Here is a 144,179-nt window from a genome sequence, read left to right as displayed (position 1 = left end):
TGGAAAATCAGAATCTAAGCGTTTACACTTGTTTCATTCAATAAAATCTACGGCCCATACACTTACTTTTGTTCCCTGGCATTCATATAACAAATCCACCTAGGTGAATCTGAATGGTGCGACCCCCTGTTCCCGTGACATTGAACAATATGGCAGGTCAGTGCTTCGGACAAGTCTATTCACCGACAGAGAAAATAGCTCGATACACTTATGAGAGTTAACATGGCGTAACCAATATACGTAGAGGTAAGTGCTTGAAAGTTGCCATAGAATTTTAGAATCATTGTCATTTCAGATGCCAGAACGATGATACTGTGTAATTTTAATTTTGTCTCCAAAATGGAAGATTAATAATAGTCCCCTCAAAGATTTTATCCACTTCAATATAGATTCGTCTGATGGGTTTTAACGTTGCTTTCAGACAGAAATTCCGAATGTCGCAAACAACAGCAAAGCACAGGCGCCAATTCGTTCAATCGCTTTTTAGTACTCGGTGTTTGAGGCTCTCGTGGCGTGTTTATAAAGTAAGTAAGAACTTCCGTTCGTTGTGTTTACCACCCTGTGTCATTACAACCATTTGCAGTAATAGAGCGCGAAGCCACTGCAGTGAACTGCAATAAAACTGCTTACACTAATTAGTTTCAGCTGTAGCCGTGGCCACTTTGGTGTTGAACAAGGCTACTTGATAAAGACCAAAAAGTCTGCTTGTACAAAGGCAAAACTTGCTCTGTCTGAGGCTCGAGTTGTAAATGAGAGTTTACGATTGGCACCCTGTGTTGAAGATTAAGATACAATGTAACATTACCATGCACTGGTCCATGTACAAATCTTTTTTATTTCAACTTCCCCAGACAAACTGTCTGCATGGGACATACAATGTTGTCGACTTTGCCAGCTGGCTACAGCTGAAACTAATTAGTGTGAGCAGTTTTATTGCAGTTCACTGCAGTGGCTTCGCGCTCTAATTCTGAAAAGGGTAGTAATATACTAAACAACCATCACCTTGTCAGAGAGTTGTAGCGCTCATCTATTACCCCGACAGCCATGTGTTACCAGAAACGCACCGCTATTCCCCAAAGACATTAGGCCGAGGGGTATAGAGATGTGTTTTTGGTAACGCAAGGCAACGAGGGGTAGTTAACGGGTGCTATACCCCGAATAAAGACCGGGCTGTAGGCGTTTTATAGCACACCACATGATTATGTTGCATATTATTGTTTGAAATGTCCTTTGAGGTATAGGCACTGAAGCAATATACAACAAGAAGTTTACCATGAGATCCTCCACAGCCAGTGGGGACGTTAGTGTTAGTTACTTCACAAAAAGCAGAAACAAGTCCTTTAGCAGACGGTATAAAGTCCTTACTCGCACTAGAACCTTTGTTGTCAATAAGCTTTCCAAGTTCCCACGCTGTTAAAATAAAAAATCTCGCTCTTTTACTCAGAGACTCGTTGCTCCGTCACCCGGGCGATAATCACGCTCTAAATGGACATTGTTTATGTAAATTTGTTTTCTAAGTTTTCATATGAGAAACGAGTACTTCTTGGTGAGGCTGGTAATGACAATCTCAATCTCATTTACTTACATTTGTCGAGGTAATACCTACTTGAATACTGTAGCATTAAACCCACGCTCATTTCCCATTACAGGTTTCATAAACATTCAAAATGCGAAGACTGGTTTTGGCCCTATTGTTGGTCCTTGTCGTTACATCTATTTACTTTGGCGAGACGGGAGGTTTTGATTTTAGTCGTCGTCGTCGTCGTTATCTGTCGTCAAGAGGTAAAGCTATACTAAATTTTGGTTTATGTTGTTTTCGAAAGTACAATTTTAATGTTCAGGGTTATCGCATTAATATTTCGACACATTCAATAATGTTCTTTTCTAGCCATGTTAATGACCCGATTATGGTTACACTTCCTTCCACTAAATGAGCAAAATGATCATATATGCTATTTCTGTATTGCCACGATCCTATTGTTTAGGGAGTACTGATGTGAACGCGTGACAAACGTGTTAAAATATGAATCATATTTCCACTACTAACCGGAACTACTTACAGGTATGCGTAAGCGTTTTTATGTCAACATAAACAGGACGAACGAGCAAACAGAACTAATGACACTCCGAAATGTAATTTATATATTATTGTCAAAATGTTGTTTCAGCCTTAAGTGCATTCAACGTTTTACCAAAAATAAACAAACGAACTCATTGAACTCTTTAGCTATACCAAAGTAGAATATACTACGGGTTCTGACTATGAACTCCAACCAGTGTCATCCATAGCTTTGTTGACACTATCCCCTCACAGTGCCCTCACTTCAGTATCAAAACTTTTAGAAGTGACCGCACCGGACCCACTGTTGTAATCAACGTTGACAGTTGGTAATAGTTAAAACTGATCTAACCATGAAGAAAGATTCTTACGCTGACAGACCTTTAAGCTTTTCGTAATGAACAATCTTAGGTTTAGCTCGTGGGCTTTTCCGTGTACGGTTATTAAACTACATCAGTCAATTTACCGATTATCAGGCAAGAACTGTCGTTAGACAAGTGAAACTTTGCGAATACCCCTTTCGCCTTCTTTTCTTCCTTAACCGTACGAAGCTTCCCACATCAAGCACGTCCTTCGCCGTAACGTTAGATCATGTCACCCTTTCTGTCTCAGAGCGTAGTCTGTAGGTGTGACCTGGCATGTTTATTCACCTCATGCAATATCTCTGTCAAATCCGAACCATAATCATCTCAGGTGGTACGAAAGGTAGCCTCTGACTAGAAATGATTTCAACTGTTATCCGACTAAGGCCATTGGCAAGTGTTCATGCAAGTTTGCCAGATTATTTGCAAGCCACGTCAATACTTTTAGTAATTCTTGGCATATGTATCCTATTACAGCACAGAAGATGAAGATCTCAATTGATGGTGTTGCTGCTGATCCTCTGGTGCCAGCTGAAGACAATATCCTGCATAATCCTTGAGAAGGAAAGACCCAGACATTACCAGACTCAAGATTTCTGAAAGGGCTGTGAAGATCACTGAAAATATGCTTCATTATACATTACTGACAAAAATATATACTTTCGTGCAGCAGAAGTACTAACATTGTCAACCTTTTGGGATAAGCCTTTGGAAAGTCTTTTAAGCTTAAATGCAATGTTCATGTTACATTTTATCGCCGAACGGCTCTATAAAATAACATGTAAAAATACATTTCCAGCGAGCAGTAGTTTAAGCAACTTTCTCAGACTTCAAATACTGACTTAAGATTCACATAAGAAGAATATTGCTAAAGCTTTCGACAGATATCCAGTACTTTTGGTTGAAGATTTGACGGATGTTACAGGTTGATGTCTGGTATATTTTTCAAGTCATATTGATAACTAACAAATCTGGAAAAGGGCATTAATTTCTGTGAGTGATTAAAACAACACTGCAAAGTATGCCACTATTGTGATGAACTCTGTTTTTTCCAGTTCACACCTTAAGCTTTTTCCTACTCGAATGAGCTCCATTAACTTCAATTATCGAGCAAACGAAATATGATGGCATAAAACTTGAAGCCACGGTTGCCTTACAGTGCTAGTCACTTTAAGTTTACTGGTGTGTCAGTATACAATACATCAAACAAATATATACTGATCAGCGAGAAGTGATTGCAACGATATTTAAGGGGAACGCGCCTCGGGGACAGAAATTCGGGCTTTCAAATTTTATCGATTCCCTTCTGATCTACCAATTGTGGGGTCTCACTTTAAAGCTCTTGATGAAAGAAAAATTTTTATCGTTTTAGTTTTCAGAAAATCGACAATTTTTTTACTAATAGAGGTAACACAGGGATGGCGGCCATTTTGAATTTCAAATACCGGGAAATCTTCGATAAACTGTCTCTCTAGTACAAAAATTGCTTGGTGACCCCTGACTTATATTCTTGCCTTTTGTAAGAGAATGGTCGAAAGTTTCGTTGAGAAAAGTTTGAGCAAAAGTTTAAGTTTTCAATTTCGCGGTGCATATCACCTTAAAGCAGGAACATTGCTAGGCAATCGAGGCGAAGCTTTACCTCTGTGCTCTCCATTTGCAGGGTAAATGCCAACAAATTGTATCTGTGCATTTTTGTTGACCCACGAGACACTCCCATCTTGTAGGTACCTTCACCCAGCATTCAATGAGAGATGACCATGCTAAGGGGTCAGGTTTTACAAAGATGGTTGAGATGGATGGAGTGGAGTGCCCAGAATTCCATCATCTCTTTATAGGGTTCGAAGTCAAAACCTACGGTACCTACTTAACTGTTGTTGAGATCGGCGAACAATTGTCTTCACCCCCAGTCACCTCAAAATTGTGGATCAACAAGTTATATCTAATGGATGCATATTTTGACCACGGACCCTTATAGTTTCACACAGCTCAATGAATCACACGCACATTTTGACACAGTTGTTGTAACTGAAGCTTCACATGAGTCCGCCCAAGCAAAATGCTAGCATTGAAATTATTATACTTCGTCCTGAGGTGCATCCTACTTGTTAGGTAATACGTGGTCTCGCGAGACTAAAATTTATACGATAAATTGTAATTCAAACAATGAAGGTCAGTATGCAGCATACATGTTGTGTAGTTTGGCAGTTTATATCTTTGGGCAAGAGTTTTTTTACAACAGAATCATTTTCAATCAAAAAAATGGAGAAGGTTGTGCATCTTTCTTTTTCCTCAAGTTCCTGTGTGGTTTTGGTAGGTAGCGCATTGTTGAAAAGAGCAATATCCTGCACTCTTGCTATTGAAAAAAGTCTGTTGCGTGTCCCCGTCCTTGGCATTCCCGTTGGCAGGATTTTACATTAGGGCTGTTGTATGATCATGTGGTATTGCTTCAAAATAAAGTGAAGGCTGTATAGTATGAATGAAAATGAGAAATGTGCTGTATTAAAATAGCTACACAATCAAGATAAGAAATGAGATTATTTTTATGCTGAGTTATTCAATATGAAGAAAAGTATACAGTTGGCCGCCATCTTGAAATTACGCCAATGGTTATGACATACAAATGATTAAAATGGTTATTATCATTTGCAAAATCTTGGCGAAAAAAATAAAAGTAAAGTATGGGTATACAACTGGTTATCATCTAGAAATTGTTAAATTAGCTTATCATACAAATAATAATAGTAAGATATATTTTTATATTGTTTTAAGCAAAATCATAGTAAAAACCTTTGAAACGAAATAACAAACACACAGACTATTTGAATCTTCTAGCTGTGACAAAATGTAACATGTAGCCGACAATTTTGATTATGCTAATTAAATTAGCACAAATTGCCCCAATGCTTACAGAGTGCCAGTAACAATATTTGTGTTTTGGCGGGCTTGAAAAACAATATATTTTCCGTCACGGAAAAATATTATTGGAAATGTTGACAAAAGCTAAGGGTACAGATGTGTAGATGATCTCCTACAAAGGTTTTAGTTTTATTGAAAGATTTTAAGAATTAAGTAAGTGAATTCTCTTCTGCCACCAATGCAAATTTTAGCCTTTCTCCTTAACGTAAGTGGAACAACAATACATAATCTTTCTTGATACAAGATAAACACATGATTTAAATTTGATCGATATTTATACATAAGAAAAACACTGCGACCGCTGTGTCAACACTGCAGAATGAAATTGAATTTTCGAAACAATTGAACTTTATTAACTCCACACGCTTCAAAGTAGGTCTGCACAAGCAGCATACCGCCAGAGTACCCCAGTAAATTGGATAGTGTTCAAGGTAAATGGATGTCTTATGTAGGGGCTTATGTAAAATGGCAACTGGCAGTCGCGATACAGAGAACCACTTACAGGGAATGGAAGCCATATTTCATTGCTGAGCTGTTATTCCAACCGGGCCAAGGGTGGATTACAAGTCTCAAGTGGATGACCTTTCCAAAAAGCGCAGATGCAGCCACATTGTGTTTATTCATCCTCTGGAACGAGTAACCAAGGTCGTGTAATTAAATAGATCACTTTCTGAGTCTAGGAAATTTATCCTTCTTTGACAAACAAACGCAATTTTGGCAGGGCTGAGACGTTTGCAAAGTGAAGAGAAAACAGTATGGCCGAAAAGACTAATTTGAATATACAGCATCAGAGCTGACACGGGTTTCATTGATTATTGACAAATTTCCGTTACAGCTATTTGAGGAAGTGTTAATAATCCTTCACAATTTGCATTAATGGTTTATACTTTTTGTTTCGTGTAGATAATATACTGGCATTATGAAAATTATATCTGCATTAATGACCTTGAAATTTTTATTTATTTATCCATGCTATTGTCACAGTAGATAATGGGGATTTTCTAAGCCTTGGACAGGTCCACCCACAGACAGTAACTGAATTCACTTATCGACATCGGCATAGCCTCATCCATTTAAGTAAAAGTGCTCGATTGAAATAAAGCACTTAAGTAAGGAATAGATATAAATGTCTGTTAGACAGCTAAAATTATGTGCTTTATGTTGATCTCTGGTACAAGAGAATGATTTTTGCTCGTAACGAGCTCTGCCAATAGAAAAATTATATGCGCCATTTGTTTGAAAACGCTGTTGTGAGGAACAGTCCAGGTGTGCAGACGAATATAATAAATTGAAAGTGTGTTATACGATCCAAACACACGAAATCTACATGTGAGGCTCGAGCTCTCGTGGCGCTTCACCGAGCAACTTGATCATGAATTAAAACGTTCATTCCTTCTCTGTTGCGATTTAATGTGAATCCAAATGAGATCGTCGTGCGGCCAGTATGACTAAGTACCCCTTTCAAAATTGCATTATTTAAGAATTAAAATATTGTTTTAGGGACCACCTGTGTCACTTCACGCAACCGACGTTACACACTTGAGGATGGTAAAGGTTAGAATGAGAGATCTGCTCTCACACAAGTTACGTTCTGTCATTAGAGTTTTTGCTGCACGGGCTTGATAGATGACTTTGACTCGACCTTCTGTTCCTGTCATTGCACACGATTTTGCAGGTCAAGGCCCCAGGTAAGTTTACTTGCAAACAAGAGGCATACTTTCATCGTTGTTGACATAACCTTATTAATATAAATCAGGGTATATGCTTCCAATGAAGTAAAAAAAAGAACATAAGTAATATCATTAAGCGGCTGCCATAAATGAAATTGTCTTATTTTATCTTCGTTTCCATACGGGATAATTATCGGCGTCCCTAAAACGATGTAATAGCTTCAATAGCTTGAAGCGTTTTTGTCAGGAACAGCCCTTGTGTAGCAAACAAAACTAATGAACTAAAGCCTCTTGTACAATTACTGTATGTAGCTTTTGAAACTTCCACGGCGTTTTTTTACCAAGACGGTCAGGACTGTCATTAGTCACTTTTTACCTAAAATATGATCTTGTAATAATGTGCAAAGCGTTTTTATTTGATATTGAGAGGAGCATAGAAGATTGAAAGATTATGTAACAGTCAGGGCGAAATTGAAAGGAACAAGGAGGGAGGAATAAAATGTAGGTCGATAGGATTTTTAACTAAAAAAAAGCAATGAACGCAACTTCACAGATCGGACCTACCGTTGTTAGTGCTACGATTTGTTTGCATGATTTGACCATTTGAGCTATTTGTGTGGAATACACGGCGATTGGATCTTTAGTGCTTTGATTTTGGTCACTTCACCTTAGCATGGATGGATTCATGCATGCGTGCATGCATTCAGGGTATGTGTGGACGTACGTAAACACAACACTACTATAAGAACACCAGGTTCTGTGTAACTGCAAATATAATGTATGCTTTCAGTCTTTTCCATAGATGGAAAAATCCAGGTAGAACATGCAGTTATCGAGTATGGAAACTTAAAGACTGCATAAGAAAACCCAGGAATTATACTTTGAAATACGTCAAGCTGACCTTGCTCTCAAACTCCTTCAGGTAATGCTTCATGATGGATGTTGGGACAGATCTAGCCACTTGGATGTCCGTTTTCTTTCTTCTCACTGTTAACGTCTTCTATATATTTCTGTTGTCGCGCCCTCAACGGTAAATCTGAAAAGGCAAGCCGCAGACACGTAATTTGAACTTAACATTACACAGATTAACTGAGTTTTATATTGTAAAAAATATCCATAGTTTCCTCATAGGCTACAATGTATAGTGGATCAACATTTTCGGCGAAATTCCAAAATCAAATTCCATGCACGCACATGGACTATCCTAGTCAATGAAACACATTAATATCAATAATCAAGTGTACATAAATACACAGATTTACCGAGTTTTATATTGTAAAAATATCCATAGTTTCCTCATAGGCTACAATGTATAGTGGATCAACATTTTCGGCGAAATTCCAAAATCAAATTTCTTGTACACATATGCACATGTAACCACCCTAAACTAATCAAGTACAATTATGTCAATTATTCAGGGTCCATATATGCAAAAATATTGCAAGTTGGAAAAAATTATTCCCAGTTTTGTCATAGACCCCCATGTATAGTGGCTCAGCATTTTCGGTGAAATTCCAAAATTAAATTTCTTGTACACATGTACACATGTAAACACCCTAAACTAATCAAGTACATTTATATCAGTTATCAAACGTCTATAGATAGATGGACAGATATTGCTAGTTTTACATCGGAAAAAAACGCATTAATAGTTTTCTCATAGACTATCATGTATAGTGTGAATCAACATAATTCATGAATCCAAGAATCAATTTTTATACGCACCCGCCACTTCAAGCAAAGTACATTTACATGAATTTTGTAAAACAGACACAGAAGGACAGACAACAAAGCAGGCAGCCATGGAACACACACCTTCAGAATTTCTGTAGCAAGCCACCAAGTTGACGCGAATACGCCTGCATGCCACCGCCTTCACATCACATCTGCGTAAGCTACTGGCCGGGGTGAGCGACATTGACCTCGTTCACGTGCACATACAGTCAAAAATATATATGAATTTAAATTTCACACTCATATAGCTTGGTCAATAATGTCCTAGTCAAAGTCATTTTCCGAAAATAGGGCAATGAGAGTCAAAAGGAAAATGCCTCAGCATTTAAATTTAATGAAATCATCTACAGGTAGCCAATGAAGATCTTTGAGTATTGGTATGACATGATCAAACTTACGTGTACGAGAAACTAATCTCGAAAGAAGCATTCTTAATAGACTGCAGTCGAGAAAGTTAGCCCTTAGGAATGCCAAACAAAAGACTATTACAGTATTCTAGTTGGGATGTCACAAAAGCATAGACTAGTTTTTCAGTTGTTCATCTATCAACTTGTAGTATACGATCTTACATATTCTATGCAAAGAAAAGAACAGCTAAAAAGAAACCGTTTCAGCAAAACAGATTAACATGGTAACACATGCAACCATCCCGATTCAAAATAGTCCCAAAATTTCTGACTGAAACTAACGGAATAATGTCACTATGGCCGATTGGTTTTTAGTGCGCATCCGATGTTTGATACAGCCAAAGCAGTGCATTGTGGGATAACTGGAACAGGGTAGTTTCTCCTGCATTTATCAATCAAGTAGAATAACCATGACCATGTTGGTACTTCACTTGAGTGTAATCGATCAGTCCACTGACTTGTGGTAGCCTAAGTACGGACCATGATATCCCTGAGAGGGCGCTTCTGTACAACAGATGACACCGACTGTGGTACCACCCCGATTATCCCTCAACGCATTGCTTTGCCTGTATAAAACATCGAATGCACACTCTGAGCAACAAAAATATAGTGATTTTTGTTGTTGTACTATGGACTGTTATACAAGAATGACGCAAATTTCCATTGCCAAAAAAATGCCTCGTTTATTTTGTAGCCATTGGCAACGAAAATAAAGGTCAGGGTGTGACCTACCAAAGTGTTCTAAGTAACATACCATTCGTAGTACCCGGCTTAAAAGGTAAAATGAGTAAAGTACGCTTTGCGTACCCAAGAGGGTACAGCAGCATTGAACTGGTAAAATGACTATGTGCATGTTAGTATTCGATGATCGGGAAGTGAAAAGTATGATGAACAGTATCCTCATATTTATTTGTTCAGATCAGTTGCATGGCTCAATTTGTGATATGATAAAAGCATTAATCGAATGCTCTGTGGCTGTTCTAAACAAACAGTTCCGATAAGAAAGTTGTGTGGAGTTGAAAAGTGACAGATCCGGGTTTCGACGGAAACATGTATTCAAAATTGCTAACATACAAAAAAAGCAAAAACAAAATAGAATTAACCGTTGAGTGTAACTAACAAGATCATCGAAAAACCAGCTGAATAGCAAATAATGAACCTCGGGTATTTGTACGATTGGTCTTATGTAGGCAAGTGCTTTAAAATTTATCACCTGTTAAGTTGAGACAAGTGAAACAATATATAGCACCTTTGAACTTTAACCTTCACCACACTGTTTAAACAGTTGTGACGATGGCAAATTCCATTATCATATGATCGGTTAACCAACAGTGCATGCGTACCGATAATGCTGAAAAGGACGCTGTTAAGTAGATCCCTCTGTAATTGTTGGCAAATCGACACAAGATATACTGATGTAGATGTACAACCAGACACCTTGATTTACTCATCACATCATTCAAACTGAAGATACTGTCGCCGTACTGTCGACCGTCTCAGGTACATTGCTCCGCTATTTTTAGAAACATTTTCTGCTCTCAATGAGCTTTATGGCAAGTTGATACACAGACATACAGATCAAGTAAACTCGTTCAATTGTACTCAGATCTAAGAAATTTGGCAGTACAGAAGTATAGATCTTGAGGTTTAGTGGCAAAGATTCAGGACTGCTCAAATGAGCTTGAAAACTCAAAAAAAAAAACTAATTATCGTATTTATGTTTTTATCACTTTTTTGTCACAAGTTTGTTTTCATCATAGGCGACAATGTTAGTAATTCATAAACTATGCATGCCAGTATCTACCGTCTTTTAATGGTTTGACAAATAATGTGATTGCTTTGAGTCTTAAAATATTATCCATTCTCTTGTGCAGCAGTATCCATCTTTCTTACTATGCTATCGATCGCGATAAAAGTGACCAGCGTTAACTGTAACATAAAATTTCCAAGTTTTATGAAAGCGTCGACGTTTGCAAAATCAAAGGACATGTATTAGGCCCTTATTTTTCGAAATGATTACTGTTGTTTGATTTTTGATAATAACATTATTTTTTATAAAAGATTTTCACTCGAACCTCGAGATGATACGTTAGTATGTTTCGGAAAAATGTAAATATTTCGCAAAATCCCAAAAGCCACTGTTTCTTTGTCGAACTGTTTACTAATCTCAAAAGAACCTACTTCTTCAATGGCAATCCATCTTTTTTATGACAGTTAGAAGGAAACAAATGTCTGAATTCGGCATAATAAAACATCACGTCATTTTTAAATAAGCCAAGAAATGACAATTCGTAACCCTATCAGCAAAGCAATAATTCGTGTGTACGCTTTGTATGTATAGCGGGCAAACTCAAACTTTGACAGTGGGTGCTATCGATCGTACACCTTTTAAAATATTGCTTGTCATTGTTGTTATAATGACAGTATAGTCACCGCGATAGAGGACGGTGTATATTTATTTGAGATCTTGTATATTCCACAACATACAAAATATATACAAATAGTTGATTGTTTGCCTTTAAATATTTGTTTTGCGATTTACTGAATACAAAAAATAATGCTATATGTATCATTATCAAGTAGTTTTTATTTGGTATTAGTGGACACATTATCAGTAATAATCATGGGGGTGACGTCACACAAGTCACTGGTATTGACAAAGCCATAATGTAAGTTTAATTGTACAATGGTATCATATTTGGAATAAACACGATTGGAACTAATTTGGGATAATTGGATGGTGAGTTAATGTCGATTTAATCTACAAATGTAATCTCATCTGCTTTTCTTATTACATTACACACTTGTATTTATGAGTAATTTACGATATTGCAACATTCAGCTATATGGCACCTAACACTTCTGAGAAATTTGCAAAATATGAAAATCCAATCGTGTTAATAGAGTATATTCATTAGCATTAAATCTTCCACTAAGCATACTCAAGCAAGATGAACATAAATGAATGCATGTTTGTATTTTTATGTTTTTGTATATCTTCCAGTCCTATTTTATCGTAAAATCATACAGTTTTTTTTCTTTCACTCCCTATAACATTAGCTCTGCCGGCGTTATACGGGGTGGGAGGTCGTATAACGCCGGTAACACACAGCTACCCATTACATGTATTCTGAATACTTTAAAACCTATCAAATTCGATGGTTCAGACTTTCGAAAAGGAATGTCACGAAATCCGATGACGAATAGGGACTGTATGGTCCAAAGGCTGGCTTCACAAACTCCTCTGGAGGGGTGTAAGGCGGAAGAATCAAAACATGTTTTCTGATTTTACAAACTTTAATCGCGTTCTAATGTATTCCTTCTGACGTGCTATAAGTTTGAAATCGCTCCCCCTCTATGGGACTGGACAGAAATTAAAGGGGAGGGAGAGGCCAGTGTTCTTTTGGAGTGGGTCACAATTTTTCGCACAAGCATTTGTCAAGGGTCATGAAATTTCATGCATGCCTTTTAGGGAATGTCACCATTTTTGCACAACCATTTCAAGGCAAGATGTGGCCGATATAGTGCTTCGTCCAAAAACATCAAATCATAATACATGGGAGTATATTGGGCAAACTATTATAACAACTAACAACTTTCCCCTAAAACAAGCTATATTTGTACATTAAATTTGATAATTTATGTAAATGTACTTTACTTGAAGTGGGAGGTAATAAGTGCATGATTGATTTTTGGATTCCATCGAAAATGTTGATTCACTATACACGGTAGTCTATGAGAAAACTATGAATAATATTTTTCCAATATTGCCAATTTTTCAGTATGTTATGTTCTGTGTATCGAGTGTAATTTTTTGTGCTATTCCCCACAGCATGCTAAAATAACAAATATTTTGTTTTGTAAAATACTCTGTACGTGTAAAAACCATAATCATTATCATTGATATGAATTCCTGTCGGGCTTGCATTCAATTTTGAACAATAACAATGCTTACTGTACACATATGGCTGTGTTGATGAGCTAAAATGTACTTCGGGGAGCAGAACAAGAGACTGCAGTGCATACACAAGACAACCACAAAAATTAGCCAAACGTTACAGCTATGAATTGACAACCCAACATATATTTTATACCAACCAGAGACAGTTTCATTTTAAGTCCCCCGATCAAGTCCCGAAATCCTCCAAATGCTCCCAACATACCCTTGATATTTTCACACTCCTCCGTCAATTCTCCATCCCCTGCAGGGGTGATCGTGGATGCCGCCTAACTGAGTATTTAATATGTTCACGTACCTCCTTGTAAGAATTAAGCAAAGTTAAATATTGACCTGAAATGCAAACTTAAACTATCAGTCGTTATCGACCCCGATAACGTTGTGTCGTGTCGTTGCCACTGCCAATAATAAGTAATAATTCATGACTAGTCAGACTGTAGCTTTTAGCACACTCTAAAGTAAACTCCACTCCGATTACAAAAATGTTCACATATCAGAGAGAGAGAGAGAGAGAGAGAGAGAGAGAGAGAGAGAGAGAGAGAGAGAGAGAGAGAGAGAGAGAGAGAGAGAGAGAAAACAGACAGGCGTTAACGTTCACGATAAGGTCAATATCTAAAGTAGTGAAAACGTACTGCTAAAAGTATGAATGTACAAAATACTAAGATACAAAGGTGACAAAGATTGGATGATTGTTCATTATGCTTGCAGGATGGCAGAGTCTTGCTTTTAATTCCCCGGTTTTAGTTTAGTGCTCGCATTTTATTGTCATAACATACATTGCGTCCTGCTTTGTCGTCAATCCATCGTGTGAATTTATAGAAGAGCCATATGAATTTGGTGCAAGTAAAGTGTTAGGTGAGATGAAGCGCAGGCATGTCTCTAATCTCCATGTGACTTGACTAGGCTATGGTATCTTGCCAGTCCACCGAAGGGGATCCGATTTTCTTTTACGGAACTTCTCATATTGTAAGTGCTACTTCCTCGAGGCTGCCATTCTTTCTGTCATACGACTCAGGACAGTTTGTTTGGATGCCACGTTTTTACCTGCGGTAACAGATGCTGAAGCTATCCTTTTTTATTCAGACTATCAAGTCGATCTATTAACTATCTGAAATAGAGATCATGGAAAGCCAAGGATGGAGATGTTGTGGGCTGAATCCTGATACCAATAGAAACACGTCAAATAATATCTACCTATGGCCAGAATATTCCTTTGAAATGTGTATATTGATTTAATTATCACAGTGAAACATGATGCCATCTAGTCGCCCAGCCAATTAGTCTCCCGAAATTTGCTCGTGGGTAGTTTGAAAGAGCATATGGGTAATTAATGGCGCTTTGCATTCATCTCGGTTGTACATGGGTTCAAGGAGTTTTGGTTCCCCTTTGGGACTATAATGCTTTAGTGATCGACGCAGACCAACCACATTATAGGCGTTATGCCATTCTCAGTGTAGTATGCAAGGAAGACATTTCCTTCTTGTAAGCAAATGCATGCATTTCTGAACGAAAAGACCTTTGTTCATACGCGTATACGATGAATAATAGCAGTAGTTAAAATATTATGGCAAAGTCTAAAATAAACTGGTAAAATATGCATAGTCTTATCATATCTTTCATTTCCACGTGAATTTCATTCATGCCATCTGCCATAGATTGTTCCTTGGCGATATTCGATTCTCCTCTCCCTCTGGTCTCCTTGGCGTATTTACTCTTCAGAACGATAGTATGACGCGTAATGAAGACCAAAATTAAGTCTTCACATTCGGTTAGAGTTCAAGCACGTTTGGCGAGAAATTACGTCCCCTAAAGTTGCATATTCGTTTTGAATGCATTACTTTCCATTTGACGAGGCGCACATACATTTTTAGTTCAAGGACGTTCAAAATAAGCTCCTACAAGAGGTAGACAAAAACGTATTGAAAAAGTTTTAGAGTAAGAATATCTGTCTTCGAATCGCATTCTACCTTAATCGTGGTACTTGCTCTACGGCGACGAAAATTGCAACTGTTTACGCTCATAGCTTCTGTTTGTACTGCCCGATAAGCAATATCCGTGGATCTCCTAATTGTGCGCATATCCACTTCTCGGCTATATAATGATAGCAGATATTAGTCATCTTTGCTAGCTATGACTTATTAAATTGTTTTAACTTTGGATTTACCTTTAACATTGTTTTATGAATCTTTATCACATGAACTGGCCCGTATCTCCACCTGTGTGACGTACACCAGCACAGATAAGAAATCCATATTACCGCTGTTGTACGTCATCAACCGGAACTTTTTTCTGCAATGGTACCGTTGTACATGCACGTTGCAACACAGACCGTTTTGTCGTGATCGATGCCGTGTTCTCATGACATTTTGACAAAAAGGTGACCCGATAAATCAAGATATGGAAATATAGAAGGCATGTCCAACGACATTTCGAGTCGCTAAAGCTTTAGCTATTCCCAAGAATCGAATGAGGATACCGTCGATCGTTATTGTAGTATATGTACTATGTATTGTATAGAGAGACACGGAGCCGTTGTTCACTAGTCTCAAGCATGAGGAGAGTACTACTTTATTCTGCACATGCGCACTACAATAATACGTCACTACATGAATATATTAGCATATATTACACTGCTTCCCCTTTCAAAAGAAAAGTGTTACATGCCTGTTTTCTACAAATAAACTACATTGCAAAATCTACAGATCTAATTTCACTACTGGTTTTCTAACTCTATTTGATCTTCTAACTGGTTCAGTAATTACACTTGGTTTTACTGATGTCTCCTGACTTGGTGTTACTTTGTCAGATTTACTGGTACCATTAACTATAACTGCAGTATTTTCTTTAGGTTTTACTACATTTGGTATTTCAGTCGGATTTGCTCTAGGCATTTCTTTTACTGACTGTGGACTGAAATCCCTTACGTACACCTTTGATTCACTAGCCATTGGTACACTCATATGTTTGAACTCTGGTTCACTTTCCTCATAGGTTTTCACCATATGATCTGCATGAACCATTTTAGTCGTGGACCCAATTTTGACCATGTAATTTCTAGGTCCTTTGACTTCAATTACAGAGCCTAATAACCACTTATCAAGTTTTGACTCAGCTCTAGGGTTTTTCACTCTTACAATATCACCAATTTCAAAATATCTCTCTTGTTTTCTATGACGATCAAACTGCTCTTTTTGTGCATTTTGTTTCTTTTCTACTCGCTTTGCAAGACTGGGTTTTACCAATTGCAATCTAGTACGAAACTGACGTTTACACATTAACTCAGCTGGACTTACACCTGTAGTACTGTGAGGTGTAGTTCTGTATCTGAACAGAAATCTACCAATTCTACATTTCAGAGATAAAGACGCATCTCCTGCTAAGACTTGTTTAGTGAAGGCTTCTTTTACCAGCCTCACTGCTCTCTCAGCAGCGCCGTTAGATGCAGGGTGATATGGAGCTACTTTAATATGCTGAATGCCATTCTTTTTCATAAACAATCCAAATTCATCAGATGTGAATTGTGGACCGTTGTCCGAAACTAACTGCTCAGGTAGACCATGTTCTGCAAAGATTAATCTCAGCTCATCAATAGTACAATCAGCTGTGATTCTCTTCATAGGTTTTACATCTACCCATTTAGAATGACAATCAACAAGAACTAAGAAATAGTATTTCTTATCTTCACAAAAATCAATGTGAACTCTTTGAAAAGGTTTCATTGGCCATACCCACGGATGTAAAGGTAATTTAGCTGGCATTTGTCTTACTCTTTGACAAACTGAACATGCTTTCACTTTACTCTCAATATCCGCATCAATATTTGGCCACCATACATGACTACGGGCAAGTGCTTTCATGGCACATACTCCAGGATGTTCCCAATGAAGCTCGTCTAACAACCTTTCACGAAACTTCTTTGGAATCACCACTCGAGTACCCCATAAAATACAACCTTGTTCCGTTGACAATTGATCTCTTCTACGATAAAATGGCTTAAGTGCCTCAGACATAATTGTGAAATTACTAGACCAACCATTCAATACAAGATCATACACTTTACAAAGAACTGGATTAACTTTGGTTTTCTTTGCAATATTATTAGCTACAACTGGGAAACTGTCATCTATTACACTAACAGCTAATACACTGTCCTCAGCACCTTGTGTGCTTGGACTTGGTAGTCTTGACAACGCATCACAATTTGCGTGTGCTCGTGTGTTACGATACTCTATATCATAGTCATATGCCTGCAGAGTCAGTGCCCATCGTTGCATTCTTGCAGCTGCTATGTAGGAATACCTGATTTCGGACCTAAGATTGCTACAATGGCTTATGGTCCGTAACCAAAGTGAATTTCCTCCCATACAGGAAATCATGGAATTTCTTAACTCCAAATATCAGTGAAAGTGCTTCCCTCTCAATTTGGGCATAGTTACGTTCACTCGGGCTTAGAGTTCTAGAGGCATACGCTATTGGTCTTTCGTCACCATTTTCAAATACATGTGAGAGAACAGCTCCCACACCATAACTTGAAGCATCACAATCTAACTTTAGCTTCTTATTTGGATCATAGTGTACAAGTAAAGTTTCACTACTTAACTTTGCTTTACATTTCTCATACGCCTTTTGACATTTTTCAGACCACTTCCAGTCAACTCCTTTCTTTAACAATTCATGGAGTGGCTGTAAAGTTGTGGCTAAATTCGGTAAAAACTGATGGTAATACTGTACCATACCTAGAAATGATCGCAACTGTGCGACATTCTTTGGGACTGGAGCCTGCTTAATTGCTTGCAATGACGATTCTACAGGTCTCAATCCTTCACCACTGTATTCTAAACCCAGATATACAGTACTTGCTTTGACAAATTCACATTTCGACAAATTAACATGAAGATTGTTATCACTTAATCTTCTGAGGACTTCCTCTAAAATATCAAGATTCTCATGAACATTATTTCCTCCAATGAGAATATCATCTTGTTTACATACACATTTCTGAATACCCTGTAAGATACAATCCATCTTACTTTGGAAAATCTTTGGTGCTGACTTCACACCATAAGGTAACTTAGTATAGGCATACAGGCCTTTGTGAGTATTGATGGTTAAGTACTTCCGACTTTCATCATCAACTGACAATTGTGCATACGCATGCGTCAAATCTAATCGTGAAAATACCTTTGACCCTGACAATTGAACATACAAATCTTGAGTAGTTGGCAGAGTACATTGCTCATCCTCAACTACCGGATTAATACTGACTTTATAGTCTCCGCATATTCTTACAGATTTATTCGATTTGGGAACGACAACAATAGGACTCGCCCATTCAGAGCGGTCTACTTTGACAATTACACCGTTTTCCTCTAACTTTTGTAACTCTGTTTCCACTGCTTCCCTGAGCGCATATGGAACTCTACGAGGTTTATGAAACACAGGCTTGGCGCCTTCTTTCACACGGATGTGAGCTTTGTGCCCACGCATACCATCGTAGCTATCAGAAAACACATTACTGTACTTACGTAAGACTAAATCAAGTTTGTCTTTCGTATTACCGGTCATACAATCACCGCTTTCTTTGTTAGCTTTTTCAGCTACACATGTAAAAATCTTACCCCAATTTAATTTCAACTTTTGCAACCAGTTTCGCCCAAGTAATGTTGGTTTACCAGGGTGATCTACTATTATCAGTGGCAAGTTGACACGCTGACTTTCATAGCTCACTTCGACCGAAATTTCTCCACTAACGGAAATTGTATCGCCAGTGTAGCTTTTCAATTTAATTCCCGACTGTCTCAAAGGAATTTTCCGGAAATTCTTGTCATACTCTGACTTTGACATGATACTGTAGTCAGCTGCCGTGTCTACTTGCATGGACACTGATTTACCATTAACATCCAGTTTTACATAATAACCAGATTTTTCTCCACTTACATTCATATTAATGGAGGACTCAACATGATACACATTACAATTAGAATCATCACTGTCGCTATCTGCTTCAGTGACAGCCTTTACTGATTTTGACTTACCAGACTTCGGCTTTTTACCACTTTTGTTATCTTTGCCCTTTTGTTTCGACTTACAAAATTTCGCAAAATGACCACGTTTAGAACACTTATGACACTCAACATTTTTGTGTGGGCAATCTTTAGCCAAATGATTATTTCCACACCTATAACACTGTATAGTCTTAGAAGAGTCACGTTTGCTTACTACTTTACTGATCGTCCTTTACTTGAAGTGTCTTTCGCCATTTGATTCGACTGGTGCAGTCCCGCTTCCATCGATACGCGATCTCGCACGCTTCGACGAAACTCAACTCTGAAATGTCTTTCATAGTCATGAAGTGCTGACGAATTTTCGAGTTGTACAGTCCCGTTACAAGTTTGTCCCGCAAAATTCTGCCTTGACAGCACTCCTTGTAGTTACAGTCCCGCAGCTTCTGCTTCAACGCGGTTATGTAGTCTTGCACCGATTCGCCTGGCTTCTGGTCTCGCTTCAGGAAATGGAAAGCTCCAGCAAGTTCCATCCGCGCTGGATCGTAGTACTTTTCCAAGCACGCCACGATCTCTGCTAGCGATTTGTCTGTTGGTTTTGCTGGCAGGAGTATATCCTCCAACTCGGAGAAAGCCGTTTGACCAATGCAATATAAAAGAGCAGCTTTCTTGCTTTCTTCTTCCTCCGTGATGCCGTTGACACGGTAGAACCTCTCCATCCTATTGTAGTAAGACTTGAAAGTACTTTTCGTCTTGTCGAAAGCTTCAGTCGTAGCACGTGTTATTCGGGCGTTGGCCATTATCGCTTGTTTACTTTATCGCTTAAGACAAAGGAATGTACTTGAAAACTTGAACTTTGGGTGACACAGTCTTAAATCTTCAGATTCGCTGAGATTTTCCATGACTGCACTGCGTAGAACAACTGTTCAAAGTTTTTCGAGTTACTTTGAAGTTACTTCTCGCTACTGGATCGCTTCCACTGTTCCGATCCTCTGCCCCAAGTTCCGCTCGACGGCGTGGCACTCTTCCTTGCTAACTGCTTGATAGTCCGAATTGAATCTGCCGCTTTTTTCTCCGTTCTCCGACCTTGATTGATTTTGTTCGAAACAACTCACACGTTGCGCGAACAATGCACTTTGCACTCTAAGGTCACTGATGTTTTATCCTCGTCGCCACTTGTAGTATATGTACTATGTATTGTATAGAGAGACACGGAGGCCGTTGTTCACTAGTCTCAAGCATGAGGAGAGTCTACTTTATTCTGCACATGCGCACTACAATAATACGTCACTACATGAATATATTAGCATATATTACAGTTATAATGAATCAGTAACGTCACGGCTCCAGTAGTAAGGCTCAAAGTGAACGTCGTCGTACCTGGCGATCGCCAAGCGACGTCGTACCTGGCGATCGAGGTTGGCGATAAACCCGAAATATACACCTCAACGAAAGTTCAACTTAATAAATGAGTACCGTATAATCTTCGGGAAAGCGACATAGAAGGCACAAGCATAAAGTCATTTTACGAACAACGATAAATTTCCTTCATCACACAAATTATTCCGTCGTTTCTCGATCGGAATCAAACCTGCAGCGTAAGGCTAATAGTGAAAACATAAGCTGTCGACCTACAGTGCAGCGCCGTAGAATCCGATGTATTTCGAAAGTTGACTCGGACAACACTCACAACAGAACAGAGTTCCCGTCAAGTAACAAAATTGGGATGTACCTACGGGCGATATATGTGTCACAGCAAACATCAAAGGCCTTCGGCTCGAAGTTGTACGGCTCCGCGAAAAACACTCGTATACGAGGACGTCAAACAGAGAAAAATACCAGGGATTATATATAATTATCAATAACATGCATATATAATATCAACTAGATTACAGCTAAAATAGTTGTGGTGTTTGTGTTAATATGTTAAAAGTTGTCTTGTATTTTATCCAAATATCTTTCCGATTTTGATACCGTCCCAAGGCCTGCTTTTGATAGACTTAATTACTTGCGTATCCAATTGTCTCAAAAATGAACTGGACGAGAGGTTTGGTTTTTGTTGACCAAGGACCCGTGAAAGAAGACATTTAAATTTGTTCAAAAGTTTGACATCCTCTGACTAAGATTACTTTATTTATTATGCACCTATCTAATTACAGGGTGACCAATAAGTCCACTTGTGTGCTTTTTGTTGGCCGACGACCAGTAAAAGATTCTGAATTTTGTTCTAAATTTTGAAAGGGCCTGTAACAAATTTTAATGCACTTACCTTTAGAATACCCAACACGACTAGAGATTAACCATTTTGAATTCATTTTTCCGGTGATACAAAAACATTCTGACTTTTCCTTTATTAATCCCACAAAGGGATATTTGATTTCTTATGAACTTTCAATTCTTTAGGCAAACCAGATCTTTTATACTTTCAAGTCTTCAACGGGCTTTTTACATCATCCCCTTAGCTTTTACATATTTCTGTTATGCTATTTAATTTAATCCTTTTTGTTTGGTCGAGCGACTTTGCAGCATGATTATTCACACGAGCTGTATCTGAATTAAGTGCATTGTTAATATGTAATACACCCCTCAATAAAACGCGTTCATCACCTGCTTGTTCTTGTCCTATCTGATAATAATGGAAATCTGCATCTTATGCAATCACCTATAGGTAGCATATAGCTATCGGGATACATAGCTTGGCAATCTGATTACCAAACATCTCAATGTTATTCTTTTCAGATACACAGTGCTTGGAAACTTCTGGATTGATGTACAAGTTTTTAGCTATAATTTTTGGAATGAAACACCTTCGCATATAGAAATTAAACAGAGACTGGTAACGTCATAAACAATATAATGACAGTAGAACAAATGGCGGTACCGCCAGCCCATCTGCCAACTCAGGACATTTTTACCTCAAAATGGCATTTTAATGACCTTGTAAAGTAATAAATAGCATTAACTCTTTGTTTCACCAAACCGTTTTGAAATATTCACAGAGCGTGCAAGCCACAAGGACAGAATAAACAAAACAAATAGATCATTTTGTTGTGAATATTCATATTGTATTCTCTACAAGAAGTGTACGCTCTGTTGAAAATTTTGAGCTATCTTGGAAACAAATCAAACAGAAACCATGGGTGTCGGAATTATTGAATGGAGAATAGCAGTTGGAATGTTCATGCATCCATTACGTTGGAGAGGTGTGGCAATTCAAGAGTTTACGCCATTTTCAGATTGGTCGTCAACCAATGAACTTTCGTATCGGCTTGCCCTCTGCATTTTTATATTTACATACTACCTCATAGGAGCCTCCTCAGATTACTTTTTCGTCTATGGCCTGTCGATTACATCTTGTCGAATAACATCTTTGTATTCTAAATTCGGAAAGTGCGTTTACATACCAGACGAATGCGCCCCCTGTGGAGTGTATGCGACTGAAACGGACTCTGGAGTGAAGCTCTGTGACATTTCTTCTGCAATTGCTGTAAATTGTAACGAAATTGCAGTCGTATTCGTTAGGAATCCATTTGCGAGCAGATTGATATATCTATCGGGTGATGTTGAACTGAATCCCGGACCAGTAGCTCGTCAAACAACACAGACCAGAACAGCAGCATCTGCAGATGAAGCACACGTGCAATACGCTGACACTTTTCCTAGAGAGTCGTTGGGAGGCAACAAAATGTTACTTAGTATAGCAGAGAAAATGGAAACCAAACTAGGTGAGATGGATGATAAAAAACAATATGTCAGGCAAACCGAGGAGGGTAACAAAGAGAAGATACGAAGAACTGACGGATTTGAAGATAACACCGCTATAGTCGAACCAGAGATGACACATGGAACCTCAAGTGAGGAAGAAATTGAACTCCTGTCTAAACGAAAAACCCTTGTTTCGCATGGAGTGAAAACAGATGAACACGAGACTTTGGATGAGACACAGAATAAAAAAGCAATGGAAAATCTACCTAGGCCTTCAATATTCCGTAAAAGCCGTCAGCTGTCACTTTCAGAACCAGAGACTGATATGACTGATATACTATTTGTGCATACTGACTGGGATGAAAATGACTGCGGCTTGACGGGATTTCATACAACACTTGTCCGAGACTACTGTACAAGAAAGACGGAACAAAGGCAAGTTTTTAACGTCTATTCCATGGTGACTGATTATGAAATCAGTGAAGAGAAAAGACAAGATGCTGACAAGTGTGGTGTGACTTTAGTTCTTGCCACAAGAAATGACAGGTTCGAACCAGATGACAAGTTACCAAAACTAAAGTGGTTGATGTATCACGGATTTTACTTTCCCGATCTAGTTAAGTTGGACAACATCGCATATGTCGTTGGCTACGCTCAAAGTACTGGACCAGCTGCTACGGACATCAGAGCTAAAATGTTCCCAAACGCAGATCTGATCCTTATTAACCACGCATGCGAAGATTTAAGTAAAAGGATGCTAGACATGGCAAGGAAAGCTGCCATCATATTTTCCATTGGTCCTAAAATGCATCGACATTTTGAAAATGAATACCGTGCTATATTTAATGAAGGGAATGAATCATGCATCCCTCATAAAGAAATCGTTCCAAAACCTGGAAGTGCATTCTTCGAAAATGACGCAACTTTACCAGAAAACCTCACAACTCAAACCATAGTGACGTATGGTCAAATTGACAGTCCAGCTGCTTCAAGTGAGTGCGAAATCCAGGCAGCTTCCATTGCTATTGCAAAGTCAAGAATACAAAATCCACTGAAGTGGAAAATTCTTGGCGTCACTCCGAATATTGAAGAGTTGATGGAGAGGAGTCTTCCACAACTTCTAAAATTTGGGGGTGTAAAATCAAATCTTCAAGGACGTTACTCAGCAACAAGTCTACTCACAAATCTGCTTCAATCTCATCTCTGCCTTCCTGTGTCCAATTACAAAGACTATGGTTTCTGTGGCTTAGAAGCAATGGCCCTTGGGTTACCAACTTTCCCTGTTGCAGGCTCAGAACTTGGAGAGCTGGTCAGCACATACTTTGAAGACTTTGCAGAGACTTGTATTGTCAGATATTAACATGATAATGAACTAGCAGACAAAATCACCAACTCAGTGTGCAAGCCCGATGTGGCTTTTCGTAGAGCTAAGAAACTTAAGACAGCTATCAAAAATAATGAGGCAATCGAAAAGAGTTATTCTACATTCGCTGTTATGATGACACTCAAGAGAAGATTACCTGTCACAGACCAAGACACTTATCAAGTCATGTCAGACAAATCAAACCAAAACGGTATGTCATTGAAGTCACACTTCTAATATTTTTATGATGACTTACTTATCCCCCAAATCTCCCAAACCTAAATCAAAATACTTATGTGTATGATTTTCCACATTTTCCTTAATTCGCACCACTTTAGCAATGTAAGCAGTGTCAGTGTTGATACGTCTTCATATATATGACCTTGAAGCATTATAAACGTTGTATACGGTCATGTTTATAATGTCAACAATTGGAGCTACCATGCTATTTGTACCCAATTATTTCTCATAAAAAAAGATTACAACCAAACTTATTGTTGACTACAGTAACATATCACATTAATATCAACCGAGAATGCAGGTAATATATTCCAAAATATTGTTAGCTTTTTCTGTATGTAGACTTCTATCGTTTCTCTCCTTTTAATAATATCATTTTCCAGCAGGTTCTTATCCTGATACAAATATTCACGTGATGTTTGCATTGATAAAATGTTGTATCAGAAGCAACTGGAGAATAATGCACATTTTCATAGTCAGGTTGTAAAGATAGTTTGGTTCAGCCGCCAAAAACACTTTAAGCTGAAAACTTTTAAGGTAGCATGCGGTAGCATCGAGAAAGTAAGGAGAACTTTTGATGATGATGAATTTCACGTGAAACAGCTAGTATGAAAGCATACACAAGCGGATTCATTGAAAATCGCTGTAAGAATTCAACGACTTGCAAATCTCTTTCAACTGGAGAAGAGTTGCCACAATAATTACTTCAGTGACGCTTTGGAACCAGTTCTGATAACAGATGAGATCAGCGAGGAAGCTGAAAGATTTAGAATATTAGATATAGAATATTTCAAAAGTTGATTGCTACCTGTGATCAAGCAATTTTCGTGAACTAGAACGGGTCTTCCCAAGATGTGAATTACAGTAATGGTATACATTTCTTGCAATGTTCAAGTATAATGCATGATTATTGTCAGCTTAGCCGAAGGAAATTTTTCTCTTTATGTGCCTTGCAATTAATCAAGACCGCATTGTTATATTTCAGGAGATGGTAGGGAAATTCAATCAGCAGAAGTGTTCAGTGAAAGACCGGACAACGTTGTACCAGAGGAGCAGGTGATCTAGGGATTGCTTTGAAATTAGTGTGATTTTTCCCCTGTAGACAGGTCTTATTATTTAGAATCATACTTTAAAAGGGAGATCTAAGAATAATGTCTGTTGCTAGAGAATTGGAAACATATGGTGAGCTTAGACGTTTTAAGCAAGGCATTAAACTGGTTTAATATTTTCCCATGGTCTGAATAACTTGTAAGTCAGGAAAATATAACTGTCATCATATTTGTGTCTCACATTATCATAATAATAAATGCAGGTGGTTGCAACTCCAGACGCAACGTCCCATGTACAAACTTGACGGCTAATCTTATGGTGTCCTTTCATTAGAGAAAGTAAATAAGCGAGCCAGTAATAAATAAATAAATAAATAAAGATCTTTGACCTGACAGCATTTTTATGACTGACTTACTGACTGACTGACTGATTGACTGACTGACTATACTGACTTTTCTTCTTCCTTCTGGTAACTCTCGTAAATCTTTTACATATCAAAAGTATTTGCATCATTTCAGACCTTGGTAAGGACAAAAATAACGAAAGGTGGATGGAGCCGTATTGTGACTATTTTTATTCTATGTATACGAGTAAAACTCAATTCATGCTTCGGTTTCACTCAAGCTCGTCCCTTGAAAGGAAAGGAAGAGAGAGTAAATGGAAAGTATTTGTTGGTGTCCTAAGAGTAACATTTACTAAATCTAGCAGTGCTTTATCGCCTGCCTTTCCTGTGCAGGCATGATTTCAATGTATACTTGCATTTGCATTTTAGATAACGCGATTGTAGCAGAATTACACCTGTCAGTCTGTTACGCCCGTCGAAATTGAAAGATTTTAACTTTTGTTCAAACCTTCCTTAGCAAAACTTAAAACCACTCACTTTCAAAACCGAAAATTACAACCGGGGATCACCATGCAAAATTTGGCATAAGAGACACCAATTAACGAATGTTTAACGACATTTGAAATCTAAAGTGGCCACCATTTATGTGAGTTGACTCTATGTTGAAAATCAAACTTCGATTGTCTCAGAAATAGGCTGGTGAAAGTTTACTTGGCCCATGAGCTTAGCAATGAGCCCTCGTAAATGATAGACTAAAGCAGCATAATATTGTAAAAGTTTGGGAGTCGAAATTGACTTAATTACTCTTACTGAGTTATCTATAGGGTTTCAATTTATATTTCTTTTTGAGCGAAAAGGATGGGATGACACCCTACTTGAAGGAGAGAGAGAAGAATTTGAAGAAAACCATAAAACAAACCAACTGAAACAAGGTGAGGTCATACATTTTACTAGCTTCTTAAGTCCTCGAGCTGTGATTAATCGACTTCCTCAGCAATGCCAATAATTTTATTGACATTGGCATTTCTTTTGACAATGATATACGTGCCGTTTAGCTTGGTGACAACTAGCTTATCCATATCATTGTATTCACCTGTATTATTTGACAGCAGTGTATTGTTCAATTGTTCGGCAAAGCATGCGATAACAGTTTATTGTATATTTTCCCTCCTTGAGAGTGTGTTCAAAGATTTCCAATGACGTTCTGTATACAAACAATAGACTGTCGACATCCGCTTGTGCCGTTTGTAATCTTCACCGGACAGTGCAACTACCAACGTCATAGTCCTGCTTGTTGGTTCAAATATTGCATAAAGCGCATTGTTCTGCGACAGAAAAATGCACTTCGATAAAACTTCGGTTTAACTGTACAGCCGTATAGTTTTGAAAGTTTTACTCAGTATATTCCGAGCAATTACAAACTTTTAGACATGTATGCATCTCTTCGATTTTTGTTGATATGAGGAAAAAGGAATGTATCATACACATGCACGTCCATTTGTTTGCACTGCAATCAATAATTTCTTCTACATAGCCAGTTCTGTACGATCTTTTGCGTCCAGAGACACTTCTCAGAGAAATGTCTTTCAAACATGGAGCAAGGTCTATTTAACGAGGCCTTAAAGGGCCAGTCGACTAAGTGTATCCTTCGGTGATTTTCTATTCGTTTTTCTTTACATATCGACGAGAAGTTTTGTTACACTCCCTAAGGCGTGTAAAATAGCTTGTCAACACAATGTAACGTGTACATATTGCACTGGCATTCACGCTTACTTATGGTCTGGAATTCACATATCAGCAAGAACAACAATGCATTTTGAACGCTGAAGCTGAGTTGACAAGTTTGACACTTTATATCGCATCAGACGTCATATTTCACTGCATCCCACCATCATATCCTGGCTATACAGAGCTTCAGACGGCACCTTACGAGCGACACAGATTTTGTTAAATTGTGTTTAATTTGCAACTCATATTTGATTGCTGTCTAAGCACAATTTTTAATGAATAGGCCAAGTAGATAATGCTTTATTGACATTATTTGATATTGATATAAATCTATTTCCTGGTGCGTTTTCTACAAAGAATGGTCATTGAGACTTTTCTTGTCTGGGCAGATCTACACAAACGTCTTCACAAAAGTTTGTTAATGCATATTATTATGTAATTAAATTTGTAACTAGTAATATCTTAATATATGCAGGATACTGTTGCACAAAGTGAAGGTGATCTGTTTAATTCCAATGTGATAATTACTGTTAAAATCCACGGAATATATCTCGGCAAATAGTTCTGGATACGACGTAAACTAAGACTGTGTATCTACTTATCAATCTATCTATCTATATATCTATCTATCTATCTATCTACTATCTATCTATCTATCTATCTATCTATTATCTATCTATCTATCTATTATCTATCTGTCTGTCTGCCTGTCTGTCTATCTATCTATCTTTCTATCTATCTATCTATCTATCTATCTATCTATCTATCTATCTATCTATCTATCTATCTATCTATCTATCTATCTATCTATCTATCTGTCTGCCATCTATCTACACACACACACACACACACACACACACACACACATACATATATATATATATATATATATATATATATATATATATATATATATATATATATATATATATATATGTATCAGAGCCTGAAGATGAAGAACAACGTGCTCTAAATGGGCGTTCTTTGTCACCTATCACGTCTGCCATCACGACTAACAATTTACTGGCTCAACGTTTGCTGCCTCGTGACGGAGGTGAAAATCAAGTCTCAGATTGTGATCAATCACTTGAGACGAAACACGTAGATGAAAATGCCATACTAAAAACACATATAGCTATTCTCGAACAACAATTAGAAGAGAAACGGAACGCAAACACCGTCCTATCAAAGCGATGTGCGGAGCTGGTTACAAATGAACACAAAATTTCGAGTCAAAACATCCGACGAAAAAAAATTAATGAATCGAACAGTAAACCTGAAGAAATGAAAAAAGTAAAAGACGCACGGCTCTCTGACGTTCCTGGGCATGGTGATACTGAGATGGAACAACAAGTGGCAGAAATTCTTAACCTGGAAAGTCATGCAGCGATCGGTAGTGAAGATGTAGATGATAAGAGTAAGTTTTTATAGATTTCTTCAATGTAATTGCGCGCTTATATTGAAAATGTATTCGTTTTAAGCAATATTTGAGATCAAGCATCACAGTCATATTTTTCAGAGATTTCAAAGTTTGACCTCTTGAAGGCTGTAAGGGTATTGCATGGTAATTTACTTACAGTTTGACTGATAGTAATCCGCTTTTTGGTCAAATCAGCCGCAGAAGTTAGAGTATTTCGCCATACAACCTTTCTTTAGCCATTTCAGTCACCTATCGATAATGGTACAAGGTCGAAATTACTAATTTTCCGGACACGAGTTGTGGACGTTTCACCCCTTCTCTTGTTTCACAATGTTACATCTAGTGATATTGGCAGATTGCTATGATTTCCAAATACGGTCAACTGCACACTAAGCTATTCCTAATCGGAGGCGATATCTCTTTATACCATTTATATGAACACTAGTATGGAGAAATCAAACCAAAGCAGATGGCATTGTCCCCGTCAGAACCTGGAGCTGCAACTGTGGATATTAGATATTAAAAGATTTGTAAATACAAATGCAGGGCTCGAAATTAACTTTTTTCGTGGTAGTCCCATTGGGCTACCATTTTCTGAAGTTTGTAGCCCAGTGACAATGGTTGGTACCCCGTGCTAATTTTAGTTTTGGGTTCAGTTTAGGGCTATTGTTTTTCATTAACCGGACAAGAAAAAGCAATTTTCAAGATTCTGCCCATGAAGTGAAAATTCTAGTCATTTGATGTGAATACTTGTACACCTGATACCCAAAGGAAACAGGTATAAGCCCCCCTCCCCCCCCCAAAAAAAACCAATTCTTGTCCTGACATTCAGCAAGAGTGATGCGGCGAAGCAGTTTTCTCTTTTTTCATTTTTTATTCTTAACCTATATGCTGGTTTGGCACTATTGATGCAACAGTTATTTTCTTTTATCAGTGGCTGCATAATACTTCCGTTTTCTGTTTAGCATTTTTGAACATGCAAACAGGGATATTAAGGATAGCTGTAGTGATGATTATGTAACCCCCAAAAAGGCCATGACGCGCAGGTTCTGAAATGAAGCACGCGGTGACCATGCAGAAACGATCTTTTTTTGGCCTAAATGGACAACAGTGATACTCAAAGTTTAGTGACCTATTGACAACTCGTTCACTCTCAGAGTTTTTACGCAAATTTTGACTGTCGTCATGACAACGACCACGACCTTCTCAGCACGACTAGCAGGGCTTAAAATAGACCATGGGCTTTCTGTAGGGAGGTGGCATATTGTCTGTGATTGATACATTATGATCAAAATCCAATGAAAATGCGTTTTCATCGGCCATCATTCCCTGTCATCCAAGTATATCAGTTGAGATATTGAAACTTGGTTGCAAAGTTTCACTGCACGGCTGTCTTTGTAATATGCATAACAAAGTCATAGTCTGGCCTTACTCAGGTAGCTGTGTCCAACTGGATTTGACTGCAATTTACTAGTAGCTCGTTCCAAAGTGACGGACAGGACATGGCATGCTGGCACGCCAAGTACTACTGACTTTTTAGTCCTGGTCTTTGTTGTCCGTGTGGGCTACCATTTCATGGATTTTGGTAGCCCCAGGGAAAGGTATTGGTAGTCTGTGGACGCGGGACTACCGCTAATTTCGAGCCCTGAAAGGGTATAGAATCGTCCAATAATATTTCTCGTTAACTATCTTTTCTTGATAAAATAACATTGACTGATCATATGTTTGTTTATCACAATGAGTTTCCTCCTTATTCTTTATGAATTACAATCAAGCTGGCGGTTTTATGAATAGTTAAGCGAGTATACCGTACTGCATTCAAACAGCAGCTACATTGTAATTCGTCAGGAAAAAAGAAGAAACACATTGCATTGACATTTAAAGTGTGGTGATTTGTTTGTGTTTCTCTGTCTGAACCGTGTGGAGTGGCCGTGGTGTGTTATGCAACTGAGAGCATGTAGCTGATAAATGTAAACAAGACTACATCCAGCCCTGCTGTGTTAATGTCGTTAATCACTGATACAAATCGACTAAAACAAAGAAAGATTGTTCAATTGAGCATAGCTCTTAGTATCGTTCTAAGTTTCTAATTACATATTGCATGCCCTCTTTGTCTATGAACTTTTATTTCACTTGCGAAATACACATATTCTCCTTTTATCTTCGACTTGTCAGGAATATGGTCACAGAGGCATCTTGATTTTACAGATCTGTGGCATGAAGAATTCGAAGATATTCGAGGATTAGCTTTCCATGGTGATCAACTTGTGGTGTGTGACAGTGGCAAAAACGTTGTATACATACTGAAAAAAGACTATACATATGAAAAGACGTTGGGAAGTTTCAGTGGTCAGTTTGCTAAGCCATTTCGGCCGGTTTCCGTTGCTGTCTCTCAGGATAACCTGTACTTCCTGCTTGATGACAATAATTTACAAATTGTTGTTTGTGATCAAAATAACGATATTATCAGAATAATTACTCTTCCAAAACACTCTAAACCATGGTGTATAGCACTTGTGAAGAGATTTGCTTTTGTTACTGACGTCAAGGGTCACCGCATCCTCAAATACACGCAGGATGGAGAGTACATTGCAGAGACTGGTGGTCGAGGTAATGGTCCAACAAAGTTTAACTATCCCCGCTTTATTGCTGTCAACAGTAGGGATGTTATTATGGTGTCTGACTATTACAATCACTGCATCAAGTGTTTTGATAGTGAGTTCAAATACCTGTACCAATGTGGTCAGTTTGGTGAAGAAGATGGTCAGTTAGGATACCCAGCCAGCATTGCTGTCGATGGCACTGATCATATTTAGGGGCCACAGCCGACCGCTGGGACCCTATTGTTATTGCTCAAGTTCTACTACTTCCTCCACTTCCTCTTTTTAGGGGCCCAAGCCGACCGGCTGGGACCCTATTGTTATTGCTCAAGTTCTACTGACTTCCTCTTCTTCTTCTTCTGCCATTTCTTTGCTCACCTAGATCTCTCGAACGGCTGAACGAAACTCTCTCTCAAACTTGCAGGGGTAACAGGTGATGGGTAGTACTCGTGCACCTGACCCTTGAATTTTTAATTAGTCATGTGACCTGGCTACAATTTTGAAATGAAAATGTTTTTTACTGTCCCATTTCCATAAAATTTGACCGATCCAAAATCTTTTCGCAAACTTTATAGGCAATACTACCTAGATGCTATATATGAAATTTCAAGGAAATTGACCTGGCAGTTTTTGAGAAGAAGATTTTTAAAGTATTATTTTTCTGATTTTTCAATGACCTTTGACCTCCCCTATACCTCTGCAGCTAAGCTATATCAATGGCTTATTCTGGCCTATGTAAGAGTCATATCTAATTCTGGGCAATCCAATAGAGCCAGAGGTCTGATTTTTGGTATATAGGGATAACCACGGAAAACAATTTTTTTAATAAAATGTCACATGACTTCCATGACCTTTGACCTCAAACATACATGTATGCCATAACTAAGTAACCACAGTGCTACAGCCTTCATATTTGGTATGATGGGAGACCTTATGACACTACATCTTGTACCTCATTAATTATGCGTATATTAATTCTGAGCCAGCTAATAGAGCTAGAGGTCTGATTTTTGGTATATAGGCATAACTTAGCAATACAATTTTTTTGACAAAATGTCATGTGACCTCATGACCTTTGACCTTGAATATACGTATATGTTCATAACTAAGTAACCACAAGTGCTACAGCCTTCATATTTGGTATGATGGGAGACCTTATGACACCACATCCTGTACCTCATTAATTATGCGCATATCTAATTCTGAGCCAGCCAATAGAGCTACAGGTCTGATTTTTGGTATATAGGGATAACTTAGCAATACAATTTTTTTGACAAAATATCACGTGACCTCGATGACCTTTGACCTTGAATATACGTATATGTCCATAACTCAGTAACCACAAGTGCTACACCCTTCATATTTGGTATCATGGGAGACCTTATGACACCACATCCTGTACCTCATTAATTATGCGCATATCTAATTCTGAGCCAGCCAATAGAGCTAGAGGTCTGATTTTGGTATATAGGGATAACTTAGCAATACAATTTTTTTGACAAAATATCACGTGACCTCGATGACCTTTGACCTTGAATATACGTATATGTCCATAACTCAGTAACCACAAGTGCTACAGCCTTCATATTTGGTATGATGGGAGACCTTATGACACCACATCCTGTACCTCATTAATTATGCGCATATCTAATTCTGAGCCAGCCAATAGAGCTAGAGGTCTGATTTTTGGTATATAGGGATAACTTAGCAATACAATTTTTTTGACAAAATGTCACGTGACCTCGATGACCTTTGACCTTAAATATACGTATATGTCCATAACTCAGTAACCACAAGTGCTACACCCTTCATATTTGGTATGATGGGAGACCTTATGACACCACATCCTGTACCTCATTAATTATGCGCATATTTAATTCTGAGCCAGCCAATAGAGCTAGAGGTCTGATTTTTGGTATATAGGGATAACTTAGCAATACAATTTTTTTGACAAAATGTCACGTGACCTCGATGACCTTTGACCTTAAATATACGTATATGTCCATAACTCAGTAACCACAAGTGCTACACCCTTCATATTTGGTATGATGGGAGACCTTATGACACCACATCCTGTACCTCATTAATTATGCGCATATCTAATTCTCAGCCAGCAATAGAGCTAGAGGTCTGATTTTTGGTATATAGGGATAACTTAGCAATACAATTTTTTTTGACAAAATGTCACATGACCTTCATGACCTTTGACCTTGAATATACGTATATGTCCATAACTCAGTAACCACAAGTGCTACACCCTTCATATTTGGTATGATGGAGACCTTATGACACCACATCCTGTACCTCATAATTATGCGCATATCTAATTCTGAGCCAGCCAATAGAGCTAGAGGTCTGATTTTTGGTATATAGGGATAACTTAGCATTACAATTTTTTTGACAAAATATCACGTGACCTCGATGACCTTTGCCCTTAAATATGAGTATATGTCAATATTCACAAACCACAAGTGCTACACCCTTCATATTTGGCCGCCATATTGATTTTACGTGAAACATGCAATTGCCACTGACACGTACAGTAACTATGAGATGATGTTCAAAATCATACTTTTCCAAGATCGAATTTTGCACATAATATCATTAGTAGCAAGATCTTTCAACCATGTTATCCGCTTGGGCCCCGCCAACGCTGCTTGCAGCTTTAATTCTTCTTCTTCTGCCGATTCTTTGTCGACCTAGATCTCTTAAACGGCTGAACGAAAACTTCTCAAATTTGCAGGGCTAGTAGGTGTTAATTAGTACTCGTGCACCTGACCCTTGAAATTTTGATTGGTCAGGTGACCTAGCGGCCATATTGGATTTTCCAAAAAACCTAAAAATGGCTTCTCCCAGAAGACCTAGGGTCTAGTCGATTTGAAATTTTTTGTATAGTAAGCATGACCTAAGGTCTTTAGAATTTGCAAATAAAATCGCATGCGGTCACGTGACCTTGGCCGCCATATTGGGTTTTCTAAAATAGTCATTTAATCTTTAAAAATCTTCTTCTCCAGAACCGAAACATCGATTAAGCTCAAATTTTACTCATGTCATCCTTACAGTGATCTCTTTTAAGTTTGCAAAAGACATTTTGATCGGTCACATGGTCTGGCCGCCATATTGGATTTTGTGAAATCACAATTTAATCTTTAAAAATCTTCTTCTCCAGAACTAACACACCGATTGAACTAAAATTTAATAAATGTCATCTACAGTGTGATCTATTTCAAGTTTGCGAAAACCGTTTTGATTGGTCACGTGGTTTGGCCGCCATATTGGATTGCGCAAAAAATCGTAATTTAATCTTTAAAAATCTTCTTCTCCAGAACCAAAACACTGATTAAGCTGAAATTTTACTCATGTCATGCTTACAGTGATCTCTTTCAAGTTTGCAAAAGGCATTTCGATCGGTCACGTGGTTTGGCCGCCATATTGGATTTTGTGAAATCACAATTTAATCTTTAGAAATCGTCTTCTCCAGAACTAACACACCGATTGAACTAAAATTTTACATCTATCATCTAAAGTGTGATCTCTTTCAAGTTTGCGAAAGGCGTTTGGATCGGTCATGTGGTTTGGCCGCCATATTGAATTTTGCAAAAAATCGTAATTTAATCTTTAAAAATCTTCTTCTCCAGAACCAAAACACTGATTAATATGAAATTTTACTCATGTCACCCTTACAGTGATATCTTTCAAGTTTGCAAAAAGCTTCTACATCTATCATCGAAAGTGTGATCTCTTTCAAGTGTGCCAAAGGCATTTGGATCGGTCTTGTGGTTTCGCCGCCATATTGGATTTTGTGAAAAATCGTAATGTAATCTTTAAAAATCTTCTCCTCCAGAACAAATACACCTGATTGAACTAAAATTTCACACTGATTTTCCCTAGTGGTAGTCCTTTAAAGTTTGCGAAAGGCATTTTGATCAGTCACGTAATTTGGCCCCATATTGGATTTTGTTTAAATCACAATTTAATCTTAAAAATCTTCTTCTCCAGACCAATACACACATTCAACTGAAATTTTACTCATATCTTTATAGTGCGAGCATTTCAAGTTTGCGAAGGCATTTGGATCGGTTAAGTCACCCCAATGTTCATAAGGCTGCAGTTTAAAACCTCAGTCAGAAGATCGATCAGTGATGTATGTTATACTGTACACTTGAAAGTCAGAGATGGCACGACAGATTGCAATGCCCGCTGTCAAATTCAGCTAGCAGTCACACGAACCCTAATCTCGGCCCCTTGTGTAAGGCAACTTTTGCGACCAGCTTTTGTACGCCAGGTGACGTTGTCGAGTATACTGCGACGGAAGTACTTAGAGGAGTGTGCCACTTGCTTTAAGGGGTGGCCGACCGGTGTGATCGACTGAATAGAGACAAGGTCCTGCCAGGGCACAATTACTGGGGTCTACGCACAGCTGATATGTGAGTGTCAAGGACCATAAATGAAGCTATTCGGGTATTTTTATATGTAGGTGTCTGAATGCACGCTCACTTGTTCATCATGATAAAAAAGACGGATACATGACATTGCAAGGTGTGGTGATTTGTTTATGTTTCTCTATCTGACATGCATGGAGTGGCCCTGGTGTGTTGTGTAACTGGGAGCATGTAGCTGATTAAAAATGTAAACAAGACCACATCAAGTCCACCGTTAATGTCGTAAAAATCGCTGATACATATCCATCGAAACAGCACCTTGTTAAATGAAGTTCTGTAGCTTGATCGAATTTCACTGTATTGCTCTGTGCAGTTGCATGCCCGGTCTAAGAGATCGCCGAAATTTACCCGATATTTATCAGGGATTTGGGGACTCTGATATCGATACTGACAATAGTAGAATGACTTGCCCTGTGCTTCGGTACGCCAGATCAGTGAAATCGTCGATATTTACATGTAATTGGATGTTTATCAGCAATTTGGGGACTCTGATATCGATAGTACACAATACTAGACTTGCCCTGTGCCTCGATGGCACGCACGGTCTGTGAAGTCGCCGATATTTACCAGATATTTATTGGCGATTTGGGGACTCAAATATCGATACTGGACGATACTAGATTCTGTCAAATCCAAGTTAAATATCCGATATATATCGTGACCTTGCATTTCTGGTCAAACCCGACTTCCAAGGACTGACTCTAACTTCGATACTGAACGATACTAGATTCTGTCGAATCGTGGGTTTATATCCAATATCGGAGAAGTTGGACGCTCTTGCCATAGTTCTAGGTCTAAATAGGTGCGACCTGGCATCTTATGTTTGTTTGCAAAACTTATTATAGTGGAAACACTCAGTAAACATCCACTTCCTTCGGCGTCTTTGCTTGCTTTGTTTTGTGCGCGACTTCCGCGCTCTCAGTAACTTTACTAGGGCAGACAATGGCTCGGAAATGCGCGATTTGCGCAATCGCGCAGGCGAGAGAAAATTATGTCCACCATCGTTAAATTATGCCGGTTCCATCACTGTTACTAATGAATCAAAAATAATCCTCATATCAGCCATATTATCGACATATTTTGTCATTTAATTGTCTACTCTTTGAACAAAATAATTTGTCGCTTTGTCGTACGTCGGCCGATGACTGACGGCAGACTTCTTGGCATGCAACCAACATAGTGAGTTGATAGCGTTGGAATTTTACAAAAGCTCAAATGAGCATGCGCGAAAAAGTTTCAAGATCCCCCCGTTTTTATAGTAGGTCATTGTACGCTTTCGGTAGTTTCGAGACATCCAAACAATGCAAATGCATAACAAATGCACGGTACGATGCACCTAGAGTTGAAGTCGGTGAAATTTTAAAAATTAAAATAATTTTTAAAATCGTAGTTTCTTTTGTGTCTCTCCTACATCCATACGAACCTATTTGGAATTAAGCAGCGCAGGCCAGGTTTCCTAGCAACTGAATGCGTTATCTGAGTCTGTGCAGTAGTGAGTTAGTTTCGGTCGGGGATTCGATATATATCGGACATTTCACCACCTTACATGTACATGTTTTCATAAAACCGACTTCATGGACTGACTGTAACTTCGATACTAAACGATACTAGATTTTGTCAAATCGCGGGTAAATATCCGATATATATCGGAAATTTCACCGCCTTAATGTTCTGGTAAAACCCGCATGCTATTTTTTACATCCATGATTCCAGGGACTGACTCTAACCTTGATACTAGGCGATACTGAATTCTGTCAAATTACGGGTAAATATCCGATATATATCGGATATTTCACCACCTTATAGATCTAGCCGAGCCAATCTAACTTCGATATTGTATAATCTAGTAGCCGTAAATATTGGATATCATACAAAAAGTGCAATGTTGCGGTGTCCTCGAGATTCCGGGATAAACTCCTTTGTGTAACGCTCACCCGCCCGCTATCGCGTTCACCACACTCAGGCGTCTCACATCGCCTTCACCCCACTAAAGCATTCACAAATCACAGTTTACGATGCAGCTAGAAGGCAGCTACAATTACCAACTACAAATTGTTTATGATTGTTGTCATGTGGGAAGGAAACTAGGTTTAAAATGGCTGCTCACTCACAGCCTGTCGGTAAAATGGCTAATCAAAGCTGGACGCTCTTATAATAGTTCTAGGTCTAAATAGGTGTGACCATTTCAGTTGTTAGTGTAGCTGTTCAGAACGTTTCTTTGCACAACTTATTACAGTGGGAACACTCAGTAAACATGCACTTCGTGAGGTTTATTAGTGTAAAAGTAGTCCTGCGTTCAGGTGTGTGTTCCGGGCGTTATACGGCCTCCACCACAGCCCTGCAACGGTCTGTAGAGATAACTTGGGTCTCTTCGGCGAGATTCAATGGCTAGCCTAGATTCCTTTTCTGTCCGCTTGCCTCCGTACCTCCGTCCCCTACTAGTGGGGACGGAGGTACGGAGGCAAGCGGACGGAAAAGGAATCTAGGCTACACAATGGCGATCTACATGGGTAAATTTAAATAACTTGTCGAGTACGTTATGTTTCAGAATGCGAGCGGTTTTGGACGTTAGAAGAAGTTAATCGCAACTTTTCTGCGGTAGGTAAGGAGGTAAAAGCAGATCTAGATAGGGAAAGGATATTGCCCCTTTTTTTTACATCCATGCCCCAACAGAGAAGAATTTCGGCCAAAACGACCGTATTTTCGTTGCGGTCTGGATCTGGACCGGACCGCAGAGACACCAGTTACTTCCATACGATCAACCTCCCTTATCAGTGCAACGGGTGTCGATCATTCCGATGTGATCGTTGGCTCATCAAACGGAATAAGTTTGGAAATAGGTGACCGTGTGATTATGGATAATTGCGGTTTCCACCACACGCGATATATTGAACAAAATCTCCAACTACTATTGCGGAAAGTCTACCGTGAATTTGAAAATTAGGTCACGGCAAAAGCATACGACTTATTTTACAAAGTAGAGCGAGTAAGGCACTCCTGAACGGCGAAAATGTTGGTGGTGTATTGCTGGCAACAAGACAATATCTTTACTGACGTTAGGAACTTGTGTTAATTGGCTTCCGTAGAGATGAATTCGCGAGATTTTTCAGTGTATTGTGACGTGATATCGGAAACAGATTTTCAGAGAAGGCGCTCGCTCGTCTGCCGAGTCAACGTACTTCCGCATTCATATCGTGCAAATGCGCAATTCTTGTCGCGATATTTGAGCATTAAACTTGATCGTCAGTGAAACAAAAAGATGGTTCTCAATATCAAAACATTATGTATTTTATATTTTTCTGTTTAAGTAATAGACGTGAAAATTTGGATTTATGATCCATGATTTCCGTGATCCGTGACATGATTCAAGCTGATTTTTTTTGTGATGACTCCTGACCCAAGTGTCATCGATTCGTTGTGCGCGCTGTCCGAGCATCGCTTGCTAAAATTCATGGAGCTACCAAAGCTCCATGCTAAATTCAAGCGTAAAGCAAATGTATCGAAAGTCTAACATGCACAAATATCTCAAGTCTATGAGTATTTTACTTTTGAACTGCTATGAAAATGGATATCTAATTCGTTTGAAAAACTGGTGTGCTGAAGCAGGTTTCGTGCTGTTAAAGCGCGACATGTACAGTACAGAACTGATAGCGATTGCAGGTTTATTACCAAGGCTGCGTTCACAAAAAAAACGGTTAGGGGGGCTGGAGAAATTCAGGAACGGTGATTCGAAAATTTTGAGGGTAGTAGAGAGGGAACTTGAAATATTGCCCCACCTGTAGGGGGCACTTGAAAATGTTTTGGTTTCCTTTTATATTTTACATTTTCCGGTTCCAAGTTTTTGTAGGTAATTTAATGAACAATGAATACCATTTTTATGTCATTCAAATGTTGTAATGTTAGTAATAATTTAACAGAATCTACAACCATTTTGTCACATTCCATGACTTTCATCTCGACAAAAATCTAAACATGTGTGATTTGTCGTAAAAAATCAGACTTGAGCCTAGTAACAGGGCACAAGCTCCAACCGTTGATGATTTTTGCAATATTTCCATCCAACATATCAACTACAGTTTCTTGCTGTCTCCCTACAGCATGCTCAAACACACAATGTTCAGTTTCTCAACAAAGCCAGTATATATAAATATGTATTAGGTGATAGTTTAATTAGAGTCCAGACTGACAGTCAGTTGTCAGCATTGATGCATGGTACACAAACACTGGCTGTGCTAGCAAGCTGAATACTGGACAGTTCAACATGCTGTAGAGAGTAGAACACAAACGCAGTTGTATAAACTGAACATAAATATTGTCAAAATTATCAAAGATAATACTGCTACTGCCTATGGGCAACTGTCACTATCAGATTCTGCCCTGTTACTGGTACAGTAGTGTCACTGTTACTGCATACGTGAGCAGTGACAGAGAGAGCTCTGACTCTGATGCACATGGTTGTTGAAGAATAGTGTGTGTCAAATGACGCTCATGACAGTGAAACATTATACCTAAACAAGATCAGGCCAGAAAGCAATACAAGGAAGAACACATGGAAAAATTTTTGAATTCTGGCATATGAGAATAATCAAATATTACAAACAAAAGATGGGGTCACCATGCTTGATTTTCTAAATTTTCACATTCTTGTCATAAAATTATACAAAAGTAAAACTTTGAACACTAAAGATGAAATGAAAAAATATATGACTAAATGGAATTACAACAAAATTTGCAATTATTACACTCAAAATTTCAGAGATGAATACATGAATTTGATGCAATATTTCAGCCTTCCAGTATTGTCATTTTTGAGTAGCATCTAATTCATATATGTCTTGTACTTTTGAAAGACATTTTTGGTAGCTCACCGTGCTCAGATGCAGACTCCACATTTGATTTTGCGAAAATCGCAATTTATCTCTAAAATCTTATTCTCCAGAACCACAACACTTATGGCAATGAAATTCCACTTTTGTCATTCTTAGTGAGAGCTCTTTCAAGTTTGTGAAAGGCAATTTGATCGGTCACGTGGTTTTGCCGCCATATTGTATTTTGCATAAAACATACGATTACGATTGAAACAGACAGTAAATATGAGATGATGTTCAAAATTCTTCTTTACAAGGACTTGACTGTTTTCAAGCTGAAGTAAAACTTTGAACACTAAAGATGAAATGAAAAAATATATGACTAAATGGAATTACAACAAAATTTGCAATTGTTACACTCAAAATTTCACAGATGAATACATTAATTTAATGGAATATTTCAGCCTTTCAGTATCGTCAATTTTGAGTGGCATCTAATTCATATATGTCTTGTACTTTTGAAAGACATTTTCGGTAGCTAACCGTGCTCAGTTTCAGAATCCACATTTGATTTTGCAAAAATCGCAATTTATCTCTAAAATCTTATTCTCCAGAAGCAAAACACTGATGGAAGTGAAATTCCACTTTTGTCATTCTTAGTGAGAGCTCTTTCAAGTTTGTTAAAGGCAATTTGATCGGTCACGTGGTTTTGCCGCCATATTGTATTTTGCATCAAACATACGATTACGATTGAAACAGACAGTAAATATGAGATGATGTTCAAAATTCTTCTTTACAAGGACTTGACTGTTTTCAAGCTGAAATTTTGCACATAATAAAATCACTGCACAAACTGGAAACCATGTTAATCGCTTGGGCCCCGCCAACGCTGCTTGCAGCTTTAATTATGTTTGTGATCGCCACAATGATATGGTCGTAAAGTGGAGCGATGATGGAAAGTGGATATGCAATCTATTCAAAGATGAATATCAATATCCACTGTACATAGCAGTGGCAACTGCAGGCGACAGAATGGCTATTAGAGATTGGCCAGACAATATTATCACGGTATATTCTCAGTGATTTTTCTCGTCACATAAGTGTTATGACAATCTCACAGTGATACTTAAAGTGCATCAATGGGAAGTAATGGCTAACGGTTATTTCTGAGGGCATTTTGATATCAAATATTCTACCTTTAATTCATTTGCTAATAATAAGAGAACATGGATAATAAAAAATCCAAGGCATCGTTTGACCTTCTGGTTTCTGTGCAGACTTGCACTTGCAAATCCTACAAATGGCACATTCTAAAGACTGCTTTCTGTGAACTCAATTAGAAGATAAGCAATAAATACTGATATGAAGTAGAATTTGGATAGAGTAGATGGTTTGATTTTAACGGGATAATACGTGTTTATTATTAAGAGACTGTCTATTTATTCCATAAATTTACTAATTTTCAGCTTGGTGGTAAAGAAGTTTTGTGAATTTTCAGTACTAACTCACTCGCTCCTCCAGCTTTCAAGTTTCTAATGCCCCTTTGGCATCAGAATATCAGTCTTACTAACCCTCAGATGTTAACAATTGACCAACAATACCAAGTACTATCAGGTCACGACACACGATGTGAATTGCTTGAAGTGTTGTTTATTTATTTTACAATATTTTGAATATGAACCACAGTCTCATGAAGTGAAGTCTCATCTTGTAAATGTTACATTTTGATCTACTTGTGCTCTCCTAAACATTGATGTGTACTAGTTTTTAAATCTAAAACTTTTGTCTTAATGGCAGTCCCAATAGGTTATTTTAAGAAAGACAATTACATATGTTTACCCATATGTTACTAGTAATTGTTATCTGATCACTAAAATGATCATTGACAGGTGACACAAATGACAGATATATCTTATATATCTATATATTTTATTTACTTCATGTACTTAATAACCTTGATTATTGAATCATCTCTAACTGTTAGACTAAATGCTGTATCCATGTAATGAGTTTACTGGTATTTTGTGGCTGCCTGCGAACATAGATGACAAACATTTAGTCGATGAACACCCCTGTTGTTGGAATGAGTTTGAATTTGGCAAACCATGATCAGACTACATACTGTGACGGGTTATGACCTCCGTGTCAGGGCACTGGTGTAAACATGTATGTTTGCGGAACAGTAATGAATGATCGTGGGAATGTGATGACAAATATTGCAAAACATGTATAAGGGATTAAATCATATGGATTTCAACAACTCGATCATAAAAGAAAATGAAATAAAGACAACATGAAACAAACAAAACATATTCATGAATTCAAGGAAGAATATGACACATATGTGAAAGTAGTAAGGGAAATTAGTTATATGATAGAACCAAAAATGAACCAAAAATAGCTACGAAGCCCCCTTCTTCCCCAAAAATGACCCTCTGCAGATCAGTTTTGCTTATTTCTTATTTCGCACAGTAGGTCAGAGAGCAAAGCCAGAGGTCAAAAACCGTGGATCGGAAGTCAAAGGTCACAAGGTCTGAGGTCAAAGGTTAAATTCGGTAAATTGAAATTGACCTGAGTTTAAAAATATTATTCGCACTCAATTTGGTTAAACCTAGTAAAGTAGAATCGACATGAAAGTTTGGAAATATCATTCTTGCTTAAACTGGCAGTTGCATTGCTATAATTTTCGTAATATCCTCCGAGCTCAAAATGTATGCGAAGACCTTTATTTGAAATGCAAGTGAGTTAAGGCTGGGGTCCAGACCAAATTTAGGGCTGTAATTAATTTCTCAAAAACTACTGGCCATATTTTGATGAAATTTGGTACACATACGTAGTTTTGATAGCCCTTTCAGTTTGTGTCATTTAAATTTGCGTAAAATGTGTCATGTGATTTTTATATCGACATATCCCGCCAAAGCTGATTATATTATTTATCGTCATATTCCAAATTGTAAACAATGTTTAAACTTTGTTTTTTTGGCATATGATAACAGAGTGGGTTCAGGACAATCGATCAACACATTTGCCAAGAAAATTTTGGAGTTAATCGCTTCACATTTCTACCAAATGCGTACGATTCGCAGAAAATCAATATTTGTTTGAATTTTGGTAATTTTTTTAATGAAACATTTCCAAATCATACATGTTAAAGGTATCATTGTAAAGATATTCTTAGCCTTAGTTTGAGGAAAGCAAAATTTCTGAAAAATAATGCAATCTAAAAGTTGGAATTTTCGAAAGAAATTTTGTCGCTGTGTATGTGATCGTCCCATCATTACGGGACACTTGCATTTAAGAAACAGAGCATTTTTAGCCCCATTTCTGCATTTATAATATGCAATCTTAAGTAGTTATATCAGATATTACATAACACTGGGTCAACAACTTCAAGGCCAAATGATTGTCTGTAGGAGTAAAGTGTATGAGGCATTGAGCTTTGCCCTACACAATCACTTATCGCTAAGATGGCAAACAATTTTAATTAGAATGAAAATACCCGACTTTCTGGATCATAAGTTGGGAATTTTTGCAGTTTTTTACATGGGAGTTTCCGTGCGTATTTCGCAAGCGATCAAAAGGCCCGTAGCCTGTTACTAAAACGATTTGTAATTATAAATTGGAATGTGGCTTCATCCCTTTTGTCTTGTATGTGCTTTAATGTGTTTTGTGTCTACATGTATTGGGTAAGGTTGTTAGTGACCCATGTTTCATAACCAGTACGTTCCTCAGTGGAGATACGAAATGCACTTCTATGATATAAGTACAGCTCTTTCTTGATTTCATATTGTATCTATGTTGTTGATCTCTGCATTCTTGTTGCAGGGAAGCTAGAATACTTATCTTTGGGTCATTTTGTGTCTGACTCTGTTCATGAACATTTGTCACCTTGTTCCTCGATCATACTGTGGACTTACGCCTTTATTAGTATATTGCTGTGTTTAGATTTCGTTTGTGTGCGATGATCGGTCTTTTCTATGTGTTTCAAGTTTCCACACAGTGCATATGGGCTGTATTTTGTTGTGAACACTACTGTGTTCTTCCTCAATTCGTAGGCTCGATTACGTTCTAGTTGGGAACTTTGTTTGTAACGTGATTTTAGAGATTTGCTATTGTTATTGTTATCTCATGTGGGCAGTGTTGTTTTATGAATATTCATGAGCCCTAACGCATATTTATGATAACGTTTGACGCCCAAGCCTTAACATACTTGCGAATAAAACAAGTCATCATTGATGACACAGTCCCCACTTGTTAATGGGTACTTATATTACAAGTCCTTGGAGAGGATAGAGTCATGTTTATTAATTGGGACTAAGATTAAGAATGAGTTCCATGGTGGTGAAAACGTAAAACTAATGTGGGCTGCCAACCTAGTTGCAAAAGTCATTACATGAGTCAATTTTAGTAATTAATCGACAGGATGTTGCCAAACATTTTTGCATTCTATTATATCACTGACTGATTATCAAGTGTACCACATTTCATAAAATATTTTCCTCCATATTTTCATTTTGAGGTGAATAATGACAAGTTTTACAGTCTTATGCGAACTCAGCAGCCAGATATTTTAATTAATCTATGTAAATTTGTTTATTATGCTTTTTCCAAAAGAAATCAGAATTTGTAAAATAGCTTATTCCAGAGCCATGTATGACTTCATCTTTCTTTTTGTTGAGAGTTGTAATGTATATGGGCTGGAGGCCTTGAAACACAATAAATAACCAGTCATGTACTGGTTACTGATACATTTCATAAACAATACCACCAAGTGTCATTGAATTGTATTGCAACACTGTGAGATCAACATCTGAACAGTTTCATATAATTGGATAAAGTGTTTCTGGACATACCACTCTAAATAGTAAAGTTCATTGCATATATACCGGTAATTTAAATATTGATTAACATGATATTGCATTTTGTCTTTATTCAATGCTAAAGCAATGTGAGCTCAACATCTGTACCAAGTTTCATGAAATTTGATGAACCATTTCTTGCCATATGAACCTAATTATGAAAATTCATTAAATAAGCAAATCAGCAGTTATTTGACATGATACTTCTACATATCTTTGCATGCCATAACACTAACGGAAGATCAACTCTGTACCATGTTTCATCAAATTTGATAAGCATTTCTAGCCGTATCATACTAAATATGAAAGTTCATCAAATATGCAAATTAGCAATCATTTGACATGATACTGCTCCCAAAGTATCAAAATACTGAAATATCATAATCTGTACCAAGTTTCATCAAATTTGATGCAGTATTTCTGGTATACAATGCAGGATTCGGGGCACAATTTTTTTTTCGCCGAGGTCTCCGCTACGTATCGATCGGTATCGGGGTAGCGGAAACCAAATAATCTTGAAATAAATAGATAACAAGCCGTAATGATGTATTAGTACGCTGGTACAAGTTTTAACGATTGTATTACATAATAGAAAAGCCGGAATTTTTTCTCTATCTTACACTTGACATTATTGACAGCCGGAACTTTTTTTATAAATGAGCACCTACTTTCAAAGTGTCTATACAACCTGTAAAATGAAATTTGCAGCGTTTGTAATCAAATAAATAAATCAAATTGGTGTCGGTTACGACGCATAAATTATAGGGATGCACTTGGTTGACCGGAGATTCAAATTAGTACAAGTAAGAAATCTTAAATCGTTTTTTTTTTATTTTTCCTAAACGATCGCAACTTTGCCCAAAATTTTTAAAATAATATAATTACATTTACAGATTTATTGAGCATTATAAGGTAGCAGACATTTTTTCCCATCCAGAATATGCTCAAAATCGGTAGCCCATAGAACACAAGGTAGCGGAGGGTAGCGGACATTTTTCCCCATCCAGAATATGCTCAAAATCGGTAGCCCATAGAACACAAGGTAGCGGAGGGTAGCGACGGGTAGCAGACAAGTTTCATACTTCATGATTGTCACAAAAAGATTGTTTGGAGGAGTCAAAATCGGTAGCCCATAGGAGACAAGGTAGCGGAGGGTAGCCGACATTTTTTCTCATTCAGAATATGCTCAAAATCGGTAGCCTATAGAGACAAGGTAGCGGAGGGTAGCGGACATTTTTCGCTATCCAGAATATGCTCAAAATCGGTAGCCCATAGAACACAAGGTAGCGGAGGGTAGCGACGGGTAGCGGACAAGTTTCAGACTTTATTTCACTAAAAGATTGTTTGGAGGAGTCAAATCGGTAGCCCATAGGAGACAAGGTAGCGGAGGGTAGCGGACATTTTTCCCCATCCAGAATATGCTCAAAATCGGTAGCCCATAGAAAGCCAGGTAGCGGAGGGTAGCGACGGGTAGAGGACAAGTTTCAGACTTTATTTTCACTAAAGATTGTTTGGAGGAGTCAAAATCGGTAGCCCATAGGAGACAGGTAGCGGAGGGTAGCGGACATTTTTCGCTATCCAGAATATGCTCAAAATCGGTAGCCCATAGGAGACAAGGTAGCGGAGGGTAGCAGACATTTTTCCCCATCCAGAATATGCTCAAAATCGGTAGCCCATAGAACACAAGGTAGCGGAGGGTAGCGACGGGTAGCGGACAAGTTTCAGACTTTATTTTCACTAAAAGATTGTTTGGAGGAGTCAAAATCGGTAGCCCATAGGAGACAAGGTAGCGGAGGGTAGCGGACATTTTTCCCTATCCAGAATATGCTCAAAATCGGTAGCCCATAGAAAGACAGGTAGCGACGGGTAGCGGACAAGTTTCAGACTTTATTTTCACTAAAAGATTGTTTGGAGGAGTCAAAATCGGTAGCCCATAGGAGACAAGGTAGCGGAGGGTAGCGGACATTTTTCCCATCCAGAATATGCTCAAAATCGGTAGCCATAGGAGACAAGGTAGCGGAGGGTAGCGGACATTTTTCCCCATCCAGAATATGCTCAAATCGGTAGCCCATAGAACACAAGGTAGCGGAGGGTAGCGACGGGTAGCGGACAAGTTTCAGACTTCATGATTGTCACAAAAAGATTGTTTGGAGGAGTCAAAATCGGTAGCCCATAGGAGACAAGGTAGCGGACGGTAGCCGACATTTTTTCTCATTCAGAATATGCTCAAATCGGTAGCCTATAGGAGACAAGGTAGCGGAGGGTAGCGGACATTTTTCGCTATCCAGAATATGCTCAAAATCGGTAGCCCATAGAACACAAGGTAGCGGAGGGTAGCGACGGGTAGCGGACAAGTTTCAGACTTTATTTTCACTAAAGATTGTTTGGAGGAGTCAAAATCGGTAGCCTATAGGAGACAAGGTAGCGAGGGTAGCGGACATTTTTCCCCATCCAGAATATGCTCAAAATCGGTAGCCCATAGAAAGCCAGGTAGCGGAGGGTAGCGACGGGTAGCGGACAAGTTTCAGACTTTATTTTCACTAAAAGATTGTTTGCAGGAGTCAAAATCGGTAGCCCATAGGAGACAAGGTAGCGGAGGGTAGCGGACATTTTTTCCCGTCCAGAATATGCTCAAAATCGGTAGCCCATAGAACACAAGGTAGCGGAGGGTAGCGACGGGTAGCGGACAAGTTTCAGACTTTATTTTCACTAAAAGATTGTTTGCAGGAGTCAAAATCGGTAGCCCATAGGAGACAAGGTAGCGGAGGGTAGCGGACATTTTTTCCCATCCAGAATATGCTCAAAATCGGTAGCCCATAGAAAGCCAGGTAGCGGAGGGTAGCGACGGGTAGCGGACAAGTTTCAGACTTTATTTTCACTAAAAGATTGTTGGAGGAGTCAAAATCGGTAGCCCATAGGAGACAAGGTAGCGGAGGGTAGCGGACATTTTTCGCCATCCAGAATATGCTCAAAATCGGTAGCCCATAGGAGACAAGGTAGCGGAGGGTAGCAGACATTTTTCCCCATCCAGAATATGCTCAAAATCGGTAGCCCATAGAACACAAGGTAGCGGAGGGTAGCGACGGGTAGCGGACAAGTTTCAGACTTTATTTTCACTAAAAGATTGTTTGGAGGAGTCAAAATCGGTAGCCCATAGGAGACAAGGTAGCGGAGGGTAGCGGACATTTTTTCCCATCCAGAATATGCTCAAAATCGGTAGCCCATAGGAGACAAGGTAGCGGAGGGTAGCGGACATTTTTCCCCATCCAGAATATGCTCAAAATCGGTAGCCCATAGGAGACAAGGTAGCGGAGGGTAGCGGACATTGTTTCCCATTCAGAATATGCTCAAAATCGGTAGCCCATAGGAGACAAGGTAGCGGAGGGTAGCGGACATTTTTTCCCATCCAGAATATGCTCAAAATCGGTAGCCTATAGGAGACAAGGTAGCGGAGGGTAGCGGACATTTTTCCCCATCCAGAATATGCTCAAAATCGGTAGCCCATAGAACACAAGGTAGCGGAGGGTAGCGACGGGTAGCGGACAAGTTTCAGACTTTATTGTCACTAAAAGATTGTTTGGAGGAGTCAAAATCGGTAGCCCATAGGAGACAAGGTAGCGGAGGGTAGCGGACATTTTTTCCCATTCAGAATATGCTCATAATCGATAGCCCACAAGACACAAGGTAGTGGAGGGTAGCCGACGTGTAGCCGACATTTTGTCCGTGCAAATTTTGTGTGAAACAGTAGCCCTAAGGATCCAAGGTAGTCTAGGATAGAGTAAGGGTAGAGCGCATTTGGCCAACATATTTTCCATCATGAATGTGACCATAAGCGGTATCCTTTACAACACATGGTGCGGGCGGGAGCCGACATTAGTTCCTACATAGCTTAAGACTTAACACAAATGGTAACCCATAATAGACACAACACTTTACATTCCGTTCATTGCCACGGCATGCCGACTCCTATAGAATTTATTACGCATGTATTACATTTCAGACCCACCTTCCTTGAGTGATTTTGGTCATTTTTGTTTTATGGTAAATTTTGAATCTGTCTAATATGGCCTTTGAGTGGACGATAAGTTTGAAACCATAACATACCGGAAATGAGTTAGATTTAACAAAAATGAGCATTGTAGGCCAGTTCGCGTGCCGTGTTTTTCTTGTGTCTTAACGGTTTCCAGATTAGTCAAGTCTATCTCAAGAGCATAAGTAGATTACGCTAATTACGTCCGGAGGAGTGCGCATGCGTCAGTCTTCTTCCCAGCTGCCGGCAGGAAGTATGTCGTGGCTACTGAACATGCTGAAGCTTAGTAGCCGTCGATTGCAAAGCATGGTCCACAAAAGCGAAATATCAAGCATATGGCTGGGAATGAGAGAACAGTTAAAATTGTCAGAGTTACAGTCAGGCCTAAAACTCCAGTTTCTGATGCGTTGAAAAGGTGTCAACTGGAATGGTCGCAAGCGAGGAATGTAACGCAGAACGCTTACTCATTCAACACTAAACCACGGTCCGGACCGTGACTAAACTGAGCTTCGAACAAAAACTGGTGATACATCTTGCGCACAACAGAGAGGCTGCTCATTGTAGTTTACGTAATTTTTACTTCGTTTTCCTATAACACGTATTTAATAAAACTGTTCCCGTACAAAACAAATAACGGCCGAAAATCCAAATAGTAGGTCATTGTCTTTACGTGTTTGCTAAATAAAGTCCAGCATTCAAAATTAATCGCCGCCGAAAACATAAACGTACATTTGTGCCCGCTAACAAATGACGTGGACTCAATGAAAAGTATAGTCTGACATTCAAAACTGACCCCGCCCCAATCAAACCAGGCTACTCCAAAAATCCAAAAATTACGTCTTTTTCTGATAACAGTTTACATGTTTGTCTGCACCTTATATGAAGGCCGACATTCAAAATTAATCCCGCTCCGAACTAATTGCGACTGATGATAAAAATGTCAGATGATTTTTAACGTCTGCAAATGCCCAGTGAAATCCGGCAACCAAAATTGTTACCGCTACGTTACGGTTTACACGTAAAGCATGCAATGAAGATTACGTTCCTGTGCGTCACCACAAGTTTTCTATCTTTTTTGTGAAAATGGTTGCGACGTCTTTTTGTTTCGACAGTCGGGCGAGCAACATTCCTCTCAGCAGAAATTAGAAATATGCCAACAGTTCGAAATTTTATATTAACGAGAAAATCGCGCCTGTGTCTGCTCTGCCCGGTTTGGAAACGTGAGCTTATTGTTTTGTAAATTCTATGCGGACACAGAGGGAACGTGATGCGGGTAATGCACGTAGAGTTTAGAATGCCGTGATTTACAATGTAAACGCAATGTTGACCTAGCATTTGTTTTTCAATCTGTACCGGAGCTAATCATAGAGCATATATAATTTGTCTCGATCAACTGAACTTTTATTGGCGGACTGCTCATGAAGTGAGTCGAAGTCCAGGGTCGAAATCAATCTCGATTGAAAAGTATGCGATATTTCACAGCACAAATTCATGTCGGTATAGCTTTAAAATCATTGCGATTGAATTGTTATTAGGTAATTATAAACTTATGCAATAAATTTAAAGAAGCCAAAATTGAAAGTGAGAGAATACTTTCCATGAATTTGAGAAAAAATAAACAACCGTGAACGTGCTTTTTTTTTGAATCAGCACTACTTTTTCCTGTGGATAAACTCAATCACGCTGAAAAACAGCGTGCTGCTGGCCTGTCTATCGTCGCTATTATAGTCACAGGGGGCTGTCTAAATGTCCGTCCCCAGGGGTGGGTAGGTGTTTCGTTGTATTGCTAATAAAGATATATTCTACCAACCTTTGGTGTTTTGGTCTTAAACTTAGCACTGCCCTTGACAATCTTGCGTTAACGTTTTATCAACATGCTGTATCTATTATCTGATGAGTTTGAGTGCCTAATTGGCCAAAGTAGCAAGGATAAATTACTAAGCTGTGGACGCTGTCACCAGATTATCACCGGATTAATTTGACAAAGTCAACAACGAACGCGCCAGTAAGGTATAACACAAGAAAGTTCTTGTGTTATCCTTACTGGCGCGTTCGTTGTTGACTTTGTCAAATTTAATCCGGTGATAATCTGGTGAGAGCGTCCACAGATTAGTAATTTACCCTTGATTACTTTGGCTAATTAGCACTCAAACTCATCAGATAATAGACGCAGCATGTTGATAAAACGTATACGCAAGATTGTCAAGGGCAGTGCTAAGTTAAGACCGAAACACCAAAGGTTGGTAGAATACTTTATTAGCGATACAACGAAACACCTACCCACCCCTGGGGACGGACATGTAGACAGCCCCCTGTGATTATAGTCAACGGACAGTCGCCACCGGAGAACGACGAATGCTCGTTTCCACACAACAGCCAACGCGATATTCAACTGTTTGATTGAAGTTCACGCATTTCATTACTTGTACAAAATTCGACCGTCGCGGTTTTAGAATGACGCATTCAGTTTAATATCAGCGTGGTCAGAGATTCACATCTGTTTTAGGTACTCGCCTCCATGGCACTCGCGAAGCCAAAACAAGTTGCTTTTAGAATTGTTCAAGTTTCGTGTCAGATTCAATTTATTTCAGTTTTTCGCCAACTTTTTATCTTTCTATCAGGAAATCGTTTTAGATACCAGATATTGCCAGGTGTTATATTTAGTTTAGCCTAACGATGGGTTCTAACATGGCACAACACAAAGTTAGCCCGGCACTGGTGCTTCTGAGGTCGGAAACCGCGTTCATGTAGCTGTCCGTTTTTAGCTCCATGCCATGTTCAAGGCGGACTGTGGTCGTACTTCAACATGCAGTACGGAACGTAAAGCTAACGTACGCAACACGGCGTCTGAATGAATTCGTCTTTGTCGGTATGTACCACATTGTAAATTCATTGTCACGTGTCTCTCTCCAGGCAGGAAGCTGAAAACGCCGTGACGGTTGCGCAACCAAAAGAGAGGAAAACACGATGTCATCGGACTTGGCATGCAAACTCACATAAGTTTACGAAGTATATATGCAGCCAGCCATTTCTTCGCTTGATAATCAAATTTTAACTGGTACACTACAGTGCACAGTTAATACGCTAGTTTGTATTTAGCTAGAAGATTATCCCCAGATTTAGCTCGGAATGACAGTTGTGTAAATAAAGCCTAACGCTTACGCCGCGAACTGGCCGTTTCAGTGTTCATTTTCTTCCAATTTTCACGTCATGTATAATTTCATTCATACCACAAATTCAGACATTGTGTAAAAAGTCCTGTACTTCATTATGGGCTGGGAATTTCCACCGAAAATGTGAGCGAACCGGAATTTTAGCTGACTTTGTGCGACTCGAAGGGTCGCAACACACATTTCTGCGATTTACTCCGTTCCGTTTTTGGCAATGTATCGCAACTTCTGGAGAGTGTAACTTGGCGCCGCGTTGACGGATTAGCCTTATCTTTGCACAGGTTGTAGTTAGTGACTGTTTCTACAAAACAATGTCTCAGAATTCCGATAATGTTCCCAAAACAAAAGATATCGTGACAAACGTGGACAAAAGCCGTTAATTTATTCAGAATCCACCACTTCTCACTTTCAAGGCTAATTGTGCAAAAACAAAGCGGAGTATCAAAATCCAAGACACGGTTTTTACACACCTTATCCTGCTATCGATTGCAGTAAACGGCTTACCAATGGCCATCACCCTCTCGTACTTACACTTTTTAAGTGAAAAAACTCAAAAACACGCATTTTTGAGCAAAACAAACACACGCAAACAGTTTTGAAATATTCTCACAATTCTTATAATCTTCATCTGTCGACCTACCCAAACATATACTACATGCTGGGTTAAAGATTCATTTAATGGTGAAAAATCAGGTTAAAGAAATGTACCCCTCCCAGCTTATAATGGACGAAAGCAAAATTTGCACAACAAGGCGGAGCCGAGTACACGATGGAGCGCAAAGTTTGCTGATGAGTCAATTCAATTGTGGGAGGACGGGGATATATTAATGCTGTTATTTTATAGTTTTTGAGATGTCACTGACTTTGAAGATGTACAAAACATCTTTGATAGCAATGATGGATGATTGGATACATTATCAGTACGTATCTGAGGGTATGAGGTCACAAAATTCACTGGTATTGACAAAGCTATAATAATATTACACCTCAACTACAGTACTGATCTCGTGATTGGATGCAACTCCGCAACGTGACATTCCAAAAAACTGTGATATAACGTGGTTTGAATTGCTATTGCCCTCTTGCCGGCAAGCCGTCCGAACGCCATTGGTAGCGCACATACGCACAGTACAAATACTGTATTTTGTGATGATTTCAAATTGTCGGTGCAATAAAGTTAACAACACATGCCCTCAGGCTGGTGCTCTTGACCAAAATATTGATTATACTCTTGGTAGAAACAACAGTGATCCGGAACGATCCACGCAAGAGATCTACGCCTATTCCCGGTCATCCCATAGAGCATTTCCTTGTCGTGTCAAACTCTGTAGGTATATGTACAGTAAACAACCAAATTATGAGATTTTATGTTGTACAACGTATTGGCGTACAAGACTGGTATATATCAATGAAACTCAAAATGAATGTTGTATTTCATAATTCGGCCACGAAAATATTTGTCAGGGTGAAACCTTTTATTGAGTTTATTAGAATTATGAACGTTCACTGTGCGCAATGCACCACGGAACCTTATAAGAACTTTCAGGCCGATCTGGGACTAGTATACCTAGGGAGCCGTCATTATTTACGGCCTGGGGATCGTAAGCCTGTGAGGGAGTAACTCAAAAATTGAAAACTTCAAGGGGGTTGCTCAAAATGTGGAGAGGAAGAATGGGGTTACTCAATTTTTTAAGCAAAATAAATTGAAACACCTCTCAAATTGCACCATGGTTGCACCCATCAATTTCTCAAATTTTCGATGCGAGAGGGGGACACCCCTCCCGTGCTCTTCCCTTAGGGCGTTCTAACAGTTTTACTAGTTAAAAACAAATTAAAAAACACCTTTGAGGCTTTCAGATTGCACCAGGCTGCACCATTGCACAAATAAATTCCTCAAAGTTTTCCACGCAAGATCGTGAATATCCCCTCTGACACTTCCCCCTCAGCCTCGCACATGTTATTCCCCTTTTACTTTCAAACTCTGCCCAGTCATATATCCTAGTGAAAACCTAGTCATGATACCCATCCAAATTAAACAGTACTATGTGGTTAGATACTGGTTATAGCGTGAGCTTTAATATCTATATTTCGTTGTCACTTTGAATTTCATTTAGTTTGTTTCACCTTTTTCAACCGTCATTAGATAACCGATAATAATAAAGCAGGGTACATCAGGATTTGAAAGGTCTTTACTATCGCTGTATTTTTGTAAATTTTACAAGTACGTGTATTGGTATTTAGCTCTTCTAAGGGGGGGGGGTCAGTCAAAATTTCTGAGTTAGAGAGGGGGGTTACTCAAATTCATCATGGTTTGCAAGGGTACTCGAAATTTCGGAGTTTCCGATGAAATTACTCCAACCCCCCCCACCCCCACCAGACCGTAAATAATGACGGCTACCTAACAGTCGCATGGTCGAGTTACACGAGGCACCTCGGTAGGCAACGCGACGAGCAACGCTGTAGGCAATTCGAGTTGCCCGTGGAGTTGCCTCGTTTGTATGATATCGTCGCGTCGTCCGATGAGGTCAGGCGACGCCGCGTGGAAAACCGACACGTTGGTTTTTCAGGCGACAAGTCAATCATCATCATCATCATCATCGTCGTCGTCATCATCGTCATCATCTTCATCATTATTTTATTGCCATATTTAATATTCAAGAAATATAATACAATTCAAATTCCGCAGAATACATTGACAATAAGAAGCTACGAATATAGTCTTGTGCTAGTCGAGCCTAGCCTGTTAACTTATATGTACATTGTATTGAAAATGTATTGATGTATATATATTGATACATGTAATTTTGTGAAGAGAAGATGGTAACTGTGACAGTAAAAAATCCCACAAAGTTAGATGATTACAGCTAGAATTCGTTTTACCTTCGTACATGTACTTAAGCACATTAACATAGAGCAAGACATTCTCTAACAAAATTCTTTAACATTCTTTAACAAAATTCAACAATATGTTCTATATTTTTGCACCTGTGTAAGATATTGAAGATTGACCTGCAGATGTATACATGTGCGGCATACGCATTTAATAGTGTGCTAAAATTGCGTAATGGCTGTAGGGCCCCTATGCATGCGTAATTTCACTTCCGCACTCGATGGATGGAATGAAACTGACTACAAAATACGATGAGCCGTTCAATAAATCTACACTACCAATTCGGATTGTACGATGTACATGTAACATTATTTTAATGTAAACAAGTTCGACGAACAACTTGAACAACTGGGCTGTGTTTCAAACATGCTGAAACGTAACAGCGAAGGGTATACATGCGGCCGTCAAAACACATCGGGCAACCCAAAGGTTAGAGGTATTGCAGCTAATTCAGGCACTAGCAGTGTTCGAAATGTAAACATTTATATTTATACATCAAAACGTAACTATGGATATTCAGTCTTGCACTGCTCTTGGTAGCCTGGGTGTGGTTGTGGATGGAATTGTTTTGGTAATCGGTGCATTGTCATCACGGCTCACGGCTTCACTTTGGCGCTGATCCCCTGTTGTTGTATCGGCGACAACAGGACAATAATATTCCGGCCTTCTTTCTTATCATCGCGTTTACCTTTGTAATGTGTTGTTTCCATGTAAGGTGCTTATTAATAATTACCCCCGACAATGATGCTTGGTGAATCTGAACTAGAGGTTGATTTTTCACACACAGATAACCATGTAAATACACCGCTCTACGTTTTTGATGGAAAATACATAGTTTGTCTCATTTATGTTTAGGGTGAGCCTATTAGCGTCAAATCAACGTGTTACATTTCTCAAAAGATTTTCTACTGGTGAAAGATCAAAACAGTGCCATTAGAATATGTATGAAAAGGGTTGAGTCTGCAAATAGACGAAAGTCGAAGTAATCGCATGAATTAGGAAGATCATTAATGTAAAGAAAAAGAGTGTAGGACCAAGTATTGATCCCTGTCTCCACATGCGACAGGTAATTGTCATGAACTGAATTAATACAATCTACAGACACATGTTGATATCTCTGATAGTAAAGGATTTCCCCTTTCACACCATAATATAGGACCTTTACTAAGAGATTTCATTGTCAATGGTATCAAAATCCTTCGAAAAATCTGGGAAGATTCTTATTGTACTACAGTATTTTCCTGGTCAATTTGTGATGTCAGGTGCCTCAGTAAATTTATAAGAGACAACTCTGCACTATGGTTCTTACGAAAACCATACTGATGCTTATAAAAGTCATGATTGTTAGAATAATTTACAAGCCGATTATTGACAGTCTGTCCAAAATTTTGCTAATAAGAGGTACGCTGAAATAGGGAAATATTTTGCAGGAATCTCTTTTGGACCTTTTTAAAGATGGTACTACTCTATCAACTTTAAGAGCATCTGAAAATTTACATTTGCAAAAGAAAAATTGAAAATATGACAAAATGGAGCTGCAATATGTTCGGCTGCATTGACTAAAAGCTTCGCAGAAATGTTGTCATACCAAGCATGGTGTGGGATCGCCTATTGGTATAACCAATATAGTCAATGGGCCATCACAGTCTATTGTCTCCCAAATACCATCTTCTCCTAGGCACTTCCCATCACTATGTTTTCCAGTGAGCTAGGATATTCGGTTATCATAATATGCTTGTTTGTCATTAATCTGGCGGTGGGTATGAATGTTGGTCCTCTTGCCATGACACTGCAATAGCTAAAATCTGACATCTCCGAAAATACCATGACACTAAAGGTATATGTATTTGTTGGTATTTGAAGCTGGCAAGTTAATTGCTATCGCAATATAGGTCATTGAAGGTCATGGTCATACCTACTTAGGGTCGTTGCCAAGGCAGTGCCCTGTCGAAAAAAACTTTTTTAGGGAAAGGAGGAAAAGCTTTATGGCTTATATCATATACCTTTGGAATGAAAATGCACAAAACACAATCTAATTATCTACAAAATTAGGCCATCTATGCAATGCTTGAGCAATACAGCGCTGTAATTTTTCAAAGTCAAAGTGCAATTTAAACCTGCAGAAATTGATATTTAAAGTCACTTTCCACAGGTAGAGCAGCACTCTTTACATAGCATGTTTAAGCCTGTATTACGCTATATTGAACTTTGCCGGAACACAACTCCCCCGATATACGAACACACAATATTATCAGAAAGCTGAGTATCTGACCTTATTTCTCAGTGCAGTTGCAAGCTGAAACTCCTGAATGAGGTTTTGATCTCCGATAACTTTATGACATGATCATGTTTCTTTTCAAAGATGAATCTAGGCTCTTTCCATGTAAGTCCTTAGTTTTATTTTCGGAGATATTATCACTACCATAGTGTGATTTATCATTCTTCTGTGGCAGCAGAGAGGTTACCAAACAAAACTACATGGCGTAGCCTCCAAGGGGTTGGGACCCCGGGTGGGACGAAGGGGACAGCTGCCCCGCCCCTCTTCAATTTTGTAAGCAGGCAAATTTTTCGAATACACAGAGATGCTTATAAAACACTTATATTTTCCGGGGCGATTCCCAGCACGCGTGCTTTGGATTGATGAATTTATACTAATCTCCAGTGTCGCTGTACCTACACTGACTCGTCGCTGCAATTTCTATTGTTTCTATGGTTTATTGTACGCTTGGTTAACTGAGTAAAGTGTTTCACCTAAATAAAGTATGTTGTCATTTACACGTTAGTCACTTCGGGTCACGTGTTCATAACAACTTTGGCAAACCCAAAATGTCCAAGTTACTTTGTAATTATTTAAAAAATCACTCTGTACATGTTACTATGTCATTATTTGTGATTTACTGACTGATACGCATAGGCCAGGACGGGATTTAATCGATATAGCTGTCGGACATTTCTGTCAAAACTATAAATGGTACCCCTCCCGGACAATAATTAAATCGGCTTCATATCAGACATTATTTGTGCAGTTTCTTTTCCTTCACTATGGCCCGGGACGGGGGGCAGTATTGAATTAATAATAATTGTTAGAAAATCATAATTAACACTTTATTTGTATATGTACCGGCATTAAAATCGGGACGGTGGGGGTCATTAATTTAGGGCAAGGCCACTATTTTTCATGCAAAAGATTGGGGAAGGTCTCACTATTTTCCACGCAACCAGAGTTGTGCCTCGTGTAACACGGTGCAAAAGTTATACATCAAATATCTGTCCCCATTCTTATTCCATTCGAATAAACCTCGAGTATAACCAAAACCCTTTGTAATATGCCAAGGTGGATCTGTAAGCCGCGAATGAGATCTGCAGACTGGTCAAGCCAAATATACTGACGTCTTCGAAGTCACCATGACCGAGAGGACAGACTGACAAAAATGAGATTGCGACTGTGACTGACGAAATCACTGCTACAGTGATATGACGGATCACGTTATTACACAGGCATAAAAAATCACCACAGATGACGCCCCGACGAAACAAATTGTAGTCCACGATTAAGGACGAGAAACACTAAGCGTTGAATTACTTTAAGACGCAATTCTAAACTTAAAGATCATGCCACGATAAAAAAGCGAGCTGTAACACATGAAAAGAAGAGACAAGTACATGAGCAATGAGGTATTTCAGTGTTTCAGTGTCGCTGAGAGGAAACGGCCCCCTTTCACACTAAGAATCTCTGATAAATAATTACCTAGAAACGCATATGAACCATTTAATATTCGAAAGCTTAGATATTAACCAAACCAACTGCGCTTATGTTGTATCAAGTGCTTACTCAAGTATCATGTTACGGAAAATTTAAATAACCTTTAAAAATCCTTTGTGACAATGCAACAATATTCCCGGTAAAAATTCTACACCAAATATCAAAACTATCAGACAAGTACTTTTTAGGAAACATTTTTTGACCAAAAATGACAAAAAGTGCCCCCAAACTCTAAAATTGTAGATTACGTTATAATTTGAATATCTCACATTTTGCCCATCCCTTTGAACCTGTATACCAAATACAAAAGCTGTCAGACAAGTGATTTTGGTGAAAATTTTTTTTTACCAATAAATTGACAAAATTTACCTTAAAGGGACATTAGCTGTAACTTTTGACTAATTTTTCACTACTCTGTTTCAATGTATCAACTACAGAATTTTACTATAATCCGATCATCATGACCAATACTCGGTGTCCTGGTTGCCAACACGGCTTGTATATGTGAAATGACCATTGCTATTGTTGATAAATGAATTGTAATCCGGATCTAGCTGAATACACAATTTAAACAATAACAATGCAGATATCGGTTATTCTCATATAGGGTATATTTATGAGCTAAATATTAGAATTTCCCCATGGTTTAGGGATTCAAACCAGAAACTGCAGATGATACACAGAACAAACAAAATTTAAAAAATGACCAAAGTTACAGCTAATGAGTCGTTAAAGTCTAATGTGGTGTTCCGTATACTTTCATATATGTATATATACAAGAACGTATATCGAGTATATTTTACCCAGTGAAAGTACGATGAGGTAGGTAGAATACTACTACAGGATTTCCCTTTTTCTACGTCATTTGCATATATTTGATACTGACATGTTCATGTCAACAAATTCACATCTCCACCCTCGCGTGCACCTGTACACCAAGTAATAAGATGGTAGGTGCTGTGGTTTTGGAGTTTTTGATGTAGATGCACACACATCCGCACATACTATAATACATACATACTATAATACATACTATAATACATACATACATACATACATACATACATACATACATACATACATACATACATACATACATACTACATACATACATACATACACATACATACATACATATAGTTCAAAGTAAGACCTTGCAAGAAAAGTTGTATTTAACTAAGGACTAAAGGAAAAAAGAGATACTTCAAGAGGATTTACACTCTGCAATTGATTGAAGAAAGCATACTCTGAGATAAGTCATACAAGTAGAATTTTTTCAAACTTGCTCTTCTTACTCAGCTCGCTCTTGTGCTGACAAATAAAGGGCAAGCACTGCTGATATTTCAGGGGAAATTTCCTACGTTCACAAAGTATCATGTTGAGTACTTTTCAATTGTTGAGTGCAGCATCGATTGCTTGCACAATAAGAACCAGTGCTAAATTCAACCATCCCCTCTAAAGTGAATTCAGTATTAATTGTGATTGTTGGCCATGATTTTCAGTAATTTTGTTCAGTGTTTCAAGTTTGGATTTCTATTTCCTACTGCACTATGAAAAACCTATTCTTTAGTATCCCAACACAGCGACCATATTAGTAATAACCTTTTTTTATTGTTGTCAAATTCAAGTCCACATTTCAATTCAATTTGTAGTGATACCAGTGCTGATTGTACACACTGTATCGTGAAGACAAATTCTCCGGATTTCATTATCTTGAGGGAATTGAAAAAGACACAGTGACTGTATTTGTTACAAGGAATAAAAATGCTAACCAGATATGAACTGAAATGCTCACGTGTTTCATTATATATTGCAGTTGTGTAAAATTGAACCTTTGCCACATGTTTACAACTTCATTGAAAGTATTATGATCAACATAATGAACAATAATCACTGCCGATTAGGTCATGAAGTATACAAATATGTAATAAGCTGAAATAAAAATATTAAAGTTCTTTGACTGCTGTCATTGTATCTCCACTTTATATAGCAAGTGTAATTACCATTGGCCAAGTCCTTCAAGCCATATATGCCGATACATGCAAATTATAAATGAGCTGACATGAAAATGTGAAATGACTTTTGATATTGTTTTAACCTGGTATAATCATCAATGTACATAGCATGTTTTGCCAGCTTTGATCAAGTAAATCCCAGTATATATCCCTAATAAGCAAAGTTCATTAAATATGTAAATTGGGAATTGGCTTAAGTAAAAATGCTTAATGATTTTCAATAATGTTGTATCATGGCATATGCAATAAAAGTAGCAAGTTTTGTCAACTTTGGTCAAGTCGATTCAGATATATATCCCTAATTAGGAAAGTTCATTAAATATGCAAATTAGGAATTGGCTGAAGAGAAAATGCTTAATGACTGTCTTTAATGTACATAGCAAGTTTCATCAAGTCAATACAGATAAATATCCCAAATTATGAAAATTCATTTAATATGCAAATTAGGAATTGGCTGAAGTAAAAATATGTCTTTTGACTTTCAATAATGTTATATTACAGTATCTTTGATGTATATAGCAAGTTTCAACAACTACAATCAAGTTAATTCAGATATATATCCCTAATTAGGAAAGTTAATTAAATATGCAAATTCTGAATTGGCTGAAGTAAAACTGTTAAATGACTTTCAATAATGTTGTATCATAGTGTCTTTAATGTATATAGCAAGTTTCATAAATTTTGGTCCAGTCAATTCAGATATACATCCCTAATTAGCAAAGTTCATCAAATATGTAAATTAGGAATTAACTGAAGTAAAAATGCTTTATGATTTTCAATAATGTTGTATTATAATATCTCCAATACATGTAGCAAGTTTTGTCAACTTTGGTCAAGTCAATTCAGATATATATCCCTAATTAGCAAAGTTCATTAAATATGCAAATTAGGAATTGTCTGAAGAGAAAATGCTAAATGACTTTCAATAATATTGTATCATAGTATCTTCAATACATGTAGCAAGTTTGGTCAATTTTGATCGTGTCAAATCAGATATATCCCTAATTAGGAAAGTTCATTAAATATGCAAATTAGGAATTACCTGAAGAGAAAATGCTAAATGACTTTCAATAATATTGTATCATAGTATCTTCAATACATGTAGCAAGTTTGGTCAATTTTGATCGTGTCAAATCAGATATATATCCCTAATTAGGAAAGTTCATTAAATATGCAAATTAGCAACTATCTTTCACGTCACCCCTTAATGGTTCCCACTGCTGATATATCTTGGTGTGATCAACATTTGTAGCAAATCTCATCAAATTGTGTGCAGTTGTTTTAATGTATATGTTTTCTCTAAAATCATTAATTATGCAAATTAACAAAAAGTATGCAAGCCACGCCCACCAAAACCTTTTCAGTTCTAGCCATTTAAATTCTGAAGATGTCTACCAAATTTGACTGAATACGTTCAGCCGTTTTTGAGATAATGGGGATACAGACACACGGACACACACACAGACACACACACACAGACAGACATGGCTAAACCATATGCTCACGTGTGTGAACACGTGAGCAAAAATAATCCAAAGTTCATGATATCAGGGTTTTTTATTTAAGAAATTACACGTACAGATGAACAAGTTGTTAAATACATTTGCTTTACTTGAAAAAAATCCAAAAGTAACAGAATTAACCATGCTGTTCACACGATTTGCTGAATGAGGAAAAACAGACACTCAATTGATGAATCAAAGTAGACTTATGTGGTCACTATGTTCAATGGGCATGCATTTGAAAGATATGGTGTGGTGCACATCTTGAAAGGTATGACTGTGATCTGAAAAGTCATGCACATGACATCTTCTTGAGCAAATCCTGAAATATGGCATATTGTGCTCCACAAACCATACTCAGTACTTTAATACTATTAGTATACGGTGAATATTTTAATTTGAGTAATTATTGATTTTGGGGGAAAAAATGATAATCCATTAAAGATACAAATGGACAGTTACATAGCAAGCTCAGCACTCAAAACTGTACGTATAGTACTATTTACTACAGTATGATGAGAGTACATGTGAAATGCAAGGTTACCTCGATGTTGGAGACACTTTTGACAAGTGGATAGGGTAATGAACTCACCATCTGAGGATGGTGAGTTCGAGACCCGGTTCAAGAGCGGGTAGGTCCAGAGTAAATGACTCACTGTTGGAGAACGGTGAGTTCAAGTCTATAACACAGTGTTGTGCTCATCCTGTAATTGGGCTAACGCCCGTTGGATTATAGACTGATAAAAAGGTGAAACAATTCTGGACATATAGCCCAAAGAATGGATATTCAAATGACCAAATAATCAACAAGCACCGCTCGACATGAGACAAGTGTTAATGCATCTTTATGTCACAGCAGACCATATATGAACTGATCACATGTTTCATTACATATTGCAGTTTTGCGTAAATTTAATCTTTTGCCACATGTTTGCAACTTCATTGAAAGTTTTTTTATGATCAACATCATGAATAATATTCACCACATATTAATTCTAAAGGTCATTAAGTATACAAATGTATAATTAGCTGAAATATACTGTCTTGGACTTCTCTCATTGTATCATCACTTTATATGGCAAGTGTAATTGCCTTTGGTCAAGTCCTTTATGTTCCGTATGCCAAACTGTGAATGCTCATTAGATATGCAAATTAGATGACATAAAAATGCGAAATGACTTTCAATATTGTTTTAACCGGGTATTATCAATGTACACAGCATGTTTCACCTACTTTGATCAAGTAATCCTGGTAACTATCCATAATTAGGAAAGTTCAATAAGTGTGCAAATTAGGAATTGGTTGAAGTAAAATTGCTAAATGACTTTTAATATTATTTTATCATAGTATCTTCAATGTACATAGCAAGTTCATCAACTTTGGTTGAGTCAATAAAGATATAGATCCTTAATTAGGAAAGTTCATTAAAGATACAAATTAGGAATTGGCTGATTTAAAATGTTTAACAACTTGCAATAATGTTGTATCACAGTATCTTTAATGTAGATCGCAAGTTTTGTAAACTTCGGGGGTCAATTCAGATAAATATCCCTAATTTGGAAAGTTCATTAAACATGCAAATTAGGTATTGCCTGAAGTAAAAACGCTTAATGACTTTGAATATTGTTGAATCATAGTGTTTTCAGCGTATTTAGTAAGTTTCATCAACTTTGGTCAAGTCAATCAAGATATATATCCCTAAGTAGACAAGCGACCTAGCGGCCGATATAGCGCCGCTGTATTTATGTAGAGAATAACTATTTTTGACACATGTTGATGAAGAAGGTGGAAATCTTTGATAGCTCATTTCAGTGGCCTATAGCTGCTAAAATACACAATTGAAAATTTTATCATACTTTGAATATATCACATCAGATCATCCCTAGGAACATGCCAACCAAAGCTATCTGATATGAGTAGTTTTTTGAAAATAAAATTTTCTGACCAACAATTGCCCCCAAAAAGAAAGATTGCAGATTTCATCATAATTTCAACAAATATCATTGAGTTCATCTATAGGAACCTGTATACCAAATTTCAAAGCTAACAGATGAGTAGTTTTGGAAATACACATTTTTTGACCAAAAATGGCAAAAATTGCCCCAAAAATACAAATTACAGATTTCATCAGAAATTCAATACGTATTACTTAGTTCATCTATAGAAACCTGTATACCAAATTTCAAAACTATCAGACCATTACTTTTGAGAAATACATTTTTTGACCAAAAATGGCAAAAATTGCCTTAAAAATGCAAATTTGCATATTTCTGCACAATTTGAACAAATCTGAAATAGATCATCTCAAGGGACATATGTACCAAACATCAAAGCTATCTGATTGGTAGTTTTGTAGAAGGAGATTCTTAAGATTTTTTACCAAAAATGACAAAAATTGCCTTAAAAATACAAATATGCATATTTCACCACGATTTGAAGAAATCTGACTGAAGTCACCCTAAGTAAACTGTATATCAAATTTCAAAGCAATCGGACAGGTGGTTCCAGAGAAGAAGATTTTTTTACCAAAAACACCAAAAAATGCCCCAAAAATACAAATATGCAAATTTCACCACGATTTGAAGAAACTTACGTGAGGTCACCCCAATAAACTGCATATAAAATTTCAAAGCAATTGGACTCGCGGTTTCAGAGGAGGAGGCAATTGTTGACGGACGACGACGGACAATGACGGAAAATCAACCTATTTGACAAGCTCCGCTTGACTGACAGCGGAGCTAAAAGTTGATTAAACATGCAATTAGGAATTGCCATGAAGTAAAAATGCTTGATAACTTTCAATAATGTTATATAGTATCTTCTATATACATTGCAAGTTTTGTTAACTTTTGTAGAGTCAATCCATATAACTATATATACCTAATTAGGACAATTCATTAAATATGCAAATTGGCTATAATCTTTCATGTAACCCCTTACTATCTTTCACAGCTGATATATCCTTGTGTGATCAGCATTTGTAGCAAATCTAATCAAATTGTGTACAGTCATTCTCAATGTATATCAGTTATTTTAATCATTAATTATGCAAATTAGCAAAAAGTATGCAAGCCACACCAACCAAAAACTAATCACTGCCATTTGCTAACTAAATTTATGTACCAGATTTGATTCTAATCTAATGAGCCGTTTTTGAGATATACGGCCAACAGATGGATAAATAGACACACAGACATCGCTGCGACATAAGCTCATGTATTAACACATGAGCTAAAATGATGCATTTAAATTTGACTATCCTTAGGCTGGGTTCACATATAACGGTTAGTGGGGGCTGGAGGAATCGCGATTGAAATTTTATTTTTTCTGATCCACCCCCCCCCCCCCAAAAAAAAAATTTCGTAGAGCCACATATTTATTAGGTATGCACTCAAAGAAAAAACATAGGGCCAAAGTCCCTGAAGCTACAATAGACATGATACAAAATTAAGTATTTCCTGACTGTATAATATTATCTCACTTTAATAGGTCATCCTAGGGACTTGTAAACAAATGTTATAGCTGTCTGACCAGCGGTTTTGAAAAAACAAGCAACTCAACAGTTGACAGAGCTCTGCTGTGTAATATGTAGAGAATAACCTTTTGTGACACATGTATTGATGAAGAAGGTGGATATCTTTCATTAACATTGTATGTGAGTTCTGTTGAATAAGTTGAGACTGTACATACTCTGAGAAAGCACACTGAAGAGACAAATGTTTGAAACTTAAGAAGTTCAAGGTCATCAAAAGAAAAGACGATGCATCATTGCACTGTTTACACAGATTGCACAATTGCTATAAATAGCACATGAGGAATCTACAGCCAAGCTTTACCATAAAAACCCTATCACTTTGACCACTCTTTTAATTGACACTCTATTTTTTTCCTCAAAAAGTAATTTTATTTTATCCTTACCAAGTCAACCATAAATGGAAATTAGAACTTTCTCTATCTCTATCTCTATTGACTGTTTTGAGCAATTTCTTTTAGATAACATACAGGGCACAATAAATGACGGTTCAGAATATGTCAAAGTTGGGATTCAGGAAAGTTGCCTTTACATGTTTTAATCCTCCAAGATGGTAAGCATTTCACTATGAACTGTCAAAAAAAGTTGAACTTTCTGATAATTCTACATAAAAATTATTTTGGCTTTGATGATTTCCTAATTAATTCAATTATTTAAAATCATATTAATTATTTTTTTCTGGGTGAATTGATAGGTTTATACAGTACAAGAATTACATACAATGCAAGTCAAATTTTGACCAAAAATGACAAAAAAAATTCCTTAAAAATACACATTTGCATATTTCATCACAATTTGAACAAATCTAAGTTGGGTTACCCCTAGGGACCTGTATACCAAATAACAAAGCTGTCTGACCAGCGGTTATGAAGAAGAAGATTTTTTATCAAAAACACCTTTTTTGGCATTAATTTGCCTATTTTCAACAATATCAAAAAATTAAAAAAAACAGTTTCTCAAAATCATATTTTTAATCTACACAACAAATATCGAATCAGTAAGTACTGCGGTTCTCAAGATATTTGAGTGGACGGACGCCTCACAAACGGACATACATACATACATACATACATACATACATACATACATACATACATACATACAGACTGACGACGGACGCCGGACGGATACCCATCCCAATAGCTTCTATAGACTATAGTCTATAGTAGCTAAAAAAACCCTGTATTTGGCAGTTCTGCTCAAAGATGTACAACACTGCTTGTTATTAGCAATTTGTAGAGCCATATTCCTAAGGCAAGTTCTCTAATATTTAACCACATCAGTGGACTTTTTTGATGTATCAGTCCAAGTCAACTTTAGCTAAATCCAACTCTGGCCATGCCAATGGCACCTGCTGAAGAACACACAAAATGACGATCATGAGAGTATGCAAATTGTGAATTTCTGCATACATTATATGCTTAAAGGTTTTACGAAATTGACAATACTGTAGGTAAAAATATTCTATCAAATAAACGTTTAAATCTCTGAAACATTTGGTGTAACAATGGTAAATTTGGTAAAATCAAACCAATTAGTCACATTTTTCATATAAATTAGTCTTTACTGAACAAAGTTTTACTTTAATTTGTGTTTATTATTTTACTATGAGAATGTGAAAATTTAGAAAATTTAGCATGGTAACCCCCATCTTTTTTCATTAATATTTGATTATTCTCATATGCAAGAACTCAAAACTCCCTGATAACTTTCAAGTCTCCTACTCTTCCATGTGCTGCTTTCTGGCCTGATCTTATGTACAAGTATGTTTCCCTGCCATGAGCGTCACATGACCCAAACTCTCCTTCAGCTATTTCATAGTCAGAGCTATCTCTGTCACTGCTGGTATGCAGTGACAGTCACACTGTCCATAGGCAGCAGCAGCAGGGCAGGAGCAGTATTAACTTTGATAATTCTGACAATAATTTTGTTCAGTTTATACAACTGCATTCTTGCTCTTTTTCCTACAGCATATTGCAATTCGAACTGTCAAGTATTCAGCTTGCGAACACAGTCTGTGAATATGTATCCTGCATTTGTATCACAGACAAATGACTTTACTCTGGAGTCTATAATTCAATTACCACCAAATATTCACATATGCAGGCTTTTGATGACAAACTGAATATTGTGTGTTTCAGCATGCTGTAGGGAGACAGCAAGAACTGTATTTGATATATTGCATAGAAATATTGAAAAAATTATCAACAGGTGCTAACAGGTGCAGCAGTGCTCCGATACTAATTGGCCTACTTGTTTGTTTTTTATGAAAATACATACATGTACAGTGTACATCTTTTCAAGACAAAAATAGTGAAATGCGACAAAATGCTTCCAGATCTTGTTTAATTATTGCTAACATTAGAACAATTGGATGACATTAAAATGTTATTCAATTTTCATTGAATTACCCACCAAACCTTGGAATTGTAAAAAAGGGAAGCAAAATATTTTTATATCCCCCTTCAGGCAGAGCAAAATTTTCAAGTCCCCCCTCTACTACCCTAAAATTTTCGACTCCCCCTCGTTTTTGTGAACGCAGCCATACACTGCAATGGCAATGTGCAAATACCATCTTTCTATGCAACTGATTTACTTGTAATAACGACAGGAGCCTAGATGTTTGTCAGTGATGTCAACATAGTTTGCTTAACTCACATAGATAACTAAGCCGTATATATGGTGTATTTGTAGACATCTGTCTCTCATTAGCAAACAATCAAGCAAATTATTTTAAACAACAAAAATAAAAACATTAATTTGCACCTACAGGGTATAATTTCAATGAAAGTATTCATTATTGAAATAAGAATGTGACGGACATAAGAAGATTTACAGGAAGATTAGTAGAGGTATAATAGCTCACTCATGATAATTTTGATATTTATAGTGTGGTGAGAGTCAACTGCACCTGCTTGCCACTAATTATGCTGAAGTGCTTTCAGCTTTCTAAACAGTCTGGATAGCCTGAACTGAAATTCACTTTTTCACAGTAACAATGTTGACAATATACATACAGGCTGTGTTTAACAGATAAATACAAACATTTTGACATACTTTAGCCAACAGAGTAGGTGATAAACAGAACAAAATTTCCAGAAAAAATGAAATCTTGGAGCTGCATACTCTCGAATATCATTTGGCTTGAAACAGGTTTCTAATATTTTGTCACTCAAAAAATCCCTTTGGCTCAAAGTTGGTAGTCAGCGAAGATTTTTTGACCAAAAACAGGAAAAACCGACCCAAAATAAAAATATGCAAAATCACTGCAATTTGACAAACCTGACATGTCACCCCTAGCAACCTGCACATCAAATTTCAAACTTGTGCAACAAACTCTTTTTAGAGATTTTTTGACCAAAAATGGGAATTGTCCCAGACTTACAAATTCCACAATTGTTCGAACAAACTTGTTACCTCTAGCAAACCACATACCAAATTTCAGACCAATAGAACAAATGATTTCAGAGGCGAAGATTTTTTGACAAAAAACCAACGAAATTGCTGGAAAATACAAATATCCAAAATTTGAACTTCAGTTATCCTTAAGAACCTGCAACTGAACTAGCAGTTCCTGAAAAGAAGATGAATGTTGATGGAACACAGAGGTTGGAGGACTGAGGACAATCCACTTATCTGAATAAAGCTCTGTTTCATTGACAGCAGTCTGTAAGAAGTGTTGTGCTTCAGGAGCAAAATTAGTGTGAAAGGAAGATATTGTATAGCACTGATTCTCCACTACATGAAAGATGAAACACACATGCAAAGAAAATATCTGTAAAGGCATTTTTCCATCAAAAGTCACAATACTCAACATCGTCAAACTCTAAGGTGATGTTGAACTTGTTCACCCATAATGCAACTAACATTATGTAACTTGACACCCCCTGAAAAAGAACTCACGAAAGATGATACAGTTCAAATTGGTAAATAGGTGCTTTAATTGAAATATATAGAGACCTCTTGCATGTGATAAAAAGAAATATGTTTGAATGAAATCTTATTTGAAATTCACAATGTTTGTGCTTGCAATTCAGTGAGAAGACTCAAAATCACCAACAAAGTTGCTGTTTTTCTGTATTGCCCTTTGCATGATAAAAAGTGAAACTGATAGCAGGCCATCACATTGACATTTCAGATCTTATCACATTTGAAGAAAATTACTGGACATTCGTGGGTCATGGTGCACTTTCCTCAGTTCACACCTGCCAAAGTAATATTTCCAGACATAAAAATAATAATGGCTGGCAAATTTTGATAATATCAGAAAGAAAGTAACATTGCATATATGTATGCTCAAATACATTGTCCTTGTGTCTAGGGATTAAAAAGCTATTTAAGTTTGTGAGAATTACATCATCATATCAATTTTACTCCTTTGTACATGTATGTATCATTTATATGAAGATGCAGTCCACATGGGGTTGGACTAATCATACCAGTGTGATAATTAATATGATCCTGCATTTGCATTGCCTGGGAGCAGTCTATGTGAAATTGTAGTCTCCTGTAAATGTTTGCTTTCCTAATGCTATGGTTCAGCTTTTAACATGCCATTTCAGTTATTTCCAGTTCCTGTTGTACAAAACTTTTCCCTGTACTAGGTAATTTTCAGCTTCAGACTTTGTTACTGTGACAAAAATGCCTGTCAATGGCTTCTTCCGCAGCCTCAGTCAGTGGTACTTTTCATCCATGAATGTAGCATGCTTCCTTCCTATGGAAAGGTAAGAAATGAGAAATTGAACAATTTAAAAATTAGAGACATGAGGACACTGAACTTTGATCATTGTTTTAAACTCTTTATTACATGCTCAGGATGTCAGTTTGTTTAATCCTCTTTCTCCCATGTGGTATTTATTTCTATGGTTTGTCTATGGAGCCTGGTAGAAAGATGATTATATGGATTCAAGATACTGCCATGCATCAAAATTAGTGTTGTTCAATGATAGCCTACACTTGAGTATTAGCCCCTCACATTGTCTAATATTCTATCTACCCCATGATAATTCCTTCCTAAGCCCTCCCAAGTAAATCCATGGCATGACTCTTACAAAGGAACCAGTTTTAAAGATCCCATTCAAAGCAAACAATCACACAGATATACCTTGTTAAAGCAAAGCAGTCTGTGGTACTGTCTCAGATTTTGAAGCACTGGGGTTGAATGGAGGGAGATCACTTGCTTAACTGACATAGTTTCTATGGAATTTAACTTGAATAATGCAATACAGTATAGATAAAAGCTACATTTAGCATCCACTACATCCTAACTGAAAGGCCACTTTGAGACTGGTTTGATTAGCTGTAATACATAAACTACACATTTGTATAGACATCACAAAAACACACATCATTAGACAGTCTAATTTAAGTTTAAAACAGTACAATACACCTGTTACTTTTCTGATTAAAAAAAATATTTTGTTTTTGTACCAACTTAACTATCTTTTCTTCTCCCTTGAAATGTCAAGTTTTCACCTCATCAAAGTGCACTGTGAATTTTGGTGTGGACTAAATTAATTTGCTAACAATCACAATTTAATATATGATGTATGCTGTCTTCACAAGTTGAACACTGGACATGCAACATGCTTTTCGCAACAGAAGAAGACAGTACAGTTGGTACAATTGTGAACAAAATTAATAATAAAATCATCAACACTTACAGCTACTGTTCTGAGAGAACAAACACAGTGTCTGAGAGTTGTTCTGAATAGATAGGTTGCAGTCAACTAGGATTGTATAGTTTGTTTTGAAAAATGGTCAATATAAAAATGGTTTCACTGAATTTCCCTAAATACCACAGAATCTGGTTTTGATAATATGAATATATGCAACCTACATGTATTTATACACATATCTAATGGAACTCGGATGTGACAGGATCAGACTCAGAGATGGTGGAGATCTTTTCACAAAAGCAGTTTATACCTCACTTAAAAGGGAAGAAAGGACAGGATAAAGGTCAAGAAGAGGTATTACTGCAGAAAACTTGGGAAGGAGAATAAAATTCCAGAGTTTAATATCACCATTACTTCAACGTCAGTGCCACATCCAAGCTGCCATGAGTGAGAGGAACAAAGAAACCCTATCGATGATCATTCATCCCTCACAGTACTGTAGATTTCCCATAATTCATTGCGATTTGTATCCTCGGAGATACTTGAGTGAAGTCTACTATGTCTCCCATGTGTAGACAAATTCACAGACTATCTATCAAAATTTTGAAAACGTACTTTTATGCACACCATTCTTCTCAATTCTCATTTTAAATAATTTGGAAAATTATGCATAATTGAGAGAGGAGATAGCATTTTTGTGAAATTTGCCAGAGATTGTCCTCAGCCATACAGAATAATGTGATGGAAAGTAGGGAGACTAGTTGCAGCTGTTTTATGAAACAAAAGGATATTGATTTTTTGCAATGAAAATGACAAAAGAAGTTTGCATGCTAAGATTTCTGAGAGAATGACTCTTCAGTTTGTCATAACTTGCTACCTAAAAAGTATGGCATTTGTAGTACCCGCAGAATGTGACATTTATGGTTGTTTAGTGGTTATTTGCAAAATTTCACTGAAATATCTAAACATACTTTTACTAGATATTATTTAAAAATTATTCTGATGCTGCACACTAGTACTTACATGCAGAACTGAAAAAGATTTTAGAAAAGTTACTTTCAAGGATACAAATCAAAGAGTGTTGTGGGTAATTTATTGTACTGTGTCCCTCTAGTGTGCATAAATGAGGTCTATATCTAGAAACATACTGACTGGCTGTAGGCCCTAATGACTGCAAGTTGCCAAAATAATTTCCCCTTAACTTAAGAATTAAAGGAAATTATTTAATTTCAGGTAACTCACAACTTAACAGGCAAACACATGTACATGTACTGTGTTGTCCTTACAACCACTCAGTACACTGGCAAAGCGTCAGTATATCATTAACAATTCACTGACCAGTTTTATACGGCTTCTCTTTCCCATTTTCAGAAGAACATGGTGCTTTCTTTTCCTTTGCATCTTTTCCCTTGAAGCAAAGCAAAAAATAGCATACACCATGTATAAATCATTTAGCAAAACTAAATATTTTTACCTGCAGTCATGTAACTCAATATCCATCTTAGAAATGCAGAATGTCTGTATTTGACATTGCAGAAGAAGAGATAACTTATGAGCACTACTCAATCATGACTTGGGAACACCTGCCAGACAGTATCACTTTCCCACCTGCAGAGTCAGTAAAAAGCAGTATTGAGCCATAACTATATGTATTTTCAACCACTTGGCTTTATATGTTGTAACAGCTTTAGTCTGAAAATCATGTGTACAGTATCTCTGTCTTCAGGGACCTTCAAATCTTCAAGTCTATGTTAAAATGCAATGTATGGGACATGTTTTGCTTCACAAGTTTTACTACCTTTTAGGTAAAAAAAAACAATTAACAAGGAGAATATTCCCAAATCATGATAGAGGAAAAAGAAGGCTAAAAATGAGAAGCTTTTAAAAACAAAGTAACTTTCATTCTCATATTTTCAAATGACTGAACGGGAGACTTGATCTACTTACAATGCCAAATATCCTTCAGTTAAAACACTCTAGACTTTAATGAAGCCTGATCTTCCAGTCTATCAATTTCATGTTCTGTGAGCACCATGCCCCCAAGAAATTTGCAAGATGCAAGAACAAGAGCATGTGCAGCATTCTGAGACAGTTGATGAATCCCAGGCACCGGGAAAAAGTTTATTTACCAAACATGCACACGCTATCATGTTTGCAATTTTTCTTGGCAATTGATAGTTTCAGGTACATGTATATGGCACGTACAGCCCCTGATATTTTAGGAGGGAGGTTGATGCAGTTGGTCTATATCAATAAATTGATGATGAGAAACCAACTTCATTTTTGGCCTAAAAGATTGAAAAGCAAACAAAGTGATACTTTGGAATGAAATTTATGTATAGTATACATGTAGTTCATCATGTGAGTGTTTGATTTTGATCTTGTTTATCTTTTTTTGAAGTGATCGGATTGGTTGATATGCAAATGAGCCAATGGTTATTTGAGTCCACAACTGCAGAAGTGCCTTTGCTCAACTACGACAAAACAAGGAAGTAACAACAACAAATGCATAAAATGGTCATATTTATTCCTATATGTACACACATACTGTTGCCCAGTATTTGTACCATGATAACATGACTTCTAGGTGCATGATACCATCTAAGTCTATCTGGCATATATTTATACTGCATTAGGAAAATTATTCATAACTTACAATTATCACTTTTATGATCAACATCCTTGGGACAGAAATTCATGACAGCGACCTCAGGACTGGGATCCATGGTAGTGTCCTAGGACAGGTATCCATGACAACATCTTCACCCAACTCCTATAGCTTTAAAAGAACAAATCACATACACACCGCAGTGAGTTCAAAATGAAAGCTTGTGACTCTAAGTCTTTATCACCACTTCTACAACCTTGGCACTTTTTCCCCCATGATTCAAAATAAATCAAGTTGATGAAGCCCTAAACTGCAACTTCTGTCACTAATTTAGCTACTGGACCCCATTAAAAGAGTATAAAATTGTATTTTATAATCACAGTTCTCCACAGGCCCATTAAATGTGGCAGCGTGCTGGAATTACCCACTTACAAAACATGTAACAAAATACTGTATAAGACATGTAAGGCCACTTTGGGATGTGACTCTTCTTTCAACTCTGTATTTTTAAACCTTTCAGTATTTATCATTGTCAATACTCTTACGAAGTGTTTCAACTTCAAAGGACATTTTTTTCTAGAAAACTGACCGGTTTTATGCTACATGTAACTTCACTTGATACACAGTGAAGTTCCATGTAGTATTCTCGATTGCTTTTTGAGAGTGTATTTATCATGTGATCATCATGTCTACTGTGTAGAGTGACATATTGAGGAAAGTTGTGACAGGTACTTAAATTTTATGCAAATAGTATGCTAATATTGTTATGCTAAAATGTGGAAATGAGGCAGCACAATTTTTCAATCCAATCGTGGAGACCATTGATGTTGCAATTTGCAAGATTTATTATATTACTATGTAAACAGAATTGCTATTCCCCAATATGTCAGAGAATTTGCCACCTTGATGTTAAGAAGTGGACGGTTTCATTTGATTTGTGAATACAAGCTTTGGGAGGGCAGAATTTGAGAAAAAAAGGATCGGAGTGTCTCCTTGAATCTCATGCATATACCAATCAACCCCCGACCCATTGCTCATAATCACTGAAGTCTCCCTTAGTTTAGTTTGGTACAAGAAACATAGCTTTTGATTGTTATAGGGAATTGAAACATGCCATGAGCGTTAACACACTGAAAACTTGAAAGTGTATTGATAGTACAGCATGCCAGGAAATAAAGATTGTTCCATGTAGATTTATTCTCAGCAAAGTCAGACACGCATCTGAATTAAATTCTGAGTGAATCGCAAACCATAAGACATGGGAACTTGGTACATGATTATGGAATGTGAAACATAAATTAGGCTTACCCCTTCAGCATTGCTGACTTTCTGATTAATTTTTTTCCCAAAGGATATGCTCGTGAACTTTATATTTATAAGCCAAGACTTAGTTTCAAACTCCCAAGAACACTATAATATTAACAGATAGTCTAAGTATTCTTACTTCACTTGATGATATAATATAATAAAATCTCTTTCACCCACGCCCATAGAAAAACTTCAAATATATGTAGACAAAGAGGAAATATATAGGGGAAAGAGCATTCCTTAAGATACAACAATTATTGAATGTTTGGACTGGCCTAGGTATTCTAAGCTGGATTTGAATGCACATGTAGGCAATGTGACGCCAATGGTAAAGGCTTACATTCACTGGGAAAGGGCTAAACGAAGGGTCATAGCGAAGGACCAAGGGACAACTGAACAAAAGAAGAGTGAGCTCTGTCTCAAAATATCTCCAGATTTCCTTTGGAAGCACATGTTTGACATGGCCCAGACGCGCACGGTTTGCGCTTCCACTGAAAGATTAGAGATTTTTGGAGACAGAGCTCATAATGTTAGCTGCAGTAGGACTGAGTCCCGGGCTCGGAGTAAGTCACCTCGACACCTGTCCGTTTCGACCCCAACACTCTCTTGTCGCTAATTGTGCTCACCTCTACCTTGTCATATCTTTCTTGTTTCATGACGTTTTACTGAATATATCATGCATCTTTCCTGGGAAATTGGCTTCTGAACAAACAATTTAGCTGTTTCGATACACAAATGCAGAGCTCAGACACTTTTACCTGTTTTACGACCAAGCGCAGCGCGCAGACAGCTGTTCGTATATAGAGTTTGGTGACTTTGATAGACCCGGCCCTAGCCCTGTGTACAATGCTGTGTGTCCCCAGAGTTATACGGACCGGGGAGGCCGTATAAGGCCGGGAACAAACAGCGTCGTACGCTGGGCTAGGACTGCGACCGGCCGTCTGCCAGTTGCGAGCTCGGCCAGTGCCCGCGCCGACCAACTCGGCCAGTGGGAGAGGTCGGCCACTTACATTTATATGATTGGGTACATTTTCTCTTCACATTCAACAGTGATGTTATGATGTTATTTTGTTGAACATTCAGTAAACAACGAAAAGACGTTCCACTCTGACAAACACATTGGTGGCCCTCAGCCTTTCAGCAGATCGCGGGTAGGGCGTACGATCGAAAGGTACAAATTGGCAGTTAAACATTGCTGCGAATCCGTAGCCTTTGCCACTCGGGTAGCTTGGTCATTCCCAAAAGAACATGCCAAGGACTGGCAGGGCTCGTTTTCGCAGCAAGCAGTAACAATGACTTAATCGTTGATCGTTGGATGAATAACGTTTATGCTATGGTTTTTATGGTAGTAAATCGTAGGTTTTAAGTTTTTTTAATGGAAAGCAAAACACGATGTACCACATACACTGCGCAGCCGATTTTCATCCTGTAGTTAGCGTTGAAGCGAGGTAACCTCCATGGGGAAGGAAGTTTGCAAACATCGCGCTCTTGAATGACATTGACATCGCTTTCACATTATAATTTTAGCGAGACCTAGAAAATAGAAGAACACTGTAGTCTCATCATATAACCATACTCCTAATGGCCGAACTCGCAACTGGCCGACCTCTTTTTTATTCGGCCCGGCCTGGCCCTGCATCAAGAATTACATAGCGGCCGCCGTGGTATGCACAACGGCGGCCGCTGTGTTAACCACACACTGTGCCCTGAATACCGTGCTGTGTGTTCCCGGCGTTATACGGCGTCCCACCGCATACAATGTATCTGTCGAGCCCATTCAGGTGCGTTCCAGACGTTACAAGATTCAACTAAAGTCTTTCAAAGTGCTATTAGCATCGAAAACTCTGAGGACATAATTTCGAGATGATAATGATACAAGTTTCATTCATACCGAAGTGGTCGAGACGGTCAGGGGCCTAGGGTCGAGTGACTCGTAGAAGCCGCTGCAGCTCACAAGTTACCCGCGACAAAAATGGGGAAAGGTTATAGCTTCATAACAGCCGCATAGTGTCATATAGGAATACAAAGCAGTGGGCACTTACCACTATATCCTTCTCTAACTTGAACGAAAACCAGGAACGTAGTTAGTGTTCGGTAGATGTACCACGTCTCTCCGGGACCGTGGCTGTACAGTCGATCCCGCTGGCTGAAGTTGTTTGCACTAGTTACTCACACATGGCAGACATAACCATACGAGCTCAGAATGTAGTGCGTGCCGTGTTGCGCTTGATTGACACGTTAAAGGTTGCTAGTTTGGTGTAATTGTTTGACATTTAGCAATTACTATATTTTTAAACAATTGCTAAGTAGATGAACATAGATGAAACTTTGAAATTATGGTCCGCTACCTCCGCTACCCTTCGCTACCCTTCATCTCATTTGCATAAATGAATCGTGCCTCATATCATGCAATAATTGATTTCTGGACATAGCAAACTAATTGGACAAGTTCATTAAATATGCAAATTAGCAATTAATTGAATGACATTGGTAAATGTCTTCAGCCAAATGTTAAGGCAATGTGAGCCCAACATCCTAACCAAGTTTCATGACATTTGATGAATAATTTCTTGAAGGGACAAAGTCGGCCATTTTTCATGAATTTTGCTTGATACAAGATACAACTTATATTGTTTGACAAGTTGAAAGATACTGAATGAATAGGTGACCATGCATATATTTGACCCCGGTTTTAGATACAGAACATGAAACCATGGCGATAATGAATTAATGGTTATGACCATTAATTCATTTTACCATTGTTTCATTTAATATGTCTAAAACCGGGTTCGAATATATATGTGGTCACCTATTCATTATCTTTCAACTTGTCAAACAATATCTTGTATCAAACAAAATTCATGTAAAAATGGCCGTCACACAGCCACATTGGATTGGATCGCAAAACAAATTGACCTGCATATGTATGACTTCAAGAGAAATCCTTGTATAAGTGCGAATGAAATCGCTCCAGGCATGTCTGAGATATCTGCGTGAACAGAGGGACTGATGCACGCACGGACGCATGCACAGACATTACCAAACCTACAAGTCCCCCCAGACTGTGTCCATGGGGACTAATAAGCAGTGCTGATCAACTTTCATAACCATTTAGCCCGTAATGTCTCATGTATCATTCTAGAGGAGGACTAAATCCTTCCTGTTTTTGAATTTCTAGTGCCTGATGAAATATGTTCTGAATAAGATTGGGGCGGTGACTGTCGTGACTTTTCTTGTATTTTGAGTAAGTGACTGTTTGTATTGAACGTAGTAATGTTTATACTTCTCCCATCTCTTTGACATTCCTGTTTTTCCTTGTATTACATCAATAAAAATACCATCAAGGACAGTGTGCTCACATTCGGTTTGAATTGGTCCATTCAAGAAATATTTAAACCAGAAAAACAGAATGACAAAAGCAAATGAGGTCTGCAACTTAGGTACTGGAGGTCATCTTTAGGAAATTGCATAACAACTTCTATAGCAATAGGATATGCAGGTCCTACATACATAAGCAAATGTCAACAAAAAAAAATTAGCCAGAGAAGGCTTGACAAAAAGAAAAGGTTGGAAGAGTGGGGAAAAATAAAGAGTGGGAAAAAATGTTCAAGGGATCTGGTATTATTATAACCATGGCCATTGGCATTGTTGCAAGGCCCGTAGAGCTCTTTATTTTCTTCATCAGAAAGCTGGCGACTGCGTGAAAGATACAGAAGGTGATGTGATCGTTGCTACAATAGAATTGTAGCGTACTGGTAGATGATTGGGATAGAGGAAACAAATTTCTGCCAAAATGGCTGACGAGAAAGAGAAAATTCTTTGGGGGCATGATCAGTGACTGCATGAACAATATATTTGTGACTATATTGATAAAACTATAAAACTGACCCTCCTCCCTCCCTTGTGGGAAAAAAAAATAAAATAAAATAAAATTCGTGTCGCCGCACCATTTTTTAAAGAAAGACCTGGCCAGAAACATTTCTGGTTTTTTGGGCCTTACCTTACTCCATTTGATTCACAGACGCTATGACAGTGTCGAGACAAGCCATCGCATTTTAAGCGATATTGTAACACAATTATGAACGAACATCATTTCATATATTTTTTGTTTTTATCTCCTGCCTGGCTTCACAGTATTGTCTGCCAAACATTTTATGGACCATTTGCAATGATGAACTCTTACGGAGGACCTGGAAAATCTAAATCTAAGCGTTTACTCTTGTTTCATTCAGTAAAATCTACAGTCCATATACTTACTTGCTAAAGTATGTGGTTTCTCATACACTTTCCATTTAAACGTTGAAACTTTTGTTCCCTTGCATTCATACGAATCAACCTTGGTGATTCTGAATAGTGCGACCCCCCTGCCTGTGACATTGAAGAATATGGCAGGTCAGTGCTTCGGACAAGTCTATTCACCGACAGAGAAAATAGCTCGATACACTTATGAGAGTTAACATGGCGTAACCAATATATGTGGAGGTACGTGCTGGAAAGTTGCCATAGAATTTTAGAATTGTTGTCATTTTAGACGCCAGCATCGATGGATGATACTGTGTAAATTTACTATTGTCTCCGAAATGGAAGATTAATAACAGTCCTCTTAAAGATTATATCCACTTCAATATAGATTCGCCTGATGCGTCAAAACGTTGCTTCCAGAGAAAGTCTGTATGTTGAAAACAACAGTAAAGCACAGGCGCCCATTCGTTCAATCGCCTTGTAGTACTCGGTTTTTGAGGCTCTCGTGGCGTGTTAATAAAGTAAGTAAGAACTTCCGTTCGTTGTATTTTACCACCCTGTGTCATTTATATACTAAACACCCATCACCTTGTCAGAGAGCTGTAGCGCTCATGCATTACCCCCACAGCCATGTGTTACCAGAAAGACACCGCTATTCCCCGAAACCTTAGGCCGAGGGGTATAGCGATGTGTTTTTGGTAAGGCAAGACCGCGAGGGGAAGTAAACGAGTGCTTTACTAGAAAATCTCGCTGTTTTAGTCAGAGACTCGTTGATCCGTCATCCGGGCGCTAATCATGCTCTAAATAGACATAATGATTGTCTATGCAATTTGTTTTCTACGTTTTCATATGCGAAATGACTCAATGACTTAATCAATACACAAAGATAATTATAGTATGCGATTCTCACAGCAGGAACAGTAGTGTCAATTTTTTCACAAAAAGAAGAAAAATGTCCTTAGCAGACGGTATAATAGTCTCGCATGCCAGACCTCGAAACCTGCGTGCGGCCAAGCGGCGAAGCCGCGAGCAACCGCAGGTTACTCGCCGCGCCGCTCGCGTCGCATGCAGGTTCGAGGTCTGGCATGCGAGACTAACGGTATAACGTCCTTAGTTGCACTTGAACCTTTGTCAATGAGCTCTCAGTGTGTTACACTGTGACAGGAGTATCCATGTTGTATGAGAAAAATTGCTCTATGAATGTAAACTGATTTTGTGTTAAATTTTCTGTGTGTGTTTTTTAACCGCTTACCCGCGTGCCTTTTATGATTTTGGGTGGACGAAAAACAAAGAATTTACTTACTTTGGCCTTACACAAATCAGAGATATATCTTCATTATTTATTTACTAATCATCTGTGACTGTCAGAATCAATGCTGTATCCATGAAATGAGTTTATTTTGTGCCTGCCTGCTAATGTGCAAGACAAACATTTTAGTCGATGAACACCCCTGTTTGCGTGAGTTTGAAATTGGCAACGGATTACGATTTAGCTCCATGTGAGGGCGCTGATGTACACGTTTGCCGAACTGCAATGAATGATCACGGGAATGTGGTGACGAATATTGCGAAACACGCATAAGGGATTTAGTAATATGGATTTCGACGACTCGATCATAAAAGGAAATAAAATATATACAACATGAGACAAACAGAACATAATCATGAACTCACGGAAGAATGCGCCTCCGGGACAGATATTTGAACTCTCACATTTTTACAATTCTTTTATATAATGACCTACCGCATGTTGACTCAATTTGAAGCTCTTGGAGTAAGAAAGGTTTTACTGTATTAGTTTTCGAAACCTTTAATTTTTCTCATCGACTCAACACACGGACGGCTGTCATTTTGAATGTGAAATATCAGCAAATGTTGGTAATTTTTTTCTCTCCGGTACCAAACTTTGCACGATGACCCCTGTTGTTTATTCTTGACTTGGTGACGAATTGTTGAAAGTTTTGAGCAAAAGTTTGAGTCCTTCACTTTAGAGGCATATTAAGCGATGAAGTACTTCGACGAACGTGTTGTCACTAAATTTGTAATATCGTACATGCAAGGGATGAACGACACACAGGTAAATGGGCTATACAAATAACAAACCGAACCCCTGATTATCTAAGGCACAGAATCGTTATTCTTTTGACACTGTTTTAGCGCTTATGACACGAGGCATGATATGCATCTGAAATATTTATTTTGATATTGTTCCTGGACTTTTGACCCCCTAGAAAACATCGAACCTGCGTATTCAGTCATGGACAGCAGTCTTCCCTCTAATGTTGGTAATTCAACTCGCACTTTTGTGGAAGCATGTGTAAGTTTTTAAAAGTATTTTCCAATATGTATTTCTTCTGTTTTACAAAATTTCATGCTCAACTTTCAAAAATTGGGCCAAAATACATGTATCCTATGTTCAACCAGTCAAAACAAGATGTATTATATAACATCAGTGTCATTGTTAACAACTGGAATTCACTTGCCGCACATTGTTCAGGATGTGTCGTTTTGGAAAATATAATATTTTGAATTTAAACACGTCTTAGAGATTATGAAAAAATATTATCAGAATTCAAAATACTATGAAGAAAACCACCTGAAACTGTCGTCATACTCCTACGGTACTTTGTTGCTGTTCATACATGTATTTGTACATGAACTTATCATAAGTGTGGTGTCACATAGAAAGCCAAGGCCATGCCCGACCCTGTGGCGTAAGGACAGAAATTCTCTCCAACAGAGCCCTAGTTTGCTACGCAGTTCATTTTTAAATCATAATTTATTTAACCTTTCAACATGGAATATCAAGTTTACACGTAACTGTAAATAAAACAAACGAACAAATGAAAGAATTAGTCTGAACTAAACAGTCATTGAGTGCCTGAGTGTGAAAGATGTAACGGTATCAATGATATTATTTCATTACAGGACTTGAAAACTTAGCCCCGGTATCACCCCAAACAGTCTGTTTTTGTAGACCTTGGGCCTTGTAAAACAGAAAGCTTGGGGCAACTCCAGCCCTCTGGCAAACAACTGTATGCCTGTCATGACTTTGTATTGCAATCACCTCAACAGTTTGCGACATGACCTACGGTAAACACAACGAACAGTTCACAATCCATAAATTAGAGAAATTACAACATTTTAAACAGCAAAATATACAGATACTAGTCATGTGCCTATGGTAATTTCATTGTCCTTGTTCAGATGGGATGGCGATAAGGAAGTTGTATTTGGGTGGTCGGTAGTCTCAGTTTTTCACCCTATGTTTAGCGTAGTAATCAGACGCTGGAGGGCCATGTGGATAATTGTGATAACCTTACATGATCAGAAACTAGCAAACCCTAGTGTCAGAGGTTAAAGGGAGACAGTCGTCGGTACTGCACTCAAAGTTCATTAGGGACCCCTACGACTGATGTAAACTGTATCCAAGGTATATTAGCGATTGATGAAAACGAAAACATGTTTGTCATAATGTACATAGTAATTTTAATGTTGCAGCTATGCTGATGTGATGCATCTATATAAAGTGCATGAAATACATTGTTTGTAAACAAGAAAGTCGCACATGTGCAGTTCCGACGACCGCTTCCCTTTAAAATGTGGGAGATTTTCTGTACCTTTTGATTATGCCCTGGTTCAGTATTTCATACATAGTGAGGTGTCAAATTTTTGATATGTAAAGCATGTGTTTTTGACAGTTGAGTCTGCTCATGTATTATTTCAACAAATTTCCTCCATCACATAAAACACTGGCTATCCGGAAACGAAATGCTCAGTAAATACCGATACACATTAGGTGTACCTTCCTTAAACAGTGATTGAATTTCTGTCAAAATTAAATTTCTGCATAAAATTGTACAAAATCATAATTGCAAAGTGTAAGAAAATAATAAAAATAAATGAGTTGAGTTCACAACGCAACTAAAAGTATAAAATTCAACCCCTCCCCAATCCCCTCCCAATCATGACCATCGCTTCAGCAATCACATGGTGATACCTTCTGCAATGCAATGACAGCCGTCAATTTGTGATTGGCACTTGTAACACCGTTCACAGCCTCAACCCAATGAAAACCACAGAACAAGGTGGTAAAATCACCAAATTTACTGGTCAGGAGAAAAAAAAATACATAATTGATGGGCATGTCATAGTTTGTCAGGATACTGGGATTATCTGAAAACTGTAGCACTTGATACACTGTCAACATATTTGGAATCTTTAGAAAAAACCCCACAGAATTGGATTTGACATAATCCCTTCAATACTTAGTAGTACTGATTCAAATGTTACCACAACCACAGGTGCTTGCAGCATTGCTTAATGGATAGTCGATCGGAGGCCCAGGGTCGAACTTGAAATGTGAGGTTGAAGGCCGAACCTCGGTGGTAGTGTAAAGAATATTGTTTACACTACTACAGAGGTTAGGCCTTCAGAAAGTCTTGTTTTGATGCCAGTCTTGGAGAAGCTAGAAGTCACTGACAGTTGTTGCAATTTAAATATGAAATTTAGCATCTCCAAGCATTCTAACAGCTACCTGCATACATTTCTGAAGAAACGCACTTTGTTTATTTGATGAAAGAGCTGAGAAAATTGATTGCACATCCCAGATCGATTGAGTGTGAGTATAATAAAGTTAACATCGGTGTTTTTCTTCCTTTTGAATTTGAATCTGTCTTTTAAATTCATGCAGATCATTGGTGGCCTCAGTTAAACATCGGGGTTGAGCTACTGGTACATGTATTTTCTTTGTAAATGTTTCAATGAATCTAGAAATACAAGCACGCAATTATGCAGGAACATCACTGCATCCTGGCCGCCTGGCAATAAAATATACCCTGATATAGAAATTTGAGTGCAGAATACCCTACTACATATCATACATATGGAAGTTTTGTAGGTAATTCCAGATTGTTACATTCACCGATCCTAAGCACAATTTGCGACATCTCATTCACCTCTATAGAAAGCAACATTTTTGTCAGTCTCGTGAACTTTGACCTCATAAAGGGATCCCTCGGGAAGCAGCTCTTGCATCTGGTCCCAAATGAAGACAGCGATGTTCTCTGCAGTGCTGACTTTGTCTTTGAAGTAAGGCACGTCCAGGTCGATGTTTTTGTGGTCCAGTTGTTCCATTATGCAACTCTAGCAAATGAACAAAACAAAAGTCAGAACAAATTACACATCATGTGTGTAATGTATAGAAACCGGTCACGACCTGCGACATGTGACCTGCGTCTTTAAACCGTGATCTGCGACCTAACCCTAACCCTAACCCTAATCTTACCCTAACCCTAACCCCTAACCCTAACCCCTAACCCTAACCCTAACCCTAACCGCAGATCACAGTTTAAAAAACTCGCATGTAGCATGTGGTGACAGGTCTTCCATAGTAATGAGAAATAATAAAAATCGCAGATACACATCTACGGAAGCTAGTTGGGCAAATCTTGACAGAAGGAAGTCTTGACAAAAGAAAGTAAAAGTTGACGCCGCCATTTCTAGTTTTCAATTCTAATAGCTCCTCAGTATATAAAACTGAGGAGCTAATAAAATGAAAGATACATGACATTGCAAAGTGTGGTGATTTGTTTATGTTTCTCTGTCTGACATTCATGGACTGGCCCTGGTGTGTTGTGTAACTGAGAGCATGTAGCTGATTAAAGATGTAAACAAGACCACATCAAGCCCTGTTGTGTTAATGTTGTAAAAATCGCAGATACACATCTACGGAAGCTAGTTGGCCAAATCTTGCCTTAAGGAAGTCTTGACAGAAGGAAGTAAAAGTTGACGCCGCCATTTCTAGTTTTCAATTCTAATAGCTCCTCAGTATATAAAACTGAGGAGCTAAAAAAAGAGAGCAGATTTGATAGGGCAGTTCGAACAGAAATCCAAGACAAAAGTAGTATGACAGTGAAGTGAGTGTAAACGATATATGTCAAAACAGTTATTTTCCCTGGTCATTTACATGAATTACTATGAAACACTTCCCATCAAACACTTGTGGCTATATAGAATTATGGATAAGGTAACAGGAATTTTAAGTGTCTTTTTATTCACACATATAGTATACTCAAGCATATACCCAGAATACACAGTTTCAAAGTATCGGTACACCCAAAATATATATCTTGAATTATATCATACTTGTATATTGATGGCATGAATACAGCAATCTGAGTGGTTGAAACATGAAAATAACTTTGCTATATTTGTGATATAAAGACATAGGAACATGCATGAGTTCTCGGCTAGAGAAGAATTCTTTTGAAGAAGTTTCAGGCCAGAATTTCAATATAGATTTACTGATATGGTATAATAGAAATATAACCCCCCCCCCCCAGCAACATGTATACCAATCTGTTTTGGCCAGTTCACTCCATCACAGTTTGTGAAGGAACTGTGACCCTGTATGTGCACATGCTATTTCTTGTGTACATGTACATCATGAACTTGTCAAATCTTGTTGTATACGGTATACAACAAGATTTGACAACTTCTTGACGTACATGCACAAGCAACAGCATGTGCACTGCTGTGGGTGGTTTATTGCTTAATTATAGTTGTACATCGAGAATGTGCCATTCTGATGTGATAATTCAGTGCACTACAATGTATGCATGATATCTACTGACACCCTGTATCAGTATGCATCTCATAATAATCACTTGAATGAACTAGGATAGTTTAACGGGTATACCTAGAATTTAGGTACTTATACATATACCTATTAAAGACATCTAAAATATCTCGTACTTACCTTCATGAACCCTTTCAGGTCAGTGATGTTCATGACCATTCCTGTCACCGGGTCTACCTGTCATGTGACAAAATAGAGTGAAGACAGCAAGCAGAGAGAGAGAGAGAGAGAGAGAGAGAGAGAGAGAGAGAGAGAGATTACATTACTGTGATCCAATGACATACATGTATTGGCTATTGAGCATCAGGCTGAAATGCTGCAAGGAACTGAATGACATCATTGAATAAAAACACCGAATATCTAATATTTCAACATAAAATATCAGGATGTAACGTCATGTAGGTTTCATGAAAAAACCTACCGGTACCGGTAGAGTGTTCTTACCTTGCCTTTCACAATGACTTCAACTGTGGAGGGAAAAAATGACAGAATTATTTAACTTGTACAGTCTCTATGAAAATGTCACACACAATACAGACAAATGTGACACACAAGACTGGTATTTACATGTACCGACACCTGGTTTGTACTCATGTAGGCAGTGGTCTGGGCAGTGGTCTGGAACCAGTATGCATGTTCATTCAGGTCCATGTAACCAGGTCACAATCACCACATTGCTTACAAATACAATGGGTTTCGGTCAATCCATTGTGGTGAAAGGGGCTAGGAAATTTATTTTCAGTTGATTTATATTAAAGTTCTGCAATAAAACGGTTTTACCCTGTACATATACACGTATATTGATTGCTCACTGCATTCCCAACTAGAATTAATCTCTCCACAGACAGGCCACCTCCACGAATAGCGTCCACTTTTTCTTGCCATGCTAACCATGTTTCCGTCAAATTGATACCGGGTTCCACAAGGGTCCGTTCTTGGCCCTATACTATTTAATGTATATACATCTCCTTTGGGGAAATTAGTTGCAAGTCATGGTTGCCTGTATAGTTTTTATGCAGATGATTCATCATTATATATGTCTTTTAAGATCAATGAAGCTTCTGCGACAACCAGCAATCTTGAACTTTGTATTTCACAAGTTAGGTCCTGGATGTCTGCTAATTTCCTTTGTTTGAATGATGATAAAACTGAATTTGTAACTTTCTCTGCATCTTCCAGTAATGCTTCGGATGATAGAATACAGGGGATACGGGTCGGTGACACCCTGATTCCTGCTCAAAGTCAGGCAAAAAGTCTTGGAGTTATCCTGGATTCTGGTCTTACAATGTACCCTCATGTCAACAATATCTGCCGCTCAGCTATTTTTCACTTACGACGCATTGCAAATATTCGCAAATATCTTTCTAGATCAGACACGGAACAGTTGATTCATGCTTTTGTGACATCACGCATTGATTCATGTAATTCGCTTCTTTATGGTCTTCCGAAATATTCAATTGATCGCCTTCAACGTATCCAGAATGTAGCTGCCAGAATTGTAACTCGCTCTAGAGTCACTGAGCATATCACCCCGATTTTGTTTCAGTTGCATTGGCTGCCTGTGTCTCAACGTATTGTTTTTAAGATTCTTATATTCACCTTTAAATGTATCCATTCACTCGGTCCAACTTATCTTTCTAGCATGGTTAATTTGTACGTCCCAACCCGTAATCTTAGGTCCGCTGACCAATTTAAACTGTGTCAAAGCAGGTCGCGCACAAAGAAATATGGGGATCGTGCGTTCAGTATTGCCGCCCCCTTTTTATGGAACAATCTTCCAATTGAGGTTCGTCGCTCCCCAAGCCTGACAAGTTTTAAATCAAGTCTTAAAACATTTCTTTTTAATTCTGCTTTTAACTGAACTCATTCATTGTATTTTTTTTTGTTTTTGTTTTGTTTTTAATTCTTGTAACCTTTTTTTTAAAATTGATTGTATTTTACCTAGCGTCTCTGATCACACTATTTGTGTGGATTTAGTCGCTTTATAAATGATTAAATTATTATTATTAATTATTATAACCAACAGGGAAACCAGGATAAACACACAACCAAAAAACAAACAAACAAACAAACAAACAGTGTTGCAGCCTGGAATTTTAAACCAGGGGACACTGTGTCCCACTACCGTTTATTTTTGGGGACATTTTGCAAATTTTGGGGACAACATGAATCAGTTGTCAATCAAATTTTGTATTATTTTATTATAAATTAGCTTCACGAACAAATTCAAGCTACCGGGACTGCGTCGCTATGCTTTAATTTTAGGCAATTGTAACAGTATACTGTATCTGCCTCCAATCAGAGCTCAGTCGGACCACAACCAAGTGCAGCGTTTTAGTTACTATTAATCACAGCTTCGAAAGTACGTAAATATACCGGTAAGCCTCAAAATGATCATGCAAAACAAAGGCCGTTGTCAGTAACAGATATTACTTGCAGACTATGCCCACTGAATAGAGTCAACTCATGAGTGTCCCCTAGGTGACCTGCGCAGTGCGCGAGAATGTGGGACAACAGGTTCCGTTTGAGGACATTGTCACAAGGGTGCGTCCTGGCTGCAACACTAAACAAATAAATACAAGAGAAAATAACAAATTGAATAAGAATTGAAATAAATGACTGAACAAAACATGCACAATATTCAAGATGCGACATAAGTATTACTACTCACTTAAGGAGTTCAGTGAGTGGTAAGTTATATGGACGTAGCAATTTGAATATGTCACATGTATTGTTCAGTCAATTATTTCAATTCTTGTGCAATGTTATGTTTTCTCATATTTTAACTTATACATTTACTTATGTATGATTGCTTGTTTCAGTTTATTTATTTGGTTTTTGTTTTTGTTTATTTTAGTTATTTATTTGTCTGTTAACCTTGCTTCTCAATGGCTAAATGATCTTAAATCAAAGAGTGCAAAATATGAGCAGAATGTAGATTAGAATACGAGTAGACACACACCTTTATAATTATGACCATGTCCATTGGCATTGTTGCAAGGCCCGTAGAGCTCTTTATTTTCTTCATCAGAAAGATGGCGACTGTATGAAAATACAGAAAGTGACTTGATTGTCGCTGCCACTGAACTGTAGTGTACTGGTAGATGATTGGGATGGAGAAAACAAATCTCTGTATTTTGAGGATACGATGAAATCTTATGGAGTCTTTGGGAGAAATTCTGCCCTGGGAAGCTCCTGCAGTACTGTTACATCACATAATAACTTGGGTGTCTTTCAAGACAGTGTGTGTAAAACTAAAAAATAGCGCCAATGGCACTTGATCACAACTGGCACATTGTGAAACTACTCTATCTCTGGGTACACCTGTACATGAAATACTGAATGGGTAGGTGCTGCGGGTTTGGAGTTTGTCAGTAAATGCACACACAAAACAAAGTCCCGAAGTAGCGAATTCCAGCCATTTTCAAACCACACTGTTTGTCAGTGGGGTAAGCAATATTCGCAAAAATCACATTTCCAGGCTAATAGACTATGTTTTACGAAATCACACGTCCTTATCACAAAATAAAACGATCTTTGTCTTTAAATCAATGCGCCAGTAAACAGGTCCAGCAGCTAGTTATGTCATCAAGTCTGTAATGTTAAGGGTCATAACAAATGTGAGAAATCTAAAACATTAAATATGTTGTTTTTTATCAATTTTATTACCAAAAGCGCATGAAATCTCGGATACTTTGAATCAGCCATCCTGCATATTTCTAACATTCATCAAAACCTCATTTCTGTTCCACAACTCATTAAATAGTCCATAATGCAGGATTGGTGTACATTCCAAAACTACATATATGAAAGACCCCTAAAATCAATTAGTTAAAGGGGGGTTACAAATTTCCAAAAACTATCTAACCCCTGCTCCGTTTGGCTCCATTTTTCGGAATCGGAACCTTGGAACCAGTCTGAATATCTGTACCAAATATCAATGCAGTCTGTTCAGCGGTTTTTGACTTTTTGTCGTTTACGGAAAATGGACACTGAGTCTGTCTGACACCGGTTGAAGCTAACCCTATATCACAACTTCCAGATGTGATAATGACCTATGGTCATTATGTTAAAAAATACCGCCAATGGCGCTTGGACATAATGACCGCCTAGTATTATCGGCATTTATCAACAACCACACTCACTGTGAATTAGATAGACCACGAAGTCAAAGAGCAACATATAGCTGAAAGACTATTTTTCACATTGCGATTTTAAGCTCATTTTTATGAGAAAAGAGACATGTATGGAGAAATAGCAGAAGACATATTTGTAAATTGTTTGTTAAGTGACAATCATATATGCATCTCTTGAAATTTTGTGGTTATAAGGTATAACACTAGTGTAAGAATAATGAGGTTAGAATAAGTTAGTAAAGCTAAGTTGACAGTAATTAAGATTACAAAATTATACACTAAGCTGGGGAAATCTGATTGAAATAAATGTTGAAAAGTAGCAAAGTCATGGTCATCTTTTGTCTAATACCTTGTGTAAGTTCATGAACTTTACATAAATCTTGCTATAGATTTGTTGCTAATGGGCAATAACTGTGTTTCAGATCATTTGAGAGCAATCCATCCATGACAGCTTTAAATTGTAATATACTTCTATTTAAGGTTCCAAGACAAGAAATTTACCATTTTAAACCAACAATTCTCTAGTGTTTAAGAAGCTCAGAACCCCCGTAAATTGTATATTTTCGGAAAGCCTAGATATAGGGGAACATTTTAGTTACCATAGTATCACCATTGTTTACATAACTATCACGTGACAGGTAATTTGCATAACCTTTAAAAAATCGGTTTTCCTTAAGTTTTGTTTCAATGCTTTGATATGTGGCTGAAATTTCAAATTGTGAGAGTGCAAGCTGTCCATAAGATCTTCCAAAGTGTATCTCATAATTTTTTTAAACCTTCTACAACAATTTTTAAGCCAGAAAAACTTCCAGAGCAGTGAATTTAAGCATAGTTGATTTCTTTAAATTGTGCTCCAAAAAAACTAAGCAAGATAAAAAATCTGAGACACACTTTTGAAGAGCGTTGTGACAGCTTGCATTCCAGCAAGTTTGAGTCAGATATTTTGAAGTATTGAGATAAATCATAGGGAAAACCGTTTTTGAAAGCTTATGCAAATTACCGTGTCACGTGATAGTTATGTAAACAATGGAGACACTGTGGTTACCAAAATGTTCCCCTATATCTAGGCTTTCAGAAAATGTATACTTTACAGGGGTTCTGAGCTTATTAACCGTTAGAGAATTGTTAGATTAAAAAGGTCAAATTTCTTGTCTGGGAACCTTAAAGGAGAGAAACTTCTCAAATAATTTTTTTCCCTGTAATTTGCTGTGAGAACACATGGACAGATGCTCAGGACTCTATGCTGGTGCTACCTTGATAACTAACCTACAACTTGTAACGTCATTGTCTAACCTGTTCACCCCAATTTCCTGTAGACAGGTCCACACTCTCCATTGATAACAATGGGTTTGGGCCATACCATTGTAGTGAAAGACTGTAACATGTGAGGTTGTGGATACTTAATCTCTGGAATGTCAAAGTCTGTATATTGACTCAAGGATGTTTACTTAACAAATGCCTAGGGTCATCTCAAAAGTGAGAATCTAAACTATGAAATATGGTTTTTTTAATGCTTTTGATGCCCAAAAGAGCATAGAAATCTCTTATACTTCGAATCAGTCATCCTGCATATTTCTAACATTCATCAAAACCTCATTTCTGTTCCACAACTCATAAAACAGTCCACAATGCAGGATTGGTGTACATTCCAAAACTACATATATGAAAGACCCCTAAAATCAATTAGTTAAAAAGGGGGGTTACAAATTTCCCAAAACTATCTAACTGCCGCTCCGTTTGGCTCCATTTTTCCGAATTGGAACCTTGGAACCAGTCTATGTATCGGTATCAAATATCAACGCAGTCTGTTCAGCAGTTTTTGACTTTTTGTCGTTTACGGAAATGGACGACATCAAACACCGGTTGAAACCACCTCTATATCACAACTTCCAGTTGTGATAAAAAGTGAAATCACTGCAGATACTGCTTAGCCGAAATCAATTGACAAAGCTATGCTACATATCCTCTGCATAAGCTCCTGTTGAAAATCCTAGAATGTACAGAGGAGAAATACAATGTAGCTGGCTCTTTTTTCAGAGTAAGTCAGATTAAGAGCTGGTAATAAGGTGGTATGTCATTGAAACGCACTGGAAAAAACCTGGCTATTTTTCGCTGATTGCAAATTATATCAGCATTGCAGGGATTCAAATACCAACCCCAGTACATGTACATGTACATTTGCAAAAACACACCTGATTTCTGATTTACTGTATGCCCCTTAACTGCCAGTTCAAAGTATTGTGAGCTACCAGTACATGTGCACTACCGGTTCTACAGAAATTATCGCAATTCAATGTTTGAATGCCTGGGAGTCAGATATTTTAATGCTTCATAAGCTGTATCTTTCTGGATTCTTGTACCAAAACAAGGAACCTAGTTGCTGATTTAGCTTGGAATTTTTGGACCTGAAAACTGCGAAAATTACCCCAAAATAATACTATTGCAGATTTGGTCATGATTTGTACAAGACTGATATGCATCATCCCTAGGTATCTTCATATCAAATTTTAAAGCAGTCTGATGAGCTGTTTCAGACAAAAAGATTTTTTCACAAAAAAGAAACCCCGGAAATATTGTCCCAAAATACAAATATATGTGAAAGTCATCATGATTTGACGAAACCTGATGGAGATTAATCCAAGGAACCTTCATACCAAGCTTCAAACATATTGGAAAAGCACATTCTGAGAAGATTTTTTTTTACCAAAAAAAGGAAAATTGCCCAAAAAAATACAAATTTGCAAATTTCACCACAATTTGGACAAAAGTTACTAAAATCACCCCTAGCAACCAGCATACTAAATTTCAAAGCAAATAGACAATGTGTTTCAGTTACGATGATTATTTGACCAAAAAAGGAAACATTGTGCCCAAAATAAAAACAATTATACAACTTTTCGAACAATTTAAACTTATCTGACTAAAACTACTTGAACCCTTTGCACACTGAACTCCCTGTGACCTTTAACATCATACTGACATTTTTCTCCGAGGCGGGTTAAAGGGTTAAAGAACCTGCATGACACATTTCAAAGCAATTGGACAAGTCACAGAGAAGCTAAAGGAGTGAGAAAAGTCAATAAATGCTCCTGCTACTTCTGACAATGATCAATAGATAAATAACTGATGACTGCAAACAACCACCTATCTGATAAGCTCCACCATCACAGACATAGGTGCTAATCACTAGAACTGTTAAATTTAGTACTCTATATAGAGATGCTTTGGATTCCTGTTATCAACTTATCAAGCCATCTTTTCATTGAAAATGCCACTGTTCTAACCCTTGGTAATGGATTTGATGGGAGTAAATTCATGCCCTTATATAAGGTGGCAATATTCGAGTTGCGACTCGAAAATCATTTAGTTTATTAAAATGTACCAGAAATTGTGCATTCTTCACCAATCTTTGAACAACCTTCTGTGGTCACACTGTGATACACATTTTTATCCAAGTTGCGTTTGATTTCAAACCATTGTATTGCAAAAATGCACAAACATGGAGCCAATGGACCTTAGAAATTTACTTAAAACTTTTAAAAGTGTACCTGCCATCGCAATAACTATTATCAGTGATTTTTAGCTCGTCACTAATTTGCTCAAACTTTCCTGAATGAAACTTTCAACCATTCTCTTAACAAATAAAAAATAGGGTCACTACTGTGCAAAGTATGTAAATAGTGAAACAAATTACCCAACATTTTGCGATAATTGAAATTCAAAATGGCAGCCATTCCTATATTAACACTATTGGGGGTTGGGGTAGGGGTGGGGGGGAATTAAACTTTGAATTTTCAAAAAACTAAGACGGTGACAGTTTTTCTTTCTCCTAGAGCTTCAAAATGAACCCCTACAAGTGGTAGATCAGAAAAGATTTTTTTAAAATTTGAGAGTCGGACTATCTGCCCCCGAGGCGCGTTCAACATGTGCCTTAACCCTTTGAGCGCCAAAGTCAAGTTTTGTCACCTTTATAAAATGTGCCCCAGTCAAATTTTTTTTCAGATTTGCCAAAATTTGGTGCAAAACTGTAGCCAATGAAATGTGATGTCCATTTGGTCCAAAGTTATCGAAAAAATTCCAGAAAAATTCATAACAATTGGTAAAATGTCGCACTGAAATTTTGGTGGGAAAAATTGCAGCACTCAAAGGGTTAAAAAGACTATAAATTGAACGCATTCACATATCAGAATAGGAATACAGTATCAACTTGAACACACATTCAAAAAATACCATGACGCATGGAACCATAATCAATATATAGTCTATATGAGCTGTGCTATGAAGGGCATTTTCATGTTTTCTGCAAGTCTTGGCCAAGCTGGAAGTCAATTGTTCAAATACAATTTTCGGTGAACTTTCTGCCATTTGAAGTATACATGTATTTTAAAACGCCACAGCATCAAAATGAAAGCTATGGTAATTTCTGTAATACATTGTTTTAGACATCTTCAATAGAAAATATTACATTGAATATTACGATATCATATCAATGGTATATATTAAATATTTGAATATTGACAATACCATTTACAATTTGTAAATGATTAATATGAACAGCTCTGGTAACTCAGTATGGACAACAGAACAGGAGAAAGATAGATGCCAATCAGAAATGAACAATTACATGTACCATTGCAAATGCAGCGAACAGCAATATGTACTTCGAAGAAGGATTGCATAAACGGGAAATAAGAAATCTCGCAAGCACCTGATATTCAAGTATTGGCTCAGCACTGTGAACACCATGGTAATCAAAGACAGCCTCAAGGAGTTGGGAAAATTCTCTCAGAGACTTGGTTGGTCAGCAGTACTGGATGAGATCATTGACCAGCATGTTGTACATATTGATATGATTTTCTGATAAGTGGCCTGGATTAATCTCATACTGTAAGTGTTTACGGGTAGATTGCAGATTGTGTGATCACATGCTCATGGGTTACGGGGTCTCTTCTCTATTTACATGTGAATTATAATGGAGACCTCTGAGAAATCTGTTCTCATGATATAGTAAGCTGGCTACAACACTGATGGAACTGAAATGTGACCATGCACATTTCTCAATCCACAAATATATCCAGCATTCTAAATGCCCTTGCAATTATAAGGCCCCATAAATATAGAGACCTTGAGGATCCTGTTCTCAGGATAGTAAGCCGGCTAAAATATTGACAGAACTGAAATGTGACCACATTTCTAAATCCACAAATATATCTTTTCAGCATTGTAAATAACCCTGCCATAACCCGTCCCTGTCTGAAAGAAGCAGTTTGTCCTGCTAAAGCAAATATGGGTCATGTCGATCCAATCTCTGTTCAAGAATGATTTGTGATCAAGATGCTCTCAGCAGAGACAGTTGCTAAAAAGACAGATACTCCAGCAAGAGTGGTTTGAAGAGCTACAAACTGCGGTCTGAGTACTTTGTCATTAGAGTATTTTTACTGCTCATGTGCAACTATTTGCTTGTACCATACTTGCTCAAGTGTATCAATCAATGTAATGCGGATTAATGTGTGCGGCAAACAAATCATATACTTGACACAAGTACATAACAACACTGGATTGAACTACAACATCAGCACAAGAGTTTGTATATGTGTTCCATTCTGTGAAGTTGTAGGTCTCTTTGTAGGATGGACAAACATTAACACATCCTTCAAAACTGCAGGTAGTGAACTTGTAGTTTATTGTGGCTATCTTTTGTGATTGCTATATCCATGCACAACCACCCAGGACACTGGGCAGGGGGACTGCACAATATAAGATAAGTTATCGTGAAGTTCATTCAGTATATTGAGAAACAGCATTTGTGATGGTGACCTTTGAATGGGTCCTACCAATAACATTCTCGCGAGCCAGAGCAATAATGTCCGCTCCGCTGACGGGTAGCGCTGAGCTGTTGCCGTAAAGAGGCGCATGGTTTACGACGATGACCAATAACAGTGGTTTTCCATGGAGTTTCCGAAGCAAATTGATTGAATGTGTAAATAATCGTCCTTTGCCATTATGCACTCATGTCTTTGCATTTGTCGCAGCATAAAAATAAACAGTATAAATCATATGAAATTCAGAAAAGACGACGGCAATATACTAGATGTAGGAAGTGGATTTCAAGGCAATCTGTGTCTTTGGTTCAAATGATGACTTGCCTGAGCGGATTCTTAGTCTGCCACCCCTTGTACTAAAATGGTGCCATCTTAGCATGTTATCGATGTCTGTCCTTGCCCTTCAGGGTTTTAATATTGACAGAAAATAAATTTGCAGCAACCAATTCGACCACATTATCAGAATTTTAAGCTTGATATCACATAAATTGGATCGTTGGGATTGTGGCTAAAATAAGTGAAGGCTAAACCCACATTTTTCTCAGGCAGTCAAATGCAGTAACTAGTATAGGCTGGACAGCTAGCAAACAACCTTACATCCTTTGTGATTGACGATTTCTGAACTCTTTATTGATCTGAGAATTTTTTGAAACTTCGGTCGGTAACTTGAATTTCCGTAAACCAGCACACACTGACATGTAAGTGCCAAGTCAAGTTGTAGGTCACAACGACTTAACTGTTTTATTCTTGTCGTACTCCACATTATGTCGACCCTCAAAATTAATTTTAGGTTTGACAATATACCAGTACACATCAATGGCTTTTAGAAATAATAATTTACTGTTTTGGCAATGTCAAAACAATTTTGCCATGTTTGATGCTTTGTCTAATTTTTTGTAAAGTTTCTTTAGTCCAATGCTCCCCTAGGGTTTTATTCTAATCATGTGGACAAAGTGTTCTAGGGTCCAGATGTAAATGTGTGACATCACCATACTGGTATAGTGTAAACTATTTTATACCTGTCCATTGGACATACATGTACATGTTGCTAATGGGTGACTTTTGATAACCTTTCAGACAGCCCTCACTATGACAAACAGCTGTGATGAACTCAACTGTTAGTTACTTGCAGGTTAGTTTTATTATAATTTTATGTAAAACCATTGCATTGCATGAATTTCATACTAACTTTGATGTACAGGGATATAAGCCTTACAAATGACAATATACCTAAATGTCTGGAATCAGTGCACCCGCTAAAGTAATGGTAATGACCTTCATAATGTCCAAAGATATTCATCAGCTTGGCAGATTATATGTCAGTATGAAGTTTCTATAACACAAGCAGTCAATGTTTTTCAGCGTATTGAGCTTTCAATTTATCATGGATGATGATCTTCATCAGAATGACAAAAAGAAACGAATAATTTATAGTTGACCTCTAGATGGGGTGTGATCAACTGATTGTAAATATGGGGTATCTAAAGACCCCCGTCTCTGTTTATTTGTGGATTGTGATGTCTAATGTTGGGGGCTTCTCTGGTCTTCCTTGGCAAGTCAAACTGTGCTGAATCAATGATAGTAATGGAATTCCGATAGTAATGGAATTCCAATCGATATCGTGATGCCATTGCTGTGCATGTTGGAATAAGGCTAGTGAAATTGTCTTATCTCCAATCATAGACCTTCCATTTTTGGAGGGTCTACCGGTATACTTAATGGACCTTCATAATATATTAATGCGGTCGAATTCTGTTGCTAACAACTTGAAAGAATGGACATGAGGCATGTCAGAGTGGCCAAATCATGGAAACCAAGGCAGGAGGGGGAAATACCATACTTTGCTATGAAATACTTAGCTAGCTGTATCTGCGAGGAACACTAAAACTATGTGGTGAAATTTCTAAAACAAAAGATACAATGTCCTGAACAGATAGGGGAGCCCTGCCACTCTCAAACACCAACACAATGGAAGCAGGTCACTTCAGCCCCTGTCTGTTTTGATTCACACCCTCTTGTTGCTGACTGTGGTCACCTTGACCCCAGTGCCTTGGTCACTTCGACCTTGTCACACTTTTTTGTTAGATCCCAGGGAAGCAAGGATAAACAAAAATATTTCATATCAGAAAAAAAACAATACATTGAATAAAAATTGAAATAATTGACTGAACAACTGAATATGCATGTGTTGTTTAGTCAATAATGTTGATTCTTATTCAATTGACTGTTACACTACTATTTTCTCTTATATATTTATTTACTTGTTTGTCTGTTTGTCTGTTGTTTATTTGTAGTGTGCTCATCCTGGCTTCCCTTTGCTTACATGACAATTCTACATCTTGGCTGGTAGAGATACCCAAGTACATGTACATGTAACTAGAAGCCAATACAATCAAGATTGATGTCTTGCTACTACATGTACCTCCATGAGTACTGGTAGGGCTACAGATTTCAGCAATGACTCTACTTGTGACTTCTAACTGAAGAGATACACCTGACCTTGCCATTTGTAAACTTACCTAATGAATGCTTATGATCACCAATTTCTCACTTATGTCATGCAAGTGTGATGCATGCACTTTGTATCCATTTTACCAAAATGCAAATCAAATATGTACCCTAGGGCTGGGACAGCATTGAATTTGAAATGACCTGTATTCCCAACAATGCATAATTGTTGCTAGATGGTCCAAGCTTTAAACATTGTATTGCTGAGGATCTATATAAGAGCAGTGTGGTTTAATGCTTGACCTTTCAACTTGCTCCAATGCAGTAGAAATTTTGGAAATTACGAAGCAGCAGTCAAGAAAGCCTTAGTTTGACGAAGGTATGTGCACTGGTAAGATACTTACAGTCAGCCCCTTGCCTTGCGCACTGCGCTATGTGTTCCCCGTGTTATACAGCCTCCCACCACAGCCTTGCTGACTCTCATAGGAAATGGCCGGCCACTGGACCCTTGACAATATATCGCTGGTAAACTAACGATTTGGACGTCACGAGAGCAAATTTTTTTGCAGCCTCTGAGTGACTGAGTTATTCTGGTAGGCATAGGGTGGAATTGATTTGATTTCGGCCGAAAATAGTTAGAAAAGGTAGTTTTTCGTGCGCGGTCCAAATTGGGACCATGTCTGCCGCGTTTTCCTATGAGAGTCAGCAGGGCTGTGGTGGGAGGCCGTATGTACGCCGGGAACACAGCATGGTTTGCAGGGCTAAGTCACCCCCTTCCTATCATTTTCTGTTTAGAAAGACAACCTGGCAAGGCAGTATTGTAACCGCACATCACTGTGCAATGCTACTGACTATATATTTCTGAGGGTCGGTACAACAACTGCGTGATTTTGGCATAAATATTGATCATCATTCCCTGGATTCCTGGGTCCAGCTGGGTAATTTTTTAATTATGCAACAATGAGAAAAATATTTAATTTTTATCAATAATATCAATATTCATATATATAATCAGAAATCTATTATTACGAGGGTCTTTACACTAGGACTGTGTGAATTTCACATATACTGATCATCACTTAGAATTAAAGTGCACTGAGTCGGGTAATTTTGGAAGTATGAGAGAAATATTAAATTTTTAAGAACAATATTCAAATCATAAATTTATTATTTTTGTTCACTTTTATGATGACTAATAACACCTTATGACCCTGTGCCTTTGCACAAGTCGGAACCGAAGACCCCGCGGGGAACCTGATTGTGCGTTCTTAATTATATGTAGCCCTGCGTACGATGCTGTGTGTTCCGCTACAGAGCGGGGCGATTACAAATGTAGTTGTAGCGGAACACACAGCATCGTACGCAGGGCTAGCTTGTAAGTTGCATGCTGAGTTTGCCAGAGTTGACATAGACAGTTTCGGGGCTGTACAGACAAACAAGGTTATCGTAACGTTGCTTGGATAGTCGTTCGGGCGGGCGGCCGCAGGTCGCCGTTTACTTGGAAAAAAAAGAAAGGTCAGACACCGATTTCAGACAAGCAGCCAGAAAGAAACAAAAGAAACAATCTGGCGTCAAATAAATGATCCTCGACTATCACAAATACCTTCAAATATTTATTACTCCAGTACGGCCGGCCTAGAAACGTTACATGTGCCGAAATTTGGCAATATTCACTTCCTGGGGATTCCCCACACTTGCCCTGTATCCGCCATACTGAATTCGAACTACCTTACCCACAATTCATGCGAAGTCCAACGAATTCAGTATGGCGGATACAGGGCAAGTGTGCGGAATCCCCAGGAAGTGAATATTGCCAAATTTCGGCACATGTAACGTTTCTAGGCCGGCCATACTGGAGTAATAAACATTTGAAGGTATTTGTGATAGTCGAGGATCATTTATTTGACGCCAGATTGTTTCTTTTGTTTCTTTCTGGCTGCTTGTCTGAAATCGGTGTCTGACCTTTCTTTTTTTTCCAAGTAAACGGCGACCTGCGGCCGCCCGCCTCGAACCACGGTCGGGCCGACGTACGGTGATAGACGAACTGAAGGCAGAGCGCCGCCAGCGGATAGAACGAGGAAGTGGACAGCGCGATCGCAGCCGCTCGGCCGGCCCTGCTGGTCGCGCGACCTTGTTTACACACACTGTACGCTGTGCCTGCAGCTACATAATATAAAGGGAGGTTATGCAACCAGTTTTTGGCCGTGTCAGAATTTGAGTAGAAAGCATAAAATTTGCGGTCTCTTATATCAATACACCCATATTGAAAGACAATCCCTGGTCATACATCGTGAAAATTGTGAGCAATTCCGGGTTGGGGGCGTACTTTGGGGGGTTTTTTGACCCCTGGAGCAATTATTACGTTTGCGTGTACGGAGAATTAGAAATGATCAGCGATTCATTGATAAACTATTCACATGATTCAGCCTACCTTGCATTGCAGCCCTGCTATTGGCTGAAAGTCACCGACCTCGGTTTGACCTGTAGTCAACCAGTGTCAACATTCATCGATGTGTTATCGTCGGCCTTGTCACTCTACACCATCACGCTTTTAATTTGTTGCCGAAAATATTGGTCGCTAACAAAATGAACGAAACAAAAGAATTTCCTCTTACCCAATGGTAAGTACCTCGGCCATTTTAGGTCTTCCATAATACATGTGTATACGCACTCACATCTTCTGCAAAAAAAGTACGGAGCGCGTGCATAAACATGTACGTACGTATACCAGTCGATTCTCCAGGCAGGCTGTGGTTTTACACATATTTTATTGTGGACAATTCATTACTTTTTTTCAAAGTTTGACACCCCCCCCCCCCCCGGCGACAAAGGACAAAGGCTCATTTTTTGAACTCCTTTAACAAAATTGATCTAACAAGTTTTTTTTTGTCAGAAAATATACCACACATCTTTTGAATTAATCTAGCTTTCAATCTGTACTCAAGAAATCAAAAAGATTTTAAAGATAAAAATTTGGAAACAACTTTCACCTGAATCTGTGTGGAATTAAAGGAAGGTGATTAGGCAAGAGTGACAATAAATAGCAAATTGTGAAAAGGGTCACATACTTTTTCTTAAAAAAAACCTAACCAAGACACTGATTTTTTAATACAGAACACTGATTTTTAATACAGAAAATGTTATAAACATTACATTATTACTAGAGTATATTGTCCTTTGCACGGGATTTCTATTTCAAATTTAAATTAACTGGCGTGAATATTTTATTTCTTGGTTAAATGCTACAAAAAAAAAGACTTTTCCAAGCAATGCATCACATCAATAAATCACAGCTAGATTTCCCATTGTTTTAAACACATCTATGATCATTTTTTGGTTTAACTTCACACCAACTCTAGTTTCATGAAAAGCTTGGGATGTTTGGGTACAAGGTGGGGGGGGGGGCACAGAGAAGTAATTGAAGGGATAGAAAATTGGGAATACAAAATTTAATACATGAGATAACACAGAGGTATATTAGCGGTGGCTATGGGTGACTTTCTTGAATATTTTCTGGTTGGTACATAGAAAAAAAAATAGTATCAACAACACTATGCTTCCATTTGAAAGAGATATAACATGCTGGTAAGTGTATATTGAGAGAATGGTAAAATTTCACTAGAAATCAAATTACACCTGAAATGATGTTTCTTCTAGCATGGAAATCAGATGGCATAAACTAGAATCCAAATATCCCCTCTAAAACTCTACTGATAAAATGTTACAACACATTATTATAAATCATTCAGACAAAGTTTCTGACATGAATTTTAAACCAAAACAATTAAGAATCACATTGAATAATATCTTCACTTGAATACCTTGTCTAGGATACTGCTTCAAGAATGTACAATGTCAACAAATAGCAAGCCACTACCGGTATAAATACCATCTAAGTGCATGGTATCCTCTCTAATTAGGGGTTCCTGAAGAAACTTGTATAACAGGGACAGTTTTGGCAGATGTTTTAAGAAACAGGAATGTGATCAAAACTAGTAGTAGTTTCTGAGGGAAACTTACCCCAGACACAAACAACTTTTCGTCATGATTTGAAAATACCACACTAAGGTCATCAATAGAGCCCTGCATGCCAAATTTTATATCAATCAGACAAGTTAATTCATAAGAGGACACTTAGTCTAAAAATCTTAAAAATTTACAAAAGAAGTACAAGATTGTGAATTTCATTATAAAATGAGAACTACTCACTAAGGCCATCCTTAGGTGCCTACAAACCAAATTTCTAAGCAATAAGATAAGCACTTTCAGAAAATCAGAATTTTGACTAAAATGTTAAAAAATGCAAAAAAAAAATTCCACCAGAGATGGAAATTTCAACCACACCTTGAACAAATTAAAGTCAGGTTACCCCTATGAATTTAGATATAAAGTTTGAATACAATTAGATGTAAGATTCAAGGGAAAAATTATGATCTTTAAAAATGACAAATTATGCATGAAAAATAAAAAAAATCCTCAAAAATTGAAAATTGTACATATCAGCTAAAAGTGATAGAAATCACAATTAGAGTACATAAAGAACATATAAACCAATTTTCAAAGCAATCTGACTGACCATAGTTGAATTTTTAGCCTTTTGATGATTTTACATTTTTCAAGCTCATTTGCATATTTTTGGTGATAATGACTTCATTTGAACAAAATCCCATCTACGGGCCAGCATGTATCTACACATCAAATAGCAAAGGTGATACTTGCAGTGGTATTCAAGATTTGGCATTGGATGGACATACATACATGCATACATACCCACACACAGACGCCATGGCCGACTAACCCATTTGGAAGCTAAAATGAACCCTCCCCCCACCAAGTCACCAAGTTTACAGTAAATGCTCTTTTAACTCTTTTACTTGATCAAACAAACAAACAAACACACTGTAACCTCTGTAAAGAGCCATAACTCTGAAGGTCTTGACCTTGCCTTTATTATCAAGATATTTTTGCTCCAATACTAGCATTCAATAAATGGTGCTGGAGGCACGTTTTTTGAGTTTGTACAAACCTTTCGAGGAAAAAATTATGCTGTATGTTTGTACAAACCTTTTTGAGGAAAAAAAGCTGTATGTTTGTACAAACCTTTTTGAGGAAAAATTGAGAAGTTTGCGACTGTTTGTTGTTGGATGTCCGCTTGCCTTTCTTATACAATCTTATTATAATTTGCAAGTCAGTGGTCCTAGATAATCCCAAAACTTGACGTTGCCGTAAGCAACATATTGTGTATTGTGGGAGTGAAGGTTCACTCCTGATGTCCTTCATATTTCAGGTTACATCAAACATTTGAGCCTAAAATTGGTTCCTCAGAGACCTTCCATGATGTGTATGATACGTACTGCCAAGCAGTGGCATGTACTAGTGAAACACCCCTACCCATTGGCATATTTGGAAAGACTGTGATGAAGACATTTGAACCTGTGATACAGAGGTGCAGACACAGAATTAAAGGCATACCATCTACTATATACAAAAATCTCTCAAAAAAGAGGGTTCTCTCATTCATTGTGGATTTGAACGATTGAAGAGTGTCCTGGCTGCTAACCCACACTATGCCATTCTATCTACATCAAATACACACATCAGGTGTGCAACTGTCAGTGCAGTGTCAATCAATAGTAACAGACTTCTTAAAGAGATAAAAATTTCCAGTACTGGGAAAGTGAATATCTATCTGAGGAACACCGAGATTGATCATAGCAGTATAGGAGTTCGAAGTCAAATTGAGTTCAACAACCAGGCGGTCAATGCCCTTCTAAGTGCAGTTAGACAGAGTACTGTCTGCATTGGATACAATGTTTGTGAAGATGTCTCTACTTCATCAGATATCTATCAGTGCCAGGTAGAAGGTGGACCTTGCCATACAAGAAGAAGATCTCCTGCATGTCATGGCTTCCTTCAATACACTGCTAGAGCAGCAAATGACATCTGCGTGGCCTGCAAGAGACACCAAATTTACACTCTGAAGAAAAAGAGTGAAAATATAGAAAATGGATTAAACTCTGGCGAACACCTTTTACAACTATCTGAGGACGACGAGCTTGATCTGAGGGAGATCATAAGACAGATAAGTCCGCACCTGGCAGAAAACAACAATTTAAGGGTTTTACTGCAGTCCCAGTTAGATAATGTTGAAAAAGCAGATCATCGTCACAACAAATGGGATCCCAGGTTTGAAAAACAAATTTGTAGCGATGCCAAACTTACAGTAATAATGTCTGGCGTAATCCTTATTGAAATACTGAACGAGTCTAGTAGCTGTCATTATTCACAATTGTCTGTCGTCACTCAAAAAATGCTGAATGGGGATGGGGTGGGGGGGGGGGGGGGGGGAGGTATGTACTCAAAATTTTGGAGAGTGGTAAGTTTTCTAAGTATCACCAAATTGCATTATTTCAACTTGAAATTTCAATAAGTTTTTCCATTGGGAGAGGATAGACACCCCCCCCCCCCAAGTAATTCATTTGCAGTTGCTAATTGGGCAGGCGGGCACACATTTCTACTGTTTTATTTTTACCAGTTAACATGCCTAGCTTCAAGGTAGCTTCAAACTGTCCATAATTTTTGCAATGATATCACTACCACAGGTTCATCTCACTGACAAAGGATACTCAAAGTGTTTGGTGAAGATTCATTGCTTACAGGAATGAAAATATTAAATGTTTATTTGATGCAGAACATTAGAGTCTTGGCTTGCTATTTGAAATTTGGTGTTAAAGATCATGATATATCAGAATGGAAAGGGTCGTAAATAATGACAGCTCCCTAATGATGACATAAGTCATGTTTACTTTTTATCTTGGCATTAGCAGCTTCCTTCTTTCCCTTCAGTTGTTGAAGGTTTTGAAATTGAAAGTCATAACCGTTTCTTTTTTTTTAATATGTGTGTGTATATATACAGAATCATTAGGTTGTGTCTGTCAATATGGGCGAAGAGTCCAGCGGCGTATGACCACTTGAAAGACAGTGGGTATTTGATCTTGCCGTCAAAACGTCTACTGTCATATTACAAAAATGGAATCCAACAGAATGCTGGCTTTGATGACAAGATGTTTCGGTGGATGTCACGAGAAGCTGAAAGGTTGAGGGTTCCATCTCATGGCTATCATGGAGGTTTGATCTTCGATGAGATGAGTATTCAGGTAAGTACATTTGTCTTGACGTCACCACAGTCACTGCAAATAGCCAAGTATATCTGGATACCTGAAATTAAGAGACAATAAACATGGGAAAGAAGTTTTGATACACATGTACAGCCATTTGTAGTCTTAAAGAAGAAATTCAATTGTACTTCCGTTTAATTCCGTTTAATATCAGGAGGACCTTCAGATCATTAATGCGGCAATGTCTGTAGGCTAATTGGATTTAAAGAAATATCTGAAGATGCAAAGTATATGGATGTGTTGAGAAATGGTGAGTATCTTGCAACATAGACAGTATAAAGTTTCAACTGTCTGTTAGTCAAGCAAATGGGTGTAAGAATTACTCACATGGTGATACATGCATGTAATTTCCAAGAAATGTTCACAAGGACATACTTTACAATTTCAGAGCAGGAGCCACCAAGATTTCTGTGTTGCATGGCAATGGTTGCTAGGCAAAGCATTTGCCTTAGCAACCGACAGCAACGATGCAGTTTCTGAACTACTATAAGCTTTTATGACAATGTACTTTATTTATTTTCCTATATATACACTCCTAAAATGGTTCAACAGATTACAAGATAGCAAAAAATGTGATAATCTCCACTTTTGACGTTAATTAAACCCCCAAAATTGTTACAATTACTTGAAAACGTCTTGTTCAAGTCATCGCTTTGCCTTTTGTGAAAATATTATGGATCATATAAAGTAAAGATAGCATAGATATGCTGGTATACCACTTTCATATGAGATCCCTTCTGCCCAACCACAATGAATACAAGACGAGTCACCAACTCCACAAGAAGAGAGAAGTAAGAGCTCAAACACGGACACTGACAAGTGCCTTCCCATAGGCCTCTTCACATTAAAAAGAGCTACAAACTGACTGTCTAGTCAGTACAGCTCCATATAGCCCGTACATCAAAATGGAAGACATAAAAGAGCACTGACAATCAACTGTGATATTATCGAAAACAATACTGTTGGCCGCCCAGTTTCCACAAAAATAGTGAAAACATCACTGTTCGCTCCATATAGTTATCAAAACAAGTCAACAATTGTATGAAACTGACATACATATACAGACAGACTGACATACACAGACTGGCACAGAGTGATGACATTGACCCCAAGTGTGCCTTGGCCCATGGAGAGTGATAAAGATATAACAAACAGCTGAATGTAATGATAAAATAGTTAAGTATAGGCCTATACAGGCACTGAAGTGAATATGTTACAGCAATTTGAATAGTTTCTTTTCCTTTTCTACTTCTGTGATAATATTTAAGACAATCAATCTGCAAGGCAGTTTATGTATTGACAAATATGTTATCTTTTACAAGCACACAGTAAACTGTTCTTGATTTTTCATTTACAATATTTGACATAGACTGAATTACATGACATGCAACCATGTTTACACTTTGCCTATACACCAGATACATGGAGAAATTTCAACATACAATCATCAACTCACTCAGAAACCCTACAGAAAAAGTAAACATTGTTTTCTTCCAGAACAGCTGGTACATCCACATCTGGAACAACTTACAAACTTAACCAATTACACAAGGATGATGACACAAGAGATAAAGTTAAACTGTGATGAACTTGACTATTCCTTTCAAATCCTTACCTAACTTGACATCTTAAACTAAAATACACTGCATGGTTAATTGTGCACAAAAATACATCGGGGTGGACCATTTGATAAGGGATGGCGTCTGGAAGATCGATGAGACCTGTACATTATCTTTTTTATCCGATCCATTGTACATTCTTTTTCCCCACTCTCTCACCTTTTCTTTTTGTCAAACCTTCTCTGGCTGAATTTTTTATTGGCATTTGTTAGGAATTTTTTCAAAATCTGCCAGGATTTTTTTGCCGCATTTCAACACCAAATACAGTTTACCATATCAAATGCTTACTAAATCACCACATTATATACTCTTAGTTCCAGTAGGTATAAAATTACCAAAAAAAATCTTAAAAATACAAAATGAAAGATATCCCAGTAAAACTGAAAGTTTCGCAAAGTTGCCCCAAAATTCAAAATTCCGGATTTCAACTTAATTTCAATATATTATTAACAAAAACCCTAAGGACCGGTTTACTGAATATCAAAGCAATCAGACTGGTAAATTTTGAGAAACAAATTTTTTGACCAAAAATGAGAAAAATTGCCCCCAAAATACAAAATTGCAGATTTCATCCTAATTTTAAATATATCTAATCAACATAAACCCTAGGAACCTGTACACTAGATATCAAAGCTACCAGATCAGAAGTTTTTGGAGAAAAATTTTTGACCAAAAAAGGCAAAAATTGCCCAAAAAATAAAAAAAAATTGCCAGTTTCAACATACCTTCAATACATTATATTGAGATTAATCTTAGATATCTGTATACCAAATACATGTATCAAAGCTATCAAATCAGCAGTTTTTGGATTAAAAAATTTTTATCAAAAATTGGAAAATTGCCCCAAAATTACAAATATGACAATATCAATACAATTTGTACAAGCCTGACTGAAGTCATTCTGAGGAACATGAATATTAAGTTTCATAGCATTCAGACGAGCGATTTCAGAAAACAAGATTTTTTGACTAAAAACGGAAAAAATACCCTAAAAATACAAACATGCAAATTTCATCCCAATTTTTGCACACATAATTTAGAATACCTAAAGAAATCTGCATACCAAGTTTCAACCAAATCTGACCAATGCTTACTGAGTTTTAGCCATTTGTAGGATTTTTCCTTTTTTCCCCCTCATTTGCATATTTTTGGCACTGACATGTTCATTTGAACAAATTCACATCTCCACCCCTAGGTGCACCTGTACACCAAATACTAGGACAGTAGGTGCTACGGTTTAGGAGTTTTTGATTCGGACGGACTAACAGACATACATACATACTTACATACATACACACAGACGCCATTTTTCCACCTTATACGAATACCTCCCATTTGCATATACATATGCATATATGGGAGCGTAAAAAACAACAATACCATATAGGAGAAACAATAATTTAAAAGATACATTGATCAAAACCAAAATGAACATAGCAACATTAGATATAAAAGCAGAAATCACTAAAAAGCATGCAACACTGCAGTTTCTTTTGATGAAACTGAAGGATCGCCAACATAATTAAACATAGACCACATAGATCCAAATATACTGCTTCCCATTCCCTCTTAACAGAACAACATTAACTCACTCAAGCATTAGTACACGAAAACAATTGGGATACTATACAAAATCAAGCGACTGATGAAGGGACCACATTTTCAGAGTCTCGAAACGCTCGGCAAAATGGATCATCCATTAAAGAATTTAACACTACAGATCTAAGGGTGTCTCTCACCATAGCATTCCCCAAATAAGGCCACACATATAAGTGAAAAATTAAACACAAAATGAACGATTCATACGAGATCTACACTTGCATAAAACTAGTTTGATGTGAGGAGCTGCATTTTTATAGCCTGACTTGACCTAGATTGGATTTTGTGCCATATAATTCTTGTGTATGATATCCAAATGAAATGCTACATGTTTTTTAGAACAAGGAGTCAAGAAAAAAAACAACAGCACTCACAGTTTGTCAGAAACTGCATTGTTGCTGCCGGTTGATAAGGGAAATGATTTGCCTAGCAACCGTTTCTATGCAATACTGAAATCTCAGTGGCTCCTGCCCTGAAATGTACAATAGGTCTTTGTGAACTGTTGTGGAAAGTTTTATGGTTGTATCACTCTGTGAGCAATTCTTGTCCTATTTAGCACAGAGTGCCTATACTAAATGTTTGCCGCCTCTCACTCTAATACTATTATTTACCCTATGGAGCCCAGCTCATTTGCATAACAACACACAGTGGAGACCAGAACTTGATACTCAATTAACAAAATTGTGACTGGTAGTGATTTCATTTCTTCAATATCATCAAAAATGAGCTAAACTGACAATAGCAATAAATATTCAAATGATTAAGCTAAAAAATGGGCTTTCAAATGATACTACAATGAACAAGAAAATAATAAAAATTCCATTACACTTTACACCTCACTGAATACGTTGGAATACTGTTGAGGGCAAATTTCAAATTCTTTTTAGACTCCAACCATTGGAAGCCATGCTCAGCAACACTATTAAGATTTAGGAAAGTGTAAGTGTAGGTGTTTAAGTTTTTACATTTACCTTTTTTTTCACTTTGATGTTCAGGAGGAAACAGGATTGCAATGGCCACACATGTACTGCAACTTGTCTTTCTTGGAGATACTGGTTTCAGTTTCCAATTGCACATTTTCCAACGACGGAGATTACAGCCCCAGAGTTGTTTGACATATTTTGGAGGTGTGTTGGTTTGCTGAAAGATTGGCAATTCAATGTAAGTAGACTGGTCATCCTTTGTGTGAAATCAACATTATACACAGGGACTTGTTGAAACAGGATTTTACACTGAACTTCAAAATTAATGTCAAGTATGCACATATGCTTGGTTTTACAGATGTTCTTAAACTTTACACACTACCTTTTCTGCAAGGAATAATCATAGAAATTGCAATGCATTGTGGGACACATTTGACAGAAGGGAGGAGGCATAAACATCCAAAACAATGGTCCTAATTACATAACAACCCCAACACTTCTTGTTGAATGTATCCCAGAGCACTGCACCTTCCAACATGGCGGGAACTCATTTCTTCTCTATAATAGTCCTTCCCAGCCCACTAAGAAAGAAATGTTCATCTAAGTGTCATCACACTTCTGTAATCGGTTTGGAAAGTTGGTTTGCTATTTACAATCATTGCAGGAAAGATGTTGGCATTCATATGCAGTTGTACTTTGATCACTTGCTAAAATGCATGCCTTTTGAAATTCATTATTACAGGTCAACTATGGATGCTTTGATGGTGCTTCAAGCAATCGTTCATTTGTAAAACTCCATTTCAAAAACACGCATCCAAAGGAATTACAGTTCACAGTGCCAAATATATATGACTCAAATAAGGAAATGACTTTCATATTTGATCCATCAGTAAGTAGAACAATTACCATGAATTTATATAAAGTTCACTTTTTTCACCATTTGTGGAACTTGATAGTGCCAAAACAGCATTGTTTTCTCAGTTGTAGTTGACAGCTTGATTTCTCTACCTACCCAAATGGCGAAAAGGTGACAAAGGCAAAACCTGTTAACCACACATTTTTTTTATCATGATGACCATGGTAAACCTTGTATGTCATGTTCTATACAAAGCAAGTAAACAATAACAGGTCCAAAAGTCTGATAAGTTAAACTAATGATGTTTTTTGCTTTACTTACCTATATATTCTGTACATTGGTGACCACAATTTAAATATCATGTGTATCTGGGTACCTGTTGAAGTTAAAGGTTGCATTTAGTACAGAGAAAATAAAATGAATGTTGTTCAGTGTATGGTTGTGCAATCTCAGTGTAATTCAAGCCCAAGTGTCCAGGGGACAAAGATCTAGAAAGACGACCATAATTTTTCTTACAGCATGAATTTAAGAAGATTCGAAACAACATTCTCAAAAGTAGCAGGAGACAAGGACCAAGGCACTTGGTGCATGGAGACCATGACATCATATGGCACCATTGGGTTAGAGCATATGAATGGACCTTAACACCAATCCTGTAAGGATTCACTTCAAACTGACAGAAGAACACTTGCACCCAGATCAAACTGCAAAGATGAGGAATCACCTAGCAGAGGAAGTTCTCAACAAGGACATGCTTTACTTAATGCTTGTAAGTTACATTAAAATGGTCCAAGTCTTTCAATTGGTAATCATTTCTGACATTTGTGCTCTGTTCAGTCTACCAGAGTACTCACGAAACAGGATGGATCCGAATTATTCAAATACTAACTTACCATGTGTGCAAATCCATTTAGCCTTTGCTTTCATAGGTTTTCTCCATACTCTCCAACAAGATGCTAAAACAGAGAAACATTTTAGATTATATGATTAAAAAGGTTTCTTCATGATAAATCTGCATAAATTTCACTTAAAGGGACAAAGTTGCTCTTTTGAACCTTTTGTGATATCATAAATACAGGGAATACTTGTATAAAATCACTCCTTGTGCAGAATAATGTCAGTACAGAACCTCAAACTGTCAAAAATGACCCCTTTGCAGTGTGAAAAGTGGTGATTTTGTGTGTGACATCTACAAATGTAGATGGAATGAACTTCTCCTTCCTAAGTGTGTTTCCTTTGACAAATAAACGTTGCCTAGGCAGTGTGCATGACAGCTATTATCCTATCTACATGAAAGGAATACACACTCTGAGATCTCATTACAAGCCCCATCAAGTCTGAACATTATGTAACACTGGATATCCGGTGCAGTCTATAGATGAAAAGTCATTCAACACTGAATAAATGGTAGAAACCTTTTATTTTTCAGTTGATGTTTAGATCTTGTTTATCTATTGGCAGAGTAGAGATAGTGTACAGTTAGCCAGTTTCTCAGTGTGTTACAAGTAGAAAACAACAGGAACAGCTCTAGATGTAAAAAAAATTCATGAAATAAAAAGTAAAAAGAGATACTTTGTCCCTTTAAAACAACTTTCTAGATTTTTTTCTTCGTATAATTTCTGATTGATTGATTGATTGAATGAATTAAGTGACATTTTGTGGTAACAAGATTAGCCAAACATTGTTTTCCAAAGACATTTTCCAAGATGGTTTCCTTTTATATGTTACTAACCAGATATCTAAATCCAATTCTAGGCGTATCAAAAGTCACTTCCCACTGAGATTGACAGGTGGCATCTTAACAAGACGATAGAGTTACTGGAGCAGACATCCCAATTGATTGATAATTTTCGAGATCTTCGTCCCATTAAGGAATATGACGACACCAGGCTTCATGAGAATATGAACATCTTGAGATGGTTTTCGGACTGGGAAGCTACTGTAATGGATGATGACAGCATGTCACCTGAAGAGAAAAAGAGAAGCTTGCTGTCAAAGGAAACACGGGACGATCTGATCAGCTTGATCTTGGGCTTTGATAGATTATGCAAAAATAAACTTGGCCAGTGTCGTGGGGGATACATTATTCCTGGGCGGGTTAACTCTGATATAGTCGAGAATATTTTTTGCTCTCAACGTAGTATGTCAAATGGTGGATGTACTAATCCAAATTATACACAGTATGGTAAAAGTATAAACACCATCATTTTAACGCAAGGTATTCTATCAAAGAAATCAAATGTTAAAGTTGTCAACAAATCTGGCTACTCAGCATTGCCATACCATATGCACACAGGAGAGCCCCTCAAACCATCAAAAAAGAGAAAAATACACCTTTTATCAAAATGATCTACCTTTGGTTTGAGCTAAAAAAATATAGACATTTACACCTACCTTAATTCCTGTACTTTGCAACCCGACTGCTTTGAGGATAATCTGTAATGCCAAAAAAATCAATATTAATAGACAATGGAGATGACAACTTTTAATTTCTGCTGCACAATTTGTTGGCTATTTACTAATAACATCTTATTGTTCAATAGGAAGAAACTGTTGACATTCAATTGTACTGCTTTGCTTGTTTCACATATGAAAAAAATGAATATTAAAGAAAATAAAGATGTATAACAGCAGTTAAAGGCCCATGAGCTGCAACTCTCCGAAAATGTTCAACCTCAAGATACCTTTCAACTTTCTTAGAAATTCATTGTTATCTATAAATTTAACGATGTAGTCATTAACTATGCCTCATCAACTTTCACTTTTGGCAGATTAGACAGGAAATTGGACAGATTATTGTTCATTTTGAATTTCATGCCATTTTCAAAATCTCACCATAATATGTAAAACACGTAGGATTTTTCGTCAAATCGGAACGAATCCCTTTCCTGTCTTTTCAGTGGGTAGCTCCATGTTGTATTTGCAAAGATTCAAATGTGTACATGCACCATTTACACTGCTCATCAAATAATTGTATGTGGGCGGCCATATTTGGGTGCGGCACCGTTTTATTATTTGTCTAACTGAAACCTGCCCATACAGTCCAACTCGGTGGATAATTATGCTTGAGTAAACGTCTCTGAATAAGAATGTTTGTATGAACTACTTTTTATCTGAATATAAAGTCATGAAAATAATGTCAAAAGTTGCAGCTCATGGGCCTTTAACAGTAACTAACATGGCTGATCATTTACAATTGTGTTCTGTGGTGAAATTCAATATTGTAAGGAGTCAAACAAGCAGTGGTTTCGTTAACAGTCCGGGTTATGTCCATATAGAGGATAGTAGGGAAGAGCCATGGCGTACCGTATATGTAATGAAATTAAGGCAATAACCAATCACGTACTGTATATGTAACATGGGTCAAAGGTTACGTTGGTTCACTTTGTTCAGAGAACGATATGACCAGACAGATCCACCGATCGAGTGAGACTGTTGACTACCCGGAAGTATCTTAGCTCCAGTCGATTGGCGACGTTCTACCGTGTTAAAAATTGTAAGATTTCTTCAGGAATAGTTTTCTGAGTTTCTTTACCCTTGACCATATTCGACAAAGAGTTATTGGACGTTTTTCGTTCTCTTTTCCAGCTTTTGGTTTACTTCTCGGCGATTGATCCGGCGTGCGTTTTTATGAGCGAAGGGTCAATCGTACCGGGCAACGCATGGTGATCGAAAAAATCGTGCTCCATCGTGCTCCGATGACCGACTAAAACAGTTGACCCATCTTTGAAAAGCTGGAAACATTCTCTATACTGCAGATGGCAAGGTTAAATTGAAATTCGACCAAAAATAGGCGATATTTGGCGACAAATAAACTTACTGTAGATTTACAAGGGTCAAATGCTGATTTCTAGGAGCCGTACCCGGCCAGGAAATTCATCCAAATAGGTAATTTTTAATGTACTAACCACTTGTGTCGGTCACCATCTCGACCGTACTAAACATTGTGCGTAACGTCTACATCTAAAAACTACCCAGTGCTAAAAATAAAGGGCGAAATCAAGCCGAAAACTTCCAAACTCGTTGCAATGTACGAGCCCAGGTTTGCATGGTTAATTATTCGTGACGTTGCGGCGGCAGGTTCGCTGATTGGTCAATCGTAATATCCTCTCTATGGACATAACCCGGACTGGTTAAAAGCCCGCCGCCGGCCATATGGTTGGCTGTAAGACAATCTCAAGACAGTCTTGGCCGGCTATAACCTTGAACCCATAGCCGTCAGCAACATTTCGCTGGTAATAAATTCAGTGTATTGGCAAAAGTTGGTCGCCTATATTTTTTAAATGGTCGCCTGTTTCAAAATTTAGTGAAACCCCTGAACAAGAAACTACAGTCCATACATGAATACAAAATTTGTCAGAAATTTGCCAAGAGATACATACATGTATTTTGGATGTTTAACTGCTGAATCATACCTTTTGGAATCAAGTTGCTATGGGTCAGGTACCACAATACACAGTCTTCCTCATGATCCAGGCCTGTATGGTTGTCATTACTCCACATTCATAGTCCAGCAGTAGAATATCTTGGGTCCTATGGTGAAATATTCCTATGCAGGACAACCAACACATTTTGAACCCTTCCGTATAGTCTTAAGGCTCTTGAATATAAACAGTGTCTTCTAATCCTCCACTCTTATTGGCGGTATCTTCTGCGCAGGTTATCCCAAATACATTAGGATTCGGCATTCCCGATGACTCCACAATAGTTTTTGAAAGAGCATCCTTCAAATTTCTCACAGTGGACCTTGTGTTGAACTTAATGTTGTAGGCCCTGCACAGTAACATCAATTCACTTTTCTTAAAGTGCACCTTGTCAAAATAGGTTTTATCAGCTTCAAGATGCTCAACAAGTTTTGTGTGGCTTGTGAATTTGTTCTCGGATAAATCATTTGGAATTTCTTGGAAAGTCATCACCTGTGCTCTCTGTTGTCAATCTGTTCTTACAGATGGCTTGTCTAAGGGGCACACTTTTCTTCTTCTTCAGTTTCCTGAGCAATTCTTTACGAAACTGATTATTGGCAACATTCATATATGATGTTACAACCTGCGTATATAATTCAACTATGGATGAGCTCAAAGCAACAAGTTCTGTACATGTATCATTGCAGACATTAGAATATTGTCCCTCCTTCTCTAAACTGACTGGGGTTCTGTAATTTGAAAAGATCTGAATCCATGACTGGAAAAGATCTTTACTTTCAAGTATTAATTTCGTACTTCTAACCAAAACATTACCTACAGACTCGCGGAGTAATTCAAAGGTCTGTACTTGGTCTCTCTCTCTCTCTATTTGACAAAAGAAATCAAATGTTGCATCACTAACATGTGTTAGCCTACCCATGGAATACTGTCTTCGTTGAACACCTTCAAGTGTATCTTTATATTTGGTATTTTGTACAAGTTCATCATAGGGTGTCTCTAGATATGAAAGTAGATCAATCAACCTGTTTGTGTCTTTGTTTACTTCAATCATTCTTCTGGAGTATAAATTTCTCAAAACTTTAGCTTTCAAACGTTTTCTCAACTTGGAAACACATCTTCCTGCTAAGTATCTTAAACTGCCCATGCCATCAGTTGACATCTTGTCAACGTTTGCATTTCCTTTTACAGGCTGCTGGTTTTCAACTGAGTCTTTCAGGTGCGACAATTTAAGTACTGAGGTTTTGATTGATGTATGAATTTTTGTCATGACACTTTCTTCATGGGTACTGAGCGAATTCTTACAAAATAGTGACAAACACACATTTGTATACTCTCTGCATGTCAAATAAGAAAAAAAGGATGCTGAGAAGGCAGTAAAATCTCGGGTTTCAGCCTTTTTCCTTTTCAAGCAGTTAACTCTAAACAATTCATGAATAGTTTTCCATTGCTGTTCACAAAATTTCTGCAACACATGTTCATCTGCAGCGAGACGTTGAATAACTCTGTTTTGTTCTTTCTGGTTCTCTGTTCTGGGTTTTTGAATGTGATGTCCTGCAATATACTTATCCCTGAAAAATTAGGTGGAATAATGGTATCAGTTATTGTTTCTTCCATGTCAGGAACCCCCTCATTCTCTTCAGATAATTGTACCATAGGATCTGTGCTTTCAACCTCTTCAGGACCAAGTTCACATGATGAATCACTGTTGAATGACTCGCCATCAGAATCAGTGTTGCAGTCAGCTGCACTCTGCTCCAAGTTTTCTGTTACCTCTTGTGTATTTGATTTGCAACATGCTTTGTCAATAGAAGGGGTAACTGGATGTTGTCGAAGATAATCATAAATTATGGGTGGCTGAACAGGACAGTGCCGTTGCTTAAAGTTTATAATTCTCAGGTTATGAAGCGACCTAACCCTGCTTACGGCTACTCCTAACTGTCCAGGGTTACTGATGCATTTGCAATCCACAACAACCGAATCAAGTGTCATTCCCTGGCTCTTGTGAATGGTGAGACAATATGCCAAACGTAGTGGAATCTGACGTCTTGTAGCAACCTCTTTACCCAGCTCCTTGTTGTATCTGTAAAAAAGAAAAACACCAGTGTTACTGCACTTTACTGTCATAATAATATGTGTGACTATAACAATCACTACCAGGGTATGCATGGTTTACTAATATAGTAACCCCTTGACTACCAATGCCTATGTAACCCTATATACCAGAGCCAATCCATACAATATTATACAGGGGTTAAAAATTCCAGTAGCCCGACGTCCCGGACTTGCTAATTTCACCATCGGGCAATCTATTTCAATTTACCACAAGCCCGCGGCCTTACAACATCGGGACTAAGCAGAATAATTTTATTACCTTTGTGCTGAATTTTAATCTCCGAAATGCAAATCCAGTACAAACCCTCTCGTAAAAACATCAACATTACCAGTTGGTGAAGGTTGGCCAAAGGATAAAAAATGACAAGTTGAAGCGTCGCTTTATGCCCTCCTGGTCGAACAATGGGCACTCTTTGTCGGCAATGTCCTGATGTATCTGATACAACTGGTGCACTAACTTCAGGGTGGACCCATTGAAGTCTTATAAACAAGTCATCGTTGATGACACAGTCCCCGCTTGACTATTTTGTTATAATCTTTGGTATCTAGGTAGCTGTGAAATGACATTGATGCAACTTGCATCAGGTCTGTGACTTGCAAAATAAAGTAATCTGAACAACATTCTGGAGTGGTATGAGATCAAGTACGTTGATGTAATCGGCCACTTTGGGATCATATGAAAACAAATTAATGTGCACATGTACATGTATGCAAAGCACTTTATCTTTTTATCGAGTTTCAATGACACCATAACTGGATCATATCCTGAAATACATTGACATGCATATGTAGGCCAATTTTTGCAAAATTTGGAACAAATCCGTTCAAGGATATTTGAGTTATGGTTCAAAGACACGAAAAAATCACAACAAAATGGCCGTCTCAGGAAATTTTAACCCCTGACATAGGGTTAAATGGATTTGGTCTGTTAACAGGTACTTGTGTTTGATAAGTTTCTATCTGACCAAGTAAACCATATGATTTTTGAACCCTCATTATTTTCTTTAAATAAAAAACATGTTTTGGATAATTTTATCACAAAATCTATCACAAGACCTGTCGTGTGACAAAAATAGCCAGTGAAAACAAAAGGAAAACGTTTCCCCAGCAAAACTTGTGCTTTGTAAATATTGATATAAAATGTTATGGACAAATATGACTCTATATTGTATTTTTCACCATAATGAAACATGTCCTTCATCGTAACTAATTTTTATTGTAAAAATATGAACAAAATTATTAAAATAAGTTCTCATTGTAATGATATTCCTATTGTTATGATTATGAAAATCATATTAACCTTTTGAGGTCAAGTCAAGGGTCAATTGTTTGGCAAAATTTGTGTCCAAACTTTGATTTGTGAGGGATCAAGGTCATTCACGTCACCTATGGATATCGTACCTGAAATGCGTACCATAGATTTGTAAAGTTCAATACCAAAGAAACTGTACATCCCTACTGTTTTATGCTGTCTTTTTCCAGCACTCAAGGTATATAAGTATACATTATAGTGTCGGATAAAGACGGCACCCATGGTGACCAAGGGGTTAAGCAGAGGGGTACATGGGCCTCAAGAGTTTTAACGACATACAGTTAAAAACAGAGGGCTAGGCCAAAACCCCTAAACCCTGAAATGATATTTTGAAGTGAAAAAAAATTAAGATTTACTAATAACCTGTCACTTTCTCACAAAGGAAGTGCGTGTTCATTTGGCAGGTGCCATGTATGGGGCAAGATTCGCTTACTATTTTTTGAAACACCTGACAACACTTCCCAGTCTTCCAAGGACCTGACTTTGTTGTGTGTTTTGTGGACTGTCTGTGCTATGCCCTTTTCAGACTGGTTGTCTGTGCAACTGGCCATGTAAACACTGTATTTCTGACCTATGAACTTTAGAATATGGATGGGTATGATCACAAATCTTTAAATACACCCAACTTCCTAACAAAAGGTATCTAGGTGGTAATCATGACGTCATTTTCTGATGTTTATCAGCAGGACATAAACTAACCTACATCTAGCAACTTTACAAACTACTAATATACTAGATTTAACGACTGATTTAATAATCAGAATACTGTAGCTATACATTAACTGCACCTACCTTGAGAAAGCTTGATATGTTATCACAGCCGTTGACTCTATCTGATCAAAGTAGACATGTACTTTTTCTGGCTCATTCTTCATGACAGTTCCTCTGAGACCATTGACAAGATATTTTGACATATTCTTTACAAGCATGACTGGTGCCCCTTCTTTTAATCGGACAACCTAAAAAAAAAAATTGGGACCATTGTTTGAGTGCTAGTACAGCGAAAAAAATTTCTATCTAGAGGACACACTGGAAAATAAATTCACGTGTACTTGACATCCACATGCAGCCTCTCACAGTGAAGTTATATTTGTGCACATACCTCTGAGAACATTCACATGAAGGAATTTTTATCTAAATGTAAAATCAAGAAATTGATGTTCAAAGCTGCAGCTCATTAGCCTTTAGGACCAACAAATGCAAACAAAAAACCTGCAGGGTCTGTGACACCCAAAAAGATATGAAAAATGACGCTTAGCTTTGATTTTGCATTTTATTTTCTGCAGATAATAAGTAGATTATTTTGAGAGAGCTGTCAAACAAAGGATTAAACCACACAGTTGATTGGCGAGAATTTTGTTCCATTAATACATACCTTCGGGACAGGTAACCTATTCAAAAGCAGTGGATCACCAACATCTTCAGAGTGATATTCAGTCACTTCACCAGCTGTATCCATCAACTGCTCTGCGTTGTGTAAATCAACCTCATAGTTGGTGGCGTACAATTGTACAGGCTTTGCATCAAGGGGCAGTGGTCGATCAAGTGATCTTATTAGTCGTTCAGATGTAAAAGAAACAGTTCCCTTTGAACACTCGTGTACCATGGTAATAAAGTCATTTTCTGACTGCCTCAGGGTTTTGGTCAATGTTACAATATGTGGAACAGCTTTAACAAATAACTGGGACTGAAATACATATAGACCATTGTCACCATAATGACGGTTTGGCACAGGTTTTAATTGGAAGAAATCGCCACTAAAAATGCATTGCACACCCCCCATAACTGTACTACTACTACGTATCTGCCGTAAGACAGACTCCACTTGTTCAAACACCTTGACACTTAACATAGAAATTTCATCTATCACCAGGACATCCATGGATTTTATCTTCTGTTTTACACTCCATATACAATGAGTCGTTTTCAATTTTAGATACAATTTCGTCACTTTCGAATCTACCATCACCCAGACAAAAAGTAGAATGAACAGTCCTTGCATCCACATCTTTAAGCAGCAATGCTGCAAGACCTGTAGTTGCCGTACCCACCACATTTTCCCTCTCTTTCTTAATGTTCTAACAATATCCCTAATTTGAAATGTCTTCCCTGTTCCAGCTTGGCCTGTCAACAACAAACTGTGGCCATCAGTAGCCAACTGTAAGGCAGCCATTCTATGATTGACTGACAGAGAAGAGACATCATATACAAAATCTAGCCACACTGATAAATTGGTGGTCCCGCCCAACAAGTCTGCTCAAAGAGGCATCAAATACAAAATCTAACAACACTGATAAATGGTTGGTCCCGCCCAACAGAACAACTCAAAGAGGCATCAAATACAAATCTAGCCAAACTGATAAATGGTGGTCCAGCCCAACAGGTCTGATCAAAGAGACATCAAATACAAAATCTAACAACACTGATAAATGGTTGTCCCGCCCAACAGACAACTCAAAGAGGCATCAAATACAAAATCTAGCCACACTGATAAATGGTGGTCCCGCCCATACAGGACTGCTCAGTTCCAACAACATTTTCTGTAAAAGAATGAAAAATTCAAAATAAAAAATGGTACAAAATTGTTGGTATCAATTTGCTTACCAAGTGCGGTCACCACACGGCAGACATGAACACTGGCACACTGCAACATCATGGCTTTATTAAGGCAGATCCGCACGTCATTAGGAAAGAAATGGGAGGTTCTTCAACGTTCAAACGAAAAACAAACTTCGATAAGAGGCCTTTAACGAATTCAACAAAACATAATTATACACAACCAAGCTTATTATACACACACAAACATCGCAACTTTTCCTAAAAAGGTATTAAAACAGCCAACCACACCGGATCTACGCACCAAAATGATCAGTCACAGTCACATGATCCAGACCGGCGTGTTTATCAATGGCAATCGTTAAATTTTTCTCATTTATTGATTTGGTCGACAGAAAAGGGAGCTAAGTGGTGATCCCGTCCTACAGGACTGCTCTGCCCCCCCCCCCCCCCCAATTTCTGTAAAAGAACGAAAATAACGAAAATTTCAAAATAAAAAATAGCAAAAAAAATGTTGGTATCAATTCGCGTTGTCCCTATTCTCTTTCACGGATATCCTTTTACACAAATGTCTACTCGATCGCTTTCAGTCCTCTAGGTTTTGCCTAAATCAGGAGATCGTTCAACTTCTGTGAGACTCTCCTCGGCCCGGTGGTATACCCTGACAAGTGATTGAGAAATTTATCACCCAATCTTCCCGCTGCTGTCTGAAGTCAACTCACTGTCGCGCACATCAAAAGATTCACATAAACGGTCAACAGTCTAAAATGTGACTCGACATACAATCATTAAACTGTATTTGATCTTTGGTAGCTGTATGTTATGATTTAGAACGTTCCTATCACGAAAATTGTTAAAGCAAAATGTACCAAGTGAAGTGCGGTCGCCACACATCACACGTGAATAACTCACAGCATCATGGCGTTTATACAAGGCAGGTCTGCACGTCGTCATTTGGATCATTACTGTTTTTCTTCGTGAAAACGAAAAAATCTTTGACAAGAGGCCTTAAATCACTCAACAACACATAATAATACACAACCAAGCTTATTAGACACAATAAATATTGTAAACATCGCAACTTACCCTCAAAAAGGTTTGTACAAACAGCAGACAACCACTCTCCGCAGCGGGTCGACACGCCAAAATGATCGGCCACGTGATCAGTATTTGTCAATGGAGAACACTGATCATTTCTAATTCTCCGTACACGCAAACGTAACAATTTAGTTTTGCGAAAAATCGGTAATTTTTCTGCCCAGAAAAAAAGTTGCAGACTTCTCATGACGAGATTATTTTTAAATGACCATCCACAACATATCATGCCCGAAAGTTAGAGACCCAGACAGCCATTATTGCTGAGTGGAGAAAACGGCCAAAAACTGGTTGCATAACCTCTCTTTCTATTTATGTACTTGATGGCTGCCGCAGTCGACAACTGCATAAGAGATGAGTAAACGTAATGAATGCGCATGCTCAAAAAGATTGCGTTCGCTCCCGACCACGGCCGAGCGAGCTCGAGAGACTCCGATCGCGCTGTCCATTTCCTCGTTCTATCAGCTGGCGGCGCTGTTCAAACTCTGCCAAGCTACAGCTACACTGCCTAGCCACCTTCATATGCAGTTCGTCTGCCACCGTACCGTACGTCGGCCGACCGTGCCTCGAACGACTATCCAAGCAACGTTACGATAACCTGTGTACAGACAAACAAGGTCAAGAGCACACAATCGAAAGTGCAATGTAAAGAAGCAACAATTTAGCCGTTCATGCAACCTATATAGTATGCGTATCAAGCAAGTCGTTCGTAGACGACATCCACCGAACGACAGAAAAAAAAAGACCAAAGTGGTGGAAGGGGAACCGTATATACATAGACATGTTGGCTGTTACCTGTGCAACCGATGAGCAGCGCTGAAAGATTCGGTTCGGCTTATGTACACAGCACGGTGACTTTGTCGGTCGACCATAATAGCGTGAGACTAACAATAGCCGTGCATTCGCAAAGTGTCGTTCAGCAAAGAGCTTTAAACATGATACTGTACTTGTTTGCCATATACATATCTTATAGATTCACAATTGTATTGTTTCATTAATTTCCTCGTTTAATTGATAGCTATTGTGATGATATTTATCAAGTATGGTGAAATACATAGCTGTAAAGACCACGGCATGAGGCGTATCCTGCAGCTGCAAATGACACCATATGCATCACGCAACAAGTCATCCAGGCAAAGCTCGGTTGTCCACATGAGCGCTGCAAGTCACTCTGCCCTGTGCCAAAATTCCTACCCATTAAAACGCGTAAATTTGCACAGCAGATCTGCTGTGCTGTGCAGCACAGAAACGGTCGCTTCCTTGAACCTGACGGGATTTCTTTTCAGTCTTGCTTCCTGATCACAAGCAATCCCATCGACGCAACCAAGTGCTTGATAGTCATCAGAATCATACTCTAGGCGGAAAACTGACAATTTAACGACTCTGAGCGTCGTTTTTCTGTCAAATTGAGCTCAATCTTGCACAGACGAGATTCCGCCAAATGTGACTTATGTCACCTTAGCAGAGTGCGACCACCACTTCGGAACAGTACTCAGAAGTCCTCGTCTAACGTCCGCTCGTTTTGTTTGTTTGTTTGTTTGTTTGTTTTTAAACTTTTGCCACTTTCGCCATGGCGCGCACGTGCGTCTACTGCGGTAAAGTGTTTGAGAAGCAGACGCGAGGTTACAAGAGGCATTCGTTTCAATCCAAACTTCGAGGTACAGAACAGTCCGTCCAAGATGCTGCGATCGACGTATTTGACCTTTCTTCACCAGTATCCCCAAGACCGGCAGAAGATAGAGCTCTCTGCAACATCTGCTATGGGTTATTGGAGAAGATCACTAAACGCAATAAGGAATTATCTGAGTTTAAAGACACTCTGGAGAAGAGAGCGGCCAAAGGCAATTATTTCGAAACTAGAAAGAGAAAACGTCCAACTCCAACCATGGAAGTAGGAAGCTCTTCCCACCTCCATGCTCCTAGTCCTACGAAGTTGACCCATAAATCAGCAAGGAAGACGCATGTAACCGAAACACGATTTGTGGTAAGTATAATTACTTTATAATTCTTGGCTATATAGATTGTGTCATCACTGTGTCACAGCATAATAAATTACCCATAATGCTATTTGATTTAAATGAAAGTGAGTTTTTAGCTCCGCTGTCAGCAACACGGCTCAGCTTAAATGATATGTAGGTGGATGTGTGGCATCTTCCATCGTGTGTTGTCTGTTGTCCGTCGTCTGTCAACTTAATATATTACATTCCAAACTTCTTCTTCGAAACAGCCAGTCTGATTCCTTTAATATTTGGAGTACAAGTCACCAGGGATGACCTTAATCAGATTTGTTCCATTTGTGAAGAAATATGCAAATTTGTATTTTTGAGGCTAATTTTGCTGCTTTGGGGCAAAAATCTTCCTCTCATTGATGGCTGGTCTGACAGCTTTAATATTTTATATATAAGTCTCTTGGAGTGGACATATTTCAGATTAGTTCAAATTGTGCGGAAATTTGCAAATTTGTATTTTTAAGGCAATTTTTGTCATTTTTGGTCAAAAATGTTTATTACCAAATATGCTCTTACGATGATATTTGGTATACAGATTCATACTTTAGGGATAATCAAAATATCTCATATTCCAATTATGGTGGAATCTAGAGTTTGTATTTTTGGGGTAATTTTTCCATTTTTGGTAAAAAAATTTGTTTCTTCAAAACTGCTCATCTGTTGGTATCTTTGATATTTAGGGTACAGGTCCCTACAGATTATCTAAATATAATATATTGAAATTATGATCAGAAATCTGTAAATTTGTATTTTTGACATTACACTGTATGTATTTTTGCAGCTTATTTTGCCATTTTTGGTCAGGCCGTCCTGCAATTAGTTATCAAAGATTTCCACCTTCATCAACACATATTTGTCAGAAAATAGTTATTCTGTTCTTTACATACCACATCCGAGCTCTATCAACCATTAGGTTGCTTATCTTATAATTTGTTTTGCTTTGCATTTAAGCAAAAACATGAAGCATCTAAATAATTCTTTGGTAATATTTAGAGAAAATATGTTTTGATGTTTCTGTCAAAATTGGAAAATAATTAATAACCATAAAAGTCACATTTTGCAGGAAGTGAGATATGACAAACTGAAGCGGTTCATTTTGAGAAAAGTTAGCATTTAAATTTCTTTCGTCAAATATACTGGCAAAAATCAATCTCCTTATAGCTCACATTTGGTATACCAAGCTTAACCCTTTTCCTGCCAAGTCCATCTTTCACCATCAGGTCAAGATGGTTAAAATTAATGAAACACAACATATTCCATATGGTGTATTTTAACATAATACTGTACATTTTAAGGCTATTGAAAACATAAATACTGTAAACTTGATTTTTTTGGACTAAAGATGCTATAACAGACCAAGCCAAGCGGGTGAAAATACGTCATGTTTTGGCTCAATACCGCTTTTTACTGACTTGGCTGATGGGGAAGTAATAGTCTAAATACTGTCTGGCAGGAAAAGGGTTAAATGGTAGGTTGGCAGTGTCTGTATGTACATATGTAAGTTAGTATGTGTGGATTTATGTCCATTCACATCAAAAACTACTAGACCGCAGCAACTACTATCTTAGTATTTGGTGACAGATGCACCCAGGGGGGGGGGGGAGATGTGAATTTGTTTCAAATGAACTTGTCAGTGGCAAAAATATGCAAATGAGAGAAGAAAAGGAAAATTCTTGCAAATTACTTAAACTCTGTAACCACTGGCCAGATTTGGTTAAAACGTGGTACATGTACATGTATGCATGTTCTTTATGGTGAATTTAGTTACACTTGTTGAAATTGCGGTGAAATTTTGAAAGTTGTATTTTTGTGGCAGTTTTTACCGTTTTTGATCAAAAAATCTTCTTCTCTGAAAACGCTCATCCAATCGCCTTTAAATTTGGTATGCACAATCGTAGGGTTGGCCTCTATTAGATTTGTTCAAATCTCTGTTTCTTCCCTTCTGTTGTTTATTTCTTCATCTCTGCCCCTCTGAGTGAAGTTAGCTGCAATAATTCTCTCTCTCTCTCTCTCTCTCTCTCTCTCTGTCTCTGTCTCTGTCCCCCACATCCATGATGGCTTTTATATTTTTTGCAGAGAGACTCATTTGTAGCGAAAGTAATTACACTGATCAAGCGATCGCAATACCACTCCGCCTTCAACCTTTTGTTTTCTTCAAGTAAAGTTGCTAAACGGAGTTTTCTGCGGTTTATAATTACCAAGGTATTGTTATATCATATTATTATTGTACGGTAGTACTCTACTTTTCACATTTTTAGCTCACATTTGGTACTTGTATATATATACCAAAAAGAGGTTATCTTATTTGCATCTCATTTGCATGTATATATATATGTCAGTCCATATCAAAAACTCCTAAACCGCAACACCAATCATCTTAGTATTTTGTGTATGTGCACCCAGGGCTGGAGATGTGAATTTGTTCAACTTACAATGTCAGTGTCAAAAATATGCTAATGAGAGGGAAAATGTCGAATCCTGAAAATTGCTAAAAGTCTGCATCCATAGGTCAGATTGGGTTGAAACTTGGTATGCAGCTTCCTTTAGGTAAGTTCACTTACACGTACAAATTTGGGTAAATATTGATGTTTGTATTTTTGGGGTAATTTTTCCAGTTTTTAGTCAAAAAATCTTCCTCTCTGAAATTGCTTGTCCATTTGCTTTGAAAGTTGGTACCCATATTCCTTGGGATGACCTCAGTTAGATTTGTACACATTGTAGTGAAATTTCATATTTGTAATTTTAGGGCCTTTTCCGAATTTTTGTCAAAATTTTTTCTCTTCAAAAACTACTCATCAAAAACTTTGTTTCTCAAAAACTACTGATCTGATAGCTTTGATATTTTGTATACAGGTTTCTGGGGTTTATCTTAATATGATATATTGAAATTAGGATTAAATATGCAATTTTGTATTTTGGGGGCAATAACCTTTTCCTTCAAAAAATTGTTTTTCAAAAACCACTTGTCTGATAGCTTTGATTGTAGTAGACATGTTTCTAGGGATGTTCTAGATTTAATATGTTCAAATTACTGTTATGATGAAATATCTGATTGCGTAATTTTGCACCTATTTTTTGCGATTTCGGTCAGGCTAACCTGCACAGTACAAAAAATTACCAACAATTCTCTTTGATTTGTATCATTTAAGGTTACTTTTCTTATAAGTTTTTCAGTTCTGTAAAGGCAATATTGTAAAGTATCAGAATAATTGTTAAATGATATGTAGTAAAAGTACTTTTTGATATTTCAGTGAAAGTTTTGCAAATAATCATTAAACAACCATAAAAGTTACATTCTGTAGGTACTACAGCTGCAATAATTTTAGGCAGCAAGTTATGACGAACTGAAGGGGTCAGTCTCTAAGAAAACTTATCTGGGAAATTTCTTTCGTCATTGGAAAAAAATCGATATCCTTTTATTTCATAAAACAGGTGCAATTACGGTAGTCTCCCTACTTTCCATCACATTATTCTCTATGACTGAAGACACAATCAATGGAAAATTTTACAAAAACACTATGATAATCTCTTCTTTCAATGTATGCATTATTTTCCAAATCATTAGAATTGAGGATTGGTGTGCTTGAAAGTACGTTTTCAGGAATTTTACAACTAGTGTATGAATTTGTGTACACATAGGATACATGGTAAACTTCACTAAAAAATCTCCAAGAATACAAACCATATTCTCTACATGACATAAAGGGGCTCTATTTCCTGCTAGGTCACTTGTTTTAAATTTTCAGAGAAATATCTTCAATTTTGTACTTTTGTGAAGTGTTTTCCTAATTTTTGACTAGTTTCAGACATATGTTGTGAGACAGTGGTAAAGGCCGTGAACAAAATTTTGTCATATTTGGTATCAATTCGTTGTGAAATTTGATCCAGAAAACTAAGCTGAGGTTAATTTTTTTCATTTTGGACCAATGTTTACAACTTTTCCATGCAAGACACACATGAACTGATAAGAAATTTCAATCCAGGATAATTCCAGATGTCATAATCACCCCCACAGTTCTAAGCATTTCTCCATCTGTAACTAAGTTAAGTGTTGTTTACATTTGAATGACAGCACTGATAGCATTTTAAAAATCCCCAAGGTTGTATAAAATAAATAAATCACCTACTTTACATTTCCGCACTCTCCCACCTTTTCTTTTTGTCAAGCCCTCTCCAGCTGATTTTTACTCACATTTGGTATACCAATGTGAGGTTATCATATAAGCTGAATTGATTTGCATGTCTGTATATTTGTGGGTATGTGCGGATGTATGTCCGTCACACACAAAGGCTCCCATACTGCCAAAGCTACCGTCTCAGTATTTGGTGTACAGGTAGATGTAGGGGTTGAGATGTGAATTTGTTCAAATGAACACATCAGTGTCAAAAATGTGCAAATGAGGTAAGAAAAAGGGAAATCCTGCAAATGTGCAGGAGTGGTGGCAGGCTAACTCCACTGACTTGACTCATTTCCTGTCATTGTTTATGAACTGTTACATATTAACAGACCTGCTGAAACCACAGACAGAAGAGGGGAGGAAGACCATCAGTAGAGGGGAGGAAGACCGTCTATGGTCAAACTAAGAGGGCGCTAGCTGCCTTTCTGCTATGCATGTTGCTAAAGTTGACATCCAGTACCTAAAGTTTCAGACCTTAATTACTTTTGTCATTCTTGTTTTTCTGGTTTAAATATTTCTTGTTGTTTTTCTGGTTGTACTGTGCAGAAATCATTGTCATAACATCAACGTAGAATTTTCCTGCACTGAACAGATAGAAACAACATTTATTGTTGATCTTTGGTACCCATACTGGTATATACCGGTACCAATTTTGATCAAATGTGAGCGACACCGTATAATTGCTGTATTTTTTTAATTGACATGTGCAAATGTATGTAGGATCTGCTTGTCCCATTGCTGCAGAAGTTGATATGCATGTTTCTAAAGTTTACCTCCAGTACCTATGTTGCAGACCTTATTTACTGTTGTCATTCTTGTTTTTCTGGTTGTACTGTGTAGAAATCATTGTCATAATATTAATGTAGAATTTTGTTGCACTGAACAGATAGAAATAACATTCATCATTGACCTTTCTTTGGTACCAATACTACTAGTATGTACCAATTCTGATCAAATGTGAGCAACACTGTATTATTGGCGGTATTTTTGTTTTTAGGGTGTATGCCCAGAAACACTGCATCAAATAGTATGAAATGTGGTACTGGTGATAATCTGTCAGTGTTATGATAGAATGAAAAATGTTTGGCAACATCCTGTTGATTAATTACTACTTGCATCATTTTTGTAATTAGGGTGGTAGCCCAGATTAATTTTACATTTTCACCACCATGGAGCTCATTCTTGGCCATTAAGCCTAATCTGTATTGCAGTATTTTTAATCACAGACCCAATTAATGAACAGGACTCTATCCTCACTCTCCGAGGACCTGTAATTGAATTACCAATTAACAAGTGGGGGCTGTGTCATCAACGATGACTTGTTTATCCATAGATAAGACAAGAAGTCCGCAGTTTTCTTAAAGGGGACAACATGTTGATGAAAACTTTGACAAGGGATACAGCCGAAAACTTTTCCTGGGGTTCTGTACTGGAAGAGACTACAAACAAGATGCCAGTCCTTCAAACTGTCCTTGAAGCTGCCATGACAACAAAGCACAGTTATCGTAAGGTTCAAGTGTAAGTGTAGACAATAAATATTGTCTATTTTTTGCAATTTAGAAATTCAGATGTTCGACATGATTTAATGACAATTGACAACATTTTAATGTCTATCCTATACATTAATTATTGTAGATCTGATGAGCACAATGGTGATTTGGTACCAGGACTTGGCATGGCATTAGGTCTGTTGCTGCATTTACGCAGTCCATCTAAAATAAAATTGGTCCAGCAAATGAATTCCATTGAGATGTACAAAGGGGGCAGTAGTCAGAAAGTAAGTTTTTTCAAGAACATATTTTGTATTTTCTTAAAATTCAAATGTACATTTGATCACTTAAGTATATTATTTCATCTCACTTATTCTATGTGCATGTATATGATACAGATCAAGTTTCTTATTACATGCCTCGTATATCGAACGTCGCATGCTCCATAGGATTCAATGGTAACTCGTCGTTGACGTCGCGGGCCGCATAGTCATCATTTGACTGAAAGTGAACTGGAATTATTTTCAATTGACAACTTTTTGATGTAAACGGTTTCAAGGGACCCATGACAATGACCAATGTCAAAATTTCATGTTTTGCACAGGAAATCCGGTTTTGGAAAATTTAGCTGAAAAAAAAAATTGATAAACCGCATAACAGTAGTGTAAATATATCATTGCGCCATTCGATGATGAAAATCGTTCCATTTTTAACGGATTTTCTTCTAAGATGGAAATAAAGCATTTGATTATCATTTGCCAATAAATCTAAATATTTTGAGTGAAAACTGTGTAAGAGAGGCATGTAATAAAAATATTATAGCCCAAACATGGGACTACGTACCTTCGGGGCAGGAGACAATTTGCCCTCCTTACGTCGGGCAAATGGTCACCTGCCCTCGGGCACATAGTCTCATGTTTGGGCTATAAAATATAATATTCATACATACTGAAAATTTGATGGTGTATTGAAAGAACAATACAGTTTGTATAACAGTTAGACAGCTGCTCTTCAATTTCAAAATGATGAATAAAGTAAACAACATATATACCTCTCTATTAATTCGACCAACCTTTTATCAATTTTATTTTTACTCTTATCAGTTCCACCACAGATGGGCATTGGAACTTTCTCAATCTCTAATAATTTGACCAACCAATCATGACAATGTGTTTTGAACATTTTGTTTGATAAAATGCATAGAATAATATACCGGTAATGTACAGCACAAAATTAAGTTGGGACTTCAGGAAAGTCCTTTATATTTCAATCATCCAAGATAGTAGGCATATCACTTATTAACTGTCAAAAAAGTTATAATCCCTAATAATTCGAGCACTAAAAAAATTATTTTGGCTTTGTAAATTTTCGACAATATCGTAATTATTTTTTTTTGGTCAAATTGATAGGGTTTTAACTGTATTTTAAGTATGTGGATGGATGTGATGTGATGTGAATATCAGACCTTTATCTTGGTGATTAGTTCTAGCGTTAATTGTTTACAAGTTGAAATGTTGATGTTGTCTTCCAGGAATTTCAAGGATTTCACAAACTGGGAATTTGTTTGGGTATAGGAGGTACGATGCGATTGGTTGACAGACTCGTACAACAGTCTGACAAGGACATCCTATCGATGAAAAAAAATATTGAGGTAGAGTGTCTCAGAAAAATTGTTCCGCTGGGGTTAATTTTACTGGATGTCGTTTGTTTTTCTTATAAAGTTTAGCCAGGATATTATCATTAACTTACAAAAATGATACAGTGTACATACAATGATGTAAAGGTGATTGTAATATCCTACTTTCAAACAGACAGAGCGCAACATTTGCATTTCATCAAAACAGCGCTCATGAAACTGATTGTAAGAAAGAAATGTACACATTTTAGGTTCTTATTCAGAAAGTTTTGGCAATCCATGATACAGCACCAAGAGTGTATGGCAAATTAATTTTATTTTATTTTAATCCAGAGAGACATTTCTGATGATGAAGTACTGGTACCTGAGGAAGGCAATTTAGAAAGAACAGATGTAAGGCAGAGGCTGTTTCAAAATGGAGACAAAGAAGATGATGAGGAAGAAGGGGTTCAGCCACTAGACAACATTCAGTGTAATGCATATCCTTTCAAAGACTTGTTAACATAGTTCAACAATAGCGCTGATCGTGATTTCGGGTTTGTTACTAAATATAGCTGCAGGCGCGCGACTTTTGGACAAATATGCCGAAATTCGGACAAACTTTGTTGTTGTATGCACGGCTGTTGTTGCAGCTTGTAGTCTCAGTCATCAATTCATACAAATAAGTGTGCCGCTAAATAGCCATTCTAACACTCGCAGGTTTTATTTTCGTCATTTATGCAGAAAATGCAGACAAATATTTATGCATATTAATGAGAGATAACAGTGACGTCCTTTGCGATCAGCGCTATACCTGTAGTCTTTTGATGTTTGACATTCCTTGTGAACACCATATCTATTGTACAGAGTTGGCATTGATATGGTCTGCAGTAGGCCATCAGCTGCCTACCGTACTTCTTTATATACACGTTAGTGACGAATATTACCCAAAAGGTTGATTGTGGCAGTGACTAGCTTTAAGTATTTCTGAAAATTATGTGCTCTTTTTATTAAAGCATACCAAATTTACTGCGATGAGAATTCTGAAATATCTGTTATTAGAGTAGTTAGCATATCCGTGTAACTTGCATTTATTATTGTTGACACCTGTTTGGTTGTTTCACCTTCTTGTCAAAAACAGTAATACATTACTGGTATATGGTGATTGGATTATTTGCCTTGTTGTGAATTCTTTGGCTCAGTGGAAGCTAACAAAATAAATTTCATATTACATCAAATGTATGGCTAATGCTGCCACGTTAGAATACCGGTACATGCCACGTTTACATAACTATACAATTGAATAGTGGTGTGTAATGTAACACAACAGGAGAAATTTGTTGAAGTTTATCCTGACATTACCTTCAATGTACACACTGTCACTGTTTTTATAGGTCCTGGGTATTCTCTTTGCTGGAACAACATTCAACCACAAAGCGTAGCTCTTTATCAGCCGAATATTAAGCAGCATAAGTTCCTGTTGGGGGCGCTGTCATATGCAGCTGTTAACAGAATATCATTTCGGCATCTTGATGACCTCGACAACTTGCCAACAAAGAGGGCTGTTGACTTAAATCTACAGTGTTTCCTGCCATCTATAGATGACTGGACGTTGCTGCGTACAAGGATGGAACATATAGTGACCAGAATTGTGTGCAAGCATATGGAATACTTCCAGTCTTTCAAAGACGAAATGGAAGATTACATCCCTCACCAGTACATTCAAGAATCCAAGAAGAAAAGTACAATTGTAAGTGCAAAAATGCTCTGTATATCGTTGTCTTGTCTTTGGATGTCCCTGTATTTTCACATGCCCCTGGTTACAAGAACCACAAATGATAGTAGTCAAAATTCTTAGCAATGTAATGAACTAATATACGTGACATATTACCGTACACATGTTATCATTTTTACTGTGAAAACATTTCATGAATATAAAATTACATAATATACTGAAAAACTAGAAATGCAAACATGACAGACACATATACTGTTATGAATGATATGATTTTTTTGACAGATTAACCTTGGCATCATCAAAGAAAATCCAGCAACTAATAATGGTGTTGTGGCCATCATGAACAATCTGAACAAATATGTGCCACAGAGGAATCCTGGTGATCCATATCCAATCCTGTGTCATGGAGACCAGTCCTCTGCTGAGAGAATGGTTGAGGGTAGACACGCAATGGCAGACAGTGAGGACCCATCTGACAGACTGATTGGTCTTGTACCAAATTGTCAAGATTTCTATGAAAGATGTATAATTCTTCAGGTACATGTACATAATATCAACTTACCTGATGTACTTACTTTTGTTAAATACTTTCATGATTTTACCAATTAGAAGACTATAATAATGAACTTAGTATTTTTTAGCTCATATTTGGTATATATATATATATATATATATACATACATACATACATATACGTATATATATATAATACCACATACATACACCGGTATATATATATATATACCGGTATATATATACCGGTATATATATATATATATATATATATATATATATATATATATAAAAAAGAAAAAAGAGCTTAATATATGGTGAGTCGGTGGCGTCGGTATGTCTCTCTGTATGTATGTATGTATTCATGTATGTATGTATGTGCGGATGTATGTCTGTCCAACTCAAAAGCTTCCAAACCACCACACCTACCATCTTTGTATTTGGGGTACAGGTAGACCCAGGGGTTGAGATGTAACGTTGTTCAAATGAACATGTCAGTGTCAAAAATATGCAAATGAGGTGACAAAAAAGGGGAAATCCTGCAAATGTGCAGGAGTGATGGTAGTAACTGAAACAGTGCACACATCTGAGTCAGAGCTTCTATGACCTCTAACATATTTTTATGCAGTGTACGTATTATGTGTAGGAGTGGTGGCAGTAACTGAAACAGCATATGAGTCATTTCCTGTCATTGTTCATGAACTGTTACATATTGGCAGACCTGGTCAAACTAAGAGGGACTGCATGTGTTGAAACATTTCTCTGCTATGCATGTTGCTGAAGTTGACCTCCAGTACCTAAAGTTTCAGACCTTATTTACTTTTGTCATTGTTGTTTTTCTGGTTTAAATATTTCTTGAATGGACCAATTCAAACCAAATATGAACACACTGTCTTTGATAGTAGTTTTATGATTTAACTTACTTCAACAGTCAACATTGCCCTTTTTTCTATTGCATAGGACACAATGAACATGCTATTCAGTGAAAATAGTGCTGGCAATGAAGGGACTCTATTTCATTTGAAGACTATTTTCAAGCACACAAATGTGAAGAAAAATATAAGTCACTGCATCAATGATGTAGAAAGTCTGCTCAACTTCACCACTGAAGCCATGGTAGTACTTGCAGCGATGAAACTGCTCAACATTACAGACATTGATGCGAGACCGGAAAATGCCCCGACAGAGGACGCAGACAAACCAGCATATCTAGGGTCCTTGGCAGCTGATATTGTTTCACTGGTATGGCCCAGCATTGACTACCAGTCAATACATGATGTTGTGAACGATGGAGAACATGATGATGATGAGGATGATGATCATTATGATGGCAGTGATGATGATGAGGAGGATGAGGGTGTCTACTGTTTGTGTGACAGCAATAATGGTAATAAGATATTTTATGTAACATTGCCTTAAAAAGACTTTAAAGGGGAAGATCACCAAGGATGGTTTTTCTATATGTGCTAGCTTTGTGGTCACTTACCCAAGAAAAGCTATTTTTCGCCATTTATAACTCATGCGATATTTTTACAAAAACTGATAAAAATAGTACAGGAAGTTGCATTTTAGTGCTTCATCAACTCCATGTAATTTGAATCATGGGAAAAAAGCTCAAGACTTGGCGCTTGCATCACATGATATGGAAGGGACCATCTTCCGATGGGTATGGCATTGTCCACTTACCCACGCTCAAACCAGGCTGTGCGTATTTACATAACTATTGTTTATACTGAGTATCCTTGCATAAACGATGAATCACTTATAATAAACTGTCCACTGTCAGATTTTGTGTTGCTGTTTAATACTAACCACTGAATCTACAAGCTTTCCCGGCTGTTTAACAATAGAGTGGAGTGAGAGTTCTGATTATATTTCTATAACCATATATTCCTGAAGCTTCTGGTAGAGCATGGGTGTAAGGACAATGCCATACCCATCAGAAGATGTCCCTTCCACATCACGTGATGTAAGCTCCAGGTCTGGAGCTCTTTTCCCATGATTCAAATTACATGGAGTTGATGAAGTGCTAAAATGCAACTTCCTGTGCTATTTTTATTAGTTTTTGTAAAAAAATGCACTAGGTTATAAATGGCGAAAATTGCTTTTCCGGGGTAAGTGACCACAAAGCTAGCACATATTTACATATCATCCTTGGTAAACTTCCCCTTTAATGTAGAAGGCACATCAAAAGTGAAAGACTAAAACTTTTGACAAAACGTTCCTCAAGAAATATTTCAACCATTCTCTTTCAAAATCAAGAATAAAAATAGGGGGTCACCTTGCAAATTTAAGTACTGGAGAAACAAATTACCCAAGATTTACCAATGTTTGTAATTCAAAATTGCTGCCACCCTTGTGTTATCTCTATGGAGAAAAATAAAATTTTCAATTTTGGAAAAGCTAAGACTATAAAGTTTTTTACACCAACAGTTTTAAATGAACCCTCATAAGTGGTAGATCAAAGAAGAATTGGAAAAGTTTTGAGGTTTGAGGGTGCAAATATCTGTCCCTGAGGTGCATTCTACCATAGACAGTAAAAGAGGAAGAACCCCCCCCCCTCTACTGTCTATGATTCTACTTTAAAACTCAACAAGCTGTATCTTTTGGTTATTTTTTCAGAACTTTTGTTTTGTGGTAACCCTGCACTTTCTGCATTGAATCCCTAAACTGTAATTTAATGCCAAGTATTTAGCATATCAACACAACCTATATGAGTATTATCTACATTGTTATTGTTGAAAATTGTATTCAAGTCCGGACTAGAATTCATTTGTAAATAATAAACAATGATTACTACATACATACAAGCTGTGTTGACAAAATACTCGAAATTTCAGCATGATAAATGGATTAGGGCCAGACACGGTAGTTGATATACAGACTGAAGCAGAATACTGAAAAACTTGTAACAAGTTACAGCTAATGTCCCTTTTATACTTTTTTGTAATTTTTATTTTGAAAATCCCCTCTTTTGTCAAGTGAGAATAAACTATTACTTGCAGGGTGCTACATGCTGTAGTTTGACTTGAGAAGCAAATTGTTATTTTGCTCCAATGGCTGTCAATCCAGAATATTTCAGTCGGCAAGACAATCATTGACTGAATCTACCTGCCCACTTTCACAGTTAAGAGGAACGGCAGCAATGGAGTTGAACAGAGTGATTTTCCTGTAAACATTCAGAATCTTATTTAATATCCGTAGTGCTAAACAATAATTACTGTATTTTTAGCCATGGAGGATGACTTTGGCTGGATAGAATGTTCTCGAAGGGGTAAATGTCACAAAAGTAGGTGGTATCACTTACATTGTGTTGACATTGACCCAGACAACATACCAAAAGGTGACTGGTGGTGTTGTGAAGATTGTGGGAAGAATTCTATCTTTTGCTGTAGGAAAAAACTTCCCGATTCAGAATGGATTGCATGCTCCCGTGGTGACCGTTGTGTTCATGGAAAGTGGTTTCATCTGGAATGCAAGGGCTTGACAAAGATGCCAGGTGGGTACATACCGGTATCACACTTTGTGCATACGGTTGAGATATTGACTATTATATCATACCAGTACATTGATGGTGCAAATACAGCGATCTGATTTGTCGAGATGCGAAAAGAACCGTGGTATATTGGCGGTATACCACGGCTGGCATACACTCGAGCTCGCAACTTCAGCAAATATCTGTTTATGACGCTGCACGCCAGAATTTCAATATACTGTAATGATATAACAGTAATAAACCACAACCAGCGACGGTATACCACTTAATTTTAACCAGTTCACTTCATATACGCACTCGCTATCGCTCGTGCATATACCGTATGTCGTGAACTGGTCAAAATCTCATGTTATACCATCGCTGGGTGTGCTTTATTGCTTAATTAATTCATACCATAAAAATCCTGTAAATTCAACAACTCTTTCAATCAGATCACCTTATTTTTTCCTCAAAATGTAATTGTATTTTACCCTTATCAGTTTGACCTCTGATGGAAATTGGGACTTTCTCAATCCCTAATAATTTGACCAACCAATCATGTCAAGATGTTTTGAACATTTTTATTTTCGATAAAATACACAATACAATGTACAGCACAGAATGTCTAAGTCAGGACCTTAAGAAAGTCACCTTTATATGTTTCAATCATCCAAAATGGTAAGCATGTCACTTATGACCTGTCAAAAAAGTTGAAATCCCTAATAGTTCAACCACTAAAATCATTTTGGCTTTATTAATTTTCTAACAATTCGAATCATCAATATTTTTTTTCTGGTCTTAGTAGTAAGATTTGTACAATATACATGGAAATATAGCGTATCTTATGTTACAATCTGAGATGCAATTAAATAGAACTATCAAATCAATATCAGGTGCTGCTTTACAAATTATTTAATGAAGAATATTTCAGTTACAGATACAAACTGGTTTTGTAGTGAGAGTTGTAAAACCATACACCAAGAACTTCTACAACAAGCTTCAGATCATGTGTTCCAGTACTCATCCTGTCTTACGTGGAGAGGATTATATCAGATGGTCCACAAAGAAGTGGAAAGACATGCAGATGGTGAAGCAATTATTCGCAACTGGAGACTTGATATGGTGCAGTTTTGGCAGCATGATCATTTTAAATATCTTATTCAAGGGCATAGGTTACTTGCTGGTAAGTTTTGTTTACAATTCGTACTTCAATAATAACACATGACTGTGAGGGCAATATCATGATTTGTGGCATGACCAAGGGATGGCGATCTTGACCGAAATATCGATGTTGCCCAAGCCACAGGCGAGGTCTTCAATATTTCAGTCAGGATCACCAGCCTGAGGGCAGGCCACAGATCCTGATATTGCCTGATCTTCATGTGTTATTAATTTTAGTACGCCAAACATTTGAAATCATAACAAAATCCAGTATTTTTACTGCAACAGGTTGAAATGACGGACAAATTTTTGAATAACGTATTTTAATATCTTGAGCAAAAGTTCTTTTACGAGTACCGGTACACTACTATGTGCGTGTACCCTTCAAATTTGTGTTCGAACGGCTAGCGGGCAACAGCGAGGACAATAGCAAATCAAACATGTCTTATCACCTTTTTTGGAATGTCACATGGCGGAGTTTTAGCCGATCATGAGACCAGTACTGTAGCTTAGGTATAATAATAATTTTAAAAAGGGATTGTGCCATGTGAGAGAGGTTCAGATCACAAATAATATACCGGTACTGGTACACAGCGATTTTCATCATGCTGTGGTGAGTTGAACTACAAACAACTTTACTCACTCAATAAAGGGCATAACAGCGTCACCCTGTTAATAATTACTTTTCTTTTATTGTAGTAACTGCCCAATGAATTTGCTAGTATTCCTTTTGTGGGAGCTCCTTCCTGCTACTGAATCATGCTGACATATCACTTAGCTGTATGAATTCCTCATGGGGATGTACCATACACAACACATCAAAGAGCTCATTCACGGTACATACCTAGTAAAGTGTTTGTCATAAAATACCATGTTTCAAACTTTAAGTTCAATATGCAAAGGTCACAGGAAAGCTCTAAGTACATTCAGAATTATTTTTGCACAGTTATCTGTGAAACACTACAAAGCTTTACTTTTTCCCTTGATCAAAGGTGTTAATGGTTGGCTGCCACGAAGATTAGCCGATGAACTCACTTGGAACCGCACTGCAAATTTGCATGGTGGTTTGGGTAATAATATAGCTTTGGACTTTGTGAACGAATTCCTGAATAACGAATTCAAACGTGAGTACATGTCATTTTGTATGGAATGCTTACAACAGCGCCCTCAAACAGACAATATCCTGTCGCCTTAACATCATCAAAAGGTACGCATTCATACTGTCTTCACATATGTTGTTATTGTCAGCTATTATTTCTGTCATATCAGTCATAGCATTACTCTGCTTAAACAGGAAGTTACAGGACTGTGGGCGCACAATAGGGGATTACTGATGATGCAGCCATTTGCACACACTTGGCGGGAGTTTTTGAATTCTCGTAGCATCGCTTTGACTGTATGATAAGTTTGAATAATCATGATGTGCACTTTTGTGACATATGCAAAGAGGGGTCAAACGGTCACACAGGGAACACATTTTGAAACACATGCGTTCTCCGACAAAAAAGGGAACATTTTTTCAGTTTATTTTTTGACTCAAGTTTAGTCGCTATATATTCACTGACATCTCATGCAAGATTCAACGACAATGGGCGCCAGAAACATGGCAAAATTGTGGGATTCTGGGACCAAACATGGCACGTCCGATCAGTAGCATGGCTTCTTTACATTTGCATAGATTTACGATAATCCAGCTTTTATAGGGGGAAATTCCTGTTTAAGGTAGCTACCGGTAGATACCTTATAGACACTTTTAGATACATACTTTATTGGGGATTGGGACTTCTATGACTGAGAAAAATCAAAAAATCTAAAAGTGTCTATAAGGCATGTAGCTACCTTAAATCATTAAAAAAACAGCAGTTTATCATGTGTTTAAGTACTCATTGCTTGTCCAATTTACCAGTTTTTTGACAGCCTAAGTTAGGCCAAAAGAAAAAAAAATTTCTGGTCCTTCACATTCAGCAAAAGTGATGCAACTATGGGATTTTTTTTATTCGTAACAATACTGGTTTAGCACTATTGATGCAACAGTTATTTTCTTTTATCACTGGTTGCATATTACTTCTGTTTTCTGTTTAGCATTTTCGGACATGCAAACAGGGATATCAAGGATAGCTGTACTGATGAGTATGTAAACAAAAAAAAGACATGACATGCAGGTTCTGAAATGACGCGCGATGACCAGAAACGTTTTTTTGCCTTACAAACAGGATTTTTTTCCAAAATTTATTTCATTGGTACTTATTTTGTTTAGGGCTGTTTTGATATTCAGTTTGAGCTTTGAATGATATTTTCTTCTTTTACAGTGAATCTGAACAAGAGATGCAGAGGCCAATACACTGATACACAGATTGACAGGTCATCAAAGCTTGTTGGCTCATTGGGCAAGTCCTTGGAGAAGGTACACTTTGACAAATTGCCAGAGAAATACCAGTATACTCCACACACAACAAGCGGTGATACAGAAGATGTGCGAAAGTTTGTCAGCGAGTTTAAATCAAAGAATTTATTTTCATGCATTCCACACCGGCAACACAGAGCATTCCCCAAATTTGAACATTCAATATCTGTGAAAAATCCACAAGAACTGAAAGAAAGACTTATCAACTATTCAAAGGAACTTGATGTTGAGAAAACATTGCTTCTCCTGAAAGATGAATGATTTGTGTTTAGAAGCAGGGTTACTCAATTTGGTCACGTGGTGTACTGTAGTCTCTGTTGCCCTGACAACAATGCATCCTGGGAGCAACTGATCTATGATGTAATTACTGTTTTGAGATTAAGTTTCAGAAAATATAGCTTTAAAGTACATATAACTGGCTTTTGAAGTCTGCACTTGGCAATGAATGTGAATTGTTACTTTTATGTCTTGGATTAGTTGTACTTATTCATAAACTGATGCAAGACATGAAAGTCAAGGTTCCCAGTCATTACTGAGAATTTACTTCAAAAGCCTCTTCTCTATGACATTGTAGCTATATTTCTGTGACTATAACTCACAACATAATAATTTCATCTGAGATCAATTGCTCCCAGGGTGCATTGCTCTTGTCTGTGTCACGCCATCTTGCTTGGAGATTTTTGAATGGGATTTCCAAAGACTGTAGGGGTAGCCAGATGAGAGTCCCACATTGCAGTCTGGGTGACTGGTCTCATTTGAGTTGTTAAGATGAGCCTGAATAGGGCAAAAGAATAACGAAGTATGATATAAGCATTACAGAATTTACAGAATAATGTACCCAGGGCACTATGGACCATCAACTCAACACTTGCTTTCAACAGAGCAATAAAAAAATGGTATTGGAGCAAATTTTATCGTTCATCATCAGAACACTTGTACATGGACAATTCACTGCCTTTGTAGGAAATGTAGACCTACGTAAATTTGTTTTCTTTGGAAAGGTTTTATTGTTTTTAAATATTAATTGTTGTATATTTAAATTGGCTTTTCCGTTTGCTCGTTGTGTAGTGTGTTATGGAAGACCGACTTTGGGTGACTTGCACCTGTTTTGGTCACCCAATCCTATGTGAACCCTTTTTTCAGTTTACATTGGATACATCTTAATAAATAACATAAAAACAAGAATAATGGGACTGCAATGGTGCTATCTACGGTATGTGGTTGAAAGTTTTACTCTTATTGTACTGCCCTGATGCATGCCTATCAGTGAGCCATTTGCACAAGCTACTACATTTGCCATCACAATAATTCTGGTTGCAATGTTCCAGAGAGAGTATGGCCACCAGTACAGGAGTGTTACTGGCAATACATTACTATCAATGCGCCATTCAATGATGATAATCATTCTATTTTTTTAACAAATTTTGTCGAACATGGAATTAAAGCGTATGAATATCATTACGTAAACCAAAAACTTTGGAGTAAAAATTATGTGAGAGACCTGTAATATAAACATTATAGCCTAAACATGGGACTATATATTCTTGAGGCAGGACACCATTTGCCCTCCTGAGGATGGGCAAATGATCACCTACACTCTGCAGATAGTGCCATGTTTGGACTATAATATATAGTATTTTTCTGCATTCAGCAAATGTCTTGCCTCTTGTCATTTTAGTTTGCTTTTGCCACCGTACAGACCATCATACACCTTGATATCTATGTTCCTTGTTCAGTGAATTTTGAGAAAAAGTAATCTGAAAAAGCGTCTATATAGAAATTTAGAATGAGAGGTGTTAAATATCTTTGATCAACTTCTTGTGACTGATCTATGTACAAAGTTTAGAAAAGGATTTTCAAGCTCTGCTCAACGTGAACGTATTGGGTAACTATATTCAACTGGCCCTTTGGCATGCTTGTGTTTTACATCATTTGTGCATATGTGTGTGTGAGAGCTTCTCTCACTCGCACAGATGTGTGATTTCAATAATGTGACAGTTCACTTTTTGCAGTATGGGTTTTGGATAAAGATATTTTGAAGATTGTACCGTACTCTTTGTCACTGGTGTTGATAGCCTTGTAGCCCCACTTGCTATGCATGTGTGTCAACAAGCTGAGACTGACTACTCAGCAGACTGCAGTGTATTTTGTGTCACGATGGTGACCTATAACACAACATGCTGCAGGTGTGTGACGCACACCGCTGATGTTATTGATTGGTGTGACGTTTTATCCCAAATGAGAATACATCGAAGCTTTTTATTTTCATTTTTTGAAATAAATTAGGTACTTTTATATCTTTACTGCTTGCAAGTCTTACTCAAGTAAAAACTTGAAGCTGGGCTGTGACGTGCAATGATGCACTGTCAAGAATAATGGGACTGCAATGGTGCCATCTACGGTATGTGGTTGAAAGTTTTACTCTTATTGTACTGCCCTGATGCATGCCAATCAGTGAGCTGTTTGCACAAGCAGCTACATTTGCCATCACAACAATTCTGGTTGCAATGTTCCAGAGATTGTACGGCCACC

At 37.6% G+C, this 144,179-nt stretch overlaps 4 protein-coding genes and 4 long non-coding RNA genes across 17 annotated transcripts; 4 read left to right on the top strand and 4 right to left on the bottom strand.

Moving 5' to 3' along the window:
- Positions 1-85: 85 nt before the first annotated feature.
- LOC139138183 (uncharacterized) lies at positions 86-3,443 on the top strand. The gene is made up of 4 exons (XR_011553554.1): positions 86-246; positions 369-524; positions 1,650-1,782; positions 2,899-3,443. It is a non-coding gene; the product is annotated as an uncharacterized lncRNA (long non-coding RNA).
- Positions 3,444-19,329: 15,886 nt separating this feature from the next.
- Positions 19,330-19,908, bottom strand: LOC139144230 (uncharacterized). The gene has a single exon (XM_070714898.1). The coding sequence runs from the start codon at positions 19,906-19,908 to the stop codon at positions 19,330-19,332; it is 579 nt and encodes a 192-aa protein (XP_070570999.1).
- Positions 19,909-70,485: 50,577 nt separating this feature from the next.
- On the bottom strand, positions 70,486-78,399 carry LOC139135866 (uncharacterized). 4 transcript variants are annotated; one of them, XR_011553047.1, is made up of 4 exons: positions 78,145-78,399; positions 74,843-74,965; positions 73,661-73,794; positions 70,486-71,282 (listed from the first exon to the last, which is right to left on the bottom strand). It is a non-coding gene; the product is annotated as an uncharacterized lncRNA (long non-coding RNA). The 4 variants fall into 4 exon arrangements; XR_011553048.1 differs by lacking the exon at positions 73,661-73,794 and adding an exon at positions 72,408-72,500 and having other exon boundaries at positions 78,145-78,397; XR_011553045.1 differs by lacking the exon at positions 73,661-73,794 and adding an exon at positions 73,525-73,594 and having other exon boundaries at positions 78,145-78,386.
- Positions 78,400-80,788: 2,389 nt separating this feature from the next.
- On the top strand, positions 80,789-100,431 carry LOC139135859 (uncharacterized). Its single transcript, XR_011553044.1, has 3 exons — positions 80,789-80,865; positions 98,020-98,074; positions 99,237-100,431. It is a non-coding gene; the product is annotated as an uncharacterized lncRNA (long non-coding RNA).
- LOC139135833 (6-pyruvoyl tetrahydrobiopterin synthase-like) lies at positions 83,105-124,001 on the bottom strand. Of its 3 annotated transcripts, XM_070703585.1 has the most exons (6): positions 123,860-124,001; positions 89,947-90,026; positions 87,429-87,451; positions 87,105-87,161; positions 85,304-85,489; positions 83,105-84,411 (listed from the first exon to the last, which is right to left on the bottom strand). In XM_070703585.1, exons 1-6 carry the CDS (start codon positions 123,934-123,936, stop codon positions 84,406-84,408), a joined length of 429 nt encoding a protein of 142 aa, XP_070559686.1. In that variant the 5' UTR covers positions 123,937-124,001; the 3' UTR covers positions 83,105-84,405. The 3 variants fall into 3 exon arrangements, with proteins under 3 accessions (XP_070559686.1, XP_070559678.1, XP_070559696.1); XM_070703577.1 differs by having other exon boundaries at positions 83,105-85,489; XM_070703595.1 differs by lacking the exon at positions 123,860-124,001 and adding an exon at positions 95,829-95,936 and having other exon boundaries at positions 83,105-85,489.
- LOC139135805 (uncharacterized) lies at positions 104,297-123,245 on the bottom strand. Of its 2 annotated transcripts, none has more exons than XM_070703521.1 (10): positions 123,056-123,245; positions 120,789-121,953; positions 120,206-120,372; positions 115,981-118,069; positions 113,960-114,001; positions 113,298-113,531; positions 112,459-112,521; positions 111,887-111,941; positions 110,758-110,926; positions 104,297-106,608 (listed from the first exon to the last, which is right to left on the bottom strand). In XM_070703521.1, the coding sequence occupies exons 2-4, from the start codon at positions 121,584-121,586 to the stop codon at positions 117,394-117,396; spliced, it is 1,641 nt and encodes a 546-aa protein (XP_070559622.1). In that variant the 5' UTR covers positions 121,587-121,953; positions 123,056-123,245; the 3' UTR covers positions 104,297-106,608; positions 110,758-110,926; positions 111,887-111,941; positions 112,459-112,521; positions 113,298-113,531; positions 113,960-114,001; positions 115,981-117,393. The 2 variants fall into 2 exon arrangements, with proteins under 2 accessions (XP_070559622.1, XP_070559632.1); XM_070703531.1 differs by lacking the exon at positions 123,056-123,245 and adding an exon at positions 122,274-122,395.
- Positions 110,855-113,454, top strand: LOC139135852 (uncharacterized). Its single transcript, XR_011553043.1, has 4 exons — positions 110,855-110,947; positions 111,452-111,598; positions 112,084-112,334; positions 113,321-113,454. It is a non-coding gene; the product is annotated as an uncharacterized lncRNA (long non-coding RNA).
- A 50-nt stretch (positions 124,002-124,051) lies between the features above and the next one.
- LOC139135775 (uncharacterized) lies at positions 124,052-143,950 on the top strand. Of its 4 annotated transcripts, XR_011553037.1 has the most exons (14): positions 124,052-125,048; positions 127,150-127,275; positions 130,585-130,769; positions 130,887-131,028; positions 132,273-132,392; positions 132,711-132,849; positions 133,751-134,106; positions 134,377-134,631; positions 135,568-135,994; positions 137,840-138,106; positions 139,020-139,265; positions 140,236-140,367; positions 141,553-142,676; positions 142,999-143,950. XR_011553037.1 is itself a non-coding variant. In XM_070703482.1 (13 exons), the coding sequence occupies exons 1-13, from the start codon at positions 124,635-124,637 to the stop codon at positions 141,906-141,908; spliced, it is 3,165 nt and encodes a 1,054-aa protein (XP_070559583.1). In that variant the 5' UTR covers positions 124,052-124,634; the 3' UTR covers positions 141,909-143,950. The 4 variants fall into 4 exon arrangements, 3 of the variants coding, with proteins under 3 accessions (XP_070559583.1, XP_070559575.1, XP_070559594.1); XM_070703482.1 differs by having other exon boundaries at positions 141,553-143,950; XM_070703474.1 differs by having other exon boundaries at positions 139,014-139,265; positions 141,553-143,950.
- The last annotated feature ends 229 nt before the right edge of the window (positions 143,951-144,179 follow it).

The sequence above is a fragment of the Ptychodera flava genome, chromosome 1 (assembly GCF_041260155.1).
Source record: "Ptychodera flava strain L36383 chromosome 1, AS_Pfla_20210202, whole genome shotgun sequence".
Classification (NCBI taxonomy): Eukaryota; Metazoa; Hemichordata; class Enteropneusta; family Ptychoderidae; genus Ptychodera; species Ptychodera flava.
The sequence above is the reverse complement of the archived record's forward strand: the minus strand, read 5'-3'. Positions and strand labels throughout refer to the sequence as shown.

Bases quoted from the DNA above. Each gene is read 5' to 3' on its own strand.
- LOC139144230 (XM_070714898.1), bottom strand. From the start codon at position 19,908: ATGGCCAACGCCCGAATAACACGTGCTACGACTGAAGCTTTCGACAAG.
- LOC139135833 (XM_070703577.1), bottom strand. From the start codon at position 123,936: ATGGTCGACCGACAAAGTCACCGTGCTGTGTACATAAGCCGAACCGAA. The intron at 90,027-123,859 runs GTAACAGCCAAC...ATTTTCATACAG, and splicing joins GCTGCTCATCGGTTGCACAG to TCGCCATCTTTCTGATGAAG. The intron at 87,162-87,428 runs GTAAGAACACTC...GTCACATGACAG, and splicing joins AAGTCATTGTGAAAGGCAAG to GTAGACCCGGTGACAGGAAT.
- LOC139135805 (XM_070703521.1), bottom strand. From the start codon at position 121,586: ATGGCTGCCTTACAGTTGGCTACTGATGGCCACAGTTTGTTGTTGACA. The intron at 120,373-120,788 runs GTATGTATTAAT...TTTTTTTTTTAG, and splicing joins ATAGGTTACCTGTCCCGAAG to GTTGTCCGATTAAAAGAAGG. The intron at 118,070-120,205 runs GTAGGTGCAGTT...TCTTTTTTACAG, and splicing joins ACATATCAAGCTTTCTCAAG to ATACAACAAGGAGCTGGGTA.
- LOC139135775 (XM_070703474.1), top strand. From the start codon at position 124,635: ATGGCGCGCACGTGCGTCTACTGCGGTAAAGTGTTTGAGAAGCAGACG. The intron at 131,029-132,272 runs GTAAGTTTTTTC...GTTGTCTTCCAG, and splicing joins AAGGGGGCAGTAGTCAGAAA to GAATTTCAAGGATTTCACAA. The intron at 134,632-135,567 runs GTACATGTACAT...TCTATTGCATAG, and splicing joins AAAGATGTATAATTCTTCAG to GACACAATGAACATGCTATT.